Raw genomic sequence first — 114105 nt, forward strand, 5'->3', positions numbered from 1 at the left:
ATCTTCCAACGATCGAGGTCCACGAGGCCGAAGATTGCGTCCATTGACGGATCCGGGGGGGGGGGGGGGGGCACGGCCGCCCCTTCGAGAGGAACAATTACAATTTGCAATGTAAAAATGCCGTTAAAACTGAAGAAACTAAGAATTGTTTATCTTTTTTACTGCTAGTCAACGTAGTCATGATATTGCATAATAACAAAAAATCACCCTTGTACTTTTCTCTATGCTAAATATTATTTATTGTGCATGCCAAAATACCTCTACGCGTTGTGTTCCTTTACAGCTCCGAACAGTTTCACTGAGAGAAGTGGTTAGGCTAGCAGAGCCATCATTATCACCATAAGAGAAAGCACGGCCTCCTAGATTGTATTCAAAAGTAAATGGTTACTGAATAATGTATGTTAGTTTACTCTTTGGTAAGGGTACTCTACTTGATAACACTCTTCATATATTTCCACGCTCATATGTACGCACACAACAGACCAGACCATCACATTATGAAAAATACGAGACATTTGGCTTCCTCCTGCTCGTACGCACGGGCGTCCGTCGATATAACACATGATATTTTTATGAAAATATGCACCCTTTTTCTTAAAAGTTGATGGAGAGGGGGAAAAATTAATCGTATCAAGTCGGGGTATTCAGTAATGAGTACAGGAGAAACTATATTTCACTGATTTTCATGATTCATTCCATTTGATTAACTCATCTATTCGTGTTTTGGGGCTAATCTTTCCCTTACGCATTGCTTTTTGGCAGAAGTTCTATGGAAAATGCACCTTTTTTCACACAAACTTTGAGACACTCTGTATTCATTCCCCCATTGCTCGAGAATGAATGGGCAGTTAACGACGGGGTTAAAGATTTCTTGAGGAACGGAATGTATATTTCATGAAAATGAAAGCCATTTTCCCATTGGATATCTTCAATACGTGTTTTTTACTAGATGAAGTTAGTTGTCGAATAGGCTGTCCTGGCATTTGAGGTCTCTATCGGTGACGTCACTCATGATCGTCATGCCTGAACCATCGGCCGGGCAGGGGTCGCAATGGTAGTATGATTTATGGATAATGCACTCGATATATACAATAATCTTGTCCTCCCGTTCAAATGAATGTGAAACTCATATAATTTTCATCAGAGCATTCAACAGGAGTACTGTAGTACACATTTCTTTGTTATAAGTGAATTAAAGTCCCTCCAGTGAGTTTGATCACACCTATTGCGAAAATGTATCACCCCTACGTTGTAACACAGTCAGCTGTTTGCACTCAGGGTCACTCCGTGACCTGTGTGTGCGTTCAAGAGTTGTACACGATTTTCTGTCTCATTTAGGCAGAAATCTTTCATAATGACACACGCGCGCACACCCTCACAAACACACCCTTAAAGGCCTGGTCACACCGCCCGAGCGTTGTTGGAGCGGTCGTGGAGCGGAGAGAAAAAAATCATCACCGCTCGCTACCGTTCACCATTTTCGATTTCGATTGTTTTGGGTTTTTTTTCGATTATTTCCCCAATTTTATGGCCTGGTCACACCGCCCGAGCGGTAGGGAAAGAGGGGGCGAATTTCGCTCACAAAATTGGGGGGAAAATCGAAAACGAAATCGAAAAAAAAAAGAATCGAAAATAGTTAACGGTAGCGAGCGGTGATGATTTTTTTTTCTCTCCGCTCCACGACCGCTCCAACAACGCTTGGGCGGTGTGACCAGGCCTTTACACACATTCTTGCTGACAAACAGACGCACACTCTCGATCGTCCGCGAACACACACATACTCTCATATCCATGCACATCTTTCACTTCGCACGCGGAACAAATTGGTCGGACGTAGGTCGGAGTAACTCTGTCCAGACGGGAACTACTCCGACCTTGCTCCGACCTTTGCTTCGACCTTTACTCCGACCAAAATAACCTGAACAATTAAGGCTTAAATTCATGTCCAATGTCAGCTGGAACAGTTACAAGCATCGGAATCATCCCTTCCATAGCTGCACATGGCCTCGCACTTTGCTTGATCGAGCAATAGAACCGTTTTCAAACCCGACTTCAGTGGCTTAATTCTTTCACTGTTCATGAGATTTTATGAAAAAAAATCTGTTTATTTCTTTTTTTCGAAGCTACCTCTTTCCTTTCCCTCTTTCCCCGTCTCACTTTTGTTTTTCTTACATCCCCTTTCCCTATGACAGCAAAGGATTCGAAGATCTTGATGATGGACCTATACGCACCTGTTTCCAAAGAAACTGTGTTTAGTTCCCCGTAAGCGTCATCTCCTATAGCCACTGTGTGGACTCTCACCCCTTCCGCCTGTAAAGTCTGTCTTATAGTATGGGTTGCAAAACCGCCGTCTTCTCCGTCAGTCATCAATAAAATGTCTGCTCCAGCTAGGTCTCCTGACGGATGATCTCGCAACACCTGCAAGATTTCGGTTGAAAATAATAGAAAAATGCAGTACATTGATTACACACAATAACTAATTGATATATGATATTATACTAAAATAATCGATCATGAAAGATGAGATGGAAACGAAAGTGACAAAAAATATAGATGGAAAGGACTTGAAAATAAAGTTCAGGTGGGTGTTTCACGTGTGTTTCATAAAGCTGTTCGTAAGTTATAAGAGCGACTTTAAGAACGACTGGTGATCCTTTCTTGTGGTGAATGGTATATTCATTGGCGATGGTTAAGCGCATACATTGTAAAAAGGTTCACCAGTCGTCTTAAAGTCGCTCTTAACTTACGACCAGCTTTATGAAACGGCCCCAGGAATTTAAGCAAATAAAATAAAGAGAAAATCAAACTAAAACAAAACAATAATAGTAATATTTAAAAAAAAGATGCTAGTACCTGTAGTCCAGTCTCTAAACCACATCCAATACATGTCCCGCCCGATGCGACAAGGTTCAAGCTGTCAAGTAACGAAGATCTTTCAGTTGACGAATTGACCTGTATCAACCCATGTATTATATCAGTGCTATCGGTAAAACCAACCAAACCAACCCATGTTCCTTCAGTGGCCAGATCAATAAAAGCAGTGGATGCACTCTCCGCTTTCGTAATTCTGTCATTCGTCTGAACAAGAGGAAAAATGAATTTAGAAGTATTAGAAGTATGATGGCATGGCACAGATAAAAATCAGATTTTGATTATCCTTTGTCCCTGATTGGAATATTCCAGTTAATAGATTCAATGCAAGTATAAGAACAAATGGATATTAAAAATCTTATACTGACACAATTAAATAGATGAATAAAGTAACTCACAGACATGCTCCCCGATGTATCAATGACTAAGACTATACGACAGTCATCACTACTTCGAGCTTGTGTCAGTGAAAACGATGGCATGATATCAACATCACTCAATTCCTGAGGTGGTGAGTTGTTGTCTGTTAAGAACAATTTATAATCACGATTCACAGAACAAATTCTACTTCATTTATTTACCAGACCAGTACAAAGATATATCAGCTCATATAGGCCTACTCAATTCAATTTCATGCATTGTAGCACTGGCGCCGTACCGATTGGGGGGGGGTATGTGGGGCTTGACACGCCCCCCTCCCCCCCCCAAGAAAAAAGGTGGTTCATGAACGAGTCTCGCCAGATTACGTATTCAATAAAAAAAATATGTTATTTTGACCCCTAAATGACCTTTGACTCTATCATCCCAAGGATCATTGCTACCAAGTGTGTACAACTTGATGCCGAAATAAAGAAATGAGAGCAAGTAAAAAAAATTATGCACACGATGGTCTCAAATCCTTTCACCCCTAGATGACCTTTGATCCCATCAACCTCATGACCAAACATGAAATATTACCCAAGGATAATTTTTACTAATTTTCAGTAAAAAGGGTACAATAACAGAAGAAATGAAGAAGTGAGTGCAAGTCCAAAAATCTTCAGAAAATTATATACATATGGCCTCATATGATTTGGCATTTTGACCCCCAGATTACCTTTGACCCCATCATTCTCATGAGCACACCTGTGATATTACCCAAGGGTCATTTTAACCCAGTGTGAATACATCATTGATGCAGAAATAAATAAATGAGAGGAACCTACTAACAGTCATTGGCGGCGGAAGCCAACAAATTAAGGGGGTGTCCACCTGAAATTTTGGGATGGACATAGGTAAAAAATTGGACAAGCGCCCCCAAAAAGGTTATCAACATCAATTTTAGGAGTTGCTAACTAAAACTTTTTGACAAGCAAAAAAAAAAAGGTCATCAACCTAACTTTTCGGAGTTGCTAACCAAAATTTTTTGACAAGCCGAAAAAAAAGGTCATCAACCTAAATTTTAGGGGGGGGACAACACACGTTTCAGGGGTTCCACGTGAATTTAGGGGGGGGGACGCAGGAAAAAAATTGACAAGCAAAAAAATTAAGGGGGGACACGCCCCCCCCCCCCCTCCTTCCGCCGCCTATGCTAACAGTCCATTAATGATAGGTATCTATCGAACTCCATCCGAGAGACAAAAGAGAATAAAGGAAAGACAAAATTCTGAAATCTGGCAATTATTTTTTGAATATTTTCTTTAAAAATTTTGCCCCATACGCCATATCTGGCCACCTCAAAATTTCTGGCTCATATTACGCCACTGCATTGAAGACTTGTCATTGGAAATAGTAAACTTTATCAAATCTATTTCATCATTCGTTAAGTTTACTGCATATACTTTATATATACTGTACATCTTCGCTACTTCATCTTTTGATTGCATGTTCGAGAGGGATAGGCCTAACATAATATTTCCATGTACATACACCAATGAGATTTTTAGTGATATCATATAAACGAGTTCATCATTATTTTTTTTATACTTTGTAGTATACTTTATAGTCGTTGAAAACTCCCTCTGATATCAATATGACGAACAAAGTGAGAGGGTTAATATTTATAGCTTAAGTATCGTAATGTATTAATATCGACGAAAAAACGAAATAGTTGAAATAGTGAATGACGATAAATAATTAGTCAATATATTTGGCCAATCGTAATTTATTCAAAATTGTTATTATAGGGGCGCTATGGGTCCTAGTACTCTGACAGCTTATACAAACTAAGGGTGACTTTTTATGGCGTTCTATTGACCAATAACCGATTTCTGCGCCCGTTTGCTGTCAATACAATTTTGATAGTTTACATGGTCACTCTCAGACTGCTCTTACTGCCATAATTAAAATTGCAATGTGTTCGAACTTTCGCACTAGTAACTTCTTGAGCGGTATGCAACACCTACACCTACCTTTAAAATCTTCATGCTCCCTCATAACTTCCCATGCACTCCTTGATTCACAGAGACGATTGTGTTTGTTGGGTGCTTCTCTGTTGTGAAGGTTACCAGGATCGTTTTCATCGTTGTCACAAAAGTTGCTTATCTTATAGAGAAGGGGTGGTGAGTATATTTTTAACTTCGAGTTATTATTTTTATCATTTTTAATGAATCCAATCATCAGATCATGATCCTTAAACACAATTTCTACTCTCATTGTTCTGAATTTGATTTCTTCCTGATCTTTTGTACGAATATTCGCATGGAAATCAACTGCTTTCATGAATGACTTATTCAAGGGGTCAGCCATTTAACAAGTCTTGTTTCTTTTGCAGGTCTCTTTTTCATTTCTTCTTTTATTTCAAAGCATAATACAAATTTGACTTCTATGAAGACACCCAACTAATGAGAAGGATGAAGACCTTGAACTGGAAGGATGACTGCTGGGATTATCGGCACTCTTCTAGAATCTCAGGTAAAAGGTATAAGCCTAAAAGCATTTATGCTAAGAACTGATAGTAGGGGGTTTCCGCAATCGCGACGGGGATAGAACAAAGACCTCTCGGCTGTACATTGTGATTTAATGGATATTTTCAATCGATTCACCATGTTGTAGAATCTGTCCCAATCGCGATTGCAAAAACTCTCTATTTTGAATGACAATTTGGTTTTAAATGATACTAATAATAACATTTGGATTTGTATAGCGCTTAATTTGGCTGAGGACTCAAAGCTATTATTACCCCAGCTCTCACAATGTCACTCTTGCCACTCTTGATACGTGGCACCCTGGAAATGGGTGAGGATCATAGAGTTAAAGGTCAAGTCCACCTCAGAAAAATGTTAATTTGAATCAATAGAGAAAAATCAAACAAGCACAATGCTGAAAATTTCATCAAAATCGGATGTAAAATAAGAAAGTAATGACATTTCCAAATTTCAAATTTTTTTAACAAAATAGTTTTATGAACGCGCCAGTTATATCCAAATGAGAGAGTCGATGATGTCACTCACTCACTATTTCTTTTGTTTTTTATTGTTTGAATTAAACATTTCAATTTTTACGAATTTGAAAATTAGGACCTCCTTGCCTGAAGCACAAAATGTTAAAATAATGGAATTCCACGTGTTCAGGGGGGGGATAAAACTTCATTTCACATGACAATGACGACAAAATCAAAATATTTGATATTTCATATAATGAAATACAAAAAAAAATAGTGAGTGATGACATCAGTTCACTCATTTGCATACCGACCGAGATGTGCATATAACTGTTTTGTGAAATGAAACGAAACTTTAAAATGCCATAACTTTCTTATTTTACATCCGATTTTGATGAAATTTTCAGTGTTATGCTTGTTGAATTTTCTCTTTTTATTCAAATCAATTTTTTTGGGGGTGGACTTGTCCTTTAAATACGTACTACTTTATGGTCAAGGTCCAGCTTATCCATCAAGATTCAAGACAAGATTTCAGACATTTCTGAGTAGCTCTGAGTAGCATAAATCTAGCGTTCTTATTGGCTGGATAATGTTGGAAAGTAACATGCCTGGGTAATTTGAAGAAATTGCTACATTCCTTGGAAAGGCCCCAGCGTGGAAACCGTTGGAATGTGTGTGTGTGTGTGTGTGTGTGTGTGTGTGGTCTCTTTGACCAATCAGAGTGCGATAGTCTTGTTTTCAAGGTGCTAAATGTACTTGGCCCATATGAAAAGGTAGATTTCGTCCCATTTCAAACACCTCTTTTTATACAACTTATATCATATTAAAGCTTAGATCTTCAGCTGTATCATGATTGAAAAATCATATGGGCTTAAACAAAAGTGTAAGGTGTAAAAATAACAACTTCTGTCAGGTGAAAAATGAATATTTTCTAGCACGTTTTAGATCGAAAGTTTCACCTGCATCACAATTTTGAAATAAATTCAAACACATGACTCAAAAGAATGATTCTTCTTCTTTACAAGATACCAAGAATATGAAATTTGATGTATGTTTAGAGCAGCGATGACAGAATTAAAATAGGTGTTTTGGTCCGCATCCATCCCATTAAATAATTCAATTCAATTTCAATTCAATTTATTGTTAAACCATCAAATACAAAAACAATACAAACAAATCAACAACCATGAATCAGAAATTACAATGATGCAAAATATATGCAAAACCTTTCTATAGTCATGAATATCACTGGGATAAATGAAGCTGCTTTTTGAGGACCTGCCGAATAACTGGATTTGAACCTATCACTATTGCAATGCATATTGCTATTGAGACATACTCTACCTCTTCAAATATTAGAAGAGAAGTCATGATAGACCCCGTAGCAGACCCGGGTCCTCTTGGCGTTACCATACACCCTTCCTCATACCCAATGTCTTTGTCTCCCTGGCATTCTACATAACGACGTCTGCCCTCATCTGATCTGATGGTCATTGGTGTAACATCAATTCCCAGGCTACACCTACATAGAAATATACATTATGAAATTAGAACAAGCAAGTCTGAATGTGCAATGATTGTTTGTGATAGAACATTATGATATCGCCACCGTTATTCGTCACAATATTGTATGTCCAGATTTTGTATTATTGTTGTTATCATTCGTAAATTCCTGCAAAGCAATTAAGGTGGAGGAAATTTCAGCCATGTTATTAACCTCATACTATAAAAGTCAATTTAAACTCCTTATAATTATGTTTAATGTTGCTAGAATGTTTTGGTTTTTTTTTAACATTTACTAATTCATAACTTCCTTGTATCGTGTCGGACTTTGTTGAAACTTCTCCAGTATTCACTTCTCTATTTCTATTCTCGATAGACCTCCACCTTCCTATTTTGTATTAGATCCCACTTTATATTCCCAATCATATTAAACTTTAAATTTATTCTAAAATCGCTCTAAAATAATGAAGTTCTTACGCAACTTACACCACGGGCTTGTATTTTCCATCTTCCATGGACTGGTAGAAATGGCGTATGTCATTTTGATCACCCACTGGATCCGGGTATTCATTGAACAGTCCCCATCTGAGATGTCCCCATTCATGTACCAGAACCTTTCCTATAAAGATCATTATTTAGAATATTGTTTTACAAAATTTACATTCATTTATCTTTCCGAAACTTTAAACAGTCTGAAAAGCTATCAAGGATTCATGATACATGTAGTATAGCTGTTAAATCAACTTAATCCTAAATTGAACTTTGACTTTACAGCATATATCTGACACGGGGGATGGGTCCATGATTTTACAATGGGGTGTAGCAGACAAAATTGATTAAATTTGTTTCGCTATAAAACGGGACAGGCAACAACAACAATACAACAGATATTGCCTGGTCTGTTTGATATATAACATTTCAACTTCCCAGGAAGATATATTTTTCCCCTCTGATGAATAATTTAATTCCCTCGGTGCAGTGCGCTTCGGGTAAAATTTGATCCCTTGGGAAAATCTAATACCGTCAATGATATGAAATGTGATATAAAACTAGGTAGGCAATATCAGTTTCACATTGAAATAATGATCTAATCGTAATTGAAACAATAAGAATGTATTCCCTTCAAAAGAAACTCCTTAATCCCCCCCTCGCACTAAAAGGAACATGCCTGTCTGTTGTGATAACGGGATTAGAAGATTATCGCACTAAACAACGGACTGTTAAAACGATGTTACTCAATATCCCGTTTTCCCAAAAGATGACAATTAAAATCATGATGTCAAAATGATAGTGATTGTAATGAGAGGCAAAATTTTCCTCAAAACTATACTGTACCAGCAAAAGAAAAAAAAAGGTCTTCGTCCAAAAATCCAAAAAAGGATTTCGTACCAGAACAAATTTGACAAGCAAAAAAAAAATAAAAATAAAAAAAGGTCTTCAAGTTCAAAGGAGCGGGCCACTTGTGGCTCGTCAGGGATCAATTGTGACTCGTCCTTGCATGGGTTGTGACTCGTAAGGGGGGCAGTCTGCCCCCTCTACCCCTCCCCCGTAGGTACGCTGATATAATGTACTGCACGTAATAACATCCGATATCAGAGTGCTATAATTTAAGTCCGTTCGACCGAAAATCTCAACAAATTTTATAAGAGGGATAATGCCTAATAAGCATGTGATTTATGAATAATCATTACCTAAGGGTCCATAAAAACTCGTATATCCAGGGTTCGTCAGGAATTCTTCGATGAAATGAATGTAGCTTCCAGGCTTTCCGCATCCCTGGACCTGATGGGTGTAAGGACCAGGGGCATACAGAGGATTTGGCTGTGCCACCCTGATGTCAGCCATGTCAAAGGTCAATCGTCCTGGTGATCCATACTCCGGTCTTGTTGTCCAGTTTGATGGGATTAAAATGGTGACATTTTTGAAGTATACTCGTTTTCTTGTCGCCTGATACAAATAACGTGACCCATCGATGAACATTTTCTACGAAATAAAAATTGTACAGGACAGAAGAGTTATACGAGAAAAAGAGGAAACTATGATTTGCACTCTTAATATTTTTTTTAAAATGAAGAATCAATGAAATGATGCTTGTTAATTCATAGACAATAGCTGAACAGACCTGAGAGAAGAATTTGAAAAATCCCGAAAGTTCAGACGATTGGAGACGGGAGGGATTCAACGTTTGAGCCATGGTTACACCAAAATCGATTTCTCCCAAATAAATTCTAAAGCGATTCTGCCAGAATATGGCCTGGTCGGATCGGATTCTGTGGATTCGGCATGACGGCATATATTCGTACTTATTCAGAGAGCTCCCAGAATCAGAGTACACATATTCGGGGGGGTTCGGGAGTATGCTATTCTCGATCCCTGCCCGAATGCGAGGAAATTCGAGAGGGATTCGGTTCATTTTGAAATGTTCATAACAATCCGAACACCCTCCAAAATACTCCCAAATGTGGCCATGGCAAATTTTATTCGGGCGACATTGGGGATGTATTCGGATGGAAATCGGTTGGGGGGCAGACTGCCCCCCTGACGGGTCACAACCCATGCAAGGGATATAACCCTGCCCCCCCCCCCTGACGAGTCACAACTTATCCTTGACAAGCCACAAGTGTCCCCCTCCCTTTGAACTTGAAGCCTTTTTTTTTTGCTTGACATTTTTTTTCTTGTGCGAAATTTCCTTTATTGGTGGTTGAAGACCTTTTCTTTTTTCTTATTTTGCTTGTCAAATTTTTCCCCCCTCCACCCCTTTTGGAAAATCCTAGGTATGTCATTGTTCTGGGGACTCAATTCTTGGCGATTCTGCTCTGATTCAGGAAAAAATTTCGTAAGTATACATTTGACTCGGGGAGCTCCCAGAATCAAAGACGAACTGATTTTGAATCCATCCGAGTCAAGTCATATTCGGGCAGAATCGGTCCGACTTTATTCAGGAGAATTCGGTTTTGGTAACACTGCATATGGCTTGGCTTTACAGCTTTTTCGAGATGACAACCGCATGAAGGGGCAAGGGCAAATTCTCTTGATAGGGTGCGTTGAGAGAGGGGTGACTGTGCGATTTCTTTGTTTGTTTTATTTCCATCATAAACGTAATATAGGAAAATCTATATTATACATGCAAAGAAACACAAAGAAAAACATATACAATAAATAAATAAAAAAATTCTGGAGATTGACAAATTAACGTAAACATATTGAAAAAGATAAAAGGCCTAAAGGCAAGAGACTATTAGAAGGCTCATTTTGAGCTTCACTAAATTATTGAGTGCAACTAGTCTTCCATGAGAACCAAAATAAAAATAAAAGGAGAAAAAGAAGAGTAAGAAAAAAAATAAATCCATCTCGCTCTCTCTATCTCCACCTCCCCCTCTCTTCTTCAATATCTCGCGTATCCCCCCCTTTCTCTCTCCTTCTCTCTCTCTCTCTCTCTCTCTCTCTGGTGATTTAAATTGATTCACTGACCTTTATTGCAGGAATCAATCTATCATTCTCTTCCAGAAGTTCATCAATAGCTACCACAATATTGGTATATCCTCCGTTATCCAGAACAATAGATGACTGTGATATTGCTCCTACTTGTACAATCATCAAATATGCTATTCCAAAGATGATAAGATAAACAGCTGACTTGAAATCCATTTTTACACAGTATTAGACACAATAAATGAATTTTCAGAGAAAAATCTTTGATGCCGCAACATTGAAGCCCAGAAGTGATGTGAATCCCTCTCCTACGAAAAGTTGTGACTTAAATACATTTTCTCTCAATCGTCTCCAATTTCACTGTCCCGGACGCAATGTTCCATGTTTGCCATCCCATAATGACAAACTCTCACCATCACATCGTGAAGGATTCAGTTTACTTCCTTTTTAAAAAATCAAATTTCTTTCCTTTTCGACAGCTTGAAGGGTTATAAGGTTACGGATGAACCTCAATATATTCTACGAACCTTGACATCTAGAAACCAGTCGGGGAAACCCCTTTCGTGGTTGCCCATCCCGTCATAATTCATGTATTGGATTCAGTTTACACGTCCCATCCATGCAGGATTCATCGAATATCATTCGTTTTTTTTGCGACCCCATGCAGGGTTCTTCGGTCGTGGGTATCGGGTTTCCCCTTTTGTAACCATGGCATCCATACCAGCAAGAACTCACCAGAGAAACCCAATCCACCCCCCCCCCCCGCCCCACTCACAACATACTATGTACGCCATCCCATAATGATACACACTCGCCATTCCATTCGCATCGTGGTGGATTATGTTTACAGCCACATCCATCATGCAATGCAGGAATTTTCATCGAAATAATATTTTAATTTCGTTTTAATCAAATTCTCTTCCCTTTTTTCGACCCCATGCAAGGATCTTCGGTTGATGTGGGTTACATATCCGCCATATCGGTTCATCTATAAAATGAAGGCATCCGTACATCCCGGTTTAAGATTGTTTTACGGATTCCTAGAGAAAACAAAATATGATTCTTACTACTCCAAATGCAAAATATGATATTGTAATTTATTGAATATGAAAATAACAAATTCTGCTATATGGAATGTATTAAAAGGACAAATTGCACCGTTTTAGGTCTAGGCCTAATTATAGGTGAAAAACTAACATGGTCAAACCATAATGTTCTATGATTGCAATAGTCATTGGCATTATGATCAGAATGAAATTTGTTATAACCTCTTGAAAGTGCATTTTGACTTATTCGTAACTCATTGATATTGCCACATTTATCATATGGCAACATAATTCGGGCAGTCGTTCAAACTATCTAGTAAATTAAATATTTTTTATTGCAATGGCGTGATAAGAGTTATTGACACGGTACATCATTTCGCAAGTACATACTTCAGGTTTTTTTTTTGTAAAATACAATGTATTGACAATTTATCAATAACATTGTAACCAGCAAAGTGTAGACTTTATGTATGAACATACAAAAAAAGTCTGTTATTACAACCGTTCTCTTATTGGTACACCTTAAATGATTCCATCCATAATTATGATACCAGGAACTCATTTATTCATTTCTTTTTAAAGCTTTAAAGATACTTCAAACCCATCCACATGTTTGCCATCACTGGCGGATCTAGGGGGGGGATCGGCCCGTGCCCCCTCCTTTGAGAGGCAAAAAATAAGCATTTTTAATGTAAAAATACAGTAAAAATAGTAATGTCCCCCCCCTCCCCCATTCCCCTTTGAAAGTGAAAACCTTTATTTTTTTCTTGTCAAACTTTTTCATAGAGGAAATATCCTTATTTTTTGTTAAAACTCCCTTTTTTGCTTGTCAAATTTTTTTCTCACGAAAATGCCCCCCTTTTGCGAAAATTTTCGATCCGACCCTGTTTACCATCCAATAATAATACACACCATTCCATCATGGACGCTTCAGTTTGCACACCACATCTAGGATCTTTTTAAATCCCAAATCCTAGTTTAAATAAATACTATGAAAACAACACTACGGCAAAATAGTATTAGATACAGAGGTCAAGTTCTCTGGAATGGTTTACATGATATTCTTTAAAAAATCAGCATCACTCCAAAGCTTCAAAAGGAATTTCAAGAAATATTTGTCAAAGAACATGTCCACCAGAACAGAAAGTTGATTTAAATAAAAAGAGAAAAATCCAACAAGCAAAATACTGAAAATTTCATCAATATCGGATGTAAAATAAGAACGTTATATTTTTAGGTTTTGCTTAATTTGTGGAGCGTTGTGGCCCAGTGGATTTGTCTCCGGACTCTGAAACAGAGGGTCGTGGGTTCGAATCCCAACCATGGCGTAATTTCCTTCAGCAAGAAATTGATCCACAAGGTGCTGCACTCAACCCAGGTGAGGTAAATGGGTACCTGGCAGGAATTTCTTCCTTGAAACGCAGCGCGCTTAACAGCTGCACTGCTAAAGCCAGGGTAATTATGCTGCATATTATACTGTAGAGCGCTTAGAGACTTCTGACGAAGTAAGTATTAAGCGCTATATAAGCAAGTATAATTATTATTATTAATTTCACAAAACATTTATCTGCCCATCCTGGTCAGTATGCAAATGAGGGGAATGAAGATATCACTCACTATTTCTTTTGTATTTTATTATCTGACATATGAAAAATATTAATATTCCCTCATTGTCCTGTGAAACAATATTACCATGTAATTACCATTCTTTAAACACTTTATGGCTCGATCAAGTTGTTCATTATTTTCAAATCTGTAAAAATTGAAATATTGTATAATTCAAACAATAAATAACAAAAGAAAATGTGAGTACGTCACATCATCGACTCATTTGAACGTCTCTAGATTGTGCATATAACTGTTTTCTAAAAAAAATAAACAATACTTCAAAATGTCATAACTTTCTTATTTTACATCCGATTTTGATCATCATGCTTTTTTTCTCTGTAATTCAAATTAAAAAATTCTGAAGTGGACTTGGCCTTTAAAAACAGAACCCTTTTCATAATCCGCTATTCGAAATATTGTATTGACCACCCTCCTCCTGCTTTTTAAAGATTTAAAGATCCTTCAAACCCATCCACATGTTTGCCATCACTGGTGGATCCAGGGGGTGGTGGCAAAACCGGCCCCTGCCCCCCCCCCCCCCCTTTGAGAGACACTATTAGAATTTTAATGTAAAAATGCAGAAAATATATTGGCCCCGCCCCCCCCCCCCCCCCCTTTAAAAGTGAAGACCTTTATTTGTTTTCCTGTCAAACTTTTTCATGGACGAAATATCCTTAATTCGGGGGTCTTGGGGGAAAATTCTGGATCCGACCCTGTTTGCCATCCCATAATAATACTCACTCACCATTCCATCATGGACGCTTCAGTTTGCACACCATATCTAGGATTTTTTTTAAATCCCAAATCCTAGTCTGACCCCTGGGTTATTCGGGTGAGGCCGTGAGGGTTCAACCATGGACCTATTACCCGTAATAGGTCCATGGTTCAACCCGACAGGTGAGCTATATGAGGTAAAATCGGGGAAACCCCTTTCAACACCCTCCACCCCCCCCCCTTCTCTCTCTCTCTCTCTCTCTCTATGATTTAGTTTTCCTGTGCTCTGGATTGTATTATATAAAAATATGATGAGGGTCGAATCCAGCTTTCGCCGCTCAAGGGGGGTGCATGGCGTAGAAAACCCACATTTTCCTCAATCGACCGCTAAAAGGTGTTATTGTTTTAGTGGTAGACCTAATGGCCTTTTCACACGTGAATCGTGAATCATCATTGTAATGATGTTTGCAATTCGTCTAGAATCATCGGACATTTCACACGCTCACTCGAAAACTGTGATTTGAATTCGAATTCCCGAGCAAAGGGGGTTTGTGTCCTTGATGACTTGTCATTCAAAGCACTGCATCGCAAATACAAACTACGATGAGTGCATCATGACAATTGTATTATCTACGGAAGTACTTGAAATGTCACGTAAGCTCCGCCCCCATATTTGGATGTCAAGCCTTTCACACGTAAAATTCGTACAGAAATTTGAGTGAAACTTGACTTGAATTCACCTCCGGAGTAGAATTTGAATTCGTGATTGTGATTAGCGTTCGTGATTCTAAGCATGTTCTAGCCTATGGTTTTACACGTGCTAAAATTTGTCATTATTAAGCCTTATTTTTACTGGAATCATTATTCAAATTACGTTTTTTTTTCCATGTGAAAGGGCGGTAAGAAGTTTCAGAAACATCTCCCATTTGTTTTATTCTTACAAACACGATGAGGCATCTCAAAAGACCTGGATTATTCCGCGCAAGCTCGAATTTTTGGATATTTCAAGTATTTTTTAGACCTGAAAGTAAACCAAGATTGAATTACACAATTCCTTTTTCGACCCCATGCAAAGTCATAGGTGTCGGGTTCACCTTAACAACTTTGACATCCATACAAGCTTGAAAATAATCCGGGAAACCCCTTTTAACCCCCATATCCTTTTTTACTTCTTTATATCTTTTTCCCCTCTCTCCCTCTCCCTCCCTCTCTCAATACATCTAGTTCCTATCTTACAAGCAAGGTAATTAAGGCATCTCAAAAAGTATTGCGAGTGCGAACTGAGTGGAACATGCTGAGCAGTTTTGTGATCATTTACATTATGCGTATCTAAAAAAAAATCAGATTTGAAAAACATTATTGGAAAGTTTTTAATAAAGAAAAAGATGTGTACGTTTCTATAAACAGTTATTGTGAGAGCGTAGAGTGACTGAAATTTTTGTGATCAAGACCTAAACAAAATGGGACATTCTTACATGCATTGCACTCACTTTATCGTATCAAACCTTCAAAAGGAGGCGCGATAGCTCAGTCGGTTGAGCGGGGGATTCGTATTCCGGTGACCCGGGTTTGATTCCCACTTTGTGCGCTAGTGCCCTTTGGTAAGGCATTACTCCTCAGTACCAGGTCCTTCGGAGGGGACCTTAAGCCGTCGGTCCTCTGGTTGCTTGCTTACAAGCATTCACGCTTTCTTAGCAATCAGGTAAAAAATCACCACCAACAACCAAAATAGTAATACACTGATAGCAATATCCACTTCCATCTCAAGTAGATATGAACAAAAATGATACGATAAAGTGATTTCATTTTAATCATGAGGCGCCATATAAAACTACAGTGGGATTAAATATGCGTTAGTCATAAAATAATGAAGATTCTGCAATATTTTGAATAGTAGGAAATCGGAGCTTACTTCCCTCAGAAGGCTGCCGAAATACCTGCAACATTCCTTCATTTATTTGATTCATTCGAAATAAATGGGAATACTATAAATAATAACATTCATCTGAAAATTGAACTTGATCACCAGTAATTGCAATGTAAACATCGTTTGAAAATCATCACAATATCCAGATTTTCACTTTAAAATGTTTGTCGTATCTCTGGACCTATCATCCAGTATGAAACTTGAAATTGAGGTTGCGGAGATTATCATACTTATGGGGGGGGCGGTTGACGTCACGTTGACTACGATGGGGGTAAAAACGACTTGTAATGGATGCTGTCGTATAAATGGGGGGGGGGGCTTTGACCCCTAGACAGATTTCACGATTATGAAAAATAAATAAGAAGAAAGAAAATGAAAAAAGGATGAAATATTATATTTTCTAGATATCATATTGAAATCTGTCAAAATATAACAGAAACATAATTTTGACTCAAACAGTTCGGTCGCTCACAGTTCTTCACAAATTTTGCCCCATATGCCATGTCTGACCCTGTCATTTTTTCGGTTCGGTTTAAAAATGGCGGAGGTAAAAAATGGCAAAGGTAAACATTCTTAGTGGGAATGTCATATGTGAGCAGCTTTCCCAGCATATATTTATCACGAAGTAAAAAATAAAGTGCAATTTTCTTTAAAAAGAAAAGAAAATGGATTTTATTATACCGTCAGTAGGCCTATATCGACAGACATAACAATTCACCTCCTCTCCTGAAAGAACACTTTAGCCATCATGAACCATTAAAAGATTAAAGAGTTCACATTTTATATTGCATATGAGGCAGCTGTTCGTATATGGCGTTACAAATCAAAAGCTGCAAATTTTAATGTTTTTTTTTATCTTTGATGGATTTTCCTCAAACCTTCATCAATGTTTTTTTTTTCTTTTTTTTACAATAAACATTTGGTCATGGTGAAAGTCACCTTTAGAATAGGTCGATTGAATCTCTACACTCTTAAAACAAATCAGTCAAATCGACTAGAACAGTAGTCAGCTGAGTGCAACTGATATGTCTAGTCACATTTCTGACGTACGTGTACATTCTAGTCAGGAATAACTCTGTTCTACTTGTAAAATACGACTAAAAATAGTCATATAACACTTGAATAACATTTGCACCCAGTTGAACCTATGCCTAGTTATTCTGATTGATTTGTTTTGAGAGTGTAAGAAAGAAGCGCCCATTGAATCCCTGTTTCAATACACATTTCCAAATTCATGCGGTAACCGTTGCAATAGGAACTACTTTTGGAACCTGACATGCAATTGAACTATATGGCTGCAAGCCTGCAACGGGGTATTGCAATTTTAAAAAAATCTGCACAATAATTGCTATAATTGCATTATTTACATAAAACTATGCATTTTATATCAATATCTAATCGGATCCATTATTACCTTTGCCATTTTTACCTCTGTCACTTTTACTGACGCCATTTGTGCCTGGCACCATTTTTTTCGAGGGAAGGGAGGCTTCCTACGCATCTGGTAATGAATTTGGTTTAGATCATATTATATCGCCAGCAAAAAGGTACTTCTATTCATGCTATAGCACTACAAGATTGTAAATAGTAGCCCACAGGGCATTTAAAATAGAGGATATCTGTAAACGTTTAAAAATCTTTAGTGTTATGAATAATGTTCAAATTTCAGGAAAAATACATAAGATTTCCAAAAGAAATTAGCTCGCATAATATAAATGCGAATTATGATATCATTTATTTATGTTGATAATAAGCTAAGAAGTGGCCATATAAGGACTACCTCTTCAAAAAAACCAAAAATCATCATCGAGCGGCCGCTCGGGGAAAATATGGCTGAAAAAATATTCCGCCCTCCCCCCTATACAGTGCGTATCAAAAAAAGTTTACACTTTGAAAAAGCCCTGGGAATTAAAAAATATACAACATGTGGGTAATTTTTGCACGTATAATCTTGGGTTTGGGTCTCATCTATCCAATGAAAGTAAAAGTTTTGTCAGAATGTTACACTTGAGTGAGCACTGTCCATTTCTGTAAAGCTCGCAGAAATCTGTTTGCGCAGAAATGCTCGTTTTCATGCTGTGTCAAGGGGAAACGGCGAAATCAAACTTACCCTACGAAACATTTATCATACATTTCCCTTGCACTTTTAGTCAATTGAAATAAAACGGATACATTCCAGCATTTTGTAACAATTTTGCCACCCATAGTGAAATTTCAACTCTTATTAAGCACAACATTTACCCTACTTGTGCCAGCTGGATCTGAGGACATAACTGAATCTGAAGAAAAGTTTATATCAGACATCTCCAGCATTTTTTCACTAAGTTTTTATCATTGAAAGTGGGTTTACATTTCATTTTTCATTTTCTACTTGTTTCTCCAAACTTTTCTCAATTTTAGCAATGATAAACATAATGAAAATCAAGCTTAAGCCATTCCATGTAAATCACACCTCAGTGTAAAGCAAAATATCGTCACGATGGGCTCGGTGTGTGGGGGAGTGGGGTAAGGCGAAATGCACTCTTCGATGTGTTTTGGGCAAGGAAACAAGTCTAACAAAGTAGAAGATATCTTCAAATCAATTTTACTAGCTAAATTCCATGTTTTCTTCATGATTACGGTCTACTTTTATTCGCATAACTATTTAAGTGTTCTGCGCAAATCATTTTTCCCTAACTTTTCAAAAGTAAGTGGTGCTCACTCAAGCGGAAATATTTTTTGACAGTTATATCGTTATTTGCTTTAATGGACCTGTACCAATGTTAAAATGTGGAAAAATCTTCAGGATATTACAAATTTTTTCCAAAGTGTAAACTTTTTTTGGCGAAGGCTGGATCCACCCCTGTATACATGAATATGTTTGTCAAATATTTTCAGCTCAAGCATTCAGTCTAGTAGGATAGGCATCCTGTCCATGAAAAAATGATAAGTTTTTAAGTCGAAATTGCCTCTAAATTTCAGCTTATTTAGTGGGATCCATATCTTCATAACAGTTTTCGTACTAAAAAGATCAGTCTGCAAACATTTTTCAGCTCGCGATTCACCTTTCACTTTTTAATATGTTTTTTGAGTCCCGATTTGGGTTTGACACAATAGGAAGTTTGTATGACTTGTACCCTCTATTCATGAATGCCTAATGAGGGTGCGAAATCTGATGATATTATGGCCTGAAAGCTGGACATTTCAAGCACTTTTGTAATTATAAATAGGATGCAAGTTGATAAAATTTGTCATGAAAAGGGGATTTTAATTAGTTTATTGTCAATATTGAGACATAAATAAATCGCCAATCAAAATGCGAGCATGCAGCGCTATAGCTGATAGGTCCTACGTTTTGACAGTCAGACCTGAAAAAGGATATTTTCAAAACTTTATGGAATACACGAAAAAAAATATGTACCTGATAATTCAAAATTGGCGAGCGCGCAGCGCAAGCAGAAAATGTCCATAAAACTGACATTTTTACAGAGCACTTTTCAAAAATCAATTTGTAAATCACACAAAATAATGAAAGTTCGATTTCTGCAAATAAATGAATTGAATGAAATATGTTTTGTATATTGACCTCCAAACTCCATATTGAACAAGAAAAGAAAATCACCAACAGGGAAGGCGAGCGAGAAGCGCGAGTGAAAATTATATTTAAATTATATTTATTGGCATAAAAGAGCCTTTTTATTTTGGCCAAGTCTTCCACTCATCTTATTTTATTTTTTCTCCTCTTCTTTTTCCCTCTCTTTCCCTCTTTTTCCCTTCTTTATTTTTTTTTGCTCCGCCAATAGGGGGGGGGGGGCGGGCCCTCGCCCCATCCCCCTGGATCCGCCTATGCATGTATATATACTACTAGTAACCAAATTATAAAAATTAAAAATCACCAGCAGAATAATATTTTATTAGTGCACAGCTTGAAAACAGGATATTTGAAGCAACATGCTAAAGCAGATCATTATCTCTTTCCCCCTTTTCTCTATTTTCTGATCATTATCATTTTTTTTAACTTCTCTCACTTTCTTTCATATCATTTGTCATCTGTCTGTATCAATAGGTATTATAATCCAAATTTGCCATATTTATTTGCCAACGTTTAACTACGTTACGGTATTAACGAAACGACACGAAGGCGAATCAGTTCCGGCGACAGGTTACTGTAAGAATTGTTTATTTATCGTAACTTGGGGGTTATTTACTAGACGATTATTTTGTAAAATCAAATACTAGTAGATTAAACTGCACTCTTTAATTTAAATGCGGATTGTGTATCATACTTTGTTTTATGACGCATTTTAGAGGTTAGACGCTATTATAGGCTAATGCCAAATGTGTAGTCCCATACGTAGGATATTGATGGGGGTGTTGAAAGAAAATACTTGTAGGCCTAATTCAAATTTCAAGACAATTACAAATAATCACTCAAGAGTTCATTATCATCCTGCCTGTGGGGAATCTACAGGTAGGACTTAGTCTTGAGGAAGCAATGATGATGACTTATAACGGCATATAGATTCTAGACCTACTTCTGCAAATTTTCTTACAAATTATTTAGGTATGTGACAAAAAAAATGAAAATCCTCAAATCTCAATGAATTTGGTATCATTTGAAAGCCCTTAAAAAGACCTTTCAAATGATACCAAGAACTCAAATTTTCATCAAGAAATTATAAAGTTATTCCAGTTTAAGTCGCGCATATTTATCCAAATTTGTGGTCATTGTCTTAATGTAAAGTCAATGGAGTGCATAACCGATTTTTGTGACCATTTTGTGACCATTTTGAACCCAAGTCTTCAACGGGCTCTAACTTCTTTGTTTTTGAGCCCTTTGAAGTAATTTAGGTATCAATGGAAAGGTGAAAGAAAACTCAATTGATGTGTAATCATTTCACTTGGTAATTTTTCTTCTTATGTGTAAAATAATTTCTTTTAATTAATTCTAATTAATTATGCAAATTACAATTACTCGCCTCTTTTTTTGCCAAATGAAGGTGATAATGAGAGATAATTTGTATATAATTTAGTTGGCATCAAAACAGCATCATGTAGATAATTTCCTAAATGAATTTGTTTAAAGTATTGTTTTTGTAATTTCTAATGTATTTCTTTGTTTTTCTGATATAAATTACAATTAGCTCTTTTTCAACTTTAGTATTGTGTACATGTATGTATGGGGTCTTTTTTTTACAAATGAAAAATATCATTCCTTTTGTACATGTACTTTGTATGGTATAAAAAATACAAGTGTGCTTTTCTGATGTATTTGATTGTTTCACCAATTTATGTATTTTATTGTTTCAACAATTTGTTTATAGATGGATAATGTACCTTTCATTTTGGAGACCGTGGGCATTCGATTACAATTTTTTTTTAGGAAGGATGAGCAGCAGAGTCTGAGGGTGTAAAGATGTAGCATTGCATGTAATTCAAGTATCAAGAAGGAAACATAAAAATTAAGCTTTAATATATGCATTTCTTGGATATGTATGATTACAACAAAGGCCATGTTCGAGCACTCCTTTTTTAATGAAAAATAAGTTCATATTCTAGCGTGAAATCACTGCACATAAATAAAGCTCTGAACAGCAACAAAAACAGGCATCAAAGCTCCAACACTCAAAACAAGAGAACAAACGTGACACAAAAACTTATACAAATCCCATCCCCATTTCAACTTATGAACAAACCCCCCCCCCTGCACCCTTCTTGAAAAAAAAAATAATTACAATAAAATAGAAAAAAAATGAATAACATAAAAAAAAAATTGACAATAGAGCCATGTGGAAGTGAAATATTTCCTCTAAGAGTGAAAAATTAAACAATTTTTTTGCATTTTAATCATGGGCGGAAATTGGCCCCAAAGGTAGGGGGACGCTGGCATCGGCGGCGAAAGCCAACAGTTTTAGGGGGACCACCAAATTATTTTGATAATCAAAAAAATACACCAAAGGTTATCAACCAAAAATTATAGGGGGACGCAGAAAACTAAATTTGACAAGCAAAAAAAAAAAGCAAAAAAAAGGTTATAAAAAAAAAAAAATTTGAGGTGGGGGATCGTCCCCCACCTCAAATTAAGGGCGGGGGGGGGGTACACTTCCCCCAGCTTTCGCCGCCTATGGATGCTGGCAACTCTGACAAGTTAAAAAAAAGTTTATCCCCAAACTGTTGTAAGGTCATTTTCACCCCAAAAAGTTTGACCAAAAAAGAAAAAAAGAAAGAAAAAAAATGTATTATTGTTACATGTCCCCCTATTATTTTGGGTAGGGGGACGTGTCCCCCTGGGATTTCCACCCATGATTTTAATTTTAGAAAAGTCAACATTGATATTCCACTGTCAAAAGCAAATCCAGTTTCCAAATGAAACGATAACCACCTAGACTCTTGAGTCACATAACCTTGGGATGATAAAATCTTTATGTGACAAATGTATGTATTAAAATCAATATCAGAATAATTATCTACGGTATAATGACAGAGATTTCCCAAAAAAGGCACAACATAATCATCAAGTAAGCAATTTACGATCTAGTTCAATCCAGCATGAACGACTCACTATCGACCGCTCCCATCACCCTGCCAACCGCAGGCGCATCGGGCAGCTCGACTGCCGAGAGACCGGCTGTGACAAGGGTAGCATCGCCCTGCCAACGGCAGGCGCATCGGGCAGCTCGACTGCCGAGAGACTGGCTGTGACAGGGGTAGCTGGCATCTCTTATATCTGGACTGCGCAACGTCAGAATCGCGTAAGTTTGGATTTTTTGATAATTCAAATATATTTCCAGTCAAATTGTATACCTAATCGGATTCTTGTTTTACTTACCATAAAAAAATTTCGAACATTTACGCGTCCAAAAATTTGATGAACTTTCAAGCTCCGATATTCACACTTTACAGGCGAGTATCTACATTGAAACTTATATGTACAGAAAGAGCACATCTTCAGCTGTCTGTTAAAAGGCACGAGATTGCACCTACTATGTGCGCATGCGCATTAAACCCCATTTTCAATGAGCCGCCCAGACAGAGGCGATGCCACTCGTAGCAAAACCCGCGCGAAAACCGTGCCACCAAAACCAGCGCTCGCGATGCCCCGTATTCGCACATAGCTAAATTATTGTGACTGAGACTGAGACTAGTGAGAGAAGTCAACCTTAAAGGGGAAGTTCACCCTGACAAAAAGTTTATTGTAAAAATAGCAGAAAAAATAATAAAAAATATCGCCGAAGGTTTGAGAAAAATTCATCAAATAATTAAAAAGTTATTAGAATTAAATTATTAGATTTGTGACGTGATATGCGAGCAGCATTCTAGGCTACATAGCGAATGGTAAAATATCAATGAAATGTCCTTTTCTCAGAAAATTGAAAATGGTTTTCACTGTAAGTGTAACTTTTGTATATCAATAGACAAATCATTTCATACCCGATCATGAAAAAAAAACCAAATTAAGTCATCAGGAACCATACAAAATTTGAAATTCATACATTTTATATTCATGGGGCAGCTGCTCGTTTATGACATCACAAATCCAAAATTTTGAACTCTAATAACTTTCTTACTCTTTAACGGATTTTCCTCAAACCTTCAACAATATTTTTTACTATTTTATCTGCTATTTTCACAACAAAGTTTTCTTCAGGGTGAACTTCCCCTTTAATTTAACTCTCCTGATTTGGACTTGTTTTAACTGGATCCCTAAATCTGTGTTGGTTCATTTTTATACCAAGCCTTTTAATGAGTATTGAGGATCTTGCAGGACAAGGATTGTGCTTTTATATGTGTTATTTTAGGAGAACCATTAATTTTTTGTTTTCTGACTCCTGTTCTCAAAGCTCATGGTAGCCATATTTGAATTTCACCATGCACATTTACTTTGCACTCCACAACCTATAGCCTGCATTCAACCTTTAAGAGGATTACTTGTGTGATTACCTCTGCGTGAACACAAACAGTTTCATTCACGATCATTGTTATCTTACTTTCACAATGGAGTGGGGCAAGTCCAAGAAAAGTTCACCCTAGGCTAGAAGGCAAAATTTCATCTTTAATTTAAGAAGTTATCTGGGGGGGGGGTAAGAAAGCCCAAATGTTGAATTTTAAAATTTCATTAAGAAAAATTTAATAATATGCATTTTTATGGAAATTTGGGCACCTAATTTGCATAATTGGTAAAATGGGCGTTACGTATGGGACAATTATAAAAACTCATATAAATAAAAAGAAAACTTGTGAGATTTAGTCATAGGTGGGACATGAACCCCCTAACATCTTATTACTTTCGGGGGGAAAAAAGTGGTGTCATCTAATTAATTATGCAAATTAGGTCTTGTCCAAGGAAGGAATGTCCCATATGTAACATTTTGAGGATGTTTTTTTTCAGTTATTTCTCATAATACAATACTTGTTGCTTCTATGGGAAGTTCTAATTTACAAAGTATGAAAATAATATACCCCAAAAATTTTCAAAAATAGAGTTTACTTTTTAATTAAAAGTTAATTAAAAAATTTTTACGTATGGGACATTCACACATAATGTCAATGGGGAGATTTGTGTACAAAGTGAATGGAGAAAAACAAATTTCAAGAGTGCTCTAAAAAGTGATTATTTACCTTTTCTTTAGTTTTTAAAGACTGATTTGTTATGAATACTGATTAATGAAAACAACTGAAGCAAAAAATTTGTGAAAATGGAAAAATATGAAAAAATGAAAGACAATAAAATACATAAGAAATTCATGAAACCATGAAAAACAAGAAAAAAAATATTGAAATGGCTAATTTCCTCTTCAGTCATATCAAATATGTCTCAATAGAAAATTTCAAAAGACAGAAACTCTTTTGTTATTTCCATATTTTTAATTATTTCAATTTTTTGTCTCACTTGCATAGCAGAGTGAGACTATAGGCGCCGCTTTTCCGACGTCGGCGGCGTCAACATCAAATCTTAACCTGAGGTTAAGTTTTTGAAATGACATCATAACTTGGAAAGTATATGGACCTAGTTCATGAAACTTGGCCATAAGGTTAATCAAGTATTACTGAACATCCTATTAGAGTTTCATGTCACATGACCAAGGTCAAAGGTCATTTAGGGTCAATGAACTTGGACCATGTTGGGGAAATCAACATCAAAATCTTAACCTGAGGTTAAGTTTTTGAAATGTCATCATAACTTAGAAAATATATGGACCTAGTTCATGAAACTTGGACATAAGGTTAATCAAGTATCACCAAACATCCTGCATGAGTTTCACGTCACATGGCCAAGGTCAAAGGTCATTTAGGGTCAATGAACTTTGGCCGATTGGGGGTATCTGTTGAATTACAATCATAACTGTGCAAGTTTATTGATCTGACTTTTGAAACTTGGACATAAGAGTAATCAAGTATCACTGAATATCCCCTGCAAGTTTCAGGTCACATGATCAAGGTCAAAGGTCATGTGAGGTCAATAAACTTTGGCCACATTGGGGATATTTGTTGAATTACCTCCTATCTCTGTAAAGTGTATTGGTCTAGTTCATGAAATGTGGAAATAAGAGTAACCAAGTATCACTGAACATCTTGTGCGAGTTATAGTAGTTTTCAAAGTCAGCACTGCTGCTATTTTGAATCGCGTGATGCAGGTGAGACGGCCAGAGGCATTCCACTTGTTTAATTATGGGGAAAATTGTGTACGTTCTCTATGGGGACAAAATGTCCCATACGTAACATGTCATTAATTTGTTTAATTAGGGTCTGTAATTAGAGGGATTTGGCTTATGACATGAAACTTGCCTTAGATATACTAGAGTATTGTGACTTCTATCACACTAAGTTACAAGTTGTCAAATGAAATATTTTCAGAGAATTCTCAACTTGAAAAAAATGTTTCAAAAGTTGTCTTTTTTCTGCCTCCCATACGTAACAGCCTATCTTTTCTCTCTAAAAGGTCAAGGTCAAATGTCACCATTTTTCCATGATTTTTCTTCTCCTAGATGTCTACCATAATGAGGGTATTCAATCTAATCAAAATCATTTAACACTATTTTTCAGGTCATTAAGGTCATTAAAATCTCTGAAATGTCCCATACGTAACGCGCACGAATTCTTGGACTTGCCCAGTGGTTTAGGTTTCTTCCTTTTGTCATCCTGACCATTTTTGTGTGTACTGGACTTCAAGATAATCAAGTAACTCACTACTCTTGTTCTATGCATAATTCAAGTACCTTCGACAACATTAATGTGACCAGGCACTTTCGATCCTATTAGTAATACATGTACCACAGCAACTTTACAAGTTGCTTTTAATCCTGGCTTGTGGTGATATACTGTCAAACCCAGGCCCCCCCCCCAGTCATTGAGTCAACAATGAAAGAGATCATTGTGTAAACTCACATAGGACTATGTTAAACTGCCGACTGCTTAATGCTCGTAGTTTGGGTAACAAACTACAGGAATTACAAGTCTTGCCTAAAACTGAAAACTTGGATATAATTTGCATCACAGAAACATGGTTAAACTCAGATTTTCATGATAGTGAGCTTTTAGACACAGATGCGTATCAAATCTATCGAAAAGATTGAAATCGAAATGGAGGTGGAGTACTATTTGCCTGTAAATGTGACTACCATGCCACTAGACGGGAAGATTTTGAAATACCCAATTGCGAAATGCTGTGGGTTCAAATTGCTATGCCGAATTCTCAAGGAATATTGCTGATTGGGGTATGCTATAGAACTCCATTTTCTAAGGTGCAATTTAATGAAGCTTTTGAAAACTCTCAATCGTGTTGTCCCATATATTTCTTCCTACAAGGCAATTCTCTTATGTGGAGATTTTAATCTCCAGCTACCGATACGACTTCTGAAGATGATGTACCTTATTTGAATAAAAACACAAGGGAAATTATAGACATAACCTCCTCACTTGGCATGTCTCAGTCGGTATCCTTTCCCACTCGTTCTGATTCCCTACTAGATCTTGTTTTCTGCAACGACCCCGATCTGATTGGTCGTTCGTTAAGGCGAAATGTCGAACTTCTAATGTCAACAAGTTTGTTTATAATGGTAACATGTATGATTCTGCTGATATGATTGCAAAGGCATTTAATGAGTTTTTCTGTAGCAATTTTTCTGATTGTACTGGATCTGTTTCCGATATTAATGACATGACCAATAATTGTAGTGCCCAACATGTTGGTTTAACCCCTTTCTCACAAATTAAGATTGAAAATGCAGATGTTCGAAAATCAGTTGAGAATCTTAAATCTTCCAAACCTCCTGGCCCAGACGGTGTTTCCCCGGCATTTCTCAAACTTGCCGGTAATTCATTTGTCCCAATTCTAACTCGCATTTTTAATCTAGGCACTGTACTGAAGGATTGGAAAGCTGCTCATGTTATCCCTCTGCATAAAAGTGGCAAACGGTCTTCAATTGAAAATTACCGACCTATTTCACTCACATCTGTACCATGTAAACTCCTTGAAAAGATTATAGTGCGCAAACTATTTGATTTTTCTTTGGACCATAAAATCATCCCTGACGCTCAACATGGGTTTTTACCTAAGCGGTCTTGTGCTACGCAAGCCACGATTCTGTTTCACACTTGGGCAAAAACTTTAGATCGCACCTCTCCGCCGAGAGTAGATGCAATATTTCTAGACTGGTCGAAAGCGTTCATACTTATTCGTTAACTACACAGTTTTGGGGTATGTCAGAATGCTTTAAAATGGATCTGTTCTTTTCTTACAAACCGGGTACAGCGTGTTTTGTTCCAAGGTGGTCAGTCGGATCGGAATTTTGTAATAATAATAATAATATGCAATTTTTTATATAGCGCTTAATACAAATGTTTCTAAGCACTGCATACTATTACCCCGGCTTTAGCACGGCTACCCTGATCGGGCGCATCAAGCATTCAAGGGATTCCTACCGGGTACCCATTTACTACACCTGGGTCGAGAGTGGCAAATGTAACCTCTGGAGTCCCCCAGGGGAGTGTCATTGGGCCAATTCTTTTTTATTTGTTTACCGCAGACCTGCCTAACTTAATTTCTGCAGGTACTTGCTTGCCCCAATATGCTGACGACACAGTGCTTTATCGCACAATATGTACCCAGAATGACATTGAAGTTCTCCAATCTGACCTAGACTCCATAATCATTTGGTGCAATAATAATTCCATGGAATTGAATGCATTGAAATGTAAGATAATGCACATTACTAGATCTCGAAAGGTTATTAAAGATCAATACTTTGCTGGTAACCATGCTCTCAATGTTGTTGATTCTTATAAATACCTTGGCTTGTTTTTTTCACATGATTTGACATGGTCAAAGCATGTGAATCTTGTTGTATCCAAATGTTCCAAACTATCAGGATTTTTCCGCAGAATCGTGAGTTCACGAAATCCTTTCATTCTGAAACGTTTGTTCTGTTCACTTTGTCGGCCTATAATTGATTACAGTATACCAGTCTGGCTACCCCATAAAAAAAACACATATCCTCTCTTGAAGCAGTTCAACGTTGTTTCACCCGCTTCTGCTTTCCTTATCATCAAGCAAATCCACTCTCTTATGATGAAAGATTACACAGCTTAGAACTCCTACCATTGTATAACAGAATGGTCTACCTATCTACCGCATTTGTTGTAAAATCGTTGTTTAGAACTTACGACATACCTACTCATATCTTACCCAGGCCAAGAACTCGGAACTGTCACAAGCTACTCTTCATCCATGAATTTGCATGATGTAATGCCCTGAAATTTTCTTGTTTCTTTTCTTTCCCCAGATTCTGGGAATCTATCCCTTCAGAGATCTTTGCCTTGGTGTATCTGTCACTCCTTTCCTTAATGCTCTACATGAACACTTATTCTCCATGCCTCCAATTGAATCTGCGTTTTAATGGGACATGCAGAGTATTGTTTTCGTCTTGTCTCTGTTTAGACCTCTCCAATTTCTTTCTTTCCCTTCCTTCATCTTTTCTCTGTTTTTCTCATTCTTTGCAGGCTAAATGGCATGTATTTAGCCTTATATACTTGGCTTAAATATTGTACCCTTTGTTATGCATTTTGTTAATTACTGCCATGAAATTATTTGCTCTTGCACCGTTCATTATGTTTATTCTTATGCTAGTTTACCAACTGTACTCATGGTAGTAGAATTTGGATTTTTGTATGTCGATCATGCTTCGTCTCTTTATTGCCTATCTCTCTCTCTTTCATTTCATTCTACCCCAGTTCTCTAAACTCTCTCTTCCTCTTCTACTTCTCTCTCTCTCTTTCTCTGAATATTGTATACATGTATTTGACAACAACTTTGATACTATGTTTTTGCTCTTTGTGTTACTTTTTAGCATGATAATTATTGTCAAGTTCGACTATTGTTTATTTTCTGATTTGGTAACATTTAAGTTTTTACAATACAACTCCACCTCCTCAGGCTTTACTATCTGATAATAACATAACATTGTTTATTTAAATAAATACACGAACATTCCATATTGACTGGATATTATAATTACACATGAAAACAAACACTCTTTATTGTTAGGTTTTTATTTTAATAAGTAATGTATCTAAACATATATTGTCATTTAATACCGATTTTATTTTTGTATACATATATTTGTAAACCCCGACTAGTGAGGAGAGCTTCATATCAGAAAGTAGTTTTTCTTTTAGTCATCCTCAGGCACTAGTCGATGGTAATTTCTTCTTCTTGTACTTATTCTTGATGTCTTTTGCCTGGAAATAAAATAAATAAATAAATAAATTTACCACCACGTCTCAGATTGAAAAGGTCAGAACTCGATACATAGTAACCATGCAGATATTTGTACACGTCAATCATGTCACCTCTTTTAAGGAGAGCGATTTATTGAGCTCCACGAAATTATAAACGTGAAGGACTGCAGTTTTCAGCAAAGATTTCATGATTTCACTATCAAGTATATCAAATCAAGATCTTTGATAATCTATACTATGATGAATATACCTGGATTTTAATGACTATCTCATGAAATAATTGTTTGCTACATTCGTTTACCTTTAAATTATGGAAACCTTCATCCATGACATCGATATTGAACACAGTCCCTTAATAAAATTGTCTTTATTGTCAAAGCTAATTAAGGGTTTTCGCTCATTGAATATTTTTTGAACACTGATGCAGAAACATTTTACCACCAAAAATCCTCTGATGCTCACTTTTTATATCGTATCAAGTTCTTTACATCAGGAATATGTCGATCTTCCCTGCATGTTTTATTACTCACTATGGTAAATCTGTCTTTTTATTTATGTTTTTACTTTTACAGATGTATTCTAAATTGGGTTGAATACTCGTATACCAAAGATGACAGATGAAAGAAAGCAACAAAGTAGGTTGACCAGAAGGATCAACAAATCAGTGTATAATGTGAGTACACTTTTAGACCCCTTTCTCATTACAATCCTAAAACTAGTTTAGTGGAAACCGGTTCAGGAAACCAGTTCGGAAGATCGCTTTGCCAGCATTGTTAAAAGTGCATTTCAAAACTATTTCACATTGAGCAATCTTGTTGCTATGGGAACGCTCTCACTTATCTCACTGTGTGTCACATGGAATTTAAAAACCGCTGGTCAGACATTCTACACACAAATACATAGAGATCACTTCCCGAATGACGGATGTGCCCTCATCTATAAAGCAGTCTTGAAAACCATATCGCAAATTGGTTTTTCCAAACTGGTTTGGAAGACCACTTAAGGTAGCTTCAAAGAGCTCTTCAAGCGTTCCCATTACACATTAAACTAGTTTCCACTTAACTGGTTTTAGGACTGTGGTGAGAACGGGGTCTCACTCTGAATGCTTCAGTGACATTGGGGGAACTACTCCATACTGACCAAAGCTTTTTTCATTATTTTGAGAGTCTTAACATCACGCTGGTTAGAATCGTTTTTTGTTGGTGTGATTTTTCTTGTTCATAGATTCTAACAAATCCTGAAACATGCTTTCTTTATTGTTCTCTATATGCCAACTTTGGAAATGGGAGGACAGGGAGGATTTTGCCTGAGTGAACCTTGGCCAAAAGTGCAATGGAAGAGAGTTAATAAATAAACAGTTCCTGTATAGCACATATCATATGATTATACCGTCTCTATGCGCTTCCAAAGGACTTAAATACTATTACTCTGGCTTTAGTTGGCGGCCGTAATTACTCACTGCTCACCGTTACGTCAAACTTCCCTTTATAACAATAACGCAGTTCGGATTGCGAACTGCGGTTTTGTACCCCATTTTCCATTTGGATCTCCTAAAAATCATTTCCAAGCCTTTATCAACCGCGCTTGGGGTAATCCCCGCTGTCTCAATTTCACCCCACAGGCCACTATATGAGCGTTGAGCAAAGAACGAAAAGATAAACAACAGCTGCGCTATTACGTAAGACTTCTCTGCCTGTAGTAGGACCTTCGGAATGAAATTATTGTATTCCATGTTTAATCACGTTTTCAAAGGCATATTGTATTCATTAACCCAATGTTAGTCCATTTTCGAACGAAGAAAATCGACCTCGGAATAAGGAAAGTAAGCAAATAAAAATGATGGCATGCTTACAGGGACCACACCCCCTGCTGTGACTGTATATACCAGGCTGTTGTTTTATCTTCGGACCAACGTCAAGAAACAGGTGTTTTGATACTTAAATTGCTTTCTTGAGGCAGTTACGGCTGGAGAAGAGAATTGATGAGAAGGGGAACTGGGGTATAGTGTTCTCAAATGGAAGTTTTTCATCATGACACATGTTTTGAGTAATTATTTCCTACCAGGTATCCATTTATCTCACCTAGGTTGAGTGCAGCACAATGTGGATGAATTTCTTGATGAAGGAAACTACACTGGATGAGATGTCTTGTCCGATGTCCCCCTGCCCAGATGGACCAAAATTGTCACCAAATTGCCCCCTATACTCTGAAGTATGACCCTTTCTTGCCCCTCTCTAGCCCACCTCTTTCTTAAATGAATATGTTGATCATAATTCTTACTTGCTATGTTTAAAAATTCTGTCAGTCATATTATTATTACTTAATTGATTTCATTTGATCATTTATTACCTGTAGATATCACCGCCGAGTCTAGTGAAATCAAGATGGATGCAGGTCATTCTCCTAGGGATCAAAGTCATTGCACTTGTGCTCTTCTACTATACATTTTCAATTAGTCTCACATTCTACAACAAATGGCTATTTCAGGTAAGATGTTGACCGTAATATCGCATAGGAAATGCAATACTTCTAGAGCATCCTAAATATCATCACTGGAGCTGAAACTTCATATTTCAAAATGTAATACAAAAATAATGGCAGCACAGACTAAGCTGTAGTTTAGAAGTATGGCAGTGGTGACAACTTCATTCCATTGGTTGAACCCATGGTTTATGCAGCTTTCCTGTATAAACTATGCTTAAATACGGCGTGTATTAAAAATTGTCCAATGCTGATGAGGGATTTTGTCACGTCACGCTAAATGGACACCTGTTGCCATGGTTTAGTATGCTATTTTAGTCATGAGTCTACGGTTTGTCACATGGACACATGAATAAAATAGCATGCTAAACCATGGCAACAGGCGTCAATATGGCGCACTGTGACAAAAGCGTGAATCAGCATTGGACATGCACTGTAAATTAGCGTAATTTATAGAGGAAATCTGCATAAACCGTTGGTTTAACCCATGGTTTTCAAAACCACCTTTGTGAATTTGGGCCATATTGTCTTAATCTCTTGGAGAAAAAATTGTTCTTCGACAAAAAGAAGGTTGCCACTTACACCATAAATCTAAAATCCATCCTTTTCTGAGCTGACCTCAAGATATTTAATTTTGAGATGCAAGATTTTCACCTAGAAACGATATATGTAAGATAAATCTTTACATACTGACTAATTTCACTTGTTGAAATCATATAATGTACTTGCTGGCTTGAAACATAACTCAAACTCAGCATAATTGTCATACCGTCATAAAAAAATTTGCTCTGAAATCCAAAACTTAAGTAATTTCTGATACAGTGTAGCACAACTATATGCTTGTTGTATTTATGTATACATGTATGTAGGGGAAGGCGGGGTAAGTTGTGACAGTTTTTGCTTTTTGCAAGTTAGAATTGATATGATTAATAATCTTGTCGAAATAAGTACCTTGCTTTTAAATTTCATTCTTCTGAAATATTTTTCACCTATATATAAATTTCTACCCCAACACTGAAAATCATCGTGACCTTTGAAAAAACTGATGTCAAATGGCTCAACTTGCCCCATATATGGGGTAAGTTTGAACCACCTTCTGGGGTAAGTTGAGCCACAAAAACTATGTACAAAATGTATGGGGGAGAACCAGCATGTCAATTTTTTGTTTAAAGTCTTTTCACTTGCTAATTCTCTATAAATACTAACATCCTGTAAAAGGAAAAGAGCAGTCATGTAAATTTGCTCCTTTCAGCCTGCATTTCAATTGATTTTTATGGTTTGTTTGTTTTTTAAGATACATTACCATAGGAATTACCATGGCTCAACTTGCCCCATGCTGTTTGGCTCAACTTACCCCAGTCCGAACTAAGTGCGATAATTTTGTATCCACACATTTATTATGCATCCATCATATAAAAGACTATGACAAGAATGAAGATCCATACCTGGACTAATAAAGTTGTTATCATGTCTTTATTATATTTAAAGACATGTGTGTTTATAAAGCACTTATTTATTTCACACTCTTTTTTACTTTTTTGGCTGAAATTCACATTTTTCCCTCTAAAAAACTACTTTTTGTTTCAAAGTTGGAAACAATGTGGTGGGTTAGGGGTTATGCTATGGGTCATCAATACATGACACCACCACAATGTCTGACTCATTCATTATTGGCCTGCGGCTGGTGGCTCAACTTGCCCCTATGCTCAACTTACCCCGCCTTCCCCTACCGTTTATTGCTATGTGTCTGTTCATTCATTCACAACCCAGTGATTCTGTACGGTAATGAATGATATTGTATTGTGTTTCCTGTAACTTTTCCCTTTAGGATTTTAGATACCCACTTACTATCACCATCATTCACCTTGCTGTGAAGTTTGTTTTAGCTCTTATTGTGAGAAGTTTGCTCAGAGCTTGTACCTCAATAAAACCAGTCTCTCTCAACTGGACAACGTATCTTAAGATAGTCACACCAACAGGTAGGATTTTATCATTTTAATTTAAAGGTCAAGTCCACCTCAGAAAAATGTTGATTTTAATCAATAGAGAAAAATAATAAAGTTATGACGTTTTTAAATTTCGTTTATTTTTCACTAAATAGTTCTAGGCACAATTTAGTCACGTGCAAATGAGAGAATCAATGATGTCCCTCACTCACTATTTCTTTTGTCCTTTATTGTTTGAATTATACAATATTTCAATTTTTACAGATTTGACAATAAGGACCAACTTGACTGAACCACAAAATATTAAGCAATGGTAATTCCACTTGTTCAGGGAGAAAAAAAACTTTAATGGGAAAAATATAATATTTCATATTTCATATACTAAAATACAAAAGAAATAGTGAGTGATGGTATGTGCATAACTGTTTAATGAAATTAAGCGAAAATTAAAAATGTCATAACTTTCTTATTTTACATATTATTTTGATGAACTTTTCAGCATTATGCTTGTTGGATTTTCTCTTTTTATCCAAATCAACTTTTTGTTGGGTGGACTTGTTCTTTAATAGTCTACAAAATATACAAATATATTTTGTATGGAGCACAGAGGTGATGCCGTCACAAAAAACTTTTTGTTTTGCATTTCAGTGTTTTTGATACAATAATATGGTAGAGCATGATGAAATACATCCACAACCCAAATTTGGAGGGAAATAGTTGATGAGAGCCTTAGATGAGACCTCATGAATTCATTGATTTCATTGGCGCTCATGTATTCATGAGGTCATATCAAAGGCCCCTATGGACCGATTTCCACCTAATTTGGGGTCGTGGAGGTATTTCATCATGCTTTACCAAAATATGGTATCCAAAAACGCTGATATGCCCAAAGGGAATACTGATACTTCGGTACACTATTGATGTTGCCAATAGAGACTACAGTCAGTCAGGGGCATCCACAGCCTATGATGGCTTGCCTCTGGTGGCTTAGGATTTATTTAAGCCGTGGAGCCTTTACCACAAATCTAGCATTGATCCCAGAATACATTTTAACAATTGATTGCGTAGATTACACTGTACAATCAGTCGTAAATATCAAGCCTACAATCAATCGCTAAGCTTTGTAATAGGACTCCGGTAAAGTTTCGGACAAAAGCCCCCCCCCTCAATATCAGCTGTTGTCATAGCAATTGGTCTAAATGTAGAACTTGGACCCTTATGCCCTATTTTCAACCCCAGGTTACCTTAAAACATGGTCCAAGTCTGGGATAATATCATGGTAAACTATAAGTGTCAAGAATCTTTTTACACTGTAATGCCTCTTGCTTTTATTGGGGTCCTTTCCATGTTAAGATGGTGAAGAAGACTTTCATATTTATCATTTCAAGTCATTTTTTAACGATTCAATGCAAAATGTGATAATAAATTGATGATCTAATATAGAGATAGGTGTCTCATTTGGTTACCCATTGTTCTTGAGACCGTTTAACCGAAGTTCAGAATACGGGCAATAATAGTTATTGTCTTGTTAATTATCTTTATCATTCAGGCATGACAAGTGCGTTGGACATTGGATTTTCAAACTGGAGTCTTGTATTCATTACCATTTCCTTGTATACAATGTGCAAGTCATCTGCAATCATTTTCATCCTCATCTTTGCAATAGTTTTCGGTCTTCAAAAACCAGTAAGTTATTTGCTTCTCTGTTGGATCATGTGTGTATTCAATCTGATTTGGCCAGTGTTCTGAAGTCGGGTTTAATTGAGACTCTGGTCTAAAATTGTGGTATAACTATGGAAAGTCAATTGTGACACACATGTATATCTCTTATAGTAGAAATCTGATGTATCAGCTCATTTGACTCTCAAATCATTATTAACTGCTTGGAGGGATTGATTGACAGTTGTCTTCAATATCAAAGAATCAGAAAAAACAAATTTAGAAATATTATCTCTTTATGTCAGTTGATGCTTGCCAATTTTACTATGGCATAGAATTAGCTTGCATGCAGCTTGAGTGCCGTGATTAGCGTGCATACATGTACCGCGATTGGGACTCATTTTTTTCTTCAAATGTTGGCAGGCCTGCTAGCTGCATAGCAGGGCGCATTTTATTGTAAAATGTAGTTTTTTGGGGGGAAAATATTTTTTTTTATCACAGAATACAATTTTCATTCGCAGAGGTTGGCAGGTCTGGGAGTTGGGCTGTAGGAATAGGAGCGCCTTGAGCACCTAACAAGGTGGATATGTGCGCAATATAAATATCCTATATAGTAAGGGTGCATATTGTCTACATGTATTTCCTATGCTGTTATGATGATGGGGTATGAAAAACAAAAATTTCACCGTCACACTTTCAAGCATGCTGCTGTATTAAAGGGGAATCCAACCCAAATAAAAACTTGTTTTTATAAGAAAAAGAAAAATTAGACAAGTTGATAGGTGAAGGTTTGAACAATATTGGACAAACAACAAGAAAGTTATGAATTTTTAAAAGTTGTAAATATTGGTGATCACTATACCCATGGAGACTTCAAATTGGCTGCTTATATGATGTCATAGTGATGTAAGGCAAGGACTACTCTTCCATGTACTCCAATACATATTCTGGCTAAAATGTCATTTTCCCCAAAAATTTCATTTCAAATTATATTTTTCTTTCATGAGGACATTAAACAACTACTACCTGGGTTATACATAGATTACTGCCCCAGGGGAATGGGTACTTATAGGAGAAAACCACAAATCCCTGATAATAAAGTACATGGCCTATGAGGAAGTTGTCCTTGCCCCTTGTCATAATTTACTTACCCAGTTGCCAATTTGAAATCTACATGGTATTAGTGATCTCAATTTTAAAGCAGCTATAACTTTCTTATTGCTTGTTCGATTTCTTTCAAACTTTCACCATTCTGTTTAATTCATTTTTCTCCTTCCCAACACAACATTCTATGGCAAAGGCTGGATTCCCCTTTAAACTGCATAATGTAGGCAAGATCACCCAGGGGCGTTCCTTTCCATTTCTTATCTCATGGTCTATTTCCAGAAATTTTTATTCATTATTTTTTCCCCATTTCTGATTTGTTGCAGCATTGGATGCAGGTTATCATTGTAGTGCTCATAGCTGTGGGTCTATTCATGTTTACGTATGAATCAACTCAATTCAACCTTGAAGGATTTATCTTAGTGCTTGCAGCATCTGTTCTCAGTGGTCTTAGATGGTCATTAGCTCAAATATTAACTCAAAAGCAAGAAACAGGTCAGTCTGTTTTGTAAAAAAAAAAACATGACATCAGAAAAAATTATGATATTCTAATGTGACTTAGATGCACCCATTTTTTAGTAGATCTACAATATATCTGGTTCAGTGGCATATAAAATCTAACTGAAATTATTAATCTACATTCAGGCTGAAAATGATCAAACAGAAGCTCATTAACACAGAAATTCATGTGTGGGAGAGCATAACATTATTGCTTAGAAAATGACCTTGAAAAAGACTAGGCTGGATAGCATGTTTAATTTGTCCATTTCTCAGCAATTACACATTTCATATTATAGTCAATAGGCACATATTTTGTTATTAAAAAAAAATGTTTATGTACAACCTTTGGATGGTCACTGATTGGATTCTGTTTGAACTAATTTTTAGATTTTTACCACAACCAACATCTTACCAAACTGCATATATATAATAATAATAATAATAGTGTATATTTGTAGAGCGCACACACCGTCAGTAGACGCTCATGGCGCTAGCCGAGCAACAGTTCTCTTTTACAATGTAAAAATTTGATTTTATAGAAATTTATTTAAATACTACACAAGAACCATGGACAAGTACAATGTAAGAATAATAATTTCACATCTGCTTCATTCACCCCAACCCATCCATCAGCCCATCATCATGCGGAACCCAGTGCCCTCTAGCTGCCTCGTTCACTGACAATTTAAGGGGTAAACCCAGTCAGTACATAACTCACAGGAGCTCTAGCAATCTGAGGACACCAGGTCCAACATGAACAGCCAGTGAACGGGAAGGCATGACTCATCTTTCTTTTAAATAATCATAAATGAAATAAAACAAAATACATTTAAAATCAGTTACAATTTGAATAGGTATGTCTTGAGGTGATCTTTGTTTTGTATTTTTTCAGGTCTACATAATCCTATAGATATAATATACCATCTACAGCCTGTGATGATAATTGGGTTGCTCCCACTTGCTGTCGGTGCTGAAGGTAAGAATAAACAACAGCTGGTGTAAAGTTTTGTGTTAGTGCTGGCATTGGGGTTATGAGCATAATTTGGATTGCCTCCCCTTGCTCCAACACATAATCAAGTGTTGTATTAATGTTGGCATTAGTGTTTGAAGCACAATTTAAATTGCCTTTTTCTCAAGCACCAGCAACTAAGTAGGAAAATTTACAAAAGTGATGAAAATCAAATCATTGATCACTCAAGAACTTGTGAGAGTCAGCTAAGGTCAGGACCAGTGCTGACGTAAAAGTAATTCTTACTGTAATTTTACACAAATCGAGTGAAAAACAAACATAAGATTTAAATGATTTTATTCATAATAAAAGCAGTTACAATACAGGAATACAGATGGAATCAAACTGTATTAGAGGTTGAAAAGTGCCATAGTTACCCATCATTACTTATCCCAAGTGAAAAACACATATGACACATTACATGAATTACTGAGACAAACCGCAATAAAAAATCCTAACAAAGAACAATTAGAAGGGGAGGCAAGAGGATTTTACGTGAAGGACTCAAAAGGGAAAGTTTGTATCCACGTTGGACAGATAAGTGACGGGATTGTGCCGTTAACATCCCTCCTGTGACCTTACACAAAGAGGCTTCAAAGAGCTCTTTCTGGTGCTATGTCAGGGTGGTAGTTATTTACAACTTATCAAAATCAATAATTTTTGCTCATAATGTTGCAATTGTTGATTTCTTGGCAACCTCGCAAGATTCAACTATTCAATTATTGTAGGTGAGTTTTTTAAGTATCTTTCATCTATGGATATTGAATTGTGCTGCGCAATAAATAATCATTTGATACCAAAGCATGTCGAAAAGTGTACTCGGCTCTGATATAAAACAAACATAATTTTTTCAATATTCCATTTCATACACATACATGTATCTTAGGAGTAAAGATCTGTACAACAGAGGCCTTTCTAGGTTTTAGTGACATTCAGGTGCTTATAGGAACATGTGCCAAACTTCTGCTGGGAGCTTGTTTGGCTTTTATGTTAGCCATGTCAGAATACTTACTTCTACGGCAAACATCAACGTTAACTCTGTCAATATCAGGAATATTTAAGGTAAGTCACAGTAGGACTTTTGTTCTTGAAGTTAAGCTACTGTAAGAAGTTTAAAACATATCCTTGATGATCACGGTGCTTGAGTGTGTCATAGTCTAGTGGTTCCGATTCTTGCCTTTTACACTGAGGGTTATGGGTTCGAATCCTTGCCATGGCATGTTTTCCTTCAGCAAGAAATTTATCCACACTGTGCTGCACTCGACCAAGGTGAAGTAAATGGGTACCGACAGGAAGTAATTCCTCAAAAAGCTGTGCGCAACACATTCGGTAGACTAGTTATAGCCGGGGTAATATTATATAGGAGCGCCTTGAGCACCTAGCAAGTTGGATACGTGTGCCATACAAATCCTATATTATTTATTTATCATTTATCAGTAAATAGTTTTTGAACATAAACAAATCAAAGGATAGATCCATGGGTCAGAAAAAAAACTCAGTGAGAAGAAACCTGTGGTGAATCTTAGTCCTCTCTGTATATCGATGCTAAAAGTTTGAAGGATCATTTATAGGTATTGTTGTGGCTCTCACACAGCTTATATGTAAGGTGTGCCATGCAGGCAGGCAGAGCCTCTAACCATTTGAAATTCAAAAATTTGAATTGAAATGTTTCACCAAACATTAAAATAGGTAGTAAAAAAAGGTATTTGCCCCTGTTCTTGTGGATAAGTTTTATTCGTTGTACATTTCAAATTTCTTTTACCGGTAATTGCTTTTAAATGTCGGGCATAAATTGCCCCTTTGTACTTTCAACACCTTCTCAATGAGTATCACCCGATCAGGCAGCTTTGTTCAAGTAAAAGAAAGATGTTTGTCCCACCTTAATGTAAACACAATTTCATATGGGCAAAGAGCACTCCGATATTCAGTCCCTCAACTTTGAAATAAACTTCCAGATAATATTAAAGAATGTTCTTCTCTTGATCTATTGTAATTCAGTCTCAATTTTGTATAAATAGGTTCAATATGATTGTCTTTCTTTTCTCTCTTTCTCTTTCTTTCTTTCTTTCTTTGTCATTCTATCTTAAACTGTAATTTGCGTTGTATAAAACTTAGGTATTATTATCATTAAACTTCTATTTCCTTCATGTTCTGAATAATAGAGTGAAAATGCATCCATTTGTAGAAATGAAATATATATTGTATTCTCTATCTTTTTTCATTGTACCCTTTACAGGAGATCTGTACTTTATACATTGCCTCAAAAAAGGGAGATGAAATGTCACTTGTAAATTTCCTAGGAATGATCGTCTGTTTGTCTGGAATATCATTACATGTGGGATTGAAAGCAATAGAAACAAAAAGTAAGTTGGGATCTTTTCACCTTGAATTTTATTAAGATATAACAATTCTGTTTTCGCTGTAACTATAAAACCATTTGTGGGTTCAACTTTGAACTTGATATATATTTGTGTTCATTATTATTATGTTTATTATTATTCATTATTTTCGAAAATTGGGTGTGCACTGTATTCTTTAAATGCGGCAACAGCAGAGGAATTGATTTAGACTGTGTGCAATCGATAATTCACTTGTTTTTTGGGGGTTTTTTTTCACTTTTGAGCCATGTGATCAACTTTTTTATAAACTCATTATTTCTGAAATACTTTGAAGATTTCTTGTTTAGCTCTTTTTTGTTATAAAACTTTTTTTAACAGTACGTTTTGACATAAAAGCCCTGTCACAGCGTTCCATGCAGGCCTTGCTGGTGACTTGTGGGTAACTATGATGTTGCTACCAACAGGTCACCCGCATGGCAGTATCTCACACGCAGCTACACATAGGTGCACACCCAAGTCTGATTAAGATTTGCATGCAGAACTGTTTTGAGCATGCTCAAAGCATTTTTGCAGGTGAGTTGCGGGCAATCACCCGAAACTCAAGGCAAGACAAGGCTTGCACAAAGTAATGTGACAGGACCTTAAGGATTAATATTCATGAAATGAGGTAGCTTGTCATTTATTTTAGCTTCATAACATTAAAAAGCTGAATGCCATAACAAAATGTCTGTTGTTCTGGGAACCATCTAGAAGTTGTGGTCATCTTCGCTAGCAAAGGACGAACATCACCATAGAACATAAAAATTATCCACACTGGAACAGTGGCGGATCCACGTGGAGGCCACAAGGTCTGCATGCCCCCTCTATATTTTAGAAATTGACTATTGAGCAGACGTATTAGTATAACTAAGTCAAAAAAAATTATCATTTGCATCCCCTATATTTTCAAATTTGGTAATTGCGCCCCTCCTACATGTACTTCAAAATCCTGGATATGCCACTGCATTGGAATGGCATTATATAATTGATGCAATGTGCAGGTTATTCATTGTCAAATATCCCAACTTTTGCAGGTTCTTCAAAAATGTCTCCAAATGATATCAATGGGGACATGGAAAACCTTCTAAATGATGATGGAAGCAGCGATGAGGATGAGCTCTTTGTCAGGAAAAGGATTGATACACAGTTATAGTAGGAGGCCTGTCAGAATAGGCAGCTGAAGGGATTACAGGTGCCATTTTATTTATATTACAGTGACTGTACAGTTTTGGATCAGGAGGGGTGGTGTTTCACAAAGATCTAAGTATGACGTAGAGTTGCACCTCGATGTCAAATTGCGTGCCGAATAAAAGGCATTACCGCATTGGTCAAATCATGCTAAGAAGACGTGCACTGCTTCGTATTAGTCAATAAGATTGCATGTTAAATAATCATGTGTGCTTCTGCACTAAGCATGACTTTAAGTCACACTACACCCCACCCCCAGGAGAGTCTTTCACTAACCTTTGTTGGCTGACAAGTTGTAGGATCATAACACTTTCCTTGACTCTGATTGGCTGAGAAGTACAGTTCCTATGGTTACTGTTGTATCAAACTTACTTTGTCGCATATGACGTCCTTTTTAATGACACACTCCCTGGGGCAGGGACCCCCCCCCCATGACATATAGCAATAGCCATTGATATTTGTGACTGGTTATTACAATTCATTATACACAATAATTAATGCAACCAATGACAGGGACCTGAATTAATTGTTAATTGAAAAAACCCTAATATTGTACAAAGACAACATAGAATATCAATATGAAATTATTTCACCAACACTCACACATTCAGTTTGCCCATTGTAATGGGATTATAACCTTGAAAATGAAAATAGCTAAAATGGTGCCCATTTTCAAGAAAGAAAATTCCTACATGTATTGGGATGTGCCATCCATTTGCTTTGTTTTCAGCTTATTAGATTCTGGAGAAGTTAATCTCTTTGTGAATTATCAAAATTAATGTTTGAAAATTCAAAACCCCACTTTCGATATACATGTACATGTAATGTACTTTTCATTAACAATATTTTGTTGGCTATTAATGATGGCCTGCACACCTTAGATATATTTAGACTACTTTAATGCTTTTTATACCATTGATCATAATGTTCCATTGCATGCATTATCTTTTAATGATCTTTAAGTGAATGCTTTCAAGTGGTTCAGAAGTTTCTGTCTGAAAGAAAGCAGTTTGTCTGTAGAGATGGGGTAAATTCTTGTGCGTAGCCTGTTTTTTGTGGAGTATCACAAGGATCTATCCTTGTCCCAATTCTTATTCTGCTACGTATTATTAATTATTTCTCCCAACTCCTTGAAAATTTTACTTTCATCTTTTTAGTTGTGGACTACTCTTGTGTATTAATTCTGACAAAGAACTCGGACACTTATTGCAACATATAAACCTATCGTGACTTGGATAATGGTAACAGTTTATGTCTAAACGTTTTGAAAACTAACAAACAGTAATTCTTTGTGACCTGTACCTGCACAAAATTCTTAAGATATTTGCCCAAGGGCTGTGCTCGATGGCATAGTCAGACCAGTGCCGTACCTATGAGCCAAAAGAAACAACCATGTCTTGAATATCAGTCCGTGTATTTTTTTATGAACCCAATTGATATAAATTCTAGATCTCCAAATAGTATAACTAGGTAGGAAATAGCATCCAGTGGACCAGCTAAATATTACACATTTACTCTGTCGTTCGGCTATCCTTACTACCTAGGATTAGGCCCTGTCCTTTGTTAGAGTTAAGTTGATTAAAATCTGTCTGGTAGAAGTTTTCAGACATTCAGGAAGTGTCATGAAGCAAGCTGTAGTCCATCAGAATAATTGACAAAACAGAGACTGAAGCTTTTGTTCTAAGTTAGACCTTGCTCAAAAACTATTTAAAAACAAGATTTGGTCTTATGTGTCATTACCTTTCAACCAGTCACATCACTTTATATTTTTTACATTCTTGACAAGAATTTCCATGATCTTTGGCAATGTTAACTCACAAAATTTCATGTATACAACTGTAGTTTCATTGCAAAATAGGATTTTACAATGTATTTTTATCCCTCTGATCACTACTTTGGAGACTTAATGTCATGCAAAGGTTATGGAAGTCATTTTTTTTTACTTTTAGAAGCAAGGTGTGAAATATTATCCTTGATCTGGCAATGGCGGAGGCATAGGCCTGTATTCTGAAGTTGGGTTTAATTTAACCTCTGGTTTTAAGTTGTGGTTTAACTATGGAAAGCCAGTTGTTACCTAAATCTCTAATAGTAGAGGCTCAATGTATCAGCTCATTTGACTCCCAAAACAATATTAACCCTATCTAGGCCGGGGTATTTTGGGAGTTCCTATGGCCGGGGGGGGGGGCCTCCCAGGCCCCCCTCCTAAGATCTCGGCCGTCGACCGCGCGATCGTGCCGTAAATTGGCAAGCGATTGCCTAGGACATAATCTACAAGATCGTATAGTAATTTATTTCATGCGAATTGTTATTAAGTGATTATGCTAATTTATGCGTAATTAGTATGCGAAATCATACTTTTTCCTCTAACTCCCTAAATAAAGCTCCAAATGTACTAATTTTTGGTATAGAAACTCTTTGTGGTGTCTTTAGCAAGTGTACATGAAAAAAATTGTGATATCAAATCGTTATCTTATTGAAAACACAATTTGCATTGACTTTGTACATGAAATCACGTTTTTGAGCAATTTTCGGTCTGACATGCACTTACATTATGTCGCGTAATTTCGGAACCACATACCCGGGTGACGCAAAATTGGTCTCAAAAGTTGCGCAAGACTTGAAAGTAAAAAGTCAGCGAGCGGCGCAGTCAAAAAATTTCGCACGGCGAAAATATCGCGCGATTTGTTGAGGGGGGCCTCCGAGGCCCCCCCCCCGGCCTAGACAGGGTTAACTGCCTGGGAAGGATATGACAGTATATATAAATAAAAATCTTAATTCACAACAAGTACCATCCTGCATCACCACTACTGAACTTCCCAGCTAAATCCTGGTTGGGCCTGGTGCCCTTGTGTTTGCTGCACCGTTCACAGACAATTTAAGGGGCAAAAGCCCTGTCAGCTCAGTACTCACAGGAGCTCTAGCAAATAAGGGCACCAGTCCTTATAGGAAGCCAGTCAGACCAGCGTGTGATGTCAGAGAGTGTACTATGTTATATGCTTGTTTGGTCATACTCTACAGTGCGTATGAAAAAAAAGTTTACACTTTGAAAAAAATCCTGTAAAATTATACATTTGTAATATCCTGAAGATTTTTCCACTTTTTAATATTGGTACAGATCCATTTACGCAAATGACGATTATAACTATCGAAAATATTTCCACTTGAATGAGCACCACTTACTTTATAAAAATTTAGTGAAAAATGAAAAGAATGGGAAAATGTGACTTCCAGGGCATTGGCTGAATTCAAGGAAGTTCACATCCTGCTTTCCCTGACACAACTCGCCAATTTTTTCCTGATTCACTCATGCCAATATTTTTCCTGATATATCGTATGCTGGGGGTCCAATTCCTAAAATCTTTGTGAATAAGATTGGCTACCTTCTTGGTAGCCAATAAATTCGCAGCATCTGGCCAACCAGTGAGTGACTTATCTTTCATACTATATTCCATCATGATTTCATCAATAGATTCTAATATGAATTACAATTATGAAAGCACTTGTTTGTCCTCATCTTCATTTTGGTTTATCAAATTCTTTTCCTTTTTACATCATTAAATTTGTAAATCTATTTTTCATACTAACACTTTTAGTCTAGGATAGGCCCCATAGAAACTTGACCAAACCTTGTTTTTTTTACATATACAATATTTTTTTATGGTTTCTTGTCAATTCGAGCGTGCTGATTCCGAATCTGGATGATGCCTTGAACTTTGAACTTTTATTGAATAAATACCTTTTGGCCCCAATTGGGGCAAATAAAGGCTCAAACATTTGAACAAAAGTAACATATTTACAAATTGGTAATATACATACTACATGGTGAGCTCACACTTAAGTAGTTGGGCGACATGCAGCGGGGCGAATAGGTCAGAAGTCAATCGCAACAAACATGGATTATGTAAAAAGGTGGTATGTAAAAGGTCTAATATGATCTTGAACACCTGACTACTAGTATTCTGTAACCCGCGGCAGGTCACCCAACCACATTAAGTGCAGTTCATATACATTATATGTAGGGTGAATATACAATACTAGATGAGCAAAACAGGCAACCTACGTTGCCTGAAAATGGCAGTACTTATACCATGGAGCTTGTAGCTCCATGTTTATACATAATATGAAACGGCAAGATAAATATAGATGAGAATTTAACGTATATACATTGTGAGACATAACTTATAGGACTATTGTGTATATAAGTCCACGCGTGGGGAACATTACTGTGTAATACTGATAGTGGAACATACGTGATACTGGGGTAACGTACCGTACGTAGGTTACCCCGAGACTGATGGGGGATGAAGCTCAGGGTGAGGGTGGCGGCAGGGTTAGGGGGTAGGGATTTATGATGGCTACGAGGCCCTGTATTTTGTAATAATGGCATAAATCAATTTACAAAGCTTTGTCATTTTTTCTTTACTTACAGTAGTAAACAATTTTTCCATCTTAAAAGTATTTGGGTTTTTTTAATACATAGGGAGAAGCTCCTTTCTAACATCGTTGAAGAAGCTACATTCAAAAAGGGCATGGAATTCGTCTCCAATTTTTCCTTGATCGCACAAAGTACATAACCTCTCATCGTAACTAATGCTGGTATATCTACCTGAGACCACTGGGAGTAGTGTGTTTGCCAGTCTAAATTTTGTGAGGTTAACAGCATGTTTTTGCAGAAGGGTTATGAGATGTTTTTCCGGCGTAATATTAGGGCTAATATGAGGGTATACCAATTCACTGCACGGTAGCGAAGAGGAGGTCAAGTGATGTTGAGCTGGAGGGGTGCCCATAGAGTAACAGTGAGTGGTAGATGGAATATTACTATCATGGTAAGGGGATGTGTTGGGATCAGAAATGAGGTAAGTTAGAGATGTAGTAGAGGCAAGGTTTGGAGTGACATGTTGTTCAGAACCTCTGCCAGCAGCCTAGGTGTAGAGGTAGTTACCAAGACCCAGACGTCTGTAGTCAATGTCATCTAATCCCAACTTGAACAAGTCATTTGGAGATTCAATGATTTTCAGGGAGTCGTTGGCGAGGTTACAGAAAATCTTCCCATTCTTGGTAGAGGCACGCTTAACATTGACAAAGCACGCTTAACATTGACAAAGCTTTTGACATACCCCAGAAGTCTGCTTCTGAGGGGGGTCAAGTCTTCATTAATGTACACGGAGTGTGCACATTTGGGCAGGTCTTTCAGACGTTTGCGCGCACTTATCATTTTGTCGGCAGCGGAGCGAGTTGTCATTTTGCACAGGATATACCGACGTTTGTCGTTGCGGTGTGCCACAGAGATGTCGTTCTCCTGTAGATTGACTCCAATCTTCTTCCTAAGGTCAACAACCTTCTTGGCGACATTCTCATCCTTTTCCTGCGGGATGCCTGAGATTTGGATGGATTCCCTGTGAGAGTACTGTTCCAGACGGTCGTTGTCATATTTGGCCAAGAGAGCCTGCTTTTGGAGTTTCTCTGAGAATGCAGGGATCTCAGTGATTTTTTGGAGAGCAGCAGTCACAACATGATCAACCACAGTTGCCACACTTTCGATGATGGTGGGTAGCAGCTGGTCAATAACGTTTTTCATCACTGAGGCGAGCTGGTTCTGAGTGGGGGGATATATCAGCGGTGTGCGCGGCAGCAACTCCACCGACCTGTTGGGGCAACTTCTCGGTCAGCAGCACTTTCACAGATTCAGAGACATCGTCAACCGAGAAATCGAGCCAGGGGGCTGGGGCATTACAAGAGCGTAGCTCGTACTCTCCACGTGGTTTCTTGACTTGGGTTGGGTTAGAAGTAGGGGTAGCAACAAAATCACGTTTTGCGTTAGAGATTGTGTTTTGACTGTCTCCCATGATGGTTTAAACGGAGCACAAAGTTATGATGATACAAATACAGGCGATGATAATTTTCAGCAATAATATCTACCACTCGTGTAACCTTGAGCATTTTCCGCAAAATGGCAAAATCCAATATGGCCGCCAAAATATGCAAATTACCCATGAAAATCCTAAAATTGTCCGCACATTGGATATGTAATGCTTGAGATTGTGTGGCTCAATGCTCATTTACTGGCATGTGGTTTTGAAATTGAGACAACGGGATTACATGGCCAATAAGGGTTTATCGGGGCTTGGAAATGTTAAGGTTTTCAAATGAAAAATGGGGTCTGGAACTGCAGTTTGCAGTCTGAACTGCGGTCTTTTTCCAAACGAGGGTTTGACGTAATGACAGAATTTATATGAATTTATATATTCATGAATTCAATCATCATATCAGCAAGATAAATAAATCTTTTTGATGGGTCTCCTCAGTTCAGAGTCCACAATCTTTACTTTGACGTTGTGAATGCGTCCATCAGATAATTACCCGACCTAGAGTCCAGTTTCCTGTAGTTGCATTTAAGTCTGCTATCAGAATGATATTGTCCACACGTGCGTTATGTCTTTCAGTGTTCCATCTTTTGCATGGTACGAGCAATGGAAAAATGTCTCTGTTCCAGTTCTTTCAAAACATTCACTATGTACTGCTCAAATCATCCGCAACTTCTTGGGTTTCGGGATTCGATGAATGGTCCTTGTGGTACTATTTTCGAGATCTCCCCATTAGCATGTCGTTCGGCTAAAGGTAGGCACCATTGTCTGGGTCATTCAGAGTTCAGCCAATTGGTCGTTGATTCACCAGATTCACTATCTCTTTCAGACAGGTAACGAGTTCAAATGGAGTCAATGTTTGACTACCCACTGCTTTTCTTCAGGGCTGATTTACATGGCTTGACAAGTGACTCAGGGCAACCTTTTTGATGGGTTTCCAAACTTGGTGCCGTTGTGACTGAACAACGTATTGAGGAAAACCTCAGAACTTCAGATGAATTCCATAGTAGAACACTCAACAGCTAACTCTAGGTGAACGGCTCTAGCATTTAGGCAGGTAAATATTACTCCATAGTATTTAGTCGTGTTGTTGCTCACTTCTACTACTATCGGTCCAAAATATTCAATGGCAGTGAAATGGAATGGTGATGTGAATGATGCCATTCTCTTATCTGGAAGATCTGCCATCTGTGTTTCATTCCTTCTGCAAACTACACATCTGAACTTGATAGTCTGGGCTAGCTTAATAGCTCCCTGTAGAATCCAAAACTTTCTCCTACTTTTGGCAGTGGTCATGGTGATGCAGTGATTACCTAGTTCATACATGTGTCGGTGATAAGAACTGACACATGATAATTTGATGGCAGCAGAGCTGGATGCTTGGTTTCATATGATGTTCTATGAGGTTTTCTGCTCTGCCACCTTTTCTCTCAGCAAGCCTTCATCATCTAGAAAGAGAGTTAGCACCTTGATTTCCCCTTTCTCATATCTGTGTTTTAGACTTTGTTGTGCTTTGATAACCCACTACTTCAGTCAATTCTGATGGTATAAGAGTGAATTCAACATCAGGTATCACATTCTTCTGGATCTTGCTCTTCAGAATCCGAACAAATCTTAAAAAACTTAAGTTGTGATTCTTAGAAGTTGTCTCCAGCTGGATGCTCTTGTGCAGTCAACAACTTCATGGCTTGCGATGTGCATGACTGCTTTCACATTATGTCTCTCTTCATCTCCAGCCAAAGTATCTGCCTGTCATTCATGTTGTGGCTACTGGTCATCAGGCAGGCATAGAAGTTCTGGGCCTGTTTTCCATCTGTCATGTAGTTGATCGACAGATATACCTCTTGATATCTATTAAATGTGCTGGATTCAGGCTACCTGGGACATGTCTCTACAGACTTGGGTCAGAGCTACTTTGAACTTCTCCAACTCTAGCTGTTACGAAGGGCTTGAAACTTCTTGTCTTGCTAATCATCCATGATAAGACAATCATACTGTCGGTGAAGAAGTCATTCTCAGCTCCTTCAATACTGTTTATGTAAGTATTGTAGCCATAACAGCTGCCTGTAACTCAAGTCTGAGCACTTTTAACCTTTTAAGTGGTGCAACTCTTGACTTGGCTGTCACGAACCTGGTGTTTAACCATCCCTTCTGTAGTCGCCATCTCTTGTATACGCATGCACCAAATGCGTATTCCGATGCGTCTGGAAATGAACATAGGACTGGTTGCTCTACTTCTAAGGGAGGAGTGAAACATGTGTCCAGCTTGACATTTCTCAGTCCCTTCATCTCCTCAAACAGAGACTTCCATCTGCATTCTTTGTTTGTTGGAAGCTCATCATCCCATTCAAGCCACATTGAATGAATGAATGAATCTTTATTTCGTTTCAATTCCGATATCAAATAACAACAGTAAATCATTGCGATACTAGTAAATAGCAAAGAACAAAAGTGAATAAATACAGGATAATATACATAATACATGCACTCCTTTTGATGGAACATTAGTAACACCCATGAGAGAAGATGGAAATGAAACATGGTGACCTACTAAGAAGCTTAGCTTGTGGGCCATAGGCCACCAGAATGTTAAAAACTTACATTAGCAATCATTTAAAACATCATAGAACAAGCAAACAAAAAATTGGAGTAAATAATCAAAGTAAAGATATGCATATTAGGGGCATTTACACAGTACTGATCATTGTACATTTCCATGTACACAACAAAATCTCAAGCTCATCAATCAGACTTGCAAGTGTACATTGACTTGATTCAAACTAATCAAGGATACCACCAGAGCAAATTAAAGGGTCGATTGAAGGAGAGTGAAATATACTTTGCAGTAGTCTTAACCCTATCTAGGCCGGGGGGGGGGGCCTCGGAGGCCCCCCTCAACGAATCGCGCGATATTTTCGCCATGCGAAATTTTTTTACCACGCCGCTCACTGAGTTTTTACTTTCAAGTCTTGCGCAACTTTTGAGACCAATTTTGCATCACCCGGGTATGTGGTTCCGAAATTACACAACATTATGTAAGTGCATGTCAGACCGAAAATTGCTCAAAAACGTGATTTCGTGTACAAAGTCAATGCAAATTGTGATTTCAACCAAAATTCATAAATGTATGATTATTTTTAGTTTTGCCAGTCTAAATGTATTCATTTTATGATTTTTATAATCACAGAAGAGTCCCCAACAAATTTCATTGAAAAAACAATGAAAAACAAAAGGTCAAAAAAACAAAGAAATACATAAGAAATTTCAAAAAACAATATAATACATAAGAAAATGATTTGATATCACAATTTTTTCATGTACGCTTGCTAAGGACACCACAAAGAGTTTCTATACCAAAAATTAGTACATTTTGAGCTTTATTTAGGGAGTTAGAGGAAAAAGTATGATTTCGCATACTAATTACGCATAAATTAGCATAATCACTTAATAGCGATTCGCATGAAATAAATTACTATACAATCTTGTAGATTATGTCCCAGACAACCCGCATGCCAATTTTCAGTGCGATCGCGTTGTTGACGGCCGAGATCTTAGGGGGGGGGGCCAAAATACCCCGGCCTAGATAGGGTTAATGAAAGTGACAAAGAATTTGTGTCATTTTGTATTCCCAAATACATTTACTATTTACAACTATTTAAAATATTTAACTATTTAAAATATTTAGTCCTTGATACAGCTTTGATATAAAAATACATATGAATATATATATAGTCTACATTTATGAGCAAAAGATCAACAAGTAATAATATATATAGGGGAGACTGGGGAGAAATGAGAAATTTTGGCATAATCAGGACAGATTCCTTGTAACTTTTTAAATTTTATGTCAAGCTAGGCCATTATCAAAATGTATTTACTATAGATACTGAAGTATATAATGAAGTATGTATTGCCACCCCTACATTATTCTATTTTGTGTAATTAATGATTTTTTAAACCCTTAATTTTGGGGTAACATGGGGCATCCCGGGGTGCAATGGGACATCAGGGGGGGGGGGGGGGTGAAATGGGACATATGGGGTGAAATGGGACGACCACAAAAAGAATTAATAAATCCTCACTTTAGGAGATTTAAGTTAAAGCAAATGTTTTTTAATGAAGATATAAGAAAACAGATGAATTTTTTAACAGAAGGCCCTTTACAAGCTCTATTGACAGCCGCTTGGTTGAGGGAAAAAAACATAATCGCAGAACATTATCCCTTTTTACAAAGTGCATACAACATTCTCGCCCTTCCTGAAAGTTCTTTTTTTTCTTTCCTTTTCCTCTATTTTTTCATTTAAAGATTACACTTCTACAATTAATGAACACACAATGGGCCATAACATTAAATTAAACATCGTCTTTTGAAGAACACAAACAATGCTAAAAACAACTGTTGCATGCAAGAACACTCAACATAAGAACAAGTAAAAAATATGATAACAATTGAACTATTACATACGAATTCTCTCATAAAATCATTGTTTTCCTTGAATATTAAACCTCTTAGTATAAAATTAAAAAACGTAAGCTTTTGAGTCTAGTCAACACAAAGCTGCTACAATGTAATTGTACTGACATTTTTCCTCCTTGAAAACCACAATTATTTGTAAAACTATGAAAAATAAACTTCTGGCATACAATGTGAGTGTCACACAGAATTGAACAAGTCACATTAAGAAAACATTTAATATGTTTTCTTTCACCCAATCCTATCCCATGAGGTACATGTAAATTTAAAAGTGGGCACAGGGGAAAAGGGCACTTCCTCTTTTTAAACCCCAAAATACTTTATACTCTGTTTTCTAGTAATCTAGATTACTGTGTTATAACTTTTACTGCCTTTTAATAAGAAGTAATAAATTATGAACAAATATGTAACACAAATGAAATCAATTGAGTTGATTTTTTTTACAGAAAGCAAGAAGAACTTGTTTACATTTGTATATAAATTGGGAAAATTATCTCGTCAGTTGTCCAAATAAAACGTTATATTGAAAGTGTAACTATCCTTTGCTTCATAGGTGTTGTAGAAGTACGCCCTCTACGTTGCTCCAAGCGTTCTTGGTTCTATTTCCTTGATATGTTGTGTTAGAATCCAGGTTAGCAGGTAATAGTGTCCGGACTTGACGGCCAAACATTTCTGCAGGGGATGGAAGATGGGCATCTACTGGAGAACATCGTAGATTGAGTAGAGCGGGAGCAGTACTTTCTCCAGTTGCCTGTGTTTTCTGTATGATCCGAAATGATCTCTGTAGGAGATCCTAGAAGTCCAAAAGATACCAGTAACAGCATTCGCCACAGCTGCACTTGTCGTGGATGTCAGTCAATGTACGACTGGAAACTTGGAATGGTAATCTACTATCAGTAGATACTGTACTGTATTCAGCTCAAACAGATCCATGCCAACCTTGGTCCAAGGGGTGATAGGTACCTCATGAGGAATGAGTGGTTCCTTTCTCTGCTCTGGCATTCTTTCCTGGCACTGATTGCACAACCTGACATTCTCGTCAATCTGGCGATTAATGTTGGGCCAATAGACTGACTGGCGTGCCAAGAGCCTCATCTTCTTTATACCTGGATGCCCTTTGTGCAATTGCTGCAGGATATCCTGTCTCATGGATTGCGGAATAACGACCTGCCGGCCTTTGAAAAGGACACCTCCAGACACACCTAGCTCATTACGATATGGCCAGAATGGGGGAATACCATTCTGAAGTTCCTGAATGGTTGCAGGCCAACCTTTGTGAGTGAGTTCTTTCACGTGCTCTAGGATGGGATCCCTGACAGTCTCCCTCTGCAAAGCTTGCTGTTTTATGTTATTTTTCAATAAGAATGTCCTGCATAATTTTGTGTTAATTATTTGATAGTTCACCACATGTAAAAAAAATATCAGTTCGTTCTGATAAGGTAAGGAACACTATAATACATTACATGTGCATTCATTTTCAGCAAGGAATCGTCTCATTCACCCGTTAAAGTCGGTCAAAGAGTAGTTCGTGAGGACGAAGCTGGTGAGGCCGCCAATGTATCGTGCCTGTATCAGCATACCATTTCCTAAATGCCCCTTTACTCCCTTTGCTGAGGCGCGGTACATCCTAGGGTTGCCTAAAAAATACTTCATCTTGTACTGGCTGCTGAAGAGATCATGGTCACCTATTAGTATCGCACTGTCCACGTCTCTATCGTGATATCCATATTATAAGAGAGAAAAATGAAACACAAGCTATCGAGACGATGTTCCTAGAGTTGACTGAAACCACGTGAAGAGAATTCAAGCATTTGATATCCATAATCATGTCCCTTCATTTGGTATCATTCATTCATCAAATGACCATAGGCTAATTCCCACTTGAAAAAAAAAATATGTCAGTGTTTCCCATAAATTGTCAAAGGATGAGAGGTTTAAGAATAATGTCCAGCTGGAAACTTAATATGTCAGTGCTGTGATAAAAGCACAATGCTCACTTTGTTCCTATCTTATCTTTACTCTGTTCGAAGACCAGTTGAGTCATACTCTTACTGGATAACAAGGAAACGACAAAAAACAACTATACCTGTGTTTTTTGTCAGGAAATTATTGCTTATTATCGAAATCTAAAATATATCAGAAGTCTGCAAAAGTGAAATTAAGAAATAACACCCTGTGGGGCCTCCATTTTGAATTCCAATATGGCTGCCGAAATCAAAATACCCTCTGTCCTTATTTCCAGTTCTATTGCACCTAGGAGTTCAAGTGTTTTTGATGTCTAGAAACACAATGCCAATGTCAGAACTTGCATCTGCGGTAATTGATTTCAAGATTGCCGCCATGATATACACAATAGGTGACAATATACAATATGCCCATGTTCTTGATACTTTTAATCATATTTCAAATGAGCTCATTTCTCCCTATAGCAACAATATAGTCGTTTTTGCAAACCTGTGAATACCTACGTAATATTTGCACGAAAACAAGCACACAGTTCAAACATATACACTGTATATCCATTTCGGTGATTTGAAACATGTTGGTTGTGTCAAAATCAGAGGATTCTCAGATGGCCACAATGTAGTCCGCGCTAGTGCAACCATTAGGCTTTGACTTTCCCAAAATAAGAGTGTTGGACAGTTCGACTCCCAGGTAAGGATGTTGGCTAACCTCTTGGAGTGTCCGGCAGAGGAACCAATAATCAGCGAACAACTGCATTGTTGATGAGATGTTTGTCGAGATTTTTGTGGTATAGATGAAAAATAGGAGATAAGGATGTCCTGTCCACATTTATCTGTTCTGATCTCCTACTTATAACATACTCCACATTTGCAAAAGTGCAGTACATTCCAGCTTTGTCTTGAAGCACTTGCAGTTCCCCTTGCAAGATTTGATGCAGTTACATCCAGTGAATGCATGAAAGAAAAGCAATCCTTTGGCCATCTCTGGGGATATTGCACGGGCAATCTCATGGATTGGAATGTACCTGAAATCCTTGCCAGTTCCAAAAGCCATCCAGAGTTGCTCTATGTCTGGCAAGTCCTGGAAATGGGCAAGAGCGAGCACAACAACATCAGTATCAACAGTTCGTATCATTGCTCTCTTGAACCCACAGTTCATAGCATCTTTGACATGAACAAGGATCCGCGTATCTGCTTCTTCATGCGAGCATGGTTGAAGTCCATCTGTGGTGTAATCCTCTCTAGAGGTGACAACAGAGTCCAGTAGGATGGAAATGATGACCTTGTCACCTGTGTCCTTGGAAACACATTGCTGTCCTAAGAATCGGAAGAGTTCATCCTTGTTGTTATCATTCCGCAAGAAGTTTTTCCAGTTCCCTGGAAGCTTCACATTACCAGACACCCTCTTCCTTGTGCCTGTACCTCTGTTTGCTCTTATTGAAAGCTTTAAACTGTTCTTGAGATACACAAGATCAACGCGCTTGACCTTTCCAAGTTCAAACAAGATGTGCGGGATGAATGCTTCCTGTGCATATTCAGCGAAGGTTTTCGATTCTTTAACTGGAATCAGATGCACAAGCGCCGCACCATCAAGAACTGTCACATCTGTAGATGGAGTGTTTGTGACAGCTGACGGAGTATTGATGAGAGCCTCAAGCAATCTAACCAGATCTGATTTGGTTCCTTGTTTAAGTGTTCCAGACGAAGAAAGTGATGGGGGATATTTTTGGTTTTCATGCTTGAAGAACTCTTTGATGTCACCCTCTCTTGTCTGACTGGCAATGTATAGTCGTGAGAATCTATTGTTACCAATTCCTTTGTACGATCCATGAATGGATTCCCCAACTCATTCATCACAGCAACGAGGGAACGCACATCATCAGCAAAGGATTTTTGCACCGATGGACTCTGTTCATGATGCTTTGGATTAGTATCCGCAGGTGACTTGTCAGCACTGCTCTCATACTCTTCAATGGCCATTGCTAGATGCGGCCTTGCCAACATCCATCGTCGTAGGGCACCTGGATCTTCTGTCAGACCGATGGCTCCTCCGTTACCCTTGACTTGGGCATTCACCTGCTCATGCGCATGATCCAAACCAATTGCAGAGAATAGATTCCCAGTTTTGTTTGATGTGAATGCACCATGCATGAAGTGTTCATGTACATGTGGGCACTGCTCGGCACGCCTTGCGATGTCCTTTATGTGTACAGGGATCCATCGGGGATAGTGGATATGGTCTAACGCAAAGAACCATGGAGCTAGTTGAGGCAATGTCTGCGCGTACAGCTCAAAATTTGATGTCCGAATTGATCGCACAAATGCCAACAAAGTCAGTTCCAGATCAAGCACTGTGCCCCAAAATCGAAACATAGGGTGGAACTTGCTTCGCTGCTCACACCATTCCGTGAAGCTCTCCTCGGAGACAGGATCCTCATGGATGGCTGATTCTTTTTCCTCCCTAAAAGCTTGCCTTTGGAGAATGTACAGTGAAGAAGCAGTAATTTGATGGGCTCTCCTTGTCCGTGCAACATGTGATGCATGAATGAAACTATCCGCTGTCCCTTGTGTAGCAACTCCTGCTTGGGCGATAGCATTACTCCAACCAGTCCCATCAAGCAAATCACCAAGCATTTTCAAGAAAGCCATTTCGATATGAAGAGGGCCTAACATCACATTCTTGTCTTCACCATAGCGCTCATGGAATCTTCACTGGATCTGTTTCCCAAGGGCATACAAAGGTTGGTCCATCGTCAATACTGGTGTTTGTCCTGGGTTTAACAAGTGTGTTGCTTTTTGGTTGGTATACACGCAATGCATTATTGTTGCGAATGAGTGTGATACTTCACGAATAATGGCATCAGTGCAATTGTAGTCCGCAGCATACATGTATGTTGCATCTGCATATTTGCACGGTAGCAGCCCAAGACACAAAATCACCAACCGAAAGGTCTGCTTTTCCAGCCATTTTTTCTCATTACTGCGGTCTTCGTTAAACTTGTCTCTATCTGGTCGCATTGGTCCGTAAGTCACTGGTGCTTTGTATTCCTTCGGCATGGATGGTGCAGGCAAGATGTTTGTGTATGCCAGAGGAAGAGGATGGATACGCTTGTCTGTCTCCATGTCAACGAGACCTACCGGGTCAGCATCTGTCCCTTGATTGTTCTCAGTGGGGTGCTGACACAAGGAATGGGCGGTTCCATGAAAAGAGCCAACTGCTGTCGTTGCGCTGGGATTATGATCAATGTTGTCAACCTGTCCTGTCGTGAAAAGATTGTTCTTCAACTGAGGCGGGCAGACTACTCCATCCCCCTCAAAGCGATTGATGATGGCATTTGCGATAGATGATATTTTGAGAACCCGACAGAGATATTGACAATCCATGCTTTAGGAGGCTGTCAATCAACTCACGATTTCGTCTGCGCATGAACTTTCAGGCCTATGTAAGTCGGTACAGGGACCTCTCTGTCAGCGTTATGTCAAACTGCATCTTTCTTCACACGATTGCCCTGTATGCTATTGAATATTATGAGTTCACTAATAATTCGAGCTGCTCGTGTCGACGAACCATCTTTTCGCATCTGCGACTTGATACTCGGACCATCAAGGATCATATTGACCAGTGCCAGCAGTCTGGTAGGAACTGTGTTTACAGCTGAATCATTTATCAAGGATCCATTGAATTTTCTGCCATGGGAGAAAAGTTGTTTCCTGATAATTAAAGCTGCCTTTGCCAGTTGTAGCGCTTCAGAATCATCATCAAAGCATGTCATTTGGATGGCATCTCCGATCGCAGTGTCGTATGTCAGGAGAACATCTCTTCCTTGCCTCACAGCTTTCAGATATGGACAATGCAATAGGAGTCGCTCTTTCAGGCGGGTTGAATTGACCGTTATCTCTGTATTGTCCGTACTCAGTTCCACCAGGCGCTCTGTATACACAAAGACAAGGTCGGCAAGATGGCAGACAGGAACACTAGGCCCAACAATACTCCTTTCATCAATGTAAGAGATCAGCTCCGCTGATCAGCTGAAGAGATCAGCACTTTTCCTATGATCGTAAACTTTGTATTATTATATTTAACTGTTTGAAAGTTAATTTGAAATCATGATTCATCCCACCAAAATACTACAACCATAGAGATATAAAAACAAGGTGCATGATTTATGGGCAGTGTCTACCTTTTGTCAATCTAGGCAGCGATCAACATTTAAAACTCTCCATAATCCTTTACTTATATTTCATTGGGCAGTGAAACATCAGCACAGGTCGCCCCTCACACCAATTTCTCATAAATCAACTCACCTGTTGTATAGATCCGACAGGCAAGTCTTGTGATACTTTGCATCCAGTGCTATCATATCACCTGGGGCCAATTTAGCCAGGAGTCTTGTATCTTGAAGCTCTGTGGCATACTTTTCGAACTGTCTGGTCCATCCCAGTTGTAACATCATGCAATCCTGCAGTTCCAGCTTCTTTATCACAGAAAAAACAAAAAGCTTGATCCTGTCCAGTGGAATGGTTGTCTTGAACACTAGTTCGTCTCACTTTAACTCTGCTGCTGCAGCTGTTGCTGTTGTCTGGTTCCAGTTCACGCTTTTCTATTTGCCGATCCAATTTCAAGTCACTGAACATATTCCGGCCAGTCTTATGCCACATTGCTTTGTTCGTTTGTAATGTCTCTTCAATGCCAGACCCATCATCTAATTGTTCAGGAACAACATTCAAAGGAACTTTGCCTAGTTCTTTAAATTTTAACAGATTTGTTGTGAATGACTGATAACTTGTCCTTTTAGCTTCATGATTCCCTCGCCCTGTACCCTTCCAAGGCTGGGTAAGATATTCTGACGATTTCTCTGGACAGAGAATGCAGAGGGTCCAGTCCAATGGCGGCCGCTTTACTTCAGCCAGTTCTCCAGGCTTTACTAGTCTGAACAGCTTCGATGTCATGTATCACACAAGTGCTGCTGGACTGTGGGTTAGCATCTGCACATCGGCACACTTGCTAACTATTGCAATTCTCAACCCTTTTATTTTCCTCTTGATCCTGGAAAAAGAAGAAATGGCATATGATAAAGCGATAAGCAATAATCATAGTGAAAGACTTGTAAGAATATAGCAAAAAGTGTTAAAAACTTCTCATTGAAGGTTTTAGCCAAATGCAGTGCTGCCAACACTGCCTGAGACATTTTAAATTTTACTTGGCAGGGTTGAACAGGCAGCTTAAACAAAATTTTACACAATGATTTGAATGAAAAAGATGAAGCATACTTCCAACAGGTGAATCAAATATCTTGTTCGTTGGACAATGATATCTATTGCTTTAAAAGTATTCGTTTGAGTGTCAAAGTAATTCACTTTAAAACTGGGTGTATTTGCAGGGATCTTTATGTTTTATTTTGAAATAACTTATTTTCAAATAACAGAGGCATTTATTTCAGCTGCTGCAGCTTTTTGGATGGCTTATTTCTAAAGAATAAAGGCATTTGTATCAATGCAGCTGGTTGGAAAGGTCTGGGCTTTATTCTATTTATTCTATACTGTATTTATTTGCTTTAGTACTACCTTAGCAGCTAAAATATTGCCTGAATCTTCAAATGTCTCACGCAATAATGACAGCCCTGCAAATGCGATATAAACATAGTGTAAAACATGGTGGCCATCTTGGGATGTATCATGATAGGCTGTATTTCAAAATACAGAAAAAAGAATACGAAAATATCTTTATGGAATGCAAAATTAGATTCATCAGCCCCCTCCCCCCCAAAAAAATATTTTAAATGTCCAGCAAAACATATCATACCCCACTGTTTTCAATTTCTCTTACGCTTCTTCGTTAAGATACAATTATAGTGAATGAATGCTAAACTTACCTAATTTTGTCCAACCAGAAGTCCATTCTTCGGAAGAGAAGGTGCATGTCTTCAGAAGAGAGGGTGATTGTCTTCTTCACTATCTGATGAACAGAAAGAGAAAAAAATTGTTTTCAACCTTTTTTTCATGCTTTTCTACATACAATGGAGACCAAAATTAGATAATATTGTATTAATTTTTAAATTGAAATAGGATGGGGTTGGGTGTTCAAAGATTTAACAAAAGTAAACTATTCTTTATTTTCAATTTTCTGAAATTATGCATCAGATGATAGAAAATATCATGAATATAATTTTGGAATAACATATAGCTTGTCATGTTTTTATTGCTTTATTTTGATGTCATAATACAAATAAGTGTACATGAACTGTAATATGTATTTCTGTATGTACCTTTGTTGGTACATGTATAATACTAATAATATGATGCTACACTCTTATTTTCCTGTAATGTCTGATTTGAAATGGAAATTAAATTCATTTATTTATACAATATTTTGTGCATTCGTGTATTGTATCTGGATTTATTTGTAAGTTTGGCATTTTTTTTCACTTCTCTGTGGTTAAGTCACTAATCACTATGTTGGATTATTCACAGAGATAACACTGTTATCTCTGTGAATAAATACACTCTACCACAGTGTGAAATAGTGTTCACTCTGTGTTTCACAGTGTGCTGCCTGAGTGTTTCATTATGTGGTGTGGTGTATGTGTCTCACATTGTGGTAACTGTGTCTCAGTTTGGTGACTATATGTCAGAGTATGATGAATTTGTGTTACATAAATTGATGAATGTGTATCACAGTGTGGTGACTGTGTGTCAAAGTCTGATCACTCTGTACATCTGTGTTTCAAAGTGTGGTATCAGTGATTCATAATTTGATGACTGTCACCTTGTGGTGACTGTTTCACAGTGTGGCAACTGTGATTCAGAATTTGAAGACTGTTACCATTTACCATGTGTTGACTGTTTCACAGTGTGATGGATGTGTCTCACAGTGTGGTAACTGTGTCTTACAGTGTGGGGACTGTTTTTCACAGTGTGATGGCTGTGTTTTAAAGTCTGATCACTCTGTGCATCTGTTTTAAAGTGTGGCAACAGTGATTCATAGTTTGATGACTGTTACCACGTGTCGAGTGTTTCACAGTGTGGTAACTGTCGTGCAGTGTGCGGACTGTGTTTCACAGTTTAATGAATGTTTTTCAGTGAGGTGTCTGTGTTTCCCCCATTGTTCATGAGGTAAAGATGTGCAAGACAGGGTGGTTTTTTTGCATTTGTCAGAAATTTCATTGCTATGGTAACTAAGTACATCCAAAAATCCGGGAAAACTCCTTGTGAATCAAACTACTTCCCCAGTTCTTTACCAGTACTTATGAGTGTTGGCACAGATATTCATCTTAGGATAAAGACATGCAAGATTCATTTTCTAAATGTGTTCAGAACTGGTAACGCCATAGGATGGGGCTTTTAATCACCTTCAGTGATATTTCTGGTTATTTCTAAGCCAAATAATAAAGGGATATTCTGGGCCGAAAATAACTTTTGTTATTAGATTAATTAAATAGAGTAAAATTCACTTAGTAAAATGCTGAAAATTTCATCAAAAACTGATAACAAATGACAACGTTATTGAATTTTTAATTTCAGCAATATATTGTTGAAACAGTTATTTTCATGTCATGAATATTCATGAAGAGGGCTGATGATGTCACATCCCCACTTTCTTTTGTATGTTTTTACATTAATGATTTATTTCTTTTCATACATGTGTGAATGCGCATACATTCGTAATTCCGAAGCTTCGTTATTCCGAAGGTTCGGATATTCCGAAGGTTTGTTATTCCGAAGGTTCGTAATTCCGAAGGTTCGTTAGTCCGAAAACGAAATGAGATTCGTAATTCCGAAGGTTCGGTAGTCCGATAACGAAATGATTAACGAACCTAATTTCGTTTTCGGACTAACGAACCTTCGGATCAATGAACCTTATTTCGTTTTCGAATTAACGAACCTTCGGAACAACGAATCTTACTTCGTTTTCGGATTAACGAACCTTCGGAACATCGAACCTTATTTCGTTTTCGGATTGTCGAACCTTCGGAATAACGCCACAAATGTTTGGATTAACGAACCCTTTTACGTTTTAGGATTTAAGAACATTGATGTATAGGCTATTTACATGTTTCGGTATTACGATCCTTCGGAATAAAGAACCTTCGGAATGACGAAGTGTAACCGTGTGAATGATATGTGGGTTTATTTTCAATTGGTCTACTGCCAATTCGTCCACTTGCTAAATGATCTATCATTTTGTCTAACATCAGTTTGTCCACTATCCACATGGTTTAATCCCCATTTCGTCCACTCACCACTTAGTCTAATAACCAGTTGGTCCAATAGCCATTTAGTCCATATACCACTTGGTCTAATTTGACTTAGTGTAATTGGACAAATTGACATAAATAAAATGGACATTAGGCCAACTGGTTATCAGACAAAATAGTCATAGACGAACTGGTGATTAGATGAAGTGATGATTGGACCAAATGGTTTGGTTGCTAGACGAAGTGTTTATGGATGGAATGGCATTAGACTAAATGAAGAAAGGCCATGTGGTGAGTGGACATGTTGGCAGTAGACAGATTGGCAATTTACCGATATGTCTTTCATTTTGTCTCGCCTGAACGAAGTTTTGGCGGAGATGTAGTGATCACTTTTTCGGTTGGTGTATTAGTCCATTTTTGTTCGACTTGCTCTCATATCTGCATCAAGTGTGATCACACTTGGTTAAACGACATTAACAATGACATTTATTCCTATGTCACCCGTAGAGTGGGTATTGGAGAAAACAATTATACAAATGTACAAAATCATCAATAGTATTTCATCAAGTAAATTACAAATAGAGTAAATTTTATAAAAGTTAAAAAACTACAAATTTTAGCATTAAACATAATTTGATAATTATGGTTGAAATAGTATATCCTGAAGCTTCAAAATATAAACAAGTGGAATGCCTCTGGCCGTCTCACCTGCATCACGCGGTTCAATATAGCAGCAGTGCTGACTATAAATACTACTCTAACTCGCACAAGATGTTCAGTGATACATGGTTACTCTTATGTCCAAGTTTAATGAACTAGACCACTTTTTATGAACTAGACCAATAAACTTACAGAGATATGATGGTGGTTATTCAACGAAAAACCCCAACATGGCCAAAGTTCATTGACCTTACATGACCTTTGACCTTGATCATGTGACCTGAAACTCGCACAGGATGTTCAGTGATACTTGATTACTCTTATGTACAAGTTTCATGAATCAGATCCATAAACATTCAAAGTTATGATGGTAATTCAACAGATACACCCAATTCGGCCAAAGTTCATTGACCTTTGACCATGGTCATGTGACCTGAAATGAGCACAGGATGTTCAGTGATACTTGATTACTCTAATGTCCAAGTTCAATGAACTAGACCAATAAACTTTCAAAGTTATGATGGTAATTCAACAGATACCCCCGATTCGGCCAAAGTTCATTGACCCTAAATGACCTTTGACCTTAATCATGAGACCTGAAACTTGCACAAAATGTTCAGTGATGCTTGATTACTATTATGTCCAAGTTTCATTAATCAGATCCATAAACTTTCAAAGTCATGATGGGAATTCAACAGATATCCCCAATTCGGCCAAAGTTCATTGACCCTAAATGACCTTTGACCTTGGTCATGTGACGTGAAACTCATGCAGGATGTTCAGTGATACTTGATTAACCTTATGTCCAAGTTTCATGAACTAGGTCCATATATTTTCTAAGTTATGATGACATTTCAAAAACTTAACCTCAGGTTAAGATTTCGATGTTGATTCCTCCAACATGGTCTAAGTTCATTGACCCTAAATGACCTTTGACCTTGGTCATGTGACATGAAACTCTAATAGGATGTTCAGTAATACTTGATTAACCTTATGGCCAAGTTTTATGAACTAGGTCCATATACTTTCTAAGTTATGACATCATTTCAAAAACTTAACCTCAGGTTAAGATTTGATGTTGACGCCGCCGCCGCCACCGCCGCCGTCGGAAAAGCGGCGCCTATAGTCTCACTTTGCTTCGCAGGTGAGACAAAAACTGACATACGATTTAAAAAAAGAAGAAAAATGCAAGCAACGACATCATCATGTCCTTGGCTATTAAATCGCAGTTGAAAAGCTCAAAATATTAGGATCCTTTGATAATACCCCGGGGGGCACTTACATTGACGAGTGGATACCATGCGCGACCAAAAAAAACCACGTAAAAAGGATGTATTTTTCATGATAGGGCACGTTACGTACGTGACGTGATAAGGGTGTCAAAAACACAAAAATATTGAAAAAAGGGTATCTATTTCGCTCGGAAAAATATACGTATTTAGGGTCAAATATGCTGGGATGATGAAACAAAATCCAAATGTTTTATAAAGGATGTCCTTTTGCCCAACACTACGTGTTTAGAGTCAGATTTGCGCGAGGTGTGGAAGGTGGGGCCGTACTAAACCAAAATAATGGTGTCTTAATGTAAAACCGACGACCGACAGACGCGTGACATAACAATAAAATATATCTGTACTTGTTTAGGGGTTCATTTCAGGGAATGCTTGCTAAGAATATCGTTTTGTTTCCAATACTTGTTACGGGCAGTGTTTCACACGCCAATACATGTTAAGGGGTGCATTTTCAGAATATGGAAAGTACGTGTTTAGGGTGCTTTTCAAGACCTCGTGGTCGCGCAACATGGTATCTACTCGTCAATGGAAGTGCCCCCCCCCCCCACACACACGTGTGTGTTGTTGAGGATGATGGTTCAAAGGTTATCTAGGGGTCATAAGTTGAAGTTTTTGTTCAACTTGCTATCATTTCTTTATTATCAGTTGTCAATTAATCCTATTTCGTTAGTACTCTGAAGAAATTATTTGATTAAACACAATTCAATACTTATCATGTAAATACAAAAGAACAAATTGTGATGTGACATCATCAGTTTGCTCAACCCGGCAGATATGGTTCCGAATAAAGTACGATATCTGCTTTTAAGAACGATACCTGCTGGCGGATACCGTATCCGCCGGTGGAACCAAATCTGCTGCTATACCGGCAGAGACAAACCTCACCCAACCTACGGTAGATGGGGACATAGAAATGTAGGTGAAAATGTAAAAACTTTCAATTTTTTTTATACAAACGCCAAGCATGCCAAGTGTCCGTATCGAGTTTCATCGGGAAGTTTTGAATTAGAAAGTTGTTAGAATAGCTTATCCAGGAAATTCCGGGATAGGCTCTATAAAAGACCTAAAAAAAGAATATATGTTCTTTCACCAAAGTTCTATTCAAGGCAATGAAAACAAAATTCCCTAGAAATCCCATATTGGTGATGATCGTAGTTCCCATTATTTTCTTTGAATTTCACGACGGCCACCATTTATTGGAACTGAGCCTATTCAGATAAACCAATACATAATGATATTAAAATCATTTTGATTATTTACCGAGAGGAAGCTTTGTTGACACAATTTTCTTGATGAAAGTACACGGGAAGTTCATATCACTATACTTTGACATTGTTTATCCAATTACGTTTAACCTATTAAAAATATTGCCGCACGATTGGTCAGAGGTAAATCAGTGATCACACGCTGGAGATCCCGTACCCAAGGGGGGGGGGGGTTAATGTGAATAATGTGAAGCATGTATTGAAGCCTTTACTTTTTGTGTTTTACAGAGGTGTTCGAAAGCTAAAAACATAGAAGGAAATCACATATTTTCACAGTTAGAAAGTAAAATTTAAAAGGTTAAATTTCATTTTAGAGAAAGCCCACATTATATAAATATCCCGGGATAAATATGTCTAAAATTATAAATCTGTTCATAAAACCGTCAAGCATTCCTCTGCTACTGAGGGATGTAGTCACTAAATTATAGATGGATGGGAGTATATAGGTACACATGGCCGCCAAAAGTTCCACAACCAAGAAAAAATAAGAAAGAATAAACGAATGATAAGGGGGTAAAATGCGGTTTATTTTCGAAATATTAGGCCAAAATATGCCGGGGGAAAAGAGTCATAAATGTTTGTTTTTGTCACCATTTTTCGTTTAATCCGACCATTGGTTTATTGCAAAGGATGGCAAAGAAGGTAATCCGACTTTGAAAAAAGTGGAATAACGCACTTCAATAACACCTTGAAACTCGATGGCCCGTATTCTGAAGTCTGCTCTAATTTGATAAACTATTGTCACATGTTGTAGTTTAACTATGGATAGCCCATTGTGACATAAATGTCAAATAGTAGAGGTTCAACTTCTAGCAAATCCGGGAGGGTAAAAGCATAACTCGGGCACTAAACATAAGAAACATACAATGTAGTCAAAATTTCGACACGTTTGGCTTTCCGTAATTTTAGCACAGAATTAGACTAAGGTTAACCCATATTGTATATATCTCTATGGGTTAACCCGACTTCAGAATACATATAGATGTATAGCATTTGATTGTGGTGAGTAAAGGGGGTTCGAGCTTAATAAAAAATAAAAATTGAAATACTGACTTATACATTTGACCAGAATTAAGCAAATAAAGGGCTTGCTCCGATTTGTTTGAATAGTCTATTAAATTACAGTTATAATCATAACTTCGTTTACAGACAATGACAATCCGTTTCGGGGTATACATCGGGCAATGTCTCTTATCGCTTTGCATAGGCTTCCCCGGCCGAGTTCTGCCGAAAATATCACTAAATTTGATCTTTAGGCGTTCAAATTCAAGCGATTCATCCTTTACTGTCATTCCAGTGTGTCTGTTTCACATTTTATTTTAAATCAAGATGTGCTTCTTCAAATGGTGGATTTAGATCAGGTTTAAATTCAAATTAAATGTTTCTATCAGATTGACAGAAACGTTAAATTTTGGCAAATTTGAGTGGAGCCAGATATTTCATGGTGTTCTGCTGATTCATCATCTTTGAACAGTCACTTCGATAATTATTCCATTGACTTAAAACAATGATATCTCATTTTGATGACTTATTATGTCATTAAAATGAGATAATAGGTCATTAAAATTACTATGTCGTTTTAATGACTTAGTACGTCATTAAAATGAGATAATTATGTCGTTTTAGCGACTTATTATGTTATTAAAATGAGATAATATGTCATTAAAATGAGATATTCTCACTGCTAGCTCCCAACAATATTGGTCACAAGCAAATATTTCAGGCCATTATATAAAATTACAAATGGCTCATATATCGGCATTTATGAAGACATTTTACAGGATCCAATTCATCATCTAATTCTTCCGCCAATCAAAATAGCTCCTAAGTTGGTGATATTTCTTTCCAATTTAGAAAAAGGATCGAAGTTTAGTATAGTTACCTCCAGAGAATCAGTGTTAGATCGAAAATGAATATATTTTGCCTTCCTGTTATAAATAGGCTCGTGCGCCCTTGACGAGAATTCATTTATTTCAATCGGTTTATGACAGTACACTACGGAAGCAGAATTACTTTCAAGCCGCAGATTATTTTCTCATCTTCGGAATAGCATATTTCATGATGATACAAGTTTCAGCAATGATATCACAGTCATCTATTGTCCTGAATATCGGAGGATGCACCAGTGTTGTTTATTTACTTGTGCTAGCTATTGACAAGAGTCTGGAAGAGAATGATTTCCGGCAAAAAAGGTCAGTAAATCTATTTGAACCAAGAGAGAGGGAAGGGAAGAGGGGGAAGGAAGATAGGAGAAAGGGATAAAAAGGAAGTAGAGCGGGAAAAAATCTTATGTCCGCGTCTAAGACCCCGTTCTCATTACCGACTTAAAACCGGAAAATGGTTTAAAAATGATTCTCTTGTTGAATATATTTATATAATTTGTATTGTATCTTATAGAGGATATTTATATCCTTTTGCATGCCTATAGGATCAATCATAATTGACATTATTTTGTCTTCGTCTGTGTTCTTCACGTCACTCCCTTGTTCTTCACCACTTTCTCTTTTTCTTCTACCTCACTCATCAAACGGCACCGGGGCAAGTGCTTAACGACAAGTCACAATCAATGCGCGTTTGCTAATATTTTTTAATATAAAGACGTTATAAGTCACCCTGAAACATAATATCATTGCGCGATTTCGAATATTTTTTCAATATGAAGACGTTAAGACGGAATGTTATATTTTCTTTGTAATCATAAACATGATGCGTATCTAAATGAATGTAAGTTCGAAGTGCGAGTTGAAAAAAGTTTATTTGAATATAAGGAGAAAACTTCAAAAAACAAAACTGTAAATTTCATCAAAATCGGATGTAAAATAAGAAAGAAAACAGTCATATGCACATCCTGGTCGGTATGCAAATGAAGAGACTAATGACGTCATCCACTCACTATTTCTTTTTGTATATTATAATATAAAATATGAAAGTTTCTAATTATCTCATCAAGTGAAACAACGATTAATTCCTCTCTGAACATTTGGAACTAGCACTGTTTATGGTTCAATCAAGTTGGTCCTTAAATGTCATATTTGTAAAAAAATAAATATTGTATAATTATTTATTTGTTTTTAGAAATAGTGAGTGAGGGACATCATCGACTGTTTCATTTGCACGTCACTGAGTTGTGCATATCACTGTTTGTAAAAATAAGCAAAACTTTTTTATTTAGCACCCGATTTTTATGAAATTTTCAGCGTTATGCTAGTTTGATTTTTCTCTATTTATTCAAATCAACGTTTCTCTAATGTGTACTTGACCTTTAATCACATCTTAAAAAGGGGAACAGTTAAAAATACTCTTTTAAGGAATTCATGAAGATGATAGGTATCTCATTAAATAAATCGACCTAATACTATGCAATACGCGGGCAAAACGCGAGCCTATATTTTTTCCAAAATCAAGATCTTAAGACTAATTATTCTTGGCACTTTTTAACATTTTGTTTTCATTAATGTGATGGATATGTAAACAATGCGAGCGTCGGAAGCGCGATCTGAAAAATGTTGATATTTAGACCTGCAATCGGGACATTTCATGCAGAAGAAATCCCACGATGTGTATCCAAACTCAATGCAAACACGAGGGGTGAGCTGAAATTTGTGATATACTTACCTGAACGGTAACAAAGAAAATTTTATGGACCATTTGTAGGAATTCATGGAAAGGATACGTCATGTACGTATTTCATCGGCATAATGCCAGCGCGAAGCGCGAACCGGTTTATAAGTGTGACTTTGAAAAAGAGAGGCTGCAAGACGTAGAAATATTGTCCAACTCCTTTATTAGGCCAAGCTTTCGACCGTGTAACCGGTCTTCCTCAGGGCTTTGAGGGACACAAAAGAATTTAAACGAAAATAAGGATGTCATGCAACAGAAACATAATCTAAACAAGCATGCAACGGATGTTGCATGACATTCTTATTTTCGTTTATATTCTTTTGTGTCCCTCACAACCCTGAGGAAGACCGGTAACAAGGTCAAAAGCTTGGCCTAATAAAGGAGTTGGACAATATTGCTACGTCTTGCAGACTTTCTCTTTTTTTCAAAGTCACTCTTATATCATATTATGATGCTGTATCTCGATCATACGAAACCAACTGAAGGCAAATTATCGATATAAATATGTGTATATATATATATACAGCGTGTATAAAAAAAAGGGACAGGTTTGAAAAGTCTATAGAATTTTTGTTTCAAATTATCATATCTATATTTTGGTGTCGATAGGTGCTCTGAAGTATTTTCCTTCAAATGACATCAAAATAACTTAGTTTCGTTCATGCTTGAGCGAACACGGAGTGTTTTAGTCTGGGATTAAAAACCGTAATGGCATAAAATATTAAATATGGTGGTCAAGCACAGAAACTTGGTGAAGAATTCAATAACCCCTCGAAAATAGGATTCATGTCATTTATAGGTACCATAACATAATTTGTTTCACATAATAACGGGATTTGAATCATTACAAATTCTCCCAATTAATAATGCAAATCTTCTTACTTGGGTAGACAAAAAGTGTTCTTTTCTTACTTATGAAGAAAAATTCAAAGGTAAAAGAAGTTTAAATGAAAAACAAAATAATTCAAGTAAATAAATTTGCAAACGAAATTTGACAGCATGATTTGAAAATTATGACAATGATTTAAGACAATGAAAAGATTAAGAGGAAGTCTGCTGATTAGCCAAAAGTCTAATAATCAAATTTCTCATTTCTGCCATTTTGGCGCATGCCTCTTTTTGAACCCCCGACAAAAAACGGTTCATGTTCGCTCAAGCATGAACAAAATTTATTTTTCTAAATATATATATATATATATTTATATATAATATCCTCACCTAAAAATAGAAACTTTAATGATTGTTTGTAGAAATTAATGAAGAGGATTTTTATCTCCCTTGTCAAATCAGCGCGTGATGAAAAGGTCTGACAATTAAACCAGACAAAATGTGTATTTCAGAACTGTTCGTAAGAATTAATGAAGAGTAAACTATCAAAATGCAAACTCGCAGCTAGAGATGAAAACTAGTTTTTATTTGCGTTAAAAAAAACTACTTTAAGGACTGTTTGTTGGAAATCTTGAAGAGAGTAGGCCTATGTATATCACTAATCGAAGGATGGCACGAATATTCATCCCTTGGTAAAGACATGCAAAATTTATTATTCAAAATGTGTTGGACAACTGCATTACCATGAAAATAACCCTAACCATAACCGGCCTATGTCGAAAGGGTGGGTGCTGTCGCGTTAGGGTGCGTCAACGCGAACGCGAAGATTCGTCCAAAGCCCCCCCCCCCCCGGTTTGGCCGAAAGGGTGCGTTGGGAGCGCCACGTCGCGTCGCGTTCACTGGAACGCGCCCTTTCGTCCAAAGCCCCCCCGGTTTGGACGAAAGGGTGTGTTTAATAATAATGAATAAATAAATACAAATATTTATAAGAAAGCTGAATATAAGGTATTCAATTTGCACGTAAAATAGTGGATTTTCAATCATTTAAAGCATTGACAATTTGAGGAAAAGAAAGAAAAGTTCAACTAAGAATAATAATGATAATAATAATAATAATGATGATAATAATAATAATGATAATAAAATCAGATACCCACCCTTGCAATAAGCCACTTGGCGCCAATTTTTCACTCCAAATTCATTTCCATAAATTCACTCTTTGGGGTGAAAATTATTATTATTATCATTATTATAAGTATTATTATTATTATTGTTATTATTTTTATTATTATAAGTATTATTATTATTATTATTATTATTATTATTATACAAACAACACGCACATATTATTATACACACAACACGCACATATACACAACAGATACATCTCACAAAATATACTGAGGCAGGGTCTCAAGTGTAAAATATAGTAAGGTAGGGTCTGAAGAGTTAAACGTTGTGAATGCTGACCCGACATCAATTTTGGCCTTGCCCTTCCAGGACACATCTGCCGTAAGTTTTATAATTTGGGGGACACCAAATATCTCCAGGTATACGAATGTTTTCCTTTGTAATAAATACACACCTGCAAAGTATAAAATTGAAGGTAAGTTATTTTTTTTATTTGAAAGAACCTTGAAATCAGTCATAATTTTTACATGTATCAATATTACACCATAAAACATTTCCACCGAAAAATCCTCATGCAGCATGCCGTCATTGTTTTTTTTTTTTACCTTAAAAAGAATGTTTGTGCCATATGATGATTTATGTTCCTATGCAAATTTCATATATCACTGTTTGTTCAGCTTTCTTATAAATATTTGTATTTATTTATTCATTATTATTAAACACACCCCTTCGTCCAAACCGGGGGGGGGGGGCTTTGGACGAAAGAGCGCGTTCCAGTGAACGCGACGCGACGTGGCGCTCCCAACGCACCCTTTCGGCCAAACCGGGGGGGGGGGGGCTTTGGACGTATCTTCGCGTTCGCGTTGACGCACCCTAACGCGACAGCACCCACCCTTTCGAAATAAGCCACCATAACCTAAACCTGACATAAAACCCTATTGCAACCCTTACCCTATATCTTAGACTAAATTAAGCCCGGAGCAATTGTTACAAGAGCCAGTGTCGTGTCACCATTAATCACATTCAGTGGTATTCCTGGTATAGTGGGTTTTCTGTTATTTTTTGTTCTCCTTTTCTTTATATGCACCCCCTCCCCCACCCCTACATTCACCACTGCTCTTTCTGTTTTGCAGTCCTACCAGCTCAGATTCACACATTCCCCCCCCCCCTCCCTCTATCTATTTCACCCACTCTTTCCACCTTTCTTTCCTTTCCCTTGTGCTTATCCTTCTGTTCCTACAACCTTCTATTTTATGAGATATAATTGTAAGTATACTTTAATTTTGATATAGAATACTGTAGGTCCTAATTGCGTTTTTCGTTCATTCGCTTTGCTCTATCGTATATCATGAATGTTGGTAAATTGACCCTTTCAGCATGCGCTTCTGGTCAATTTTAGTAAATCTATTGTAAATGCCCATCAGATCACAATTAATAGCTGCAAGGTCTTTGTCGAAATTGTTGAACCGGGACGAAATTGTTGAACAGGGACAGCTGAGCATCGTAAAATTCTGAGCTGACAAAAAATCGCAAATATGTCGTTTGCTCAGACGACGGAGCACTGCTGTTTTGATTTATCAAATTTCGATAGAGACTGCTTTGTCATGAAGGGCACTAACAATAGATTTTCTATGTTCCAGAAAGCATCTCCGTAGTGTTACACAAACTCCCATAAATTTGATAATATTATACCCCAGTTATGTATAATGATCGTATTTTCATTATCATTTCAGCGTATTTTACAGACAGTGCCACTTGGGAGAGTTCGAATTTTAACAGTGCTGAAGCTGCTGTCGACAACGTTTAGTTCTGGCATCATAGTAATATTGCCTGCTTTTGAATCTTCCGTTCGAGGTCGAGTTAGTAAATCGTCTTTATATCGTTATAATTGTAAAATTTGGTATTATCGTAGCTTTTGAATGATACCATGATGGCTTCCATGGATCACATATTACCGCCCAATTTACAGTGCCCAATATGTTTGGAACTTTTTGATGATCCTAAACAGTTATCTTGTGAGCATACATTTTGTAAGAGATGTCTTCGTGATTTGTTGGCATGCTCTTCACAGAGTTATGAAAATTGCCTAAAATGCCCAGTTTGTCAGACCACGACAGATGTCGATGGTGGTATTATAGGAAATCTCAACACAAATGTTCCTCTCAAGTGTCTCCTAGAAGAGTACAGAAGAAAGAAGGGCCTTTGTGGAATGTGCGATAAAAAAGCAGAAGCCAAGCTTCATTGTCGTGACTGCGAGAAGGAGATGTGTAGAGCTTGCCTAAAAATCCATAACAAGTGGTCGCCCAACATCAAGCATGAAGTTATTTCCTTAAAGGACATCAGGAAGGGGGTGATGGTCTTCAACGAAAAGGTGTACTGTCAAGAACATAAGTCCGATGGGAAAGATCATGTCTGTACCGATGTCTGTAATACTTGTAATAAGTTTATTTGTATGAGATGTCGGATGCTGTTTCATGAAAAGAAAGGTCACTCTGTCATTGACGCTGACGACTATAAGAGTTCTATCCGAAAAGAAATTGATTATCTAATTGACCAAGGGAAAATAAAAACCAAGACACTCAACAATCATGTAGCCTATGTTAAAAGTCAAATGGACCGTGTAATTGATCACACTGACAGCATACAGGCTCAAATAAACAAAGATTATGATGACATGTGCAAGAAACTAAAGAAACGAAAACATGAACTGGATTGGCAGCTGTATCTTCAGAAGAAGGAACTCCGCAAGAGACTAGAGGAAATGAAAGACGCCAGTGTGAAAATGGTCCTGAATATCGAGAAGGCGAGCGTGTTAGCTGGCTTCAGTTTAAATGCACCGCTTAGAGGCATCACCATTGCCATTCATGAAGCACTTTCAAGTGAATTAAAGACAGTCCTCGATACGGATAACCCAGAACAGAAGCTTGCTTGTGACATAGCTGAACGGGCTGAGGAAATAATGTTTGACCAAAAGAGTCAGTGTGATCAGCTAGAGATAGGGGATATCTTATTCGTGAAACGTTGGCTGAAATGTGACGTTGGTCTCACCAAGGAGAACACCATCAATACGATGGCTGCTACCTCGGATGGTATGATGGCAGTAGGATACAGTACAGGGGGAATCGACGTCTTCAATGCTGATGGCCAACTACAGACAACAGTACTCAAAGACGTAAATATCCTAGGAGTAGGATTCCTTTCTGATGGTCGGCGTGTTGTACTATCCACCAGTAATATAATGACATTGTACACATCAGAATGGGAGATACAGAGCACAAGGTTTCAGACTCTGGCTCTTGATGAAGCAGGAATCGCTGACCTCACCATTGGCGATGAAAATCAGATCTACATCAGTTACAGGACAGCTAAGCAGATCCACGAATTCACACCAGCTGGTGGAAATGCCATAAGAGTGATTCCATGTCAAGGGTACGAACCTGAGCAGATCTGCAGCTTTCAGAATGGGTTCATAATAAAAACTAGCAGTAGTTCTGCCTGTACGGTGAGTGTCGTCGACTGTCAAGGTGTAATAGAACACACTGTAACAGTCGATAACGGTGCTTTCTGCCATTCTGCAGTATGTAGCGAAAGGTCTATCCTCATCTGTTCATTCAAGGCTGATGAGGGGATACTCACTGTCAAGGAGCACAGTGACGAGTTGGCTCCAGTTAAGACACTCGTTCATCACCGGATTGTGAAACCTGAAAGGCACTGGTTTTACCTTCAACAGTTTCGATCTGGAGAGATTGCCTTCTGTACGACAGAGAAGATTTACATCTTCGAATAGTTCAGTCAACCACCCCCCCCCAAAAAAAAAAATGATGGGTGTTTTGAGCCTTCCCTTCACGCGTAGCATTCTCCACTGAACCTGGTTCTATGTTGAAAAATATACTGTAAATATCGGTTTTCCGCAAATACAATGACATGAATCATTACTAAGTTCATTGATTACTTGTATCTTGTCTTCAAAGGACTTGTCCATCGGTGTCTTCGACCTACATCAGGAGTTTTGAGACGTTTGTGTTTTCCTTCTACAACACAACTCATTGCTAAATGTTGAAGACCAAGATAGTAGGTGACATCGACATATACTGTAATTTATATGAACATGATCAATGCTGGCTGTTTCAGCTCCCCCCCCCCCGCAACTTTCCGGGGGTCGTTGTCTTACGTCTTTTGGGGGTTCACAACTGACATGGCATTTCGTGTTTTCTGTCTGCCAAGCCTTTACCATGCAGGATCTAATAGTGGTATTGATAGGTGTGTGCAATGATCATATTTTAAAGATCAGTGTTTGGTAGTACATGTTTATCGTATTTTTTATAATGACATTTCATGAAGTCCATTTTATATATATGATTTATGCCAAAATAGAGTAAGCAATATATATATTTGTTGTGTAATGAAAAATGTTTGTTGCGTAATGAAAAATGTATTATATACGTTATATGTTATGACTGCAGAAGGAAAAAAGAAATCAAATCAAGTCAGTTAATTTTAATCTTAACCCAGAAATTGACTTTTTAGAACTTAAATCCGATCAGGAAAATTTCATTTCGAGCGTACTCCATTGTTCATGTTTCATGAACCATATATATATATATACAATTTATTTATCATTTTACGCTTGGCGCAGGGGTTAGCAATGACACCCATAAGCCTATGTGTTTGATACTGAATTTATACTCTCCCGTTGGCCTGATATCACTTTTCCATGTCATGTTTGCTTATGTTTTGTTAATATGAAATTGAAATGAATAAATGAATGGAAAAAGACTTACCCATTATGTTATATTGACGTACAGAAACTTATTCCAACGGTATTTAGGATCTACTCTTGTTGTACTCGCTCTTACATAATGGGAAAAATGAAAAGTAAACGAGGTTTAGTTATACAAACTGAATCATATAAACTATAGACAGATTATATTTATACGGAAACAGTTGTTTGTGTGTTTGTATTTATTTCCATATAAGAATAATAAAATGTATACATGTTCAAGTTTAACATATCAAATACATCATATAAAATATGTAGGATGACCCCCCCCCCTTCAGCGGTATTAAAACTGTTCTTCCATGGGGTCCTAATCGCTCGATTTTGAGTTTTGAGAGGATTTGAGTTAAAGTCGGTATGAAGACGATGATAAGGACTTACATCTTGGAAGATGGTGATGGATCAGTTGGCTGTGGACGGTTGAGCATGATGATGATTGTGATGATTATGTTAATGATGAGGGGGATAAGGATGATGATCATCATCATAGTGGTGTTGGTGATTGTGGTGGAATTGGGTGATGATGGCAGCGGTGATGGTGGTGATGATGATTGATGATGATTGTGGTGGTGGCAGGGGCAGCGGAGCGAAGTTGAAAGTTGGGGGGGGGCACAGGAAAAAAGGCACCTTTTCTTTCTAGAAGGGCATAGGGCATTATTTAAAAACAAAGAAAAGATCTACCCCACTCACATGACCTCTGAAACGTATGGCACCATAAAATTTCTATAAAAAAAAGCTGCGAGCGAGCAATTATATGGTTACTAGGTAAGACCTATTGCAGGGCATAAAGTGATTGGTTCTCTACTTTTACAGATAGAGGAAGTGTCCCACTTCTCCCGCGTCCCACTTCTCCCCGCTCCCCCTACATTACACCATTCGTGTCCAGTATTTTTACTTGGAAAGTGAAAGGAAGTGAGATAATGAATGGGATAATGAAGAGTGTGTAAATGAGTGTGAGATGTGGAAAATGGGAAAGAGAAAGGGGGAGAGGGACTATGGCACCAAAGGTTCACTCTTAAAATGTTGGGCAACATATACTGTCCACACAACGATTGGTTAAAAAAAATATCCAACTCTGGGTAGTTTTCAGACAATACTGTGTAGTTTTCACCCAAAACACACATTATTGGTTTAAAACTACCCGGAATTGGATAACGTTTGAACCGATTGTGTGGACAGTATGATGCCCAAATATGGAGAAGGGGAAAGTGAAAGAGAAAGAGGAGAAGGGATAAAGGAAGAGAAATGGAGGTGAAAGAAAGATAGATTAGCAGTAGGGTAATAGAAGAGAGAGAGCGAGACGTGGAAAAAGGGAAAATTGACAACAGAGGGAATGAAAGAGAAAGTGAAACAGATGCTGGAAAGGTGGAATCGGGGAAAATGTGATTGAAAGCGAGATATGCCAGGAGAGAAGAAACAAAACTGAAAGAGAAAAATGATAAAGAGAGATAGAATATTAGAGAAAATGACAATGGGTTCAATGATATTTGGTCTAGTGAGGAGGGGAAGACTGATCCCCGGCTTTATATAAAAGCCTTTGGAAAGTGCCACTGTTTTAGCACACCAGCGAAATTTACCTACTTTAAAGGACAAGTCCACCCAACAAAAACTTGATTTTAATAAAAAGAGACAAATTCAACAAGCATAACACTGAAAATTTCTTAAAAATCGGATGTAAAATAAGAAAGTTATAGCATTTTAAAGTTTCGCTTATTTTCAGCAAAACAATTATATGAACGAGCCAGTTACATCCAAATGAGAGAGTTGATGACATCACTCACTCACTATTTCTTTTGTATTTTGTTATATGAAATATTTTTATTTTCTCGCCATTGTCATGTGAAATGACGTTTCATTCCTCCCTGAACATGTGGAATTCCATTATTTTAACATTTTGTGCTTCGCGCAAGGAGGTCCTAATTGTCAAATTCATAAAAATTGAAACATTTTATAATTCAGCACATTCGACACACGTTGCTTTTTGGTTTTGCATCACTGCGCATTACGATAAATCAAAATTTTATGTATTCAGGGTCACATTTTCTTACAGTTGCCTTCTGAGACTTTTCAACAGTAGATTTGTTCCCCCCCCCCCCACCCTTTCGCTTTATAAACAAGGTCCATTTCGATGATAGTATGTTTCATGGAATTTAAACATAAAGCACATTGTAAGCAATGAGTTTGAGAAATAAATGCATTTGCAAAGGTCCGGTGAATCTACTCTAGAGGATAAATTTCCTGGGGGGGGGTAACAGTCCCCGGCGGTAAAAATATATTTTCCTTGAAGTAGTTGTCAGGGGGTGTCAGTGTGGTGACTGCATGTTTTAGTGAGGTGATTGTGTTTTACAGTGAAGGTAACTGAGGTGATTGTGTTTTACAGTAAGGTAACTGTGTTTCATAGTGTGATAAATGTGTGTTTCACAAAACACACAGGTTTTTTTTTTACTATATTAAACTGAGGTGACTGTGTGTGATAACTGGGTTTCAGAATATTGGGACTGTGTTTAACAATATGGTGACTTTGTTTCGCAGTAGTGACTGCATTTCACACATTGGTCTTGCGATAATTATTCATTCAGATAGATTTAAGTTCAAATGTCTACCATGTTGGGTTTGTGTTTTGTTTACATTCTTCATACGTGTGTTATAGGAGGCTGCATCTTACAAGCTTCGCTTTTTAGCAGCCTCCTCCGTTTCCGACCTGTTATCTTGATTATTATACATAATAAGTTTCTTTGTTTTATTGATTATAATTATATCAAGATGTATGTAACAAAACTATTGTAAATGTAAATGATTGTTGGAAATGGAAATAAATGAAATGAAATAATTGTGCAAGACACATTTTGTTGTGTGTGTCAGAATTTGTGTTGCCATGGTAACAACTTATTATATGGCGAATATTAAGAAATATTGCAATTCAAACTACTTCATCAATTTCCAACAAATTCTCATGAAATTCGGCTCACACATTTGTCTTGGGGTAAAGATGTGCAAGAAACCTTTTTTTGCATTTATCAGAAATTGCATTGCCTTTGTAATAAAAAAAAAACCGGGAAAACTCCTTGTGGATCAAATTACTTCACCAGTATTTAGCCAGTGCTCAAGAAAGTTAGCATAACATTCATCTGGGGGTAAAGACATGCAATATTCATTTTCTAAATGTGTTCAAAACAGCATTACCATGGTAACGCCATTGGTTGGAGGTATTAATCGCCTTAGTGATGTTTCTGGTTATTTCTATGCCAAATTTTAAATATTTTCCAACAAACACAAAGGTGGCACATTACCATTACACGCTCTTAAGTCAATGGTGAAATTTTATCGCTCTGTTATACACTACACCTATGGTAGCCAATTCAGTTCCGAAAACATTTACGATGAAAAAATTAAAACGTCTAACATTTGATAACAGATGTATCTGCTATCTATGTGTCTTTGTACTTTTAAGCTTCCGTAAATATGTAATATGAACAGTCAAGGAAGTTCACGACATGCCAAGATGCGATACTATTACTTTTCCTGTTTAGTATCAAACGAATTTTGCATATGGGCGTTAAAACCCCTGATAATTTCACTTAGTAATATTGATAAATGTTGATGATATTGCTTTCAGCTTTCTTCGTTTGAAAGTAATACACACACGTGAAGAGCATGCAAAGCATGTACCATATTTAGAACTTTTGTACAAATTGATCTTATTACCGGCATTTAATGGTAAAGTAACATTATTTGAAATAAAAAAAAAATATATATAAGGGATGATAACTTGAATGGTGGAGAGAATGGTAAATATCTACGGAGGGCACGTGCGCCCCCCCCCCTTCGGGTAGCCCCCAAAACAAAGGGATAAAAGGAGGAAGGAAGAAAGAAAGAAAGAAAAACGTAGTGGGGAAAAAGGAAGAAATTGTTGTATTTTATACCATGTTATATTCTATTATTAAATTGATTATTAAATTGTATAATATAAGAAATATGTTTTTCATAACTTTATGAAACATAATTTGCTTAGGGCCTAGGTGAATTCGATTCCAAGCCCTTGCGTGTTTTCCTTCATTAAGAAATTCACCCACATTGTGCTGCACTGAACCCAGGTGAGGTAAATGGGTATCGGCATGAAGTAATTCCCCCCAAAAGCTGTGCGCACCGTAATCGGTAGACTAGCTTCGCTGGGGTAATGTAAGAGTGCCTTGAGCACCTAGCAAGGTTGATACGTGCGCTATACAAATCCTATATTATTATTTATAATATATTCATCACTCCTGGTCCTTGCATTTTCTGTTTGATGAGATGAATAATCATGTTCAAGGGTATTAAATATTACTAAGACACCCCAGTTTCATTTCAATATACACCAAGCAGATTTCATCGCACTGCGAGCTTTTATTAGTTTATGTAGTAACATATGCTTCTTTTTCATGACTACTTAAACTGATTGCCCCCTTTTAAGGTCTGAATATAAAATATGTCCAGCCCGTGCTTACGTTCGCATTAGTGGATTTTTGAATTCCAAAAAACAGACCTTAAAATGTCCCTTTTTCTGGTCTGAATATCACAAATACTGCTCGCGCTTGCATCATTTGGTCATTATATCAGGGGAGGACCCAAGATTTTATTCTGTTTCCTATTTCCCGATTTTAACCGGGACAAATTTCCGCCTTGCGTCCAAAACAAATTATTGTGGCTTCCGATTTGAACTGTCAATCAAAATGTGTAAATCCCCAGAATTGTAACCAGAAATATATATAATAGAGTTAATCTGTTATTGATTCTGGAATAATTATTTTGGTATGAGAAGAAATATAGTCTTTTCTTTTAAAATCTGCTAAAGATGCATCTGGAATCTTTTTAATAGGTTAGAGAACGTTATAGGCCTTCATCTCAGAATCATTCGCAGAAAGAGGGGATAGCGAAACGCTGACGCGAGATACAAGTTATTATTGGATCCTACCTCAGCTCAGGAATCTGGATTTTCTGCGCAAATAAGATTGACAATTCAAAAAGGTTGACTTCATCGAGGAGTATTGACGGATTTTGAAAGAGAGCACACGAAAGGACGTCCAGAGGTGAGCGAAGGCGATTCGAGTTTAATAATACCGACTGGTTAATTTTACAGGGAGGCAAATTAAAAGTTTGCTCCGACGTGTGTGAATAGTCTATTCAATCAAAATAAATACCACCTCGTTTACACTGAATGCACTCTAAAAACACTGAGTAAAAGTTTACCGAAAATTGGGTAGAAAGCCTGTTTACTGGGTAATTTTTCGCCACATATTGGTCAAACGCATGTTTTAAGGGAATTTTAAGGCAACATTGCGTAAAAATTTACCATATATTTGGTATGTTTTTACCCAACAAACATGCATGGTCCTATTTTACCCGATATTGGTAAATTTTTTTTAGAGTGTGGCCATTTGTTCTACGGGTATACATCGGGTAAAAAAGTATCCAATCGCTTTGCATATATCCCCCGGCTGAGTTCTGCAGAAAATATCAGTCAATTTGATCATTGGACATTCAAATGCAAGCAATTTATTTCAGACGCTTGATTTTGAGTAGCTTTAGATTAAAACTGAATGTTCAACCAGATTGAAGAAACATCATTTAATTTCGGCAAGTTCAGTCGAGGATTCATTTTCATCTTTGGGCAATCACTTCGAAATTTCTTCCGCAGAATTTAATGTCAATGGTCTCTTGATCTTCATAAATTTCTTTCCCGATTCCTCCTGTCATTTAGTCTAAACATTTTTCTCTTTTTTCTAATTTATTTATTTTCTGTTTTTGCTTTATGGTTTCCTCTCTGCAATGGCAATTACTTCTCCTTAAGCCCATTGCAATATAACCTCATTTCGTGTTATTCTTCCGAATTCTATTTTTCATTAATTTCATGTGATAAAATACCATTCAAAACCATCTGCAAGTCAATGTCAAAAGTATTTGTATCATTACATTATCATTACCAAATGTTCTATCGGTATAATATATCGAATGCAAAGTAATTCTTAAAACTTTTTCTTTATAAATATAACCTTTTATGTGCTTGGAGAAGAATTCGCAATTAACATTTGCGTTAAAGATGCCAATTAATGGTGACGTAATAAAAACTTTTTATATTCGTTTTTTTTATTCTTTTAAGTGCTTCCGTCAAACATGTCAAACCTTCAGTAATAATATACTTCGATTTTGCTAAGCCGGTATAGTTCAGAATGGATTGTATAATTATTTGCATAATTTAGATAAGAAATTGGAAGGATTATAGTTTAAATTAATGAGCGCTGAGGAATACAGGAGAAAATGAATTAGATTAATTTTCCCCTGCTTGCCTCAGCGCTAGAGAGAGATAGAGAGGGTGTGTGTGTGAGGGGGAGGGGGGTGGAGAGAATGGAGGGCGTTGAAAGGGGTTGCCCCGATTACCTTCTAGCTCGCATGTCAGGGTTGTGAAGGTGTATCCCCATCCCTGGGATCAAAATAAGTTTTGGATTGAAAAAATAGTTCACAGTTGTAGTATGTAAACAAAATCCTTTACGATGGAACGGTGAGTGTGTATTATTGTAGGATGGTAAGCATGGTATATTGCGAATGGAGGGGGTTGAAGGCATGGGCGTAGCGAGGGGGGGCAAGTACCCCCCGGCGTCTCCCTGAAAAAAAATGGCGGGGCAAAAACTTAGGGGAGACAGAAAGAAAAAAAGACGAGAAAAATTTTAGGAAAACGAGTGAATAAAATAAGATGAGGGAGAGACTTGCAAAAAAAATATTTCATGTCACTTTTTTCTAGTTACCTCTCAAATCGTAAGCAATGCACCATTTATAAAGCCAGGCTGACACTTGCACGACTTTTGGCCACGATTTTGTCGTGGCAAGGCGTGCCATTTTAGGGCACGAACTGGGAGGCTCCCGCACTGTTTACGACTTGTTCAAGCATAGTTCACGACGAGTTCATGAATAGTTCACGAATGCGTGCCCGTCAGTGTCCACGTTGACACGAGATAGCACGACGAGTTCACGCATAGTTTGCGCATAGTTTACGCACTTCCCGCATTGGCACGACGAGTTTGCGCAATTCGGACGATGTCGTGCTGAACTATTCGTGATCACGGCGTGAGCTGTTCGTGAACTTTACGTGGCAGTTTGTTACAGTCGTCGCATGGCGGGCACTGTCACGCACTGGCACGAATCCTCCCGCATCGTCCCGACGAGTTCACGACGAGTTCGCGAACAGTTTGCGAATAGTTCACGACCCGGTCGCTAACTTTTGTCGTGACCAAAATTTCGAACACTTCAAAATTCTCGTCCCGACATGGCACGCAGTCATGACGTGTCACGACGTATTTACGCACACTTCACGCCAGTTCACGACTAGTTAAATTGCGACTGGCATGACTTGAGTCGCGCCAATGCGTGACACAAAATCGTGCAAGCGCCAGGCTGGCTTAACTCCGTTCAGTCTGAATTTAGGACAGCTGAATGTGGAGTAGGCCTACCTCAAGGGTCATTACTTGGCCCATTGTGTTTATTTTCATTTATTAATGATATTTATCGTTCGTCAAATCTCCTTTCCTTCATCATTTACGCCGACTATACCAATGTTGTTTATTCGGATAGAAATCTCTTTCACTTGTGTGAAACTGTAAATACTGAACTAACAATGTTTGTAAATGGTTTTGTGCAAACCAGCTTACCATTAACTATAGAAAATGCAATTCATTATATTCCGTAATTCCACAAGGAGTATTGATCTTAATAATATAGCGGTGAAGCTTAACCAAATTATTCCAAGAGTTGAAAATACTAGGTTTCTTGGCGTTATCATGGATAATGATTTAAGATGGATGCATAACATAAATGAAATTGAGAACAAAGTTGCAAAAAATATTGGAATAATACATCGCCTAAAACTGTATTGCGTACATTATATTGCTCCTTAATCTTGCCATATTTTTTATTATTGTTATTTGGTCTGAGCGAACACATACTAATCCAATCTTTAAAAATTATGTTCCCTTCAAATAAACGTGTGCGTATTATTTCTCCAGACGAAATGATACCACTAGCAAATACTAAAAAATTGTTTCATTCCCTAAAATTGTTGAAATTAGACGACATCAATAAACATAAACAATGTCATTTTCTCTACAGGTGTTTAAGTTCTCAAATTCCACAAAGATTTAGTGGTTTGTTTATGCAAGTTTCAAACATATATCATTTTGATACCCGCTCAAATAATCAAATTACAATTCCCAAACATAGAAAAATAATCTTCCAACACAACATTCGTTATACTGGCCCCAAAATATGGAACGAAATTCCGGATTACATAAAACAATTTCTATCGACAACTAGCTTGAAGTATAAAATGAAAAAAAAAACTGCTTCTGTCATTTTTTATATATTTTCCACCTTACGTTTCCTTTTGACTTTAAGTTAACTTGAACCATGGACATTTGTTGTTGCGGCCTTTATATTTTGCCCCCTCTGATACATTTGTTGAGCATTCTATTTTATTCAGTAATTTATGCCCGCCTCCCCACTCACGTCAGATCAGGTCAGAACGCTTACAATGCTTACTAAAAATTCTGCTCGCGCTTAGCGTTCGCGGTAATAATCTAGTTACATACCCATGTTGTTCAGGATCACAAACATTGCCCGGAGCGTTAAATTTTTCAGGACAAATACATGAAAGTTAAAAAGGATTTAACTCGCGCTTCGCGCTCGCACTTTTTACACAGGGCTTATGAGATTATTTTATTTTATGATGTTTTATAAGAATAATGGTAATTAGAAGTGACTGTGAGGGCAACAACAAAAATAAATTTTGAGCGGCCGATCGGGGAAAATAATTTTGGCCCCACCTCCTATTGGCGAAAACTGGATTCACCCCTGTGACCCATACACAGAAAAAAATTGTTGCCCTCCCCCATTAAACGATGAACCCCAGTAACCCCCCGCCCCCGGAAAAAATACTAGCTACGCCAGTAACGCCACTGGCGTGACTGGTTGAAGGGGGTTTCCCGGTTATTTTCTAGCTGACATGGATGCCAAATTTTTTGTAAATTTGAAAGCCGCAACAGCAGAACCATGTACGGGGGTCCAAACAGGATTTTACGAAAATACTGGTAAATAACATTTCGATGATTCTTGCACGGATGCGGCATGTACAAAAACTGAATCCACCACGATGGGCGAATGGTGAGAGGCATTATGGCAAACTTGTGAGTGTAGAGTGTTGAAGGGGTTTCTCCAATGAGTTTCTAGCTAATCGTATTGACGTCGAGGTTGTAAAGGTGAAGCCGAAAAAACCTGCACGGGGTCGAAAAGGGAATGAATTTGGATTCTTTACAAAATAGTAAATATTTATTCGAAGATTCCTGGAGGTTTCACAAGCGTTAAACATTTCCCATAGACTCGTGTGTTACTCATTAAAAATAATGATGAAAATGGAGGGTCGAATGTTTACTTCCTGTCCAGTGGATATCTGACATTCCATATCTGACCTGACATTGGGACCTCGACCGGCTCATTCTAAAAAGTAAATCGACATTTATGAAGACATCTCCTGACAGGATCATCACATCAGGTACGGAAATGAAGGACTTCTGTCAAATTCATCATCTGACACAGTAAACTTGCCCTAATTCATCCGCCAGTCAAAATAGTTCAAAAGTTGGTGACATTTCTTACCAATTTGGGAAAAGAAAGAGCAGTAAATACTCCCTATGGAATCATTGTTCAATGACAGGGGCGGAAATCTCTCCCAAAAGGTAGGGGGGACAAGGGGCTGGAAAATTTGACAAGCAAAAAAAAGGGTTATCACCCCAAATTTAAGGACGTTTCGACGAAATTTGACAAGCATAAAAAAAGGGGAAAAGGATTATCATTCCAAAAGTAAGGTCATCTCGTCCTAAAAATACATGTTTTATTTCGATTTTGAATGATGTATTTCTTACCATCAGAAAAGACCACAAATAGTAGGGGGGACATTTGATATATTTAATTTTTTCTTTTGTATAATTTTCTCTTTTTTTGTATATATATATTTTTTTACTGTGTAGGCCCACTCAGTGCGTCGGCATACCTGGAACATCCAAGCATTTTCTGTCCCTTTGAATATTTTTTTCTTGCTGATAATACGAGGGGTGCTGGTTTGCTTATGCTCTTGTGTGGTTCGGTTCCATGCCGTATTTATGTTGCATCGGACGGTCATAACAAGGACAAGTTTTATTATGTACGGCACCCGTTATCTCGCTATTTAAACAACAGTAAAGATGATTTTTTTAATATTACATTGCAATATTCGTAGTGCCAATAAAAATGTTGATGCTTTGCATTCCCTTTTACTTATTCGAAACTCAACTGTTTGGTTATAGGCTTGTCAGAAACCTGATTACTTTTGAAACTGAAACTGATCCCCCCCCCCTGGGATTTCCGCCCATGGTCGATGATCAATCGTATGCAAATTCGAAATTTGAGAATGAATATCTTTTGCCTTTCTGTTGTGAACACGCTCGTGCGACCTGGATGTAAACTGAGAGTGTGTATCATTATGGGATGGCAAACATGCAGCACATTCAGTACATGACATCCTTGAATATAACGTTGCAAACGACTGGGAGGAAGTGCAATTAAACCATACCATTGTCTTATCCTGAGGGACTCACACCACTCCTTAGGATCGATGTTTTGGCATCTATGTTTTTTTCTCTGAGAATTCATTTACAAGAATTGTAATCGGTATATCAAACTAGTGAAGCAGAATTACTTTCAAGCCACAGGTGTGTATTTTTTCATCTTTGGAATAACATGCATGTTTGGTGCTGATACATGTATAGGAGCAGGACCACAGTATCCTGGATAACGGAGGATATAACAGTGTTGTATTTAATTTACTACTCTGGTGCTAGCTATTGATGAAAGTCCGCGAAGAGAATTATACATTACCAGTAATAAAGGTAAGCAAACCCATTGAAACCAAGAGAGAGGGGGATCAAGAGAAGGAGGGGAGAAATAGAGTGAGAAGGAGTGAAAGAGACGTGGGAACGCCAAAAAGTAGAAAGGGGATGAAAAGAAAGAGCGGGAAAACCCCAAGGCTGCGGCCAAGATCCCGTTCTCATTACCAACCTACAACTGGAAAGTAGTTCGGTGGAAAAAAGTGAGTTAGGAGAGTAACGTGAAATGAGAACATTCGAAGCGGTCTTGGAAGCGATCTTCCAAACCAGTTCGGAAAACCATCTCAAGATGTACGGTGGTTTTCAAGATTGCTTTGCCTCGTTATACTTGTTTTCGCGTGAGGATATGATGCGGTTTTAAATTTCGCGCGGAACATGTCACCTTTCTGAGAACGTTCCCGTAGCAACAAGACCGCTTTACGTTAAGCGGGTTTTGAAAACCACTTTGGGGTGATTAAAGGGATGGTCGAGGCTGAAAATATAAATGTAGTAAAATTCACAGAGCAAAATGCTGAAAATTTCATCAAAATCGGAAAACAAGTAACGAAATTATTGAATTTTAAAGTTTAGCAATATTTTGTGAAAACAGTTATATGCACATCGTAATGAATATTCATTATGTGGGCTGATGATGTCACATCCCCACTTTCCCTTTTCTCATGTCATAACATGAAATCATAAAGGGTTCATTTGTATACATGTGAAAAAGATGTGTATCCATTATGATGTAATAAGTTTCGGCATTAAATAATGCAATTGATCAGTTGTCAATCCAATTGTTTTAGTTCTTGGTAGAAAAATTTCGAATAAACGTAATTTCATATAATAAAATATAAAAGAGCAAGAGGGGATATGACATCGTCGGCCCACCTATTGAATATTCATAAAGACATGCCTAGATCTATTTCCCAGAAATAATGCAAATCTTTAAAATTCAATAACTTGGTTATTTGTTAACCAATTTTGATCAATTGTTCAGCATTTTGCTTTGAAATTTTACTCTATATATTGAGATATAGATATCTGCAGCGTGGAACATCCCTTTAAATGGAAACGTTAGCCAATCGTTCTTCCTGTAACGGTTTCCACTAGTATATTTTTTAGGATTTTTTTTCTTTTCCTCGTTCAGTGGTACTTTATTCTTCATATTCCTTTCTCATTTTAACAATTTCTTTCGAGGCACAGTGCGTGTAGAGTTACATAACAAGTTACATATAAACATGTAACAGACATCAACTATTTAATCTAAAATGTAATAAAGATGAAATTTCTCTATATGGTTAAAGCTCTTTGAATATTTGAATTAAATGAACACTGGATATCAATCGCCATTTTACATTAAAAAAGTATCTCTTTCTGTTTTTAGGATTGTAATGAGGACAATGCCTAATTGAATTACCATCCTGTCAAGGCGTGTCTTTCAAAAAGCTGATCGTATATACATCCCCCTTGATTCTCTCTCTCGACCTTTATCTCTTTTTGCCTGTGCTTATCCTTCTTTTCCTTTACAACCTTCTATTCCATGTTATTATACATTGTAAGTAGACTTAAGTTTTGATAAAGAATATTGTAATTATGTTTTTCGTTCATTTGCTTTGCCATATGTCTAGTACTTCATGAGTTCTTGTAGATTGACCTTTCCAACATGTGCTGCTGGTCAATATATCAAAAAACATAATAAAAATAAATGAATTATCATGATAATAGCGAGCTTTCGCAATTGCAACGGGGACAAATTCTACAACATAATAAACCTATTATTCATGATTCAGCTTTTCGTTCACACACTGACCCACTATTTTTTTATAGCAAATTGCTGAAGATAAGCGACCTATATTTATTTCATTTAGGACAATTTATGTTTAACTTTGACAAAAATACACTTCCACGTGTATTTGATTCTATGTTTCCTCTTAATCGGTCTTTTCATAATTACCCTACTAGGCAATCTAACGAATTTCATTTACCCCGTTTTAGAACTTTATTGGCAAAGAGTACATTTATGTTCGATGGCCCTAGATTTTGGAACTCCCTCGACAATAACATAAAAAACAGCCCTTCCATTCATTCTTTTAACAGAAAACTTAAAAACGTCTTACTTAAATCCTACCGAGGTCTTCATTACTAATTCCCGCTCGATATCATCTCCTCTCAGACTTCAAGTTATTTTTGTTAGTCTTTATCATTTTTTTTTAATCCTCTCTTTTCGATCGTAAATTGTCCTAATTCTATTTTACGTTTATTTCTCCTTTTGTCGTCCTGTTTTGTCTTTTTCAATGTATTCTATTATTTTTCGTTTTGTCTTGTTCTATGAGTTATCCTGTTCTTTTTAATCTATTCAGTAAATCTCCGTAGGCAAATAGCAACCATTGCATCTCTCTCTCTTTCTCCCTCTCTCCTCTATTCTCTTCCTTTAGGGGGGGGTTCACATTATACAAGCTATATATGCTTTTTAGTGAATTCCCTATTTCCACAGATCCTTTTTTTCTATCCAAACTATATATTATTTGTCTATAAAATATTTTGTATTATTTTTTATATGTTAGTTATCATGATAATTATTATTAAATTATTGTAATTATTATAATCTATGAAAATGATTTGTATCAATATTTATGTTATTTCTGTTGGAAATAAATCTGAATCTGAACCTATTGAAAATGCCCGTCAAATCAAAATGAGCAGCTGTAATGTCTTTGTCAAATATTGCTGAGCCGGGACAGCTGATGGTCGTAACATTCTGAGCAGACAAGAAATGACAAATGTTGTTTGTCCAGACGACGGACAACAACACTGTTTTATTCAACGAATTTCGATAAAGACTGGGTTGCCATAAAGGGCGCTGACAATAGATTTTCTACGTTCCAGAAAGCGCCTGTGTAGTGCGTAAACTCCCTTTCGATGATATCATACCATTATAATAATCGTATTTTCATTATCATTTCAGCGTATTCTTGCAGACAGCGCCACTTATGACAGTTCGACATCTAACAGTACAGAAGCTGCTGTCATCAACGGTGAATTCTGGCATCATAGCAGTTTTGCCTTCATCTGACATCTGAATCTTCTGCTCGATGTCCAGTTAGTAAATCGTCTCGTTATAACTGACAAATTGGTATTATCGTAGCTTCTGAATTATACATCGATGGCTTCCATGGATCACATATTACCGCCAAATTTACAGTGCCCAATATGTTTTGAGCTTCTAGATGATCCTAAACAGTTAACTTGTGAGCACACATTTTGTAAGAGATGTGTTCATGATTTGTTGGCATGCTCTTCACAGAGTGATGAAAATTGCCTAAAATGCCCAGTTTGTCAGAGCACGACGGATGTCGGTGGTGGTATTATAGGAAATCTCAACACAAATGTTCCTCTCAAGTGTCTTCTAGAAGAGTACAGAAGTAAGAAGGGCCTTTGTGGAATGTGCGATAAAAAAGCAAAAGCCAAGCTCTATTGCCGTGACTGCGAAAATGAGATGTGTAGAGGTTGCCTAAAAATCCATAACAAGTGGTCGCCTAACCTCAAGCATGAAGTTATTGCCTTAGCAGAGATCAGAAAAGGGGTGATGGTCTTCAACGAAAAGGTGTACTGTCAAGAACATAAGTCCGATGGGAAAGATCATGTCTGTACCGATGTCTGTAATACTTGCAACAAATTTATTTGTATGAGATGCCGAATGCTGTTTCATGAAAAGAAAGGTCATTCCGTCATTGACGCTGAAGACTACAAGAGTTCTATCCGAAAAGAAATTGAATATCTCATTGACCAAGGAAAAACAAAAAGTAAGACTCTCAACAAGCATGTTGCCTATGTTATGAGTCAAATGGACCGTGTTATCGATCACACTGACAGCATACAGGCTCAAATAAACAAGGATTATAATGACATGTGCAAGAGACTAAAGGAACGAAAACGTGCACTAGATTGGCAGTTGTATGTTCAGAAGAAGGAACTCTGCCAGAGACTGGAGGAAATGAAAGACACCAGTGTAAAAATGGTCGTGAATATCGAGAAAGCGAGTGAACTGGCTGGCTACAGTTTAAATGCACCTCTTAGAGGGATCACCATTACCATCCATGAAGCACTATCAAGTGAATTAAAGACAGTCCTCGATACGGATAACCCAGAACAGAAGTTTTCTCGTGACATAGCTGAACGGGCTGAGGAAATAATGTTTGACCAAAAGAGTCAGTGCGATAAGCTAGAGATAGGGGATATCTTATTCGTGAAATGTAGGATGAAATGCGACGTTGGTCTCAACAAGGAGAACACCATCAATACGATGACTGCTACCTCGGATGGTATGATGGCAGTAGGATACAGTACAGGGGGAATCGACGTCTTCAATGCTGATGGCCAACTACAGACAACAGTACTCAAAGACGTTAATATCCTAGGGGTAGGATTCCTTTCTGATGGTCGGCGTGTTGTACTATCCACCAGTAATATCATGACATTGTACACATCAGAATGGGAGATACAGAGCACAAGGTTTCAGACTCTATCTCTTGATGAAGCAGGAATCGCTGACCTCACCATTGGCGATGAAAATCAGATCTACATCAGTTACAGGACAGCTAAACAGATCCAGGAATTCACACCAGCTGGTGGAAATGCCATAAGAGTGATATCATGTCAAGGATACGAACCTGAGCAGATCTGCAGCTTTAGGAATGGGTTCATAATAAAATCTAGCAGTAGTTCTGCCTGTTCTGTGAGTGTCGTCGACTGTCAAGGTGTAATAGAACACAATGTAACAGTCGAGAACGGTGCTTTCTGTCCTTCTGCAGTATGTCGTGAAAGGTCTATCCTCATCTGTTCATTCAAGGCTGATGAGGGGATACTCACTGTCAAGGAGCACAGTGACGAGTTGGCTCCAGTTAAGACACTCGTTCATCACCGGATCGTGAAACCTGAAAGGCACTGGTTTTACCTTCAACAGTTTCGATCTGGAGAGATCGCCTTCTGTACGACAGAGAAGATTTACATCTTCGAATAGTTAAGTCAACAAAAAAATGATGGGTGTTTTGAGCCTTTACTTTCACATTCCCTTTAGGCGTAACAGTCTCCACTGAACTTGCTTCTATGTTGAAAAATATACTGTAAATATCAAATGAATCATTGTAGTAATTACTGATAGGCTACTTTTATCTTGCCTTCAAGAGACTATCCATCGATGTCTTCATCTTAAATCAGGAATTTTCAGAGGTTTCTTCTGCGTCTTTCCTTCTACAATACTTCTCAACACTACAAGTTAAAGACCTATTAAGTGACATCTACATACTTATATTTATGCACATGATCAACACTGGCTCTTTCAATGTCGGCATTTGCGGGGGGATCTGTTATCTCACTCTAAATATGCGTTCACAATTAACATGGCAATTCGTGTGTTCTGCCATATACCTTTTCCACGTGGGATCAATTATTATTTACTAGTGGTATTTATAGGTGTGTGCAACGATTATGTCATTGCTTTGTATATAAAAATTGATACGATTTTTGTACTGCTTCGTGATAATTAATTTTATATTACATGTATTACATTCATTTTAAAGGCAGCATTTTTTTTAAATAGAAATTTGATATTACTTGTACATTTTCACATGGATTGCCAAATTCAAATGGGAATAAAGTGTGACTACAAATTAGGCGTATGTACCTAAGTCCATTAGGTTTAACGCTTAATTTTATTTAGATGGATATCCGCAAACACTTTGATCAAGTAAAATATCTGCAATATTTCAGTCTTGTTAATATAAAATCCTGTCGCAAGCTCGCAGAGTTTGATTGAAAATTTCAAAATATAATCTTTGTCGCTTGTAATATTGTGATGGGTTCCTCCCGTCACTCTCTCCTTTCTCTCTTCTATTAACTCATTAGACGGGACCCAGATCAGTTAATTGTGTCATTCACTCACGTGGTCAGCTTCCAATACCAGATCTCTCCCAAAACACATCCATAAATACAACCAACGCATATAAATTATACTTGAAATCAATCTTGAAGTTACAGCACTTTATTTCCGGGTAACTTACCCTTATATTAGTACAAAACACTGTGTCACACGAGCGGCACCTCGAGATCATCTGCAGCGCCCGGCACGTACGTCCTCCCGCAAGGCCTCATAAACCGCAACTAACCATTTTCAATGGACCGAAGGACATACGTGCCGTGCGCTGCAGCCGTCTCGCCACGCGCACGCATGTTTACAATAAACTGACTTCGTTACAATATCAAATACAAAATGTCTAAATGCTACATACGAATGTTATGAATACAGAAGAAAAAAATAAATCAAATCAATTGATAATAATCTTAATCCAGAATTGGACGTTATAGTATTTACATCCGATCAGGCCTTCATCATTTCGAGCGTACTCCGCTGTTCATATTACATGAACCATAATATATTCAATTTATTTATTTATTTTGCGCTTGGTTAAAGATGGCACACATAGGCCTATGTGTATTCTGGCATGTTTGATACTGAATTACTCTCCTGTTCACTGATATGTATGACTTTGTCATGTCATATCATCATTTTGCTTATGAAATTGAAATTAATAAAATTGATGAAAGGATAACGATTTACCAACTATATTCTAACGGTATTTGGATTTTCTTTTATCGCTTAAAGTACTCGTGTGAAGAATGAACATTAAATGAGCTTAAGTAATACAATTGAATCTTATAAGCTAGACAGATTATATTCATACGAAAATACTTTGTCCACACTTGTGATTTAATTGAGTTTTCCACAAGATTTTATTGAAAGTTTGTATGAAGACGATAATAATGATTGAAATCGACGACTAGATATGGTCTGTAGCTTGGACGATGGAATCAAGTCGGCTGTGGACGGTTGAGCATGGTGAAATAACGATAATGATAAAGATGATGATGATGCATGGAAGTACGAGTGCTGAAGCACCTCCCATTTTTTTTGTTAGGAGTGCTGCGTGTGTTCTTTCCATAGGCAGCACTCCCTGGAAATGACAAACGACAGAAATGTAATGAAAATGAACGACGTTTTGTAGGACCTCCCCCCCTTCATAATTTTCCTCCAATGCATGAAATAGTGCTTAACACCCGGCCCTTTTCAGATCGGGACATCAAATATTTTCAGCTCGCGCTTCGCTCTCGCATTTTTGATTTTCATTAAAAAATGTATTTAGAATGCCATATTCTAGGTCTAAATCTTAACATGCGCACGCATATGTTTATTTAGATACGCAGCTTGTTATTTATTATTATGTAAACGTGCTTAAATTATAAAGATTCAGAGAAGAAAATCGAACTTGTGCTCGCGTTCCGAGCTCACATTATGATGTAAGATACCCAATAAAACGTCCCGATTTAGGTCTGAAATCTCAATTTTGTTTTCGTTCGCGCTTCGCGCTCGCATAAATCGTAAAGTTGTATACCGATCCTGTTCATGATTACAAAAGTGCTTAGAATGTCCAGTTTTTAGGTCGGAATGTCAAAGTTTTCAGCTCGCGATTGTTGATATGTATCGTCTTCATCGGTAACTGTAAACATTCCTTATCAGGCCAGGGGCCCGTTGCAGAAAGAGTTACGTTTAAACGCATGTCAAAAAATCAATCGCAAGTCAAAAATGCGCGATGTTGATTGGTTGAAAATCAAGTTGCGCGTGATTTTTAGAGTTGCGTTTGATTGCAACTCTTTCTGCAACGGGCCCCTGAACGTATGTTAAAAATATCTGCCTCCGCTGATCGCGCTCGGAATAATTATTTGTTACATATATTACGCATCTTGTTCAGGATCACAAACATTGATGATAATGGTGATCGTGGTATGGTGGTGGGAGTGATGATGGTGATAATATTCATGCGTAGGAAGATGGTAATAATTGTGGTCGTTGCAGGGATGGTGGTGGTTTTGACGACGATAATGATGATGGTGGTGGTGTTGGTGTAATTTTTAAGCTCATAACCCAAAATTCGTCTGGTAACCATCCACAACGGAACTTTTTTTTATCTTTAAGATTTAGAGTGTATCTTACATCATGCATGCTTAATATGTTTTTTCTGGTATTTTTCCTGGAAAGTGAAAGGAAGTGAGATATATGGATGGGATGGAGAGGGATTGGAAGAGGGTGTAAAAGAGAGTGAGATGTGGAAAATTGTAATGGGGAAAGAGGATGGCAGAAAAGGTTAAAGAGAGTAAGAGAGAAAGAGAGAGGAAGGGATTAAGGAAGAGAAATGGAACGGAAGTGAAGAAAGATAATAGATCAGAAGTAGGGTAATAGAAGAGAGAGAGCGAGACGTGGAAAGAAGGAGAATTGACAACAGAGGAAATGAAAGAAAAAGTGAAAAGATGATTGAAAGGTGGAATCGGGGAAAATGTGATTGAAAGCGAGATATGCTAGGAGAGAAGAAACAAAATTGAGAGAGAAAAAATAAAGATAGATAGAATGTTAGAGAAAAAGTGAAAAAAAAATGGCTTCAACGATATTTAGTACGGTGAAGAGAGGAAGCTTGATCTCGGGCTTATATCCCTATAGAGACCAAGATTTTAAAATATTACTTTTCAGTGGGCGAGTAATAGTGAACGCAATATGACATGCAAATGTATAATTAACAAGTTGGACCTCTTGACAGGAGTAGCAAGACCTAAAAAGAAAGATTATGTTCATCGTAGGGCCAACAATTTGTGTCGGCAAAAATAAACCTAGAACCACAAATTGTCTCATATCATCTCCTTTCTTCAACCACTAGTCTGGTGCGTAGTACAGTGAATGTGTGTCGTTGCCTATGGTAAGGTTGTGTGCGTTGTGTTAGAGGCGAGTGTTATGTGAGGGAGGGTGAGAGATGGTATGTGTATATATGTGTGTATTATTATTATTATTTATTAGTATTAGTTTTGGGGGTTATATCCACTTGGTCTAGCAGTAGCAGTTGGTCAAACTCTCTGACCATACGAGCTTACCCATTTGCTCTTGCAACAGTTTGGTCTAACTTCCACTTGGCCTAATATAAAGGAATCGGTCAAATATAATTTGTTGGTATAATTGCCGAATCGTCGAATAGCCAAATGGTTCGTTTATATCCCAAATATAATTTCCAGTCTAGGAATTAGACCAATTAGATATATTAGACCAAATAGAAAAGGAAATTAGACGGAATGGTAAATAGGCAAAATGACAATTAGACCAAAAGGTACAATGGTTGTAGATGAATTGGAATTTGACCGTGGTATAGGATGAGGCTAAATGCATGGTCATTAGTCAAATCGGGTTTAGACCAGCTGACAATTTACCTTTAGGGAGGCTAATGGAGAGAAGAGCAGCAGAGCCCGTGGAAAATCCAGTTTTTACCCACATGGTCTAACAACAGTTGCAATAATTCTCCATTTGTCTAATATGGGCTTAAACATTTGGTGTACTAATAGTTTGGTCTAATTTGGAATTGGTCTAATATATACTTGGTCTAATTCTCATTTGGTCTTATGACCAATTCGTCTAATAGCCAAACGGTCTAATTGCATTTGCAACTCTATATGACCTTTTTTTGTTAAATGTTAAGTGAAATGGGGCGACAATATGTGGTGTTCCCTCCTCCACAAATAATTGTTGTCTAAATGATGCGACAATATTTGCGCAGGGGTGACAATTCGTGGTGTAAAATTTTGCACAAATTCTCGAAGGGGGGGGGGGAATTTGTGGTGTCACACCCTTCCCCCCCCAAAAAAAAGTAATGAATAAAAATGAAAATAAAATGAAAAAATGTAACAACAGGATAACTGAAGAATAGCGTCACAATTTGAATGACAATTTTGATTGACTTTTAGTTTGCTAAAGGGGCTAAAGACTTCTACCCGAGTTGCTTCGTTCATTTGAAGTTTTATATCAAAGAAGATAATTATCCTCCAAATGGATACCATACCACTCTTGTTAGTTTCAAGTGTTTGCCCCTATTTATCGATTCTACTTACAATGATCGTTGAATAGTGACCAGCCGAATATTGAATATATAATGATAAACTTTTTAACTCAAAAAGGATTCAAAAGCAAAATCCGAGGGTTCTTCGAGTATAAGTGAAAATGATAAACAAAATAAACAGAATTTATAATTCTTATGTAACCTGCATAAAATTGCAAGAGAGAAAAACAATGTTCAAGTTTTAAGCAATAAATATTAGAAAAAGTTACATTCATTTTTATATTCGTAACATTTCTGTTAAAATTCATTTCATCAGTTCATTAATAAGTTGAAAGACGGAATTGGCTCTGGGTCAATATCGGTAGAGCGCCATCAACCGTACCGGCATGCATAACGCAGCGCAGCGATCGCGATCGAAGCTTCTTCATCAACCAAGATGGATTTTATCAACAGAGTCAGTTCTCCGATGAACTTATATTCTGAAGATTCATTAGAGACGAAAGAAGAACTTGATGCAGCTCGTGAAGAAGTTTTGAAGCAGCAGAAGAAGACAGCCCGTATCCTTAAAAAATACCTAGTAATAAATTACAGGGAAATTTATCCAAACAATTATGGGACGCTTTGACATAGTGACGGTTGCTAGGACCTTCTTCGTAACTCGGGGAGCTCCGCCGCCGAAGCTCCGGCGGCCGCGGCCGAGCACGGATGCCTTGGTAGTGTCGAAGATCGCGGAGGCAACCGGGCCGAGTAGGCGTAGTTGCTGAAGAGTTGAAGAGTTGGAAAAAAATCAAACTAAAAAAATAGCAGGGCAAGTCCAAGAATTCACGCGCGTTACGTATGGGACATTTCAGAGGCTTCAATGACCTGAAAAATAGTGTTAATTGACTTTGATTAGATTGAATACCCTCATGATGGTAGACATCTAGGAGAAGAATAATCATGGAAAAAATGGTGACATATGACCTTGACCTTTTAGAGAGGAAAGATGGGCCGTTACGTATGGGACGCAGAAAAAAGACAATTTTTAGAACATTTTTTTCAAGTTGAGAATTCTCTGAAAGTATTTCATTTGACAACTTGTAACTTAGTGTGATAGAATTCACAATACTCTAGTAGGCCTATATCTAAAGTAAGGCAAGTTTCATGTCATAAGTCAAATCCCTCTAATTACAGACTCTAATTAAACAAATTAATGACATGTTACGTATGGGACAGTTACGTATGGGACATTTTGTCCCCATAGAGAACGTACACAATTTTCCCCATAATTAAAAAAATTGAAATAATTTAAAATATAGAAATAACCAAAGAGTTTCTGTCTTTTCAAATGTTCTATTGAGACATATTTGATATGACTGAAAAGGAAATTAGCCATTTTAATATTTTTTTTTCTTGTTTTTCATGGTTTCATGAATTTCTTATGTATTTCTATTGTTTTTTATTTTTTTCATATTTTTCCATTTTCAAAATTTTTTCGCTTCAGTTGTTTTCATTAATCAGTATTTATAACAAATCAGTCTTTAAAAACTAAAGAAAAGGTAAATAATCACTGTTTAGAGCACTCTTGAAATTTTTTTTCTCCATTCACTTTGTACACAAATCTCCCCATTGACATTGTGTGTAAATGTCCCATACGTAACATGTTGTCCCATACGTAACAATTTTTTAATTAACTTTTAATTAAAAAGTAAACTCTATTTTTGAAACTTTTTGTGGTATAACATTTTCATACTTTATAAATTAGAACTTCCCAGAGATGCAACAATAAAAGTATTGTATTATGAGAAATAACTTAAAAAAACATCCTCAAAATGTTACGTATGGGACATTCCATCCTTGGACAAGACCTAATTTGCATAATTAATTAGATGACACCACTTTTTTTCCCTCATAAGTATTAAGATGTTAGGGGGTCCATGTCCCACCTATGACTAAATCTCACAAGTTTTGTTTTTATTTTCTATGAGTTTTTATAATTGTCCCATACGTAACACCCATTTTACCAATTATGCAAATTAGGTGACCCAAATTAGCATAAATATGCATATTATCACATTTTTCTTAATGAAATTTTAAAATTCCACATTTAGGCTTTCTTACTCCACCAAAGATAACTTCTTAAATTAAAGATGAAATTTTGCCTTCTAGGGTGACCTTTTCTTGGACTTGCCCAGCAACGAAGGAAATTTCGTTTTATATTGATTCGTCAGATAATTCCTAACCATTCACAATCCCAGGCCAAGTTCTTTTCCATAGGCATAGGCCCTAATTTCATTTAAAAAAAAGAAAAATGCATTCAGATGGCCATACGGTACGATGGGGGGTCGGGTGTCCAGACACTAGTTTTGAAGCCTTCTTTTTCGTCTTTGGATTACATAAAAAAAATATAAATTCAATAGTTGTAATCATCTTCTGTTTTGTTCTTTATAATATTTCCTAACATTTTATACTAAAAATTGATGAAACTTCGCTTGTAAATTTTTCCAAATGACTTTATAAAATTCATCGTCCGGACACACAACTGGGTATACATGTATTTCGTTCAGACTCAGAATCATAAAATCTAAAGTTAGATCTATACTATCAGCTGAACCAAATGCAAAATGATTCATTCTACTTTTTTGTTGGGTAAGACAGCTAAATCTTAGGAGCTGAGGGATCTTGGATCATCTACTTCTGTTAGTACGGTTAGACAGGAATAACCGTCGTTTCTGGGGATTTATTCAACAATTCTCTGTAATTCAACAATTTTACTGTAATCCCCATTCATATGTATGGTGAGTGGAGCAAACGCAGTTCAGCGGAACAACCAAAATACAGAGACTGAAGCTTTTGGTCTAGTAGTACGGTAGGCCTACTATTCAATGCTAACACTATCTTCTAAGTTGTAACTAAGGCTGAGGCTCGAGAAATTATTGTATTGGGGTCTAAATCCTGGCTCACAATAGTCACTAGGCCTATGCGATTTGTGACATTGCGACTTCAAGAAATCGCATCTTGCATTAAATATGAAAGTTCCAAGAAATATTTTTTTTAAAGTTTGGAATAATGTTAGGAATACTAAAATCAATTTTACTGTGCCGCAAGTCCTGTGGTTGGATCAAAGTCCAAATCGGCTTCAAGTTGCAGCCGATGATGACATCATTATGATTTTGATTTGTTTTTATTCATTTAGGGAGGCTCGAACTGGACTGAATTTTGATTTCAGTAGTCCTACCTAGTCTTGAGGATGCAATGATGATATTTTTTATATACTGTCATATACTTCATCATTGACGTCTTGACAGCGTAGCCATAGTGCCTTAAGCGAAGGACAATAATAAAGATGGATTTCCCTAGGAAATCCATCTTTTTCATAACATGATCGCTTGAGATACGTTAAATTTATTAATTTCTACACCTTCCTACGCCTAAAATGCGTAGGAAGGTTTTAAAAAATGTAAAATAAAAATGTATAAAAATTATGATTTCTTACCTCATTGATGCCGCATAGACCCCTCAATCCACATGTAACCAATGGAAATACAATAGCGTTGACCCTTGAACCGTATGACGTACATGTACTTCTGGCTAACAACGCCATTTTGAAAAACCATGTATAGATAGAAATTATTATTTTACAAATATTAAGATTTATTCGGTAATTATAAATAATTTGTAGTATTTAACAAATTATTTATAATAAGGTAATTTTAATATTTTTGAAATAATAATTTTTATCTATAAATTGTTTTTCAAAACGGCATCGTTAGCCGGAAGTACGTCATATATAGGCGGTCCAAGGGTCGACGCTATTGTATTTCCATTGGTTACATGTGGATCGAGGGGTCTACGCGGCATCAGTGAGGTAAGAAATCTTCTTTTTTTACATTTTTATTTAACATTTTTTAAAACCTTCCTACGAATTAGGCGTAGGAAGGTGTAGAAATTAATAAAATTAACGTATTTTGAGCGATCATGTTATGAAGATGGATTTCCTAGGGAAATCCATCTTTATTATTCTCCTTCGTTTAAGACACTATGGCTACAGTGTCAAGACGTCAATGATGAAGTATATGACAGTATATAAAAAACATCATCATTGCATCCTCAAGACTAAGTCCAACCACTATTCTTTACTTTGATCCGTAAAATTTTATTAGTTGGAATGTCCATATCAAGTGTTATCACAATTTCTTTGAAATTCGGATTGCAATGAATGGCATAGTGTGAGCCGGGCTTAAAAATGGTGGTTGGCATTGCAGCATATCCCCATACAACAATATACTTGCCCCACCCCCTCTCCAGGGTCACCGCCCGGGCAAAACGTGCCAATTCACACTTAATCTTTCCTTAACCAACATATTTGTTAGCTTTTCTTGTTGGGAGTATTGCTAAGGTGAATGATCGTATTACCAGTCTTGACCGTGAGCTTCAGGATTTAGCTACTGGTTTAGTGATAGAAAGCAGACAGACTTTTGGAGATGATGATTACCCTCCCGTCTCCCCACGCTACGATGAAGGACCCAAAGCTGGTATCTTGTCTATTTTTTTTTATATATATATAAATTCAGGAAATATATTATAGTTTGAAGAACTTTTTCTTTTTTGTTACTTTATTTATATATTTTGCTTTTTATTTGTAAGATGTGTAATGTCAGTTTACCGGCTGGGGTAGCACGAGGGTATTTTCATGAGGGGAGGGGCAATACCAATGTCATTTTGATATATTGCCCTTTGGTCTAAATCCCTTTTATCTACTTACAAACCATCATATTTTTCTAATGGGCAGTACACAAGTAAAACGCAGCCTAGACTTTTTTTACTTCTTTTTTTTTTCAAACAATGGCTGTAAAAAGTACTGATTTATAGAAATACATCATTATAAAAGAACTTAAAAAGTCAAACAAAGAAAGAAAAAAGGTAGCAAGTAGACTGAACCATATTTATTTTTCTTCAGTACAATTAACTTATGGTGGAAGATTCTTTGCATACAGGTTTAAAACTTTGAATGCCTAACTATTTTTGTGAAAAAATAAGGGGAAATAAACAGCTGTACTGTTTTATTATATATATTGATAGGAATTGTGGGAATTGTCCAAATCTAATTATTTGCATGTCCGTTGCTTGATTTTTCTTAATATTGAATGGTTTAACGATTGTTGCAAACTAACATTAAGTTTTGTCCATGTAACCATAATAATTTCATCAATTTGTATTAAACCATTGTATTTGTTTACCTGTTTGCATTGGGTTCCAGATATAACACGTAAGTTTGGATTTGGATATCTCTGAATTCTCTCTTGCTTTGTTGCTTTCTGACTAATTTTTTTCTTTCAGGATTGATGTCTGTTGAATGTAATTACTTATTCTTTGAAGGGAGATTTTAGTTGTTTTTTCTTAAAGACATTTGTCAATAACTGTTTAAATTGTGTGGTTGAAACCTGCTTGAAGCTTGCAACATTCATATAAGAATTGTGTGTTTAAACATTTTTACACAAACAGATTCATATTGACTTTGATGAAAATGCACTATAAAATGTATCACCTACCAACGATTGTTTAATTTATTTGATGAGTGATCACTTGAACACAGAGTTGTTGACTCAATGTTACATTGTAGACTGTGCACTTTAGGATTTTTTTTTTACATTCTGAACTTATTTGACTGCCAGCCAATTTTCATAGCAAGTAGATTATTAGACACTATTATCATGGTTTGTGCAGACAGTAAATTTACTCCATTATGTCAAGCCCTCATTTCAGACCTGCCCCCCCCCCCATATGGTGGGGGAACCTGGGGAAGGGTTATAACCTTTCCCTGTCAAACAAATTACTAGTAAACTTTATACATGTGATATTCAATTGTTTGCATAGTTTGCGTTTTCCAAACTTTTTAAAGTGAAAATTATCATGATTGCGCTTTACTCAATGCTTTAAAGTTTAATGTGTTTTCCATCCACACTGCCTTTTGCATAAATTAAAATTTGGCAGTATTTTACAATTTTTTTTCCTCTAAATGTGTTGTCAATAGCTTAAGTTTGTTCGCAAGCATTTGTTAAGGCAATCGTTTTTATAAGCAACAGGTTCCAGGGAGCATTTCATGAGGAGCTTTGTCAGTAATTTTCACTGACTTATTCGCTCTCGGCCAATCAGATGCAAGGATTCGTAGTAGCTTATAACATCTTTCATTGAATAGCTCTTTGTGAAACATGGTCTCTGTTGTCAAGTTTGCTCCAGTGCAGATTGTTTACAGTGTATGCAAATGACCATTCATGAACTAACATTCAATGTTGATTGTGAAATATCATTTTTTTGGTCAAAGTCAGTTAGTAGGTTATATGAATTTAACACTATCACCAAAACTTTGTATTTTGACTGTTCTTATTCATTAATCCTTAATTCCAGAGAACCTTGATGTTCAGATGATAGACTCCAGTCTATATTATATGAGACCTGGGGGTGTTTCACAAAGATTTAAGTGTAAATTAAATTGCACTTAAATGCAGATGCATACCTCAGATGCAACGTGCAATCTAAATTGATCAACACACAGTAGTGAGCATCCTCTTTGCATGATCTGACCAATGCGGTTATGCATTTTATACCGCGTGCAACTAGGCACTTAAATCTTTGTGAAACATCCCCCTGGAGTCCTTGCATTAAAGAAACTCAAGAGGTCCATGAATCATTGAGATGGAAGTTGTGTGTAATAAACATAGAATTTGCAATGCAGAATCTATTTTAATTTTAAGGACTTCGAAATAATTGAATAATGACTTAAATTGCTAGTTTTCTTGCTGTAATTGTAAATGTAATATCTTGGAAACAACACCCTGTTTGAGTAATTGTTTGTTTTTGCTTGCTTGCATGCCTTTATCCATACTTGCTTGGGGGCCTCTGTCTTACTGATTTGCTTCTGTCATGTTGGGTCATTTACAGCCAAAGATGTCAAAGAACTCAACCAGTTTGCAGGTGTATACGCTGTCAAGTCAAGTAAGCTATCTTTACCCCTATAGTCAATACCTACACTTGAATCTAGTGGTTAGCACTTTTACTAGCCATGCTATTATTACTGTACAAGCCTGTAGCATGAAGCACCTTTCTTAGCCCTGTTTTCCCCTCCATCTTCAGTTTAGTTTAGTACACAAGTATCTAGAGGGGAGCACCTTTTAAGCTATGTTTGATATATAGTTGCACTTTATTCCAGCTACACTGGTTTTGCGATTGCGACTGGAGTTATATATACTGTAATTAAGTTGATCACATTAATTTCAAGCATGTATGTGATTCATTTAATACAAAGGTACTGCTCATTTCAGTTCAATTGTAAATAAAGTCATAATAATGCACCTTGGACTCATTTATTTTTAGAGAGACATGGATGGCACTTCATAAATGCTCACTATGATTGTTATAATTTTCACTATGCTTATTATTACTATTATTGTTATTACATAATAAATCTTTGTAGTCTAATTATCAATAAACATCATTCATTGTTATTACCATCATCGTCACTGTTTACAAGTCACTTGCAGTATGACACTCATTACATGTATCTGAATCATTATCTTGTACAAGCACATTTTTGTTCTCTGTAAAGGTATGTATGCTCTGCACAATGTGTGGGAATTCATTTGTAAAAATTCTGCTTATTCTTCTACATGAAATCATAAAGCTTTATTGTGTGTGTGTAATAATACATGTAATTCCTTGTTGAAATATGGAACACTAAATACATGTACATGGGAATTGTGCAGGTTTTATTAAACATTTCTGCTTTATTTACATTCTTGATGTATTTACATTCTTAATGATGAGTACCGGTAAAATGTTGATTGACCCTCCCTTTTCTGTTTAAACTTCATGTATCCTGCTAAAACTATAGGCCCATATTCTGAAGTCAGGTTTAACTTACATGTAGGCCATGGTCTAACTCTGTGCTAAAATTATGGGAAGCCCATAGTGTCAACATTTTAATTATAAAAGTTGTATGTTTCTTATGTTTACTGTGCGTTTTCCTGATCCATCGATGGTGAAGACGATCATCTATCTATACATGTACTTCCTAGACAATTATAAATGATTTGAGAGCCAAACGAGCTGAAATATGATCTTTACTCTTAGTGATTCATGTAACAATTGGCTATCCATACTTAAACCACAACTTTAAACCTGAGTTTAAGACAAGTTAAACCTGACTTCAGAATATGAGCCACAGAGTATAGGAATACTATATAAAGTAAACTTTTTACCGATGAGAGATATCTATTTTCTTGCAGTGCTTCAGGTGGATAAGGCTGATAAAGGAAAACATCTCTTAAAGAACTTAGCAGCAAGCAGAAAGGTAAATATCCAGCCTTGGCAATTCAACTGTTTTTGTGATCTTGAGCAAAATAACAAGAAAGCAAAACAAAAACAGGGTGGGGAAAATTTGAATGATAAGAAAGTTCTGATAATTAAAAAAATTAAAATTGTATTTTTATCACAACTGATGGAATGGATGAAGTATTGTAGCAAAACTGTAGAGGTCAGGGATGTTTTTTCTTTTTGTTTTTATAATAACACCTTTTTACTGGGCCAAAATTAAAGCAATAACAGTGATATTTAGGTAGCGTGTTGTCACAGCCTCAAAAGTGAAAATGTAAATTTGAGTAAAACACTTAAAAAATAGAAACATTTAAGTGCTTTTGTGTATTAGAGATAAACAAGGAGTTACTTCTACCCTAAATTGCAATACAAGCAGTCAAAAAGCTAATTAAAGATTCTTACAAGAACAAGTCATAACATTCTTATTGATTTGTTTATCTGATTTTTTTTCCTATCCACCTCTCACATGATAATCAGTGTTGTCAGGAAAATGACTACTTTTAGATTTCTTAAACAAGAAAAAAATGTATGTTTTCATATTTTCTTGTTATGTTTTTGTTGTAGCAACAAAAAGAAAAGACTGGAACAAAGCCCAGATTAGTTGAGGTAAGAAAATATGCCATCCAAGTGTGTAAGATCCATGAATATTATTTAGCTTTTTGATCAAACCAGGGTCTCATAACACAGCTTTATGTAGAACATGTTTTTTGTATGACTGATTGCATTGACTACAATTAATCATGAAAATGAAGCTTATGCTTAATTGCTAAGGTCTTTACATTATGTTATGGGACCCAAATAATGGTCAGAGACCCAGCACCAAAAAACACGAGATTACTGGTACATGAATGAAATGTCAAATGATGTCCCATATATACACGGGTCGTGTGGTCCAGTGGTTAGAGCATTGGACTCATAATCGCAAGGTTGTGAGTTCGAAACCCAACTCTGCCATTGTCTCCACTTTGATAAAAAGGCCCGAGAGTGATATCTGTCGTCTATAGCGTTAGCCACTATGACTGATTAATCTCGACGTAAAATGTTTCATAGGTTATATACCAGCTTGGTGTTTACCAGCAAAATGCTGTCCTGCCGAGTTCCTACGGGAGTTACCACAAACAGAAACAGAATATACACATGTGTACATGTAGATGTTTTCATGGAGTATGAGACAACTTGCCAGTTTAATAGCCTATATTGGTATCCCTACTCATAACCTTCAATATTGTGGTTGTGATTCCTGAAGACTGTTTCACAAAATCTGAGGCAAGTACCATAGGCCTATGCCTGTTTCTGATTGGTAGAAAATCATGCTGCTTTTCATTTTCAGAGTTTTGTTTGATTTTTAGAGTTTTACGTTTGATTGCTCTTTCTACAAAAAGGCCACTGCTTGATCAAAGCCAGCAATGGGATAAAAAGTTAAATTGTAGGGAGAAAAGTTCTCCTTAATTATTTTGTTTTATTCATTTATTTATCGATTTACTAATTTTTTATTTGCGTGTATATATTTATTTATTTATTTGTTTATTTATTTATTCATTTATAAAAAGATCATTTAAATTGCTATTTTACATTGATGTCCTGATTTAAAAAGAATAATAAACACATGAAATTGCAGCATATATAATGCAAAAATGAGTATCGAAAAAATGCAGTATATACTGTACATTCCAATAATGAAATGCCAGTTCAGCACGGTATGAGCGTACACAACAACAGCACCTCGGGCAGCCGAATCTCTAAATTCAAATTTTAATTTATAGAAAACTATCACCCCCTAAAGCAGTCACTACACAAGCACCCGCATCACCAAATCAGTACCCCATCTTCCAGAGTGTTTGACACTAGATAAATACACAATGTTTGAAAATAAGCATGCTATTGAAATATGTTTTGATTTCTTTCATTGTAGCTTCATCAGTACCCAGGATATGAATCGGATCGCCTTACACAGCTTCCCGAGGTCCCTGGTATAGTCATACTCAAGACTGTTACCAAAGCTCAATTAGATCTTGAAAAGAAGCCTCATTATAAGATTGAATTCAAGAGACTTTTCCATTCCAAGATGTCTGAAGCCATATTATTGGTAAGCATATCTGTCTATTTGTGGGGAGATGGTTTTTTTTCTTCTTTTGTAGATTGCACATATGCTTGGACCACTATTTTTACCTTCTGAAGATTTCTTAGATTACACATATTCTTGGACCACTATTTTTATCTTCTGAAGATTTCTTAGATTACACATATTCTTGGACCACTATTTTTATCTTCTGAAGATTTCTTAGATTACACATATTCTTGGACCACTATTTTTATCTATTAAAGAAAGTCTGTGCTGTTGATTGTGTGCATTTTCATTTCTGTCAATAATTTGTATTTCGCAACCTTTTTTTTCTGCAGGATACATTTTGGTATTTCTTCCTGCATCGATACCATCCAAGTAGAAAAGTTCAGAGTAGACTCTTCAACCGTATCTCGTACAACTATGTGAAGTTACTCCTCTCAGCCAAGCAACCCAAGTATAGAGATGTCTTTTTCAAGGTTATTGGTCAATCTGTTACTTTTTTTTGTAGGTGCAGAATCGATGCAAAGAAACTGGTTGTTTGCATGTTAAATACATTAGAGAATTTACAGTCAGCTAGGTATTGAAAGCACTAAGATCTAGTAAATAGAGCTAAGTTTGATCATTAGCATTAAAACCCCCCATTCAACAGTCTTTCAATTAACCTTCAATGATCTCTAATGTCTTACACAGTACTTTAAATCCCCAGGCATCATAAAATGGGGGCTTTACCAGTCTTTCAATGGAAAGTAAAAAGAAAAAAAATCATTCTTAAATAGCAGATATACTACATGAACGACCTTTAATTGAAATACTGTTGAAAGACAAGGGCCCTGTTGTACAAAGAGTTACGATGGAAAGCCAGCAAAGTCAACATATGAAATGCATGTTTGTTAAAAAAATATATCTATATATGACTCCATATCCATGAATTCATTAATTTCTTGACAATTTGGGGTGTTCTCCTTTGATTACAAAGGATATTTTGCAAATTTCCTGTAGAGAACATTGTGACACTGATGGATTCCCATAGAGTTACGATTGATCGGATCAATCGTAACTCTTTGTACAACGGGGCCCAGTAGTCTGACTTCAACAAGACAAGAAATATCAGTCAGTCTTTTAGAGTTCTCTCAGGGGGAGGGGAGGGTAGGTGGGGTCTTGGTCAGTATTTCTATCAGTGGTTTCTGGTAGTCTTTTAAAGATTTTTTAGTGTTTTTTCAGTAGTCTTATTGCTGTATGAATTTTCAGATGTCTTCAAGGTCCTATTGTGATCTTTCCTGCATTTTTAAAAGTCTTCCAGGGTTTTCAGAGCCAGTCCACATAAACCACAAATATAGTGACCTTGTAGGCTGCTGAAAGACCTTGCCATTTCTTGGTCTTTCAACGGTCTTTGTTCTATGGAATGGACCTTCCTTGTGACACCCTCAAAGTGGTCAGTAAGTAAAAAATTAGATGAAAGGTTTGATAGAATTATTTTACATATATGTCACCAGAAGATCTCTTGTTTTGCAAGTTTAAAAAAAATCTAGACCAAGGATGTAGTTTTTGCAATTTTGACATTTCATCTGAATCACTTCATGTTCTTCCAACAGTCCTATTCTGACATCCTAGCCCAAGCAGTGTATGCCTCGTACTGTGCAGCCTTCCCTAACTCATGGAGGCAGTTTGATGATAGCTTTAAAGAAGACCTTTGTGGACTTACATCAGAGTGGGTGGTTGGGACTAAGCAAGCTCCCAGGAGATGGGCTGCATGGAACTTTGATGACCTCGAGCCTCATGATATGAAGAAAGATGATTTTAGTAAAAAGGATAAGAAGAAAGGTAAACATAGAATATCATATGGGGGTGTACATTGACATCACAAAATCACTTTTTTTTCTGAACGGTTTTAAGTCATTCAATATGCTTCATTATGTTAATTCACAGTGTATGCAAGAATTGTAATGTCTTGTCCAATGTTCAGGTGGAAAGTTAGATAGAACTTTACAACTGATAAATTTTCTTGTCTCCAAGGTTGGGAGGAATTGTTAAGAACTCCCCTCTCCCCTCCCAACCATTACAGTATTAAGTACTTTTTACTGTAATGATTCATTGTACGTCTGACAAAATGGCAAACAGCCAAAATTTAAGGATAGTATTCTGATAGCCATGGTTTAGTTAAACCTGGGTTAACTTAGACCACACTTTTATGGAGTGCCGGTTTTCAACTTATTCATCAATTAAAAATCATTCTTATCCTGCTGCAAAAAATTGTGAAAAAAAATAGTGAATGTTGAAATTGGAAGAATAAGAAAATAAAAGAAATATCATGAATTTTAATGAATTAATTGATTATAATTACCATGAATATGTAAGAAATGTAAGTCAGCATTCCATAGAAGTGTGGTTTAAGATTTAGGTTAGACTAGGGTTAAACATACTTAGGCTAATTTTCAGAGTACTACCCTATGTGTTTCATAGTGCATGCATGCAAATTCACCCTCATTGGGATGTCACTCATTCCTATTTTGGTTGACAGCAGTGTATCTAGTACCATGTTGATTGTTATTTGGTTTATCCTTATTTTCTCTTGTTTCAATATGTCATTTTAATAGATTGTGCATTGTAAAGATGTAGAATTCAGTAGTGTCATAAAAAATTTATTGCAATATCTTCTTCTGCAGGTGGTATACTAAACTTTGAATCAGGTTCATCAAATTCTAGTCAGAGCTTAGCGGATATAGGAGGTAACCGCTCCACCATCGCAGACGACGAGGGCAGTCTCATTTCAGCTGTAGCCGACGCACAGAGTATCAGCTCTATATCGTCATGTCACCCTAAAGACAAATGTAAAAAACAAAACAGTATGACTGACTTGACAAAGAATACCAGTAAACCTGCATTGCAAACCATCAGTGAAATATCGGTAGAACAGTCTAGTGTGGACCTGATGCATGATGGGAAAGGGGGCGGGGCAGGAGGAGGAGGAAAGGAGATGAAGGGAAAGACATGTTTGTCAAAGAAGAAAGACGTTGGGTCTATAATATCTAAGAAGAGTGATTCAAAGACTAGGGTCGGAGGGAAGTCATCGGACCTGACGGCGAGGCCTTCTATATCAAGGACGAGCACCAACAAGAAAACAGAGAAGAAAGAGGTAAGACTATCAGGGAGATTGGGGTAAATAAAGCCCCATTTAGATTAGCTGAATGCTCAAGATTTCCAGTCTAAATGGGATTGCTGTTTGTGTATTTGCTATTGATATAGTGGTACCAAACTTCATAAGTCAACTTTTGCAAAAATTGTAAAGTCTGAATGGCACTTCCTACATGTGAAAACAATGCTAAAAGCTTTTAATACAACAACTTGTGAATAGTCGGGTCAAAAGAATGTAGGACATGACGAAAAACTTGCATTTGAGAACACTATACCCCAGTTCCCCTTCTCATCAGTTCTCTTCTCCAGCCGTAACTGCCTCAAGAAAGCAATTTAAGTATCAAAACACCTGTTTCTTGACGTTGGTCCGAAGATAAAACAACAGCCCGGCATATACAGTCACAGCAGGGGGCCACACACGATGGGATGCATGCGCAGCGCTGAGTGCGGTCCCTGTAAGCATGCTGTCATTTTTATTCGCTTACTTTCCTTATTCCGAGGTCGATTTTCTTTGTTCGAAATTGAAAATGGACTAACATTGGGTTACTGAATACGATATGCCTTTGAAAACGTGATTAAATATGGAATACAATAATTTCATTCCGAAGGTCCTACTACAGGCAGAGACGTCTTACGTAATAGCGCAGCTGTCGTTTATCTTTTCGTCCTTTGCTCAACGCTCATATACTGGCCTGTGAGGGTGAAATTGAGACAGCGGGGATTACCTCTGGATTACTTGGCCAAGCGCGGTTGATAAGGGCTTGGAAATGATTTTTAGGAGATCCAAATGGAAAATGGGGTACAACACCGCAGTTCGCAATCTGAACTGCGGTATTGTTTCAAAGGGAAGTTTGACGTAATGGATATGTTACATTTACATTAAATGCTGAAAGAACATAAAAAGTAATACACTTGGGTCCCGTAACACAAAGCTTAGCAATGATGGTAGAATATATCTCTACAATTGATTGCATTGACTACAATGTACAATTAATCGTAGAAATTAAGCGTACAATTAATCGCTATCCTATGTGTTATGGGACCCTGAATAACCCCAAAGTTATTTTGTTTTAGAAACATCTTCAGCAGGCAAACAAGTCATTTAATCTGTGTTCCATTTGCTGTATCTCATCGTTTGAAGAAAGACATTTTCCCTCTATTGTATTGTGCTTTTTCTTGTACTTATTTTTACTTTTCATTTTTTTCTACTTTCTAAGCGCCCCAAGCATTTCATCAAAATTGAGATAAATATGGCCCCCATTTCCTCAGTAAATCAAACCTTTTGCCAGAGCTGTCATTTTAACTAATATTGCTGAAATCTTTGATCCGTTCACAGTCGCATCCAGCTGCCGAAGGTCCGACATTCGTCAAGCATGTTTTCAACGTGGAGGGTCGTAGCCCGCTGGTGGCGCACTTCATGAAGCAGGAGGGGCTAGAGAGGACGGCGGGTATGGACATCCTACTGCAGAGGACAGAGATCGACAAGCTACCTTCATCTAGCGCCCCGACTTACCATGACATCATCCAGGAGACATTCCAGCATGTACGTCATATGAAAGACACCTATCAGCGGATGTACGAAGAAGGCGTCAAGGAACATACCCATTTCCTTGGTCAGCAGAGGGCTCAACTCCATGAACACATGAGGTAGGTATCGCAAGCCCTTGATGTGTCAAGTACAACCTAATTTTGTACTTGTGACCTAGCAGTTAGGTGTTGACAGAGTGAAAATGGCCTCATTGTTTCTGTCAAAAACTTAATCCTAACATCGATTACTGCTGGGGCTATTTTAATTGCAAAGAAAAGCTTTGTTTGAGATTTAAGATATGTAACACTCCATGCCAACAACTATGATGGTGAAGCCACATGAAAACCCTACAAACGTTGTTTGCCACACCAAGGAGATTGTATGATGAGCAGAGTACGTTCGGGCTCCCTATGATGACAGTAGAGAATAACAACATCTGCTCCTGCAAAAATTGTTCAGGGCTGTGTTTCATCTAAAAAGTGCTAGGGTTAGGTTAAGAACTATATAGGGGTTTTATGTTGGGTGTAGGGTCAGGTTTCTAGGGTTGAAGTTAGTCATTTAATTATTTTGTCGAATTCATAGCAGAGCAATTGTAGCCAGAGCAAATGGACATGTAAATAGGTTATTAGTGTTTTGGTTTTTAGTGGTTCCTGGATGTTATCGTTCACTTTATTTCCTCAATCTCTGATCCTAGGAGAGAGAACGCTTTGATGGGCCATCCTAGAGAGGTGAAGAAGTTGAGTGATCTGCTCGTCCTAGAGTTACTCAAAGACCAAGGTGAAGTCAGCACTGGAGCTGCACAAGCCGTAGAGGAAGCCATGCAATATTACGCTGATCAGGAATAAACTCAATGGCCCTTATTCAGAAGTCCGAATTAACTCAGGCCATGATCTAACTCTGTGTTCAAATTATGGGAAGCCAATATATTTCAAAATTGCATGTTTCCTACCTTTATTTTGCTCTTTCCTTGTGTTTTAATGATGGAGAGAACTATTCCCAGACACTTAATGAATGACTTGAATGTCAAATACAAATTGAACTTGTACTGTTAGAGATACCCATCTCAATTGGCTGTCCATAGAGATAATAACTCCATTTAAATTATACCCTGCTATACTACAGTATACACTTATTCTTAATAGTGTAGAGAATTGAGGACGATGGGTGATTTCACCCTCATCACAGATCAAATTGCCCCTAAAATTTTTTAAATGGTAGGCATTCGGGTGACCCTCTTTTCCAAAGTCACCCCAGGATCTTCCCAAATCAGTATTAAAATACATTTTATAGATAACCAATATTCTACATAAAGAAGAATGATGATATGTGCAATTACTTCATTTATTGAGTGTCGCACAAAGGAAGGTCACCCCTCAAATGGAGGAAGTAGCCCCAATGTGAAAAAGGGGTCTACCGCTTTATCAGTGTGGAGCATTTCATGAAATGAGTTTTCAGTGTATAATCCGACAAGTCCCGTTTAAAAATATGCAACATTTATATAGCACTTAATACTCATTACATAATATGCAACATTTATATAGCGCTTAATACAAATGTTTCTAAGCGCTGCATACTAATATACGACAATTACCATAGTAACACATTGCTTCTCAGCCAATAGGAATCAAGAAAGTAACGTCAGATCTGACAACTTGTTTCTGG

At 37.1% G+C, this 114105-nt stretch overlaps 6 protein-coding genes across 9 annotated transcripts in view; 4 read left to right on the top strand and 2 right to left on the bottom strand.

Annotated features, from left to right (window-relative positions):
- Positions 1-11421, bottom strand: part of LOC121423224 (calcium-activated chloride channel regulator 1-like) — a 26064-nt gene extending 14643 nt beyond the window's left edge. Inside the window, exons 1-9 of the mRNA XM_041618542.1 lie at positions 11207-11421; positions 9427-9718; positions 8222-8354; positions 7577-7754; positions 5262-5394; positions 3270-3394; positions 2854-3078; positions 2232-2418; positions 259-359 (exon numbers count right to left, since the gene is read on the bottom strand). Coding sequence (XP_041474476.1) covers positions 259-359; positions 2232-2418; positions 2854-3078; positions 3270-3394; positions 5262-5394; positions 7577-7754; positions 8222-8354; positions 9427-9718; positions 11207-11383 — 1551 coding nt within the window. The 5' untranslated portion in view covers positions 11384-11421. The remainder of the gene's footprint in view (positions 1-258; positions 360-2231; positions 2419-2853; positions 3079-3269; positions 3395-5261; positions 5395-7576; positions 7755-8221; positions 8355-9426; positions 9719-11206) is intronic.
- Positions 11422-20548: 9127 nt separating this feature from the next.
- LOC121422477 (solute carrier family 35 member C2-like) lies at positions 20549-44574 on the top strand. The gene is made up of 10 exons (XM_041617550.1): positions 20549-20609; positions 30751-30851; positions 32534-32665; positions 34488-34638; positions 36155-36291; positions 37695-37863; positions 38762-38845; positions 39765-39940; positions 41115-41241; positions 42291-44574. The coding sequence occupies exons 2-10, from the start codon at positions 30789-30791 to the stop codon at positions 42407-42409; spliced, it is 1158 nt and encodes a 385-aa protein (XP_041473484.1). The 5' UTR covers positions 20549-20609; positions 30751-30788; the 3' UTR covers positions 42410-44574.
- Positions 44575-52325: 7751 nt separating this feature from the next.
- LOC121422601 lies at positions 52326-58130 on the bottom strand. Its single transcript, XM_041617753.1, has 3 exons — positions 57691-58130; positions 57146-57219; positions 52326-56591 (listed from the first exon to the last, which is right to left on the bottom strand). Exons 1-3 carry the CDS (start codon positions 58128-58130, stop codon positions 55597-55599), a joined length of 1509 nt encoding a protein of 502 aa, XP_041473687.1. The 3' UTR covers positions 52326-55596.
- Positions 58131-73424: 15294 nt separating this feature from the next.
- Positions 73425-76102, top strand: LOC121422887 (transcription intermediary factor 1-alpha-like). The gene has a single exon (XM_041618116.1). The coding sequence runs from the start codon at positions 73666-73668 to the stop codon at positions 75523-75525; it is 1860 nt and encodes a 619-aa protein (XP_041474050.1). The 5' UTR covers positions 73425-73665; the 3' UTR covers positions 75526-76102.
- A 5164-nt stretch (positions 76103-81266) lies between these two features.
- On the top strand, positions 81267-93821 carry LOC121423173 (transcription intermediary factor 1-beta-like). Its single transcript, XM_041618484.1, has 2 exons — positions 81267-81581; positions 90406-93821. Exon 2 carries the CDS (start codon positions 90604-90606, stop codon positions 92458-92460), a length of 1857 nt encoding a protein of 618 aa, XP_041474418.1. The 5' UTR covers positions 81267-81581; positions 90406-90603; the 3' UTR covers positions 92461-93821.
- Positions 93822-97780: 3959 nt separating this feature from the next.
- LOC121422728 (protein FAM227B-like) lies at positions 97781-113705 on the top strand. Of its 4 annotated transcripts, XM_041617904.1 has the most exons (12): positions 97781-97923; positions 101719-101880; positions 102606-102614; positions 104288-104341; positions 105631-105695; positions 106283-106324; positions 107631-107804; positions 108119-108259; positions 109376-109604; positions 110447-110916; positions 112252-112562; positions 113138-113705. In XM_041617904.1, exons 1-12 carry the CDS (start codon positions 97803-97805, stop codon positions 113286-113288), a joined length of 1929 nt encoding a protein of 642 aa, XP_041473838.1. In that variant the 5' UTR covers positions 97781-97802; the 3' UTR covers positions 113289-113705. The 4 variants fall into 4 exon arrangements, with proteins under 4 accessions (XP_041473838.1, XP_041473840.1, XP_041473839.1 ...); XM_041617906.1 differs by lacking the exon at positions 104288-104341; XM_041617905.1 differs by lacking the exon at positions 102606-102614.
- Positions 113706-114105: the final 400 nt, after the last annotated feature.

This window comes from Lytechinus variegatus, chromosome 10 (assembly GCF_018143015.1).
Source record: "Lytechinus variegatus isolate NC3 chromosome 10, Lvar_3.0, whole genome shotgun sequence".
In the NCBI taxonomy this organism is placed as follows: domain Eukaryota; kingdom Metazoa; phylum Echinodermata; class Echinoidea; order Temnopleuroida; family Toxopneustidae; genus Lytechinus; species Lytechinus variegatus.

Excerpts from the sequence above, each read along its gene's own strand:
- LOC121422477 (XM_041617550.1), top strand. The coding sequence starts at position 30,789 with ATGACAGATGAAAGAAAGCAACAAAGTAGGTTGACCAGAAGGATCAAC. Across the intron at positions 34,639-36,154 it reads TAAGATAGTCACACCAACAG|GCATGACAAGTGCGTTGGAC; the intron begins GTAGGATTTTAT and ends TTTATCATTCAG. Across the intron at positions 36,292-37,694 it reads TTTTCGGTCTTCAAAAACCA|CATTGGATGCAGGTTATCAT; the intron begins GTAAGTTATTTG and ends GATTTGTTGCAG.
- LOC121422601 (XM_041617753.1), bottom strand. The coding sequence starts at position 58,130 with ATGGATTGTCAATATCTCTGTCGGGTTCTCAAAATATCATCTATCGCA. Across the intron at positions 57,220-57,690 it reads CTGGAAAAGCAGACCTTTCG|GCAAGCTTTTAGGGAGGAAA; the intron begins GTTGGTGATTTT and ends CATTCTCCAAAG. Across the intron at positions 56,592-57,145 it reads GGAGAGCTTCACGGAATGGT|TTGGGGAATCCATTCATGGA; the intron begins GTGAGCAGCGAA and ends GTGATGAATGAG.
- LOC121422887 (XM_041618116.1), top strand. The coding sequence starts at position 73,666 with ATGATGGCTTCCATGGATCACATATTACCGCCCAATTTACAGTGCCCA.
- LOC121423173 (XM_041618484.1), top strand. The coding sequence starts at position 90,604 with ATGGCTTCCATGGATCACATATTACCGCCAAATTTACAGTGCCCAATA.
- LOC121422728 (XM_041617904.1), top strand. The coding sequence starts at position 97,803 with ATGGATTTTATCAACAGAGTCAGTTCTCCGATGAACTTATATTCTGAA. Across the intron at positions 105,696-106,282 it reads ACTTAGCAGCAAGCAGAAAG|CAACAAAAAGAAAAGACTGG; the intron begins GTAAATATCCAG and ends TTTTTGTTGTAG. Across the intron at positions 110,917-112,251 it reads AGAAAACAGAGAAGAAAGAG|TCGCATCCAGCTGCCGAAGG; the intron begins GTAAGACTATCA and ends ATCCGTTCACAG.